The sequence below is a fragment of the Musa acuminata genome, chromosome BXJ2-3, assembly GCF_036884655.1.
Source record: "Musa acuminata AAA Group cultivar baxijiao chromosome BXJ2-3, Cavendish_Baxijiao_AAA, whole genome shotgun sequence".
NCBI lineage: Eukaryota > Viridiplantae > Streptophyta > Magnoliopsida > Zingiberales > Musaceae > Musa > Musa acuminata.
In genome coordinates, this window is record NC_088340.1 from 44203204 (window position 1) to 44310295 (window position 107092).

Sequence of the window (107092 nt, forward strand, 5' to 3'; positions counted from 1 at the left end):
TAGCTTGCATTCAATATCTATTTAGTTTCAATATATTCTAGTCGTACTTGCCAAGAAAGCAATGTGATCATTAAGGTTTGATAATAACCTTTTGCAGAGCTGTAAGAGATACTGATGAGTTCTAAGTCTCTACAATCATATTTTTTGGCAAATGGTTGGTTCCTCTCTAATATGAAAAGGATACAGTTCAAATGCTTATGGTGGTGTCCAAATTTGGCTAGATTGATCAATAATTAGAAAATATGAACATATCTCAACCTTTGGTGTCAAAGGAAAAGCAAACAAAATTTGTTTCTCCAGGGAAATGAATATTTGATCTCTTGGATATAAAGCAAAAAGAAAGAAAGAAACTGTAATATATCTTTTGAAAATTAAAAATAGATTGACTGCAAGGTGGAAACTTAAGGAATAAAACAAAATAAAAAAAATAGTAGTATCCTTCTTTTCATGTCATAAAAAAATGGTAAAAACACTTTTTAAAGAAGATTAATCTGAAAAGTATTTTTTAAAAGATGACTATCTGAGGGAGGGAAATAATAATAATAATTATAACGATAATAATATCATCTTTCTCCTTTATTCGGTCCGTACCGTTCAACGCAGCCACCTCCGAAAACCTTCCCCGTTCGGATAAACCGCCGCCCACTTCTTTCGCTCCTGCGCCAAACCCTTCAATTCGAAAGCCCGACGCTTCGAGATGCCCATTTTAAATCTCCTGTCTGCGAGCTCCGGCGATCCCCTTCTCTCCTGTCGGGTCTCCGCCGGATCCCGCCAATGCGCCGCCGTCGCCGCCCTCTTCCCATCGCCGCCGACCTCTCTCCACCTCCGGCTACGCTCCAAGCCCTTTCGTCTATGGACGAAAACCCTCCATGGAGCTCGGTTCAGTCGATCTCTCGTGGTCTTCCAAAAGCTTGATGCCGATCGAAATGTCAGCGCCAGAGATGATGATTTCATAACTAGGGTTTTGAAGGAGAATCCTAGCCAGGTGGAGCCCAAGTTCCTGGTCGGAGATCGGTTTGTTACGTTGAGGGAGAAGCAAAGATCAGGTAAAGATTTGAACTTTGGTGTAATTCAGTTATTGAAGCGGTTGTTTGGGCGGTCCGGGACTAGGAAGGAGGGAGTCGAGGGCGGTGGGAGGAAGGAAGGAGAAGCTGCAGAACCTGTGTATCTTAAGGATCTACTAAGGGAATTCAAGGGCAAACTATATGTTCCCGAGGAGGTGTTCAGGGAAAATTTATCAGAAGAGGAAGAGTTCGAGAAGAATGTACAGGAGCTTCCATTGATGAGCTTCGAGGATTTTCAGAAGCATCTAAAAGCTGACAAAATTAAATTGTTGACGTCAAAGTCGACATTTGATTATTCTTCTGAAATTTATTATAGAGATTTTCTTGTCGACTTGAAAGAGATTCCAGGTGACAGAACCATACAGAAAACTAAATGGTAGGAACATGATTTTTCTTTCTTGTTGCGTAATTAAATACGATTATGGGTTTGATTTTACAGTTTATCTGGGTTTGCTCATTTCGCAGGGTGATTAGGTTAAGTGCGAGTCAAGCACGGGCAGCATTGGAGGAGTACAATGGACCACAGTATGAGATCGAAAAACACACCATGGTTGGCTATTAATTTTATTTACAGAAACAGAGGCTTTTTTTTTAGATTAATACAAATCAAGCAATTCTGATTGTTTTGATGAACATGTTATACAGAATGCTCTTTACTTTTTGTCTTCTGAAACACACATTTTTTTATAAGGGTTCAGAACTTTTTTTTCTCTCTATCTCAGAGGATTTATATGTAAAACATAAATCGTTAAGCAAAGAGCCAAAGGAACATTTTAATGATAGATTCCCATATCATTCAGATGATATGCTACATATTGCATATTTCTGATGTTGTGCTACAATCACAAGCATGCCATTAAAGTATTAAACTAGAACCCCAATTTTACACTTTTTGAATCTTTGTTTTCTGTTACACAAGATGCAGTACACCATTGTGACCAATTACACAATCAAGCTATGGAAGAAGAATTGAAGTTATAGTTCTATTTGCAAGTGGACCATTGAATCTGTCTACTTAGCATTGCTATAACATTTTGTTTATCTTGCACGGTAGTGACTGTTTATTGTGATTGTTTGAAATATTTTTTGGCTTTTACTTGGTATTTCTTGATCATCTGATTCCATTTCTGCAGTCTTATGTTGGGAAATCACTTGAATACCCTCATCCAGTGGCCTCTTCGATATCAAGCAGAGTCATGGTTGAACTTGCGATGGCAACAGCATTGATAGCTGCTGCAGCTGCAGTTATTGTAGGTTTTGTGGCATCTGCAGCTTTTGCAATAACCAGTTTTCTATATGCTGCTACTATTTATTTTGTCTGGCCTCTATCAAGGCCTTTTGTGAAGCTTGTTCTGGGTATAGTCTCCAGTATTGCAGAACGTATGTGGGAGAATGTCGTTGATATATTCAGTGAAGGAGGTTTTTTCTCCAAAATATATGAATTTTACACTTTCGGTGGTGTCTCTGCCAGCCTTGTGATGCTAAAACCTATCATGCTGGTTCTTATCACTATGGTTCTCCTTGTTCGATTTACTCTGTCGAGAAGGCCAAAAAACTTTAGGAAATGGGTGATTCCTTCTTCCTGTTTCAATTAGTATCTTTGCTTGAATATGATTCTGTTTTGGATGCTGCAATGAGAAAAATCTTCTTGGCCCTACCATATGGTTTTGACATGAACATATATTCGGCAGGATATATGGCAAGGGATTGAATTTGGACATTCCAAATCACAGGCCCGAGTTGATGTAAGTCTTCTTTGGCTTCAGAACACCCATTATAGCACATATACTATGTCATCAATAACACATATTCACCCACAGCAATCATCCCTTATATTCTGGTAATCAGGGTTCTACTGGGGTCAAGTTCAGTGACGTGGCAGGGATAGATGATGCAGTTGAGGAACTTCAGGAGGTCAGCCTTCATGCCAACTATGAACTCTAGAACAGTCTTGTTGTCCCTTATAGTTTATTGTATCCATACCAATTATATGAAAGATGCTTATTAATGTCTTGTCTTCTACTAATGTGAAAAAATTTTCTGGTATTTGAATTCTTTTCTTCGTTTATTTTAGAAGAAAGACAAATGATTTACCACAAGGTTGAATATCATGGTTCAACATTGGTATTAGTTGGTGATTAAACCTATATAATTCTGGTATGGATCAATGTATCAGTACTAGGTGTGGTCCTCCCAGACCAAAGAGAGATGGAGAGAAGAGGCAAGGAGGAAGAAGGGGAGAAGATGGAAGCAGAGGACGAAGAGGTGGCGGTGGCTATGCGGTGGATGGAGGAAGAAGCAACATCGCAGCAACGAAGAGGAAAAGAGGTGAAGAGAGAGAGAGAGAGAGAGCAAAACAAAAATAAAAAAGAGAGAAAAATCTGTTGGAAAGATATAAAAAAATTGATAGGGTATCCAGCAATAGGTTTACAGCTCGTTGCACCAAGTTAGAACCATAAAAGGTGGATGATATGCTCGGTAAAGTATCTATACTATACACAAAAACTGGTGATTCATCTACTGCCTCATGGTCGGACCAGTAAATATTGGTCCATGCTGACTGGTACACCCAGTTTTTTATACCTATATTTACCATATCCTTGCCATTTGATACCTGTGAAATTTCAGGAGAACTTGTTATCATATAAATCCAGTTTTGATTTGTTTCTTAACCAGGTAAGCAATCCTACATAGCTGCTCAAGCCATCATAGTTAGATTCTATTTCATCAACTATTCTGAATGAAGCAAACAACAAGAAAATAAAGGCATGATTATGAAGATAACATCTTTTGGAAAATAGTTTGGTGATTTATAAGCTACTACATGATTGAATTTGTATGTTCTAAACTTCTAAGTAAAATTAATCTCCAACTTGACCCTCAAGGACAGCTAATGTGTCTTCAGGTGCAAGTACTGGTACCACTGAGAAACTCCCTTGTACTGTACCTTTCTTGGAAACTGCTTTGCAGTAACAGAATATTTAGTTTCTGTTTGTACTGTATTCAGACCTTTTTTTACTTTCTTTGAGTGTTGGTTGCAGTGGTTCTTCCCAGAGTTCTCTGATATTGACTCAATTCTTTTCTGTGATTCCAGTAGGATGGAGAAGTTTATGCAGAAATGCAGACACTATTTATAAACTTATCCTGCATATGTCTTTGAATTTTTCTGGTTCATGTCATGTATTACGTTAATTCAATAACCTTAACATTAAGCTGTCATTGGTAGTACATTCCATGTTGATGAACATAAGGGTCCCCCCTATTGATTTTTTGGTTTTCATATTCTACATATGCATTATATGTAAGTTATAGCGGGATAATGATTCTAACTCCATTTGATTATTTAGCTGGTGAGATATTTGAAGAACCCAGAACTATTTGATAAGATAGGTATCAAGCCTCCACATGGCGTCCTTTTGGAAGGTCCTCCTGGCTGTGGAAAGGTAAGTCACATTATTATTTGTTAATGGTAAAATTCATTCTTTTTGTATTGATTCATCTTTTTCTACATTACTTCTTAGACTCTTGTTGCCAAGGCTATTGCTGGTGAAGCTCATGTACCATTTTATCAAATGGCTGGTTCTGAGTTTGTTGAAGTTCTAGTTGGTGTTGGATCTGCTCGAATACGGGATCTTTTTATGAGAGCCAAGGTATCGATGATGCCGAAGTTCATTATATGTAGAACAATGACTTGTAGTTATAAATGCTTTTCTTGGTTAACAGGATTTCTATCTTCACCAAGCTTTGTTCTGCATGGAATTCTTTTTGATTTTTTATCAGTATCTGAAAAGGAATGATGAGATATATCCTATATAATATAATTCTCATCTATCTATGAATCACAAGGGAGTTAAGCTATACGCTCTACTGATCAGTGGATTTTATAATTGTAGTACTCAGTCCAAAAAGATCTGATGATCTTTTTTTTTGGGGGGGGGGGGGGGGGGTTTAGAATGCAACAGTTATATGTTCTTGTTCTTTTTTCTTTTTGTGGTCGGATCAGTTGTTGGCTGATAATTATTCTGATTATTGTCTTTCTGCTGGAGCTGATAAGACTTCCATTATGACAGAGCATCTATTGCCTTCTAATGATATGTATGTGCAGGTAAACAAACCAGCAGTTGTCTTTGTCGATGAGATTGATGCGTTGGCAACTAGGTAACATGATGCTCTTAACAGCTTAATTCACTGACAGCCTTAATGTTTTCTCATGATTTTTTTTCTTTGTATATTTATTTTGTCATTGTTTCCTTTCTCATACTGCTATTACATATGTTGGGGTTAATATATGGTTAAAGTAGCCATTCTTAAATTCTCTTCTAGTTGATATCATACTAAGATCACATGTAGGGCTTTTGGCCCTATTTTAAGCAAAGTTTGACTACTCTTGTGAGTACTTTTTACATAATTTTATTTGTTGATACATGATTTGGAGGATCATAAGCTTCATTTCCTTTCCACCAAAAGGAGGATTATAAGCTTCGTCTTTTGTTCAACTCGAGCTAGATATTCCAAATATTTTCAATTTATGATATGGGTATTTGAATGGTTATGCCGCTCTCTGACATTATATCATCTGTGATTTTTAAAATTGTTTTTGAGTGTCTTTACAATCAGTACCAACATCTACACACTTTTTGTCCAACAACCAGTTATGGTTCCAATTCACATGAACTGTGTCCATAAGTTTTGCCATGATTTAGGTTGTGAACTGTCTGTTGTTTGCACATATGTGCATGCACTTGTAAAATAATGTAGAATTCAATTAAGTAGGAGACATGTTATCGCCTTTGTTTTGATATCATTTAATGCACAATAATTGGGAAACTTATATCTTCTTGTTGCAGACGCCAAGGAATTTTCAATGAATCTACCAACTACTTTTACAATGCTGCGACTCAGGAGAGAGAGACTACACTTAACCAGCTACTGATAGAGCTTGATGGTTTTGATACTGGAAAAGGTGTTATCTTTCTGGGTGCCACTAATCGTATGGATCTATTAGATCCTGCACTCCTTCGTCCTGGTCGCTTTGACCGCAAGGTTTGCTATATGGTCTTATGCCATTGTATGTATCCATATAAAAGGGTTTTTTATGTACATTTAAAAATAAACTATTATTTATGGTAACCTCGTTAACTTGTGCTTTAGTTTATGTTTGTGCATCCCAGTGCTTCAAAATGTGGTTGATTCAGTGTATATGTAGCAGCATACTTGCATGTGGTTGCATTACCATGCTTTATGAAGTTATATGCCTGAATATGCAGCATTGTTTTATATATGTGAAACACATTATGCATGTATGATTCACATATACATAAAAATATTTTACATTTGTAGTTTATATTTCTATTCTTTGTAGTATCATTTCTACTATTACTGTTATCTTAGGACTATATATATGAAACCTATTATCAATTTAGACTTGACTGTATAATTATATATTTACACAATTAAATTATTAATTTGAATATTTTCACTAATTCGTATGTGGTTGCTTATGAATTAAGGCTGATTTGTAACTGTTTGATACTTCTACTGGTGGGTTGATGCCTCAGTATGTGTAGATGCCGTTAATATGTTCTCTTCTCCAATGATGGTTGAAATTCTATCATCTTAAAACTCCTATTGTTTTCAGATTAGAATACGTCCTCCTGGGGCAAAGGGGCGATTGGATATCTTGAAGGTTCATGCACGTAAAGTCAAGATGTCGCCAACAGTTGACCTGTCAACCTATGCTCAAAATTTGCCTGGTTTTGATCCTCTTCTACTTCTTTTTTTCCCCTTAATCTTCTGCTCTCAAAAGATGTTTAATATTTATATCATTTTTCTCAACTATCTAGGACAGCCACAATGTTGGTCACGTTCTGAGAATGTGGCCGTTTGTTAACTTTGTTCAAGCCACATGCATATTTTGTGTAGTCTGCATGTGCTTGGATACAGTAAATAACTCTTCTGTCACCTTGTTACTGTAGAAAAATAGTGAAATCAAAACTCTGAATCATCATTTAGTTGAACAGAAGTTACCTTTAGAAGAAAATATTATATCAATGAAGTATGGAAGAGAGAACACAGATGGAAACAGATTCTAGATGACTATAAATGTATACCTTGCATTTATTGTTAAAATAATATGCACCAGGAGGTACAGTTATCTATGAGTGTTCATATGGTTGTCTTCTTTCAAATGTTCAGAGGGAGATAATCTTTGGAGTGGAAGAATGGTTTTTAATAATGTAGAAATTAGGGAAAGTGATAAGGTCGAAAAATGCCAATTTTGGTTAGCCTAAAGTGATGGATTGATGAAAGAATCTTACTGATGCTACTATAGTGGATAGATTATAACTACACCATCGTGGTTTGAAGTAATCATCAACCTGTTTTCAGCTTATTATGTTTACTTTGGAATTATAAATGTATTTTGTAGGATGGACGGGGGCTAAGTTGGCACAGCTGGTGCAAGAGTCAGCGCTGGTGGCAGTCAGGAGAGGTCACGAATCAATACTTCAGTCTGACATGGATGATGCAGTCGATCGGCTGACGGTAGGGCCTAAGCGCTTAGGAATTGAATTAGGCCATCAAGGGCAATGCCGAAGGGCTGTTACCGAGGTTGGAGTTGCACTTACATCCCATTTGCTCAGGCGCTATGAAAATGCCAGAGTCGAATTTTGTGAACGCATTTCAATCATTCCCCGTGGCCAGGTTCTTTTTCACTTTTGTTTTGATTGCAACAATTTTGTATGATCACATATCGTTTGCTGCATGCTTTTAGAATGTTTTCAGTCCAAATATTCCTCTAGATTTATTACATCAAAGGGATCATTGTTAACGAAGTCATACAAATGCTTGCAGGCACTTTCCCAAATTGTATTTCTTCACCTCGATGAAGAGTCATACATGTTTGAAAGACGACCCCAGTTACTGCATCGTCTTCAGGTATATTTGTGGAAATACTATTGTTCCATAGACCTTCCAAATTTTCTTGGACTCTTTTGTTTGTATGTTTCATTCATAAAGGTGTTCTTGGGAGGGAGAGCTGCCGAAGAGGTTATATATGGACGAGACACCTCAAAAGCATCCTTGAAGTATCTTCAAGATGCCACATGCCTGGCTCGCAAAATGCTAACCATGTAAAGAACCTCAACTTTTCACATATCGATGATGTTCCCCTTTAATCTTTCTTGTGATTGCGTAACAGTTGGAACTTGGAGAATCCTATGACCATTCACGGAGAGTCCTTTCCTTGGAAAAAGAAGCCAAAGTTTATAGGCCCGAAGCTGGATTTCGAAAAAGAACTTTATGATCACTACGGGCTTGTAGAACCTTCGATCAACTTCGATCTCGATGATGCCGTCGCCCGGAGAACCGAAGAGCTGCTGCGTGACATGTACGAGAAAACCGTGTCCTTGTTGAAAACACACGTCGCAGCCCTTGCGAAGTCGGTGAAGGTATCTATGGCTGGCTTCAGCCGTCGGGTCTTCTTATTCATCGTCATTTTAGTGCATTGCATAGCTCGCTCAATGGTGTCAACCATGCAGGTTCTCCTGGATAACAAGGAAATAAGTGGAGATCAAATCGAATTCATATTGAACAGTTACCCAGCAGAAACCCCAGTAAAGCTCATCTTGGAGGAGAAAGACCCGGGGAGCCTGCCATTCTTCCAGGTGGATGGGGACCGTAACACGGCGTTGCCGAAGCTGATACCGGTTGGAGAAGCAGCAGCTCAATGACATGGCCGAGGGCCGATGTGTCTCTGGGCTTACCCAGGAATCGTTCGTTCGTTCGTTCGTTCGTGCGAGTAACGTGTTCACTTTGATCCCCAAGCTTAGCGTCTGTCATTCGTAACCGGGCATTAGCATCAATGAAATGTGTTCTGCTTTGGTTGCACACCTGTGTCCTAAATGTGTATGCTTTTATTGTTTTGAGATAGAGTACATCGCTGGCGGAAAGCACGTGCAAGACCGATGCGCGTAGACACCACCGCTCTTCCCGTGCATGTGGTCGCAACGGCTATGTGGATGACACGCCGCCCGAGCCACGAGCGAGCGCAGTGGAGGCTGGCAGGCAGGCAGGCGACGACAGCCGGAGTCAATCCCGGGTTCCCATGTGCCGCCTTCTCTCCCACCAGTTTCGTCCTCTTTCGCGTCTCTCTCTGTCTCTCTTTTTTCCGGCTTCCGAAGCACGTCTTTACCTTTTCTGAAGAATAATAATATATTCGGCAGTCTTCTTCGTTGCAGACGTTGATGGACATCTCCGGGCTATTTATTGTACTCGTAGCGGCAATGGAAGAACAAGGCTTCTAAAAAGCAAGCGCGTACTCAGGTGCTGGTTTGGTCATTAATCAACCATTTTGTTCATGTCACTCTCACTACATTAGTCCAAGGAAGACGGTGTTTTGACACAGTAAAAAAGGGGGAAAAGAAAGCATGATTTTTGCCGGTTTCTCTCTCTTGCCGCTACAGTGGCGCAGGTCTCATTTCCTCGAGGGCCACCGAACGGAGACGCCAAGCTCGCTGCCGCTGCTAACACCCGCGCGGCATGAACCCCACCCTCGACTTCTCCGCGTCGAACACCACCCGGAACCCTTGCTGCTGTATGTTGCCGATGATGGAAACGCCGCTGTCGGTCCCGGCGAAGGCGAAGCAGAAGGTGCCCTTCGTGTCCACCGGGATGAGGTAGTTCTCCGCCGGCAGCGACACTGCCGCACCGCCGGCGAGGTGCAACACCACCGTCGGCACCTTCACCTCCGTCCGCCCGGACAGGTCGTAGCATGTGTCGAAGAGGGAGAAGCCTCCCGGCGCCAGCTTCAGGCCCGAAACCCCGGCCTTGAAGGCGTCGCGCAGAGCCTGGTATGCCGGCCGCGCCAGCCGCGTCACTGATGTGCCCGAGTCCACGATCACCCCTCCCCTCCCCGTCGTCGGATCCAGCCGGAGGTCGGACGCCAAGACTCCGGTCACTCGCGTCCCGCCCACGCTCACCCCCATGAGTTCGACGTAATAGAAAGTGTCGACCTTGGGGTTCCGCACCATGGGCGTGTACGAGACCCGCGCGGAGGACCTGGGTACCGCTGAGCCGCCGAACACCACCGAAGATGACCGGTTCGGCGCGCCGGCGGAGGTACGGTCCACCAGGCAGTACGAGAACATGCGACCGAACCGTCGGCCGGCCTGAGACGGGAAGGAGAGGCTTCCCCGCCCGAGACCGAGGAGACCCGCGGCGGCAACGAAGAGGCCCTCGTTGTCGTGGCCGCACCCGAGGGCGATGCGCGGCACTCGGGCACTTCTTCGAAAAGTGAGGGTCTCGGTGGAGAACTCGCCGGTGGTGATGGATCCGTCGCCGTAGGAGACCTGGTAGAGGCAGCTACGGCGGCGGGTGTCGCACCCCGCGACATCGAGGCGGCGACAAAGCGGGGCACCACAGGGGATGGCAGCGTAAGAGCGGGAACTGCGGGGGTCAAAGATGGGGTCGGACTGGGAGTAGCAGCGGCGGCAGGGAGCGCACTGGAGCCAGACGACGTCGCTACCGGTGTCGAGCACCATGTAGGCGTACCTCGCGGGCGTGCCAATCCCGATCCGAGCGAAGTACTCGCCGCTGCCCTGGGCAAGGCCGGACACCACCTTACTACTGAACCCCCGTCGGCTGGTCACGTTCGCAGCCGGCGGCGCCGTCGCCACTGCGAGGATCTGAGAGAGTGTCTCGACTCGAGCAGCGTCACGGTCGAGGCGGAGGCGGAAGATCTGCTCCGCGGCGGTGGTGTCAGCCAGGAGGGAGTCACGGTGGGAAAGGTGGACATGGAGAGAAGAGGAAGGGGAAGAGGGGAGAGTCGTCTCAGATTCCACTGCCGAGGCGAGGTTTTCGTCGCCGTCGTCGGCGTCCTCCGAGAGGAGGGGTTTGGAGCTCGCGAGGGGGGTGACAACGAGGGTTTGGTACGCTAGTGGCTTCGAAGCGCCATTTGCCACGGCGAGGAGGCGGAGAGAGAGGAGGAGAAGAAGAAGCAACGGGTGAGACGCGGTGACCGCCATCGAAGCGGAGACAGAGAGACAGAGTGAGGGCTGAGCTCAGTGGGGAGTAGTGAGAGAACTACGAGGCCGTAGCATATTAAAGAAGGAAACGAGAAGGGGTGTGTGGAGGCTAATAATAAGAAGCGGACGGTGGTTGGGATGTTCGGGTGCGGTGGACCGGAATAAATGCCTTTATGACCAAAATATCCCTTCTCTTGTTCCCCGTGTATGCTTGCGGTATTTGCGGAAGAAGGAACGGTGTGACGCCGTGAGCTCCTCCGTCTACGCGTGTACGTGGGAGTGACTGAGCTAACACCGTATTGCGTTCGACGTCCGGTTAAATGATGCCTGCCGCCTAGCGGCCATCGACACTCATTGCCATCACTGATATCTTTGCCCCATTCTTCATTCTTATCCGCGACTCTCTGCACTTCTCGTAATTTCTTGTGAACCGGACCGTCGCCATTTCTTGGTTCCGGTTCGTGCTCCACCCGACCCGCTCGACTCGATTAGGATTCTCTTATCATTTGTTTCACGCCATGTGGTGAGTATTGTTTTCTCTCTCCTTATATTTTATTCATTTCACTTGATGATCGATCATTCGATTTAAAAATAAAAATAAATTATTTTTTAATACATTTCACCATCTCGAAATTCTAAAAGAACATATATTTTTTTTTTACTTATTAAGAGTTGACATTACTGTTTCTACTCTCTTCAAGAAATGATTTTTGTCATCACATCCTTTCTCGAATCACTTTTTTCTAGTTCTTCACTTTGCTTGAATTAGTTAACTATTTATGGTATTTGTTCCTCTTAACTTCAAGATTTGATATGCATACTTGGAAATGAGACTTTACTACATGCATGTATCATTATGCTTGATCTCCATCAGTCTAACTTCTGACTGTTCTAAATGACATCAATATCCTTTACCAACTCTCTGTGATTAGAGCATGTAGGAACTCCAAAGTTTCTATGAACTTGCAAGTCTATTGGTGTAAAAATTGTCAACCTCACTGTAAAAACCTGCAGATCTCACCACTGTTCCAAGTCCTGTTCATCCTCGCTCTACCAAGTGAAGTAGGGACAAAGCATGTAGGTGCCCTCCGCTGGAATCATGTGACACTACTTCCCCGGCCTTATTTTGACCAATGTACTCACTGAATCACTTGCCAATTCTTCTTTGGCCTCTGATACATAATGCCAACAGAGTCGCTGCAAATGATGGCCAGCTACTACTACTACCTCATGTCATCTGTGCTTGCTTTCATTCCTCTGCTGAAATGATGCTTCAATTGTTACGACAAGCAGAGCTGCATACTATGCTTACCTCCCAACTTCTCACAGTAAAAAGGGAAAAAAAAGAAAGCCGGAGGGGGAAGAAGATAAAAGTAGACAAAGCAGCTCAAAGCCTGTAGCCTTTGGAGACGTGTTGGTGACTTTGCTGCTTTACCCATCACACCTGTCATGCTAAGCTTGGAAGAGAGATGTTGGCAGAGAGGGGATGCCCGGTTGTGTCCCACTGCATTAAAGAAAGAAACATGGAGAGGACAGGGGGACCCCTCTGTTTCCAATCCTTCACTTGTGTTTTCCTTGTGCCTTCTGATGGTAGCTGGAAAGCAGAAAGGAGAGGTGTGAGACAGAAGAAAGAGAGAAAGGAAGATGCTATGTGTTGGTAATGGCATCCTCACATGGATCATTATGAACAACCATGTGAGACGCAGCATTGTTTGACACTCGAGTTGTGGAACAAAATGGATCCAGCTCAGTTGCATGAGGTGCAAGCTTCCAAGTCTTCATTGACACCTGATCAGGTGGAAGCTTTTCGGAGAGGCAATGCATGTTAGGCAATTTAAGCCCAAAGAAGAAGACACAAGTTAGTAGGACACAGATGAAGAAATCTGTGTGCTATCAGCGCATGTTCTTCTGCTTACATCGACATTACATGCTGGCTTGACATGAATAGAATAAGGAGCCTTGTCAAGGTTCTCATGTGGGCAAGACAAAGGCTAAGAGGTTTTAGTAATAATACACATAAACATATTGAGTTAGAGAAGACTGTCATCAGCTAAGGGGGAGGTGTTGGGCACAGACGCCGTATCCGAGAGGACATCGACGCAATCGTTGCATGCTACCGAATCTAACCCAAAAGCATAAAGCTAATCAAAACCTTACCACATCATATCTTTTTGGTGCGGATTGTTCCATCGATATCTAGTCATGAGTGGAGAGCCAATAGCGGCAGTGTGCTTCGCCCTGCAAAAGAGGTCAGGTGTCAATCATGTCGAAGAATAGCCAGTGATGATGTTTGATGACTTTGATGCCCAAAATGAATTCGGGACCTCAGCCTCGTGTGCGTACAAAGAATCTAAATCTAATCGATGATATGGTGGTGCACTGCCGAATCCTCACAAGTGCTTTCTCAAAGCGAGATATACCTGCACACAGCGTAAGTTGCAAGGTTTAAGGGTCTGAAGGATTGGAAGGAGGGCAAGAACTTGTTCTTCTCCTTTGCTTTTCTTGCAATGTCACCTGAAATTTTGCGAAAGCAGCAGATTCGTGTCTCCGCCGCTCGAAGAACGAATTCCTTGCAATTTGCTTCTCTTTGGCCAACAGAGCAATAGCAGAGATTTGGGTGCTTCAACTCATTTCCACATGACTTGATCTGTTGGGTGGATGAAGTAAAAGATCCGTCAAGTGACACTGCGTATGAGAATTTGTAAACAGAGAGTTAAAAGCCATATATCTTTGACTTCTCTGGGACAATTCACCAAACAGATGATAGGCATAACAGAGAAGCAATGCCATGTAGCAAAAAGTGATACACCTTTCCCATGCCGACTTCAGGACCAAGAATAAGCTGCCGGAGATGCTCTCCCGTGGGGGATGCTCGCCAGGTGTTTGATCGGATACCTGACCGCAGACGGGACTCCTGCCATATGATGATGGATGGATAGGGTATGTGGTGAACAAACATGGTAGCACATTAATCTACGAACAAACATATTATTTCTAGATCCACACCATCCTTCTTCAATATCAATGGAAGAATTGATGGAGATGGCCTGAGACCAAAATGACATCAACCTATCGATAAATTCTGCCAACCTTACCACATCGTACGAGGCCACAAACATATGGTGACTCTTGTGCGATCCAAAGTTAGTGCTGCATGCACAGCCTCAGGAAAGAGAGAAATCTACCTAATTATACCACATCCTACGGGGAAACCTTATAATAGAACTGAGAATTTGTAGCATCTCTTAGTGACTGATGAAATGCTACAAGATTGTCCACATTGCAGAAAATTACGGAAAAGATCACGTAACAACTATTGATCTAATTCAAAGGATGATGGAGGTCGTCTGAGGAAGATGATGGATAATTAGAAAGTCCAAGAATGACAAAACCATACAAGTGGGAAGATTGTGACAATTACTGTAAGACCTACACATCATCATCAGTAATAGCTCCAACTCCGGATAGTAAAAGATGGGCACAATTTTGTGGCACTTGATCATTCCTGTGGCTAACTGTCCAGGATCCTCAACAGGCTGCAGTAGCAGCTGTGTAAGTTAAAACGAAATCCATTGTGTCCAGAACCACCTCGCCCCCTCCCATGGCCACCTGAACTGTCGGCTTAAGAAACTTTGTAATGCTCATGGACTATTGAGGACATACTCTTATCCGCCAAAAAGAGCATACGAGAATGCTGCTACAATGATCAAAGCTGATAAGCAGTAACAGTATATACCTTATTGCTCATCGATCCTGATCAGCATTTTTTTCCCATCTTCTTGTGTCCTTGTATGAACCCTACAAAGATTATGCTGCATCAAACTGGTCTGTCAGAAAAGAAATGCACACATGATTCATAAACGAAAATGCAAAAGCCATAATACTTGCTAACTTAATGACAACAACTGTTCCTTTTTTCACAGAGCGTAGCTTATGGACTACAATTTCAATTTCAACATTTCTCTACTCATATTCTTCAGTGCTATAAAGGCTTTTATCAAGTCATCTCCTACTCAATTAAGTTGAGATATATGATTACATCTGATAGCAGCTGAAATTTTTATCAAGATATCAAGGAAACCTCCAGATTGACAGAAATTTGAAAGTAGGTTATGCCTCCTGTAGCTAAACCAAGGGCAGAAGAAGAGGAAAAGGGGTGGTAAAGAAGGTGATGATTGTTTCAAAAGGCAATTACAATATACCATTGCTTCTTTTTCCACATTATGCTTCCACAAATTATGGAAGACCAAAAAACATAAAGGTCCACATGAAACCAAGTTATATGCTAACTATTAGCACATAAATCATCTACGAGCTTGAGGTTATAGCAGTAGCAGGTTTATCCTACAACGAACTAAACACACTCCAGAGTCTCATCTGGGGATTTTCCTGCATAAGGTTAGAGAGCATGCTCTTCTTTTGTAGCTGTAACTAAACCTGGTACCAACAGATCATGAAGAATAATTGAATTTGTATCCAAAAAGTAGATTTCAACCTTAGTTCCTACCCAAATTTGCCAAGTATCATCCTGAAGTCTAGGACACAACTAATTGTCTCTCAGGAAGATATTGTTTATCAGCAAGTCCTTTTGTACTAGCAACTAAAAATGGCATAATATTTATCTAGGCAGAAATGAAATTAGTATTCAATAAGATGAAGATTCAGATGAGACTCCAGTATTTGGTACCCTAAGTTCAGACCGAGAGTAGAACCTTTTCAGCTCTTACCCTCTTAGAATGCGTAAAAGTTGCAACAAGCTAACAGTTAAGGAGACCACTAAATTATATATCGGCCAGTCACAGATATCATGTACAGGTTGCTGATGGTCTGTAAATCCTCAAAGCAATTAAACCAATAGCATCATCTTGTCACACTTATGTTGAATATGTAATAGATTTTCTCGAACAAACTGAAGTATTCAGAATAGATCAAGTTTCAGAAACACACTAAGCAGAGATCAAAAGCATATTCAACAGAAAGAAAATGAACAGAAACATTAACTAGAAATCAACCAAAAAGAAAAACAACAATGGATTCATTTCAAAACATAAGCATCATTTATCCCCTGGATCTCATAAATGCAAGAAAAAGCATGTGAAATATGTTGCTGTAATGGATTTTGGACAAGTTGGATCACACATTTGAATAAGCCTTTCCTCTTTCTTTCTATAACATACAAGACCACCCATCCAAACAACATAAGATAAACTGACTCCAAATACCAGTAAATCCAAACTCCAAATACGCATGCACACCTATGTGTGTGCATGCCACAGGTAAAAGATCTCCACAGAGGTCCTTGCCACAAGCGCTTGCAGCACAACCAACTGAAATGAAAGGTGGTGAGATTTGCCAAATTGCAGTAAACATGTTACACTATTAATTGATCAATAAGCTATATTTCTGACATTCTTTAGTGAATCTTTACTTTAATTCACCCAACACTGTTATGAAGAAACACATGTTCTTGGCGTCAACAGGTTTTTGTACAAAAGTACTCACCAAATCGTCTTCTCTGCGTCGAGTTCACCAAACACCATCCTCGCTATCTTTGTTCTCCTCAGAATATGGCACTTCATCTCCATCCGCCTGTTTCGCAGTTGCAACAGACTTTATCATCAGCATCATCAATCCCCTCTTTTCACCTATCCAACAAATTGCTTCGCAATTAGGGTGAAATATGATGACAAGAACAAACACATCTTTCAAAACTAAATATACAAAATCAATAGTCTCACCAGTTGTCATTCCCCAGTTCCCATGGCCTGCACCATTCCGTTACATACCTGAGTCATCAGCATCTTCACTTCCTCCGGCACCATCGACGCCTCCATACAGCCGGAAGGTCCACCAGGATAGTGGTGTTCCCACCTTCCTTACCTCTCTCACTGCAAGACCAAATAGCTCCAATAAACTCTAGACTCGGAGGCGAAATACCTCGAAGCATCTCGCGAGGGAGATGGAGGCGAGAGAGGCGGTTTTCGGGAACATAAATAGAGGCTGTTTCGGGAGATAAAAGTACGGAAATAGTCACCGAATTTTAGTCTTACTACGAAATTTCTTCGGTGTATGGGAGGATAATTATGGGTATTTTGGTCAAATGGCTTCTTTGCGTCGATGGTCGTGGTATACTTTTTATGGTCCTTCCTACACATGGATCATGGACCGTTAAATTAAGATCACGCGGATGAGTTTCTCCTAGATCGTGCGTATGATGTCGAGACGACGGGTTTGGGGGTCAATCAAACAGACGGCCCTATGAACGGCAGAGATCGTTCCGGAATAGCCACTCGCATGTGTACCCTTCACCATGCATTTATTTACCAATAAGTCCTCTAAAATCTACGTCGTAAATGCGTGGACACGTGTCGTCCGACAATCGATCTTATCGATAAATATAGTGATGGAGTGCATATTAAAGAACAAAGCGTCCACATTTTAATTTGCTGTGTGCCTCTCAGGTTTTCGACCTTCAACATCAGTCGGTCAATTCCAAACTACTGGGCGTGATGTGTGCTTTGGAGCATTAAATCTTAATTTGTTGAGCTCCATTATATGTGAATTATTTTGCCAATGTCATCAAATGTTATGGATATTTGCTACATTATTAATGTTGCAAATGCTAATTAATGTAACTACGTAAGGGGGTGGGAGATTCGTCCCTCGGATCGTTCTTGATTCACTGCATGTCGTCGTCTTCTCCACCCACCGGCTTCGACATCAAAGCAGCGTGCGTATCCCCTGACCCTTCGTTGTTTCGTTCGATGAACCCAAACCCCGCCCTCTGCTTCGGTATTACTTATAAATGAACGACTCCGCTTCCATTTATTATCGACCAATTCCACCTGGACTTCGTTCCTCGGCCAGTTCTGATGCTGCCTTGTACGAGCTAAAGCGGCAGCAACAACAAGAAAGCCTCCAATGGAGCCCGGCGAGGGAAGCGACCGGGATCCCCCCACCCGGTCCGTGTACGAGGATCCTACGACCGCTACGCAGCGGTACACCGGCCCTTCCAGCTACCTGCCCCCGAGCCTCGCCGGCGAGGCGCGGTTTGCAGCCCTGCAGCGCTTCCTGCCCTTCAACGACGACGTGTCCGCGGCGACCGACTCGTACACCTCCGACGAGTTCCGCATGTACGTGTTCAAGGTGCGGCCGTGCCCCCGCGGGCGGTCGCATGACTGGACCGAGTGCCCGTTCCTGCATCCCGGCGAGAAAGCGCGGCGGCGCGATCCCCGGCGCTTCCACTATTCCTGCATACCATGCCCAGACTTCCGCCAAACCGAGGAGTGCCGCTGCGGGGACGCCTGCCAGCTCTCGCACGGCATTTTCGAGACCTGGCTCCACCCGGCACGCTACCGGACCCGGATCTGCAAGGACGGCACCGCCTGCCGACGCCGCGTCTGCTTCTTCGCCCACTGCCCCGAGCAGCTCCGTATCATTCTGCCACTGAGAGCGTCCCCGGCCACGATGGCACCGGCGTCCATGTCGACGCCGGTGTCGCGGGTGGTGGAGGACGAGGTGGCGGCGAAGCTGGCGAACATGCAGCTGAGCACGGCGGGGCTGCCCATGTGGACGCGGACGGGGCCCGGGTTGCTAGCATCCTTCTGGACACCGGCGAACGTGTCGGAGGAGACAGCGGATGAGGCGTCGGGTTCGAGCGAGTATCAGTTGACGGAGGAGGAGGAGGCAGCGGAGTTTGGATGGATATTGGAATTGCTGAAGGATTAAAGGAGTTAATCATCTTCAGTATCTGTACGTAAATAAAGGAAGAATATTGTTCGTCATATTTGGAGGATAAGACAAGAAAATAACGAGTAGGGCGTATAAGAAATACACATTATATACATCTATCAATTATATTTTTTATATGTTTTTTCTTTATTATTGATCTCTTTGTTTTTATTTTTTGTTTGGAAGTATTCCCTCCTCAACAAATAAGTATCATCTGCTCCTGATAAAAAGAGAACGATGAACACAGTAGGCACGTAAGAGAAAGCTTTTACGTGTTGGAATTCATGGAGTGCATGAACACATGCTTACGTCCCCATGGATGATGTGGTCGAAGTAGACACCCTGAGACCCTCAGAAACGAATGCAAATACAAGACAAAGCAGGCGTCCTACGACGCTGGTCCGTGACAAGCACACACTTCATCGTTGTCGCTCGACGAAAACCTATGCTACCAAATCCTTTTCTTCTCTCAGTCATTGCAGCATGCAGCAAACAAAAGAACAGAATCCACAGATACGTTTTTCCTGAAAGATATTCTGTAATATCATCAATGTGCGTCAGCAAATTAACCTGAATCAAAACCCTAGCAACCCACTCGCAAACACTGCAGAACTGGTGATCGTGGTTTCTGCAGTCTGTATGTAGCTGATTCATTGCAGAAACGAGTGGTGCAGCAACAAATATCAGCACGTACGGAGAAGAGTCGCTTAGATGCCATCGATGTAGATAGATCTGCAGAAGTCTGGGGATGGTTTGCAGGTTGAGAACACGCAGTCTGGTGAACTAAATCCAGTTGTTGTTGTTGTAGTTGTTGCCGCTACAGAAATATGATTTCCAATATGCGAGGAGAGTTCAACTTCGTCATGCAACTGTAGATGACGGCTACGGCATGCCATGGTGGAAGATTAGGTAGAAAGGTGGTGTAAAGACGTTCTTCGAGGAGAGGGGTAGGTGGAAGATGGATGCTACTGAAGATCTAGCTAAATATTCTGCTTGATAAACATAGAAGCAGCATTCGATCTTACACCAAGAAACTATGGATCTTAAACAAAAGATTGTATCTCATATCTGAGGAAACCCACTGAGACCGCAACCTATAATTCTTTGAATGTTTGAGCATTTGTGTCCTTGTCGCCATTCTTTCTCGACTCAACTACATCTCCTCACCCTATATTAATCATATCATGTTATGTCAATAATAAAAAGCCTTGCTAAGTACATGATCGACCACATTCATCCTACCACAAAAGGCTTACATATCGATCGACGACGTTCATCCTCCCGCGAGAGTCCACATACCGATTGACGTTTAAGATATATGTGACCTCCTCTCTCCCTTATCGCCCTACTCGACTGTCGCCCACACCCACCCAAGCCCTCCCCGTCTGTCCTTTCTCGTTGTGTGACCAGACGACAATAAGATTGATCTCATCTGTCTTTTCTTGTTGAGTATCATCTTTCACTACAATCCCTTTTGTCTATCTCCCGTGGCTCAATTGAGTGACTCCTGTTTGATCAACCGGACAATAAGATTGATCATGCTTCGAAACCGAATCCCGGTCGGAATCGAGCGACTCCTCTTCCGACTCGGATTCGGAATCCGATCACGATAAATGTCGCCCCACTCCTGCACTCTTACCGTCAGTGCAATTCTCCGCTGCCCTCTGCCGCTCATCGTTCTTGTCTCCGAACCAAGGAATCGGGAATGGATACCCATTGTGGCCGAGAGGGATGGGGAGTCCAAAGACTATGTCGATGGCGAGATCGCTCAAGCCAAGAATGCGTTGGTTGGGGTAGGAGCTCGGATTCTCTTCTATCAGACCATTGTCCACAACCTTATTAGGAACAAGGTCGAGGCGCAATTCCACTGGTGGGACGAAGTTGATCTGCATACATAATTATGCTAAAATTTCAGGTGGAACATAAGAACATGACACCAGAAGCTGCTCTGGAACATGTGCGATCGAGAAGGCCCCGTGTTCGATTGGCTCCATCACAATGGAGGGTATGGAATGTAGCCTTTAACTTGCACTGCATGAAAATATTTATGGTGTATCTTGTGATGTTAAGCTTTTTCTGCATCTTTACAAGTTGGATTTGCTCCCTCTCTTTCTTTTTTCTTTTGTAATAACTGAGATGCCTATGGACTAATATTTTCAGGCTGTCCAAGAATACAGCAGGCGCAAGTTGGAACTCCCTGCAGTCACTCCAAGCACAGCATACTTTCTTACGGGAGACGAAGTTTTCCTAACTGAAACTGATCTTGAAGGCTATGATCCCGATGAGGATTTGAAGGCTTCAACACTCCATCAAGTGAAATGATCGCGGACCAAATGCTGACATGTTCTATCGGAGATGACGAAGTTCTTGTATCCGGATGTTTTGACTTCGTCAGTCATGAAAGTTCATTGTTCCATTGCTATTGTTCATTGTTCATCAGATACATGCATGATAGTTAGAGAGAACAAACTATGATTGAGTTTTTGTAAATCAAAAGTAGAGACAAACGCGTATGTATAGTGTGATGAAAATAATAGAAAATAAGAACAATCATAGAAATAAGATTTTTTCAACTATATTAGAAAATCTCTCTATTCTGTTGAGAAAAATTCTTCATTCTTTTGAGGAAAATCCTTCCTCTTAATATATATAAATAGGAGAGAATATGTTAATGTATTTAAGTTAAAGTTTTTTATCTTAAATAAAACTTCATCATAAAGTCCATTATTCCATTGCTATTGTTGGTCTTCCAACAAGTTTCCTTTCAATAAAGCAAGCTTTTCTTATTTAAATCGTGCACAAATCATTATACACATTCTCTGTAAAAGGCTTTTGTTGATCTCAAATAAGTTCTTTTTTTTGTGTGGTGAATCCCAAGTCTGTTTCACCAATTTTGTAACTTCAATATATAATAATAATAATAATAATAATAATAATAATAATAATAATAATAATAATAATAATATATGTGGTATGCTTAATCTCAAATTAGTTCTTTTATATTTCATGAATCGTAAATCTGATCACCAATATTGAAAATTGAATCTCACTATCCATAAATAATAATAATAATAATAATAATATGGTACGATCGACTCTACTGAACTTGAATCGCTTAGATTTTGAGTTGGGCTGAGAAGCCCAATATTCTCTGATGTAGGCCGAAGCTTCTTTCTCGCGGCCCAAAAGGATGCTGTTGACATTTAAGATATGTGTGAACTGACTGTGAGATGGGCGCGAGTCCCCCTCACCATGTGGCCCTCCCCCGCCGTCGCCCCCGCCTCCCACGCCATGGCGAGGATCGCCGCCCGAGCCTTCCCCATCACCACCAGATCGTCTCTCCCGCTCACTTTTTCCCCTCGGGTCGCCGCTGTGCTCTGGTGGCGGTTGCCGGGTGATCCGGCTTCCTCGTCTGCCCCTGCGGCCTCGTTTCTACCCCCGGGCATCTCCGGTGTTCCTATTGGGAGATCCTTCCACGTCTCCTGTGGGAATTTACGCTCGACCGTGCCGTTCGGTGGGTTCTTCGCGAACCTCAGGGGGTTTCGGAAGGTGAGGCGCAAGCAGGCGGCGTCGAAGAAGGAGGCGCCCAAGGACAAGCAGCTGCAGCTAGATGTGAAGATTGGTATTGAAGAAGAAATGCCCAAGGATCCCGAAGTGTTGGTAGGCATATTATATTCCCATCCTATAAACTTGTATATAAACATATTACGTCCTGGAAATTATGGCTGATGGTTAATAAATTAGATTTTTTAATTGATGGTTAATTTAGTAGGTGCTATGATTGATGGTCAATTTGTGATGATAACTTAATAATTTTAGGTTTATTTTGTCGTCTATCAAAAGATCAACATTCATGAGAACAAATGCACGATAGCCATCAGGCGTTTGAGAAGTATCTGAGGAGTATAGATATCCTGCATGTATCCAGTATGGGCATGGCAAACATTTCGAATTATCGTGTTTAGTGGTGTTCAGACAGTACGTGAACCTTTGTCAATGTTATTGGATGAATCAAAATGTTCCTTTTGAACTCTAGAGACAATGCTAGATACCATAGATATGCATCTTTATTGTCTTGATTATTGCTTTTCCATGTGGCATTTATTTGCACAATTTTGAGGAAATGCACAATATTCTTATTAACAATAGGAGATATATAGTTTTGGATCATGAAATGGATGGTTGAGAAGACCATTTGGATTTTTTTTCATTTACAGGTATATGATTGAACCAGAATTATAAATAAATATTAATCTCCCTAGACTGGATCCATGATCTGATGCACTGAATAAGAAAGAATGAATATTCTTTTCCACTTGCATCTAATAAAATCCTATTATAAGGAGAATCTGCAACAGATGTGAAACGTGTCGTCTAGACCTATCGTATCTCCAATGCTTATGCATATAATCATTAAGTTGATAAGTCTCTCTTATAGGAACTTGGGTAACATTGATCATGTCATAAGATTTTCAAGCCCGATATTTACCTAACTAATGGTGAATGCCACTCTAGAAGATTTGCAGTTATGTGATTCACCTAGTTAGAAGATGATGTTCTATCGATCCTTTGATGACATTTTTGTGTTGTTAGTAGTATGACTTCATTGATTAATTTTGGTATCATTGCTTGATGATTAATTCTTTCAGAGAGGTATTTTTTTCTGCTTAGTTTTAACTATGGTTTTACCAGAGAACACAAAGTCAAGATTTCTTAATTCTTAAATAATACATCGTACAAATTGCTAATTGGATTTTTTTTTTCTCTAGTCCATGTATGAGAAGCTTTTGTACGATGTGATATGAGATATCTGCTGCCAGTATCATCCTTAAAAAGGTTTAGCAGTTATGATTGTTTTTAATTTGACCCAACCATTATCAAATGAACTTGCTCATATCTTGGCCTATAGGCATCTACCTTGTTCCAACTTCCAAAAGGTAAACTGACCTTTGAATGTTATTCATGGAAACTGAAAAACTGACTATTGTCTCTAAATTGAGGAGTTCGATACTGTTAAATTTTGGATATTTCCCTTTTATCTGGAACGAAAATGGAGAATTCTTCTTGAAAAGATTTCAGTGTTTTTACTTTGCCTTTGTTTGCTAGGCGATCATTTTGACTCGGTAATCAAAGATAAAATAGTCAATTTTCATTGTTCCCTTTAAGAGTAATCTTTTCTGCCCTGATATTTTTGCAGAACATTGTCGAAATGTTAAAGCTAAATGTTCCCATGGCAATGAAAATAGCATTTGATGGTCTAAAAGACTCAGAGTACAAGACCAGGGATACCTCTATAGATGATGTTGGTAAATTTGATAAGGTTGAGCTATCTATATTGCTTTGCAATGATGATTTTATCCGAAGGCTAAATAAAGATTGGAGAGGCGAGGACCAAGCTACAGATGTTCTCTCAATATCACAGCATATAGCTGCACTTGATTTACCTGTGGTAAAAACAATGTTTTGTTTTGAAGTCTTGTCATTTTCTAATTTCATTAAATTTTTATCTGTTTATTTTCTCATGCAGCTAATGCTAGGTGATATAGTAATCTCTGTTGAGACCGCTGCTAGACAAGCAGAGGAGAGAGGTCACACCCTTCTTGATGAAATACGAATTCTCGTGGTGGGATACCTATTCAGCTATCTTATCAATCATGATCATTATTTTCTTCTAAATTCATAAATTTAATCCATATATTGTAATGGATATCTACCTAATCTTCATCTAGGTTCATGGTTTGCTGCATCTTCTTGGGTTTGATCATGAGATTAGTGATGAGGCTGAAACAGAAATGGAAAAGGAGGAGGAACTAGTCTTGAAGAGTCTTGGATGGAAAGGAAAAGGTCTAATAAAGAGTGCATTGGATACTCCAGAAAATGGAAGCCTTCAGAAAGAAGATTTAGATGGTATAGTTTCCTTGGATCCTCTCCTCTCTTCTTCCCTTTGTAGAATCTACTTTTAAATGAAAGACACTGTCAGACAATGTTGCAGTTTCGATTTCTTAACAGGAATAGAGATAAAAGATTCAAAGGATGCAGGCAGCCTGCGGTTTTATAAACCCAAGTTCAGCTATATTTTTTGTGATATGGATGGTGAGTTTCTGTTCCTCACGTTCAATTTGTCATTTGGTATTTTCTTAATTGTGAATATTCTAACAGTTGCTTTGTGACAAGGTACACTTTTAAACAGTAAAAGTCAGATTAGTGTAACAAATGCTGAAGCTATAAAAGCAGCAGTATCAAGAGGAGTGAACATAATTATTGCTACTGGAAAGGTGAGAGACATTAATGTCTTTCCCTTTTTGGTTCTCTGTTTCTGCTACAATTGTTACCTAGAATTACGTAATTCCGATAATATCTTGTGCATAACATAAGAGGTCACTTGAGATGGTAAGTTGTTACTGTTGTTTCCTGTTAAACATTCCATTTTGGACCTGTTAGTACTGAGTAATGTTGTTCAAGACATTAGTAGATTTATGCTGATTTGATTTCCATATCTATATTCTGAAACAGACCCGCCCTGCCGTCATAAGTGCTCTGAAGATGGTTGATTTGGCTGGGAAAAATGGTGTTATTTCTGAGTTTTCACCTGGGATATTCTTGCAGGTTTATTTATTTGACTTCAACCTGACTTTGTTGCTCATTAGACAGACACTGGCCAACCTGTTTTGAAGAAATCTTAATTCACATGCACATTTATGTTTTAATACATGCTCAAATTTCTTGGTTGATCTAATATCTGGAAGTGCCTATGTAAGATCAAAATCACAGCAATATCCTGTGCAACAATAACTCTATGTATTTCACCAACTTTTTGCTTTCATATTCTTGATTCTTGGGAGAAACTCAGAAGCTTCTCTTGGAAAGTAAATGTAAAACATTTTATCAGGATTGTCATTGATGGTGGTAAGTATGAAATATGAATGCATCGCCATCCTGTTGCTGGTCATGTATACACTAGAAACAAACTGACTTGCCTTAAGGCAACATGTTTCTCTCATAGATTCAAAAATTAATTTATGGAAGCATGTACAGTTTACATGGCTATTAAGTTGGCAAAGATAATTTAATATTTTCAATTCCTGTAGAGAATTTACATGGTCTGAAATTCAGATGTACTTGGATACGGAGTAACAATTTAAGTGATAGCAATTGTTAGTCTCTGTTGTTGGATGAGTACCGTCGACCGTGAGTCGGCACGGCTTGATCTTGTCCCAAAGGCGCGAGGTCATCCAAGGATCCCTCATGGCAACCCCGAGCGGTGGTTGAATATTCGAGGTGGCTTCGAGGTGGTCTTCAAGGTCGTTTTTGAATATTCGAGGTAGACCCAAGGTCGGGCCGAGGTAGATTTCGATCTCCACAGTGGGTTCCTGCACAAAGGTCAGTGTCGGGGGGAGTTTCCTGACCCGACCCCTCCGACGCTCAAGTTAGCTCTTTTGGGGTTGTGTAGAAGGCAAAGGGTTTTGGAGAGAGGTCCGACCCCTGGGCAGGCGCTGGAGGTCGGGTTTTATACTTAGGCGGCAAAGGGGACCATCTATAACCGTCATAACGCCCTCCTCGTGATGTTTTGTCCATGTGGGCAATAGGCCCAAACAGCCATTTGTGAGCTGTCGTCCATGGAGGCTGACCGAGGGGGAATAGGTCTGAACGGCTACCCGGGGACCATTGTTCCTGGTGGTCGACAAGATCCGCCCGAACGGCCTCCCGTGGATTGTTGTCCACTGGGGCCGATAGGCCGTTATCTCCTCCACATTGTGGTCGAGTGGGGAGGTGACTTGGCCCTTACCCTCCACGTCGTCATCTTGGTGGTGGCCAGTTGTTGAGTTGGTTTAAGTCGCTAGAGTATTCCCTATCAGTCTCCTACATATATTGTTCTAAGATACAAATTTTGTTGTGGTTTAGGTATCAAGAATATTTTGGTTGTGCAATTTTATTTAAGAAAATTTCATTATGCACCTTATGTTTTCGCTTATGCATTGAAAATATACATTCTGTTCCTGTGGGATTTTTTCAATCTATTGATTGAAAATTTATTGAATGCTTATAATTGTAAAAAGCCTCCTCGCCTTAAGTAAAATTACACTTTACATTGTCCTAACCCACCCTCTTATTTACCTTTAATCTATACCCATCCTTTTCTCCCTCCTCTCATACTGCTTTACCCATATTTACAGGGAAGCCCACCAGTCACTATATCTTGGTACTAAAGCATCTTCCCATTTGTGTTCAGCTATCCACGAATGCAGAAAAGCTTTTCTATAGTTAACTAATAATAGAATGTGGTTTTTGTAATTAACTACTGACATAAAGTATTTTTGTGTAGCTAATTGACAATATAAGGCATCTTTATATTTAACTGATAACAGGTGGATTTTGTAATGAACTGAAAAATAAAAGGTATTAATACTATTAACTTGAGAATAGTTTTATCAAGCTGTTGCTTAGGTTTATTTAATTCAAGGATTAGGTAAATCTTTATGATATATTAACAAACAGAGCAAAATGAATGTTGGAGACCATGGGGAGTGAAATATAATTATCGATGAAGGAGGTTGTAAACATCAATAGTGCAAACATTATGATGAAAATTTCTGACTTTATTCTGTATGTAAGATCGTGAAATGTCCCTATAATGATTTAAAAAAATCTTATTTTCAATTTTACAATATTGACTACGAGTTTTTTCCATCTGATTTACTCTAAATTGTATTTCAGGGATTGCTTGTTTATGGGAGACAGGGTAGAGAAATTTGTAGAAGTAACTTAGACCAAGATGTCTGTAGGGAGGTAATGAGCTATCCGTTCTCGTGTTCATTTCTGAGCTGATTGTTTCTTGAAAAATTTGTTAACTGCAGTGCACTTGTACCTTCATCACAAAAGTAATCAAGTTTTTTTATCATGAGAACAGAAGTAAAACAAAAGTTTCTTCTGCTTCTCCAAAACTTTGATGCTTGTATGTGTTTTCTGTTCAGATCCTGTTGGTTCACCACTATATCAAAATTTAATAATTTGAAGCATATTACATACAGTATCATTTATGATTGCAACTGAAAATTTATTAATTTATAATTCAGAATAGAAACCAATAATTCACTTGAACTTTGCAATCTGGCATGTTGGTTATTTTTGTTTACTACTGACAGGCACTTTTATATTCTCTGGAGCATGAAGTTCCTCTGATAGCATTTTCCCAGGATCAGTGTTTCACATTATTTGATCATCCTTTGGTTGATTCCCTCCACACTGTATATCATGAGCCAAAGGTGGTAGCAGCACAACTCTTACCTTGCATTCCTTTTTATCTAAAATTTTATGTAGTTATGCTAATTCTTTTGCCACAGGCAGAGATAATGTCTTCGGTTGAACACCTTCTTGCGGCTGCTGAAGTGCAGGTAAGTTGCTGCACATTTTTGTCTAAAATGTGTTTTCTATTGAAGCATCTATTGTGTGCTCCAAACTGTATAATTGATTTATGTCCTGGAGTCCAGTTGATTGGTCTAGAGCTCTCTTGTTTCTTGTTTCTTGTTTCTTTTTCTTTTGGTGCAATTCTTTGTGCCATACGAGTCAGAGACCAACAATTTCACTTGCAACTCTTCCTCTTTGCATTAGCCGATGTTTGTCAGATTCGTGGCAAAGTTTTAAATTGAGAGAGCAGAAGTTGAATTTTCTCATTGGGGTTCATTTGTGAAGTTTTAGCACTACATCATCCTTGTTATACTAGGGTTGAAGTTGAGATCATAAGAAAGCAGATGACTGATAATTTGCATGGATGTTTTGGTACTTCCAGAAACTACTTTTCTTTGATACTGCTGAGGGGGTTTCGACTACTCTGCGACCATATTGGGCAGAGGCAATAATGGGACGAGCAGAGGTTGTCCAGGCTCAACCTGATATGCTCGAGATTGTACCTGCTGGAACATCAAAGGGCAACGGTGTGCAAATGCTGCTGAATCACCTTGGTATTAGTGAGAAAGAGGTACAAAATTCTTTTCATTTCTATAGATTCTTTTTTCTTGATACCAACCGTTTGGATATGTTGAAGATTATACTGGATTAACATTGGGTTTTGGTTTAGTTGCATATGTCGTTTTGTTCTGTGGATTGTGGAAATCTTTTACATGTATCCTCACCAAATGTCATGAATGTTGAGGTAATGAACATAAGATTGTTGAGAATCTAAGCAACTTCAGAGTCCATGCGAAGTGTGTACATACAGATTTAATTGTCAAGCTGAATGGTTCCTTGCTCTAGTTTTCATTTCTTTTTATTATGATACAAAAAGAAATCTTTCGGTAAGATTGAAAAAATAATCTTTTGATAGGATTGGTCAGTTAACGACATACTTGTATCACTGCACAAAGAAGACAGCTGTGCTACCTTTCGTTAACTCATTTGGTTTTCTAGTTCTTTTTTTTGTGTTTGGCACACAATTTAACTAAAGCTGTGAGCTGCTATCTTCTAAGTGCATCCTTGGCATGCTAGTCATCTGGCTAACCACATCGTCAAGCCACATTACAAGTAAGTGGTGGTGCCATGAAGACAAGCAAGAGTTGTAAAATATGATGTGTTAAACATTTATGTACCAAGCAAGAGTTTCATGCCTGTCGGTAACCATTGCCTGGGCTGTCCATGTGATTCCAATCGTATTAGGTGGTTAGGTGGTTTTTACCTTTCTAGAATTACGATGCACAAAGTTAAGGAAATTGAGCTACAACTCAATAAAGAGCTAATCTATGATAATCGTATAGCCTTGATACATCAAAATAGTTGCATATTTTTCTAGATAACGATTATATTTTTATTTGCTGACAGATCATGGCTATCGGTGATGGTGAAAATGACATCGAGATGCTTCAGTTAGCATCGCTAGGCATTGCACTTGCAAATGGATCGGAAAAGACGAAAGCTGTTGCCGACGTGATTGGAGCTTGCAATGATGAAGATGGTGTGGCAAAGGCTATTTACGAATATGTTTTCTGATGTTCGATTCCAGAACAAGCCGGACTGCTCGCCGCACCGCATCCTTGTTGTTCAGGGATACAAACATTCAAATTCAAATCTATTATAAGCATAAGAAGAAAACCAACATTACTTGGGTTATAAAAGTTATAACTCAAGTATTAGGTCATTGTTTTCGCGGTGGAGCTGGAACCAGTTCACCATTTGTTGCATGCAAATTATTGCCATTCATTTTCTTTAGGGTCTTCCTTTTTCGATGTCACCAAACATGCATCCTTTGTATTGGAATGAAAAAGGTTTGCATCATCTAATAAGCTCTGCCTGTGTTGAGATGTTATCGGAGCAGATTGCTGCCATCTGAGCATGTGAACTGGGCCTGCATGTCAAGCCCAAATGGGCCGGAACTTGGAGTCCATCACACGTGTGAACAATCATGTACGGTCCAGTCACATAGTTCTTGATGTTGCTAATTTGCATACATGCTTTTATCATCCATCAAAATCATGTATATAATAATCATATCACGCAAGACGAACATTAAAATTATACCAAATTTATAATATGATTGCTATAATTCACTATTTAAATCCTCTCATCTACCATATCACTAAACCAAATGATGTTTCTTTCTAAATCCTTAAAATTTCTCCATTAAGAAAAGAGGTTTTCTTAGCATATGGCATCTCATGAGATTTAAAATATTCATAAAAATCTATAGTAGTTAATATATCTGCCTTTTTGTATAAAAATCCATGAGAGAAGTGGGAAAGGAAAGGAAGTTTCTTCATCCGTAGATTTAGTATATATCTAGATATATTTTATAGATATATTTTCACTGTATTATATCTATTGTCATCCGTAGATTTTGCATATATATATATATATATATGTATATATATATAATTTATATGTTCAATATACTCAAATGTTATGTTTGATTTTTTTGTTTTTAGTTCGATTAATTAGAACTTATCAAATAATTGAGATTTATGATTTTGTTATCGTTAATGTTGATGTTAGAAAACGCCTATAAATAATATTCGTGGAAGTCAAGACATAAGATAGTAGAACCCCTCAACCTCGAATCCATATCCCACCAAGTCACCACATGGCACGAATCACGAGCAAATGGGTTGGCCATTCGGATGGGTTTCAGATCTGAGATGGAAAGAGACGTGTTCTAAAACCCAATCCATCGATCGCGGCTTGTAGTCAGTCGTATCTTCCTCCTCAAACCACGCGGTTGTTGGAATCCAATTCCAAAATAAAAGCAAACTATCACGCCCCCGCCCTCGAGATCTCTCATTTCCTTTTGCTTCTTCCCACGAATTCAATCCCCCCAGAAGATTAAGCTTGGTTTCTCCTCCTGATCTCGTTCCAATTCTCTTCCTGTTTCTGCCGAGGGAAAAAGGAAAGATCATCCGATTCCTTTTTTAGTGTATTTGGCCGTTTTCTTTCCTTCGATTTATAGACCGATCTGGTCCTGAGTCGAGATCAGCTGATTCGGGAGCCTAGCAGAAGCGGATTGATTAGGGCGAAGAAGCTTTGGGAGGATTTGAAGCTCTAGGTTCTCGAATCCGGCGGCAAGACCGGGGTTTGGCTCGATTGAGGTCTTTGAGTCGAGCGGGAGGTTAGGGTTTTGATTCGTTCTGTTGCCATAATGGGGAAGGTCGCGGTCGGGGCAGCTGTGGTGTGCGCGGCGGCGGCCGTCGCCGTGACGGCGCTCGTGGTGCGCCATCGGATGCGGAGCGCCGAGCGCTGGGCCCGTGCTGCCGCGGTGCTGAGGGAGCTCGAGGAGAAGTGCGCCACCCCGGTTGAGAAGCTTTGGGAGGTGGCCGACGCGATGACGAAGGAGATGCACGCCGGGCTCGAGTCGGAGGATGTGAGCAAGCTCAAGATGATCATTAGCTACGTCGACAAACTCCCCACAGGGTAGGAGCTTACATCCTTCTTTCTCCATTCTCATGTAAATTGATGCATCAACCTTGCGATGGTAGATTCAACAAATTCACATCTTGTGCTTCTTGATCACAACCTTGACAGGGATGAGAGAGGATTATTTTATGCGTTGGACCTTGGTGGAACCAATTTTCGCGTCTTGCGCGTGCAGCTAGGAGGAAGGGAAGGGCGTGTTGTCAGGCAAGAGGCTAAGGAGGTTTCAATACCCCATGATTTGATGGTTGGAAGATCTGATGTAAGATTCAGATACTTCTTTTGTGCTTTTCTCTACCCATATAATTGTTCGGTCTGATTCTAAGTATTCCCGACTTTTGATTATGTCACACCAGGAACTATTTGATTTTATCGCTTCAGCTTTAGTGAAGTTTGTTGATTCGGAAGGTGAAGAGTTTCACCTTCATTCTGGCAGGCAGAGAGAACTCGGCTTCACCTTTTCCTTTCCGGTCAAGCAAACTTCTGTTGCTTCAGGCACTCTAATCAAATGGACAAAGGGTTTCAACATAGATGGCATGGTAGACTCTTAAGTACCTTCATGTCTAATACAAGGAAGTTCTAATTTTACTTTTGTATGAGTTAATTAGGTCACATGTTGGTCGAAGGAGCTATGCTATGGTGGAAATAAGTTGTGTTAACTTTTGCATTTGTTAACCATGAATTTTGTGTATACTAGACTGCTGCTTTATTCAAAGGAGTAACCTCCTTCCTCACCGTCTGCACTTTGGGCTATCTGGGTGATGTGTGCACTTTCAGATGACAATGTTAAAATTGGTAGGGATATGTGTTCATAGGATGTGATGGAGTATTGTTGATCTTTTCCGCTGCAAGCCTTCTCCATTCGAGCTTGGGGCCAAAATTAATTAGATTTCAAGATAAGCATGCTTTGTTGATGTTACAGAAGATTAAAATATTTCTGCTCTCTACTCTCTCGTTTCAGTAATCCCTTGTTAGGAATTATCTGGATTTAAACTATTAGTCTTTTTCCAGTATTTTTGTTCTGGAACTATTATTCTAAATTTAATTGTTTGTTGATGCATGACAAAAGAAGAATTATATATTGTTAATTTGGGAATGATATATGGTGATTAGAACTCTCCTGTTTGTGTGAAGGCAGGTTGGGGAAGATGTTGTATCTGAATTGAATAAGGCCCTACAAAGACAAGGTCTTGATATGCAAGTTGCAGCTTTGGTGAGTTCCTTGTAGCATTTCCTTTTTTATTTCATTATAAAGAAGGAAAACTTTGTAGTATAAGGTTTTAATATGTAAATTTTCTGTGATTTTATCTCAATCTTTTTTACTAATGTTATTTGAATGAAATTAAAGAGAATGATTTTCTTTAATTCAGGTTAATGATACAGTTGGAACGCTAGCTGGTGGCAGGTATGATGATACTGATGTTGTCGCTGCTGTTATATTGGGTACTGGTACTAATGCAGCATATGTTGAGCGTGCTGATGCAATTAAAAAGTGGAAAGGTCCGCTTCCTGGATCGGGAGAAATTGTAAGTTGAGAGCTGAGTCGAGCAGAACCCAGAACAATAACTTTGGAATCTGTGGTCTTATATTGTAAACTAGTCTTTCGTTAGCAATTGAAACTCTAGTAGAGCATGCGGTAGAATATGGTAACTTCTGTTTCATTCAATAAATCTCATTGGTTCGTGTTTAAGATTGTTTGTGAATATTTCCTTGCCCTTCTAGGTCATCAATATGGAATGGGGAAATTTTAGCTCCTCTCACCTCCCAATGACAGAATATGATACTGCATTAGATGTTGAAAGTTTGAATCCTGGTGACCAGGTAACAACTTCACTTGTTACCTTGAGCAGCCTAATTTCTTTTTATCCTTCAAATTTGTGTGATATGTAATCCAAGGTACTTGTCATGTTCAGATCTTTGAGAAGCTAATTTCAGGAATGTATCTTGGTGAAATTGTCCGAAGAGTCCTGCTGAGATTAGCTGTACAAACTGCTTTATTTGGAGATAATGTACCCCCACAACTTGAAATTCCATTCGTATTACGGTATGGTTTCTGTGGCCCCTTGCATGAAGATAATATCCATTGTTCTCTTGAGCATAGATTCAACTCAGTCTCCTTTCTCGCATATGATGGACCTTACCGTGGTATATTCTTATGTGTAACCAAGGCTGAGCCTTGGTGCCGTGCTAATATTGCTCCTTTGACTTAACCCAACACCTGATGGGATGACCTGGGTGTCAGGGTTTTGTATAAACAAACTTCCAACTTGGGGTTAGGCTACATATGTTGACCCCATGTCAGCAGGAGTCATTCACTAGACCGCTCTTGTCATATTATAAAGCATTATCATAATTAACCTTTAATGCAAATCAATATCTGGTATATTCTTTATTTTCCTACATGTCTTGGCTCTAGATCATGCTAACGGGTACAAAGGCTTTTGAATATTGTGGGCTATGGCAATCTTTTGTGCAGCTTGCTTGCTCGTTGGTTTAGGCAAGAGTTATATTACACATCTTATCAATATGTTTCTTTTGGATACCATTTAATTTTCAACACCAAGAGCACGTAGCAGTAGTATTGTTACTGTGATGAGAACCATTCTTGCTGACTGTTGTTATTATATTCTTCTGGGCGGTGCATATGGGCAGTATTTGTGCCAATTTCATGATGGGAAGAGGTTGTACATCATTAGAAGTGTTGCAGTCATTGGTTTGTGTGAGGCCTTGATTATTAGTTTTTTGTATCTCACCTTCTCTGGCTCTCCTACTAAAAAAGAAGTATACCTTTAAATTTGCTTTTTATATGCAAAAAGTTTACATGTGAATGACTTCCCCATATCACTGAAGTATCTGCAGAGGTTTTTTACTCTTGCCAGCTTTTGGAGATTCAGTATCTTGGCTTTTTTTTTTCATTATTTTCCTATGTAAATCATTGAAACTAAATTATTCCATTGCAACATAGCTCTCAGGCCAATTTTCTGGTCAACCAATTTCCTAGTTAACAAACGTGCTCCAATTTTGTCATAACTTATTTTTTCATGATTCATGAGGTGTATGTAACATGATTGATGACTATCAAGCTACACACTTTTCTTCAAATAATAACCATTGAATTGAACATAGTAGAATAACATTAGGTAGCAACCACGTCTATCGAGAAACCATTTAACTAAGATTTGTAGGATGCCATTGATGCTATTCTTTGTTATTGTTGGGTGCTTCTGATGGTTCATCGAATCAAAACATTGAGACAGAAAATGAATAGAAGCTATGTTTTAGGCATAGTGCGTGCCTAGTAAAGTACCTAGATCATGACTAGGGTTTCATGTTGCACATAATGCTTTGTCCTTTACTCCTTTAACCTACTTCTTATTCCACGTTGGTCATATTACTGATTACTCAAACTGACAAAACATAAATGGTGGGTCATCATTATTTTAGTCTTTGTTGCATGTCATGAACTGAAGTTTCATTCATGCATATTACATCTATACTTTCTATGTTGACATAAAATTAGGCAATGTGAAGATTTTCCTCATTTCTGATTTGTTCCGTTGATATGATGTAAATGATGAAAGTCAATAGTATTGCATTGTGCCTGCCAATAAATATAATAACGTTATGGTATCATTCTTTTTAGGACATTGTTGCAGGTTTCCTGCTTGATCCTGTCATATTTGTTTCTTAAGTACGCAAGCTGATGTTAAAAAAAAAGAGTCAACTTTATGATTGCGTGGGTACTGTGTAGACAGGATTCAAGCATAAGTTGCAACCGAGTTTTCAACTTTTTCGTAATTGTGTTATGACTAGACAATCGGCACCGCTCCTGTTGATCAAATTTGTGATAACCAATCTCCTGCTGACTTTTGCTTTGTTTTTTACTTTTGGGTCCTTATTTAATGGATCAGTTGACTCACCCTTTCGGTTTGTTATCTGAACAAGTACGCAATTTATGGTTTGTAGGACACCAGTCATGTCTGCTATGCATCATGATACTTCAGCTGATCTCAAAGTTGTCGGGGCCAAACTGAAGGAATTCTTGGGGGTACAATCCTTTACATTTTCCCTAAATCTCATGTTCCGCAGCCAATTTTTTTTTTTACTGTCTTTGTTTTTGCCTGAACTCCAGATTTCTAGCACCTCCTTGAAAGCGAGAAAAGTGGTTGTCCAGATCTGTGATGTCGTTGCCAAGCGTGGGGCTCGGCTTGCTGCCGCAGGCATAGTTGGGATTCTGAAGAAGCTGGGACGGGATGGCAGTGGCATGCGAAGGACAGTGATCGCTATGGACGGTGGGCTTTACGAGCATTACACTGTATTCAGAGAATGCTTGCACGGCGCCCTGAATGAAATGCTTGGAGATGAGGCCTCTTCGTCTGTTGTCGTCAACCTCACTAACGATGGATCAGGCCTTGGCGCGTCTCTTCTTGCAGCCTCTCACTCTCGGTACCTTGAACAGTCCTAAGAGGATTCCAATACAAAATAAAATAAGGAAACCTGCGGTTTCTGCTTACCCTTTTCTCTGTTGTCGAAAAAAAGAATGTTTAGGTTAACACTTCGGTGGTGTCGTCGTGAATGTATAAAAGCAGGACCAGAAGCGGGCTTGTGGATGATGCTGCCGGTTTGTCCTGCCAATTTTTTTGCTCTTCTGCGGAGTGGCATTGCGGTTAGCCTTTTTATTCTGTTATGTTTCTTCTCCATATTGTCCCACAAACTATTGAATAAATTAGGGATCGGTGACCTTCAAATTGGTTTCACTGGATAATCCCGATTCAGCCAAAAAGGTCTTCGTGTAGTAAATGTATGTGGTTGAAGACCTGCACCTGAGTCAGCGAGACATGCAAACCAAGTCGGAAGTTTTGGCCTTTGTGTCAGAATGCAAGCTATGTGATAACAAGATCTAGTCGGAAAATGAGAAATTCGTTATGAATTCATCTAAATGCACGCAAATTTGTTATGCGTTCTCCTTTCATTAGGTGAGGTGAACTGACATCAGTAGCTAACTAAGATATGTAAAGCGGCCTAATCACAGGGGAAAACCGAAGGAAGGGTTAACAGCGGAGCGTACCAGAAGCATTTTGGGATATTTAGAGCTGGTTTTGGTATTTGGGGAGGGAGGTAATCTGCTTCTTCAAGCCCTTCCTCTTACGGATGTCGATCACGAGCCTCATCCGATAGATCGGAAGACATCAGGACCCAGCGGTCAAAGACACACTGGGTGAACGCCTGGCTCAGAGCAGTGAGAACCCAATCGATTCGACCACCGGAAGATGAGCCGTGATGTTATAGAGCGAAGTGGCCGGCCTCTGCATCGAGAGCAAAGAGGAAAGCGATCCGAGTATTTACCCATTGTATGTATGGTTTCGCTGCAAGTCATCATTCTACATGTATCAGGACTGCAAATCCGTTGTACATCAACAAATAAGTCACAAACAATTAGCTCCTTCTCGTGTGCGTCTCAATCTCATCGACAAGAAACAAGAAGCCGAACTATGGTTCCAGCAAAAAAAAAAAAATCATATACGAGCATAATCGAACCATGTTAAACCTCGTCGATACATCTCGCGATCAAGCGGCAGATGAGACGGATGAATCCAAATCGCAAACCAATCGTCCAAGCAAGAGTCTGAAGCAAGCGAAAGAACGAAGAAAGAACCTGAGGACGACACCACCCTCGCAAACGCTGGAGAGCTCTCTCCCTCTCTCTCTCGACCCGTCCCTCTCAGAGTAACCGCATCATGTGTCCGTTAAGCAGTTATTTATAGTGCTCCGACGCTCAACAGCCAACCGATGAACCGAGTAACCTCGTCACACGATGCTCCGCAGCGATCGCTCGTCGCGGTACGTCGGATGGAAACAGCTTCTCATCAGGACCGTTCCTTGTTAATGGATCTCTGTATTTATTGGGCTCTTAACGGGCCCATGCCCTATACCCGTAAGCTTCTATTTGTTTCATCTTTGCCTGCACTCCAAACACATGGATCAGAGGCGAAGTGTTTTGGAGTATCGTCCAGATTGGAACATCTTCCAAGTTAAGTGTCTTCATCCATCATTATTGTCGTTACCATAGTGCAAGTTTCCTCTTCTTTTCTCTCCCTCTACCCACCTCAATTGCATCACCAACACCGCCAAACTCATTTATATTTAGAGAGAGAGAGAGAGAGAGAGAGAGTCAAACCAGTCACTCTTGTGTGGTGCTGCCTGCTGTCGCAAGAGAGGCAAATAGCGTCGGTTCGGCACCCGATTCCCAACCAACCACCACCACCTAATAAGTGTTTCTGCACTTGACACGAATCTCACATGCCATGGATCATTATCGTGCCAATTCCAACCACATATGTAAAGGCCGCCTCTGTGCACCCCATGTGGTCACCGTGCATCAGCTCGGCATCTCCATGGCTGGTGCGCTTTGGAACAGCGACGCCTTCCTTCCCGTCTTTAAAGCCTATCCTCCTCATCGACGCGTGTGCTGATGGTCATGATGTGGCTTCCACGACGCGGTTAGGGCTAACATAAAGTATGAACATGAGAGAGACGCGTGAAAGCGGAAAGGCTGGTCGAGTGAGTCCCTTGGGATCATCGTTACCACCTCTTTGATCGCATATGTTTAAGTGGGAAAGAATGGATATCAAATAATCCTTATTCCGTTGGTTTTCTTTGCGCAACACGAATAGCGAGTTTGACTCATCCACGAATGGAGAACTCCGTCACCGTTGTCTGCCGAGTTCGTTGGTTGGCGCAATAGGCCGGCGTTTGTGGTTTCAACTACACATATTATCGCTTTCGTACGGCTGAATTTTATTTTTATGGTTGTAAAGAAGTTAGGCATGAAAATAATATGTATGAATTTGACATATTTGTATTTAATTAATTAGTATGCTTCGAATTTGAATAAAAAAATAATTTATGATTTAGCAATCAAGATCTTATTATATATATATATATATATGTTGATCGTATTCTTCAACCTAAATAGAGTTATACGATGAATAAGATAAATATATAATCGGTAATATTAAGATATTACGGATATAACACGAAGACATTATCCGTTTAGTAATAAAATATTTAATAAGATCATTTAATCTCACATTAATTAAAGAATGGATACCAAAGATTCGTAAGTTCATCAAATCTTTTTTATTTTTAAAGATATTTTTTAAAGTTCACATGATAAAATCGTACGGATACGTTCATCATCCAAAATAGATTGATGTTAGAATAAATAGTCAAACTTTTTATTTTTTATTATTAGGAAACACTTTTGGAATATGCATCAGAAAAAGGCCTTTATTTCCTCAAACTCCATAAAATAATAAAAGAATAACACTTTTCTCGTTTCTCAACACATTCAAAAAAAAGGGGCAAAAAGGGAACACTACCCTCCCCACGACTCGAACGCCGTCCGCCAAAACCACGGAAACAATGCACCAAATCTCGGACCGGAGATGGGACCCCTCACGTGAGACTCAAGTGAATGACGTGGGCCACCGCAACCACAGCCGTCGATTCCCGCGGCAGCTGCTGCTGTTTCCCACCCATCCGCCGTACGTCTGTATTATTCTATTATTATTATACGTATCCAAACGCACACGAGAGTACCCTCGAAACAGCGTGCACGCATCATGCGCCCCACGGTCCGAAGTCACGTGCACCACACCACCCGATTCATCATACCATACATAATATAATATCGGGTGAATTTCCCAAAAAACCCTTTTAAGTTTCGAAAATTTTGACATTATTTTTCAACTTTAAAAAATTCCTTAACCATATAAAAATATTTTTTTATATCTAATTATATAAAAATATCATTTTATCTTTGACTTATCAGTAGAAATATTGATCCATATGATAAAGGATGATGGTCAAGAATGATCTATTATCGTATAACAGTAAAACATATATTTTTATGACCCGAAAGTACATGATATTTATATGAATACTGAGATAAAGTATATGAGTTGAACACTCAAGTTAGGTAAGTATCACATCGATAAAATTATACACACAAATTTCACGATTAATTATTTGAAGGAGATGTATTTATATCGAATTCGATGTTTAATTGTTATTAGTTTCGGAATGAATACATACATTCGATCCGGCAATAAATTGGCGAATAAAGGCGAAGGTTCGCGGTCGCCGCAGGCAACTACCACCAGCGCCCGCGGACGCCGACGCAACACGCGTATTCCGGCAACAAACCCCCGCGCTCGCTGCCTCCCCCGCTTACAACCCGCGCGTTCGCCCAAACCCAGGAGCCCTCGGTACGCTCACCCTCGGATCTACTTCGTCGCACCCCAAACTGACGCCGCTCATGTGTCCATTGCGTAGGATCCACGCCCCTCGCTGCAACGCAACGTACGCTTCTCCGCCGGCACAACTTACACCCCCCGTGTTGCTATAAAAGCAGCCCCATCAAGGCCTCCTACCTCCCTCCCTCCCTCATTTCATTTCCATTCGGCGATCTCTCCTCGAGGTAAAGAAGACAAGAGCCGGCGGAGATCCCCCCTTTCTCCCTCCTCCTCTCCTCGTCGCCATGCTCTCGCTAAATCGAAGCGGCTTCTTGGTAATTAATCTCTTGTTTTCTTGTTCCCGTTTTTGACATTTACCCATGTGAATGGTTGATTAGATGGTTATTCCTTTTGATTCTTGTGGATATATAAAATGAGCTACGATGGTGGTGGGAATGTCGAATCTCTTATTGAGTTTTTTGTCTTTGTGGGCCGGGGGAGCAGCGATGCGACGAGAAGCCAGGCCTGCTTGTGTCGCAGAGGCGGCGGATGCCGCTGGCGCCGGCGGGGGTGCGGTGCGCGGCGAGGGGCGGAGGGGAGCTGAATGGGAGGGGGATAACGGTGGACAACACGGTCAAGGAGCTCAGGGGCGAGGCCGAGCCGGTGCTCGAGCCCAAGTCCGCCGGAGGCGTCGTGGAGGACGCGCACGGTGAGGACGGGGACGTGGAGGAGCAGTTCATCATGCCGTGGACCGTCTCCGTCGCCAGGTTTGCTCTCGATCGATCGGCTCGGATCCTATCGCCTGGTTCCCTCGAGAGTTTCACGGCTCTTTTTGTTCGATCTGGTTGGATCTTGGATGTTTCCTGGGGTTCCCAGATGGAATCCAACAAGTGCGCGAATTCACTTTTTCTTGGACTCGATTTATCTATTTTGTTCGATCTGGTTGGATCTTGGGTGTTTCTTGGATCCAAGAGCGAGAATTCTTTTGGCGTGGCTTTCTTGAGTTCGAATGCGTCTTGGTGGTCCCATACTGGCCCTATTTTGTTCCCTGTAATAAGAATTTATTAATCTATTCAATGAGGTTTCCTGCCTTGATCATTACGTTTCGCGAAAGTCTCTTTACCATAGGGTCTAATTTGGGCGGCTGCTCAACCGTACTCGGATCATTTTTTTAGATTCATGCATATTAGTAATTGGGAGTTGTTAGACAAATGAAACGATTAGGTTTTCCTTAACTTGTGCCACAGAAATCTTTACCCGCCAAGTAAATCTGGTGGAGTTGACTTGGAGTCTCTTGTTACTATTCATTTGTCCCGACCGATCATCTGTAGTGTCGCTCCGCTCTTTTGCCCTCATTTTCATTTCAATTTTTCTTTCGTTCTTTTCAGGGTGGATCACATGGATAGTCCTTGAACGACAGGCCCGATTTTCTAATCGATCCTCGAGCTTTAATTTGTCGAATCCCTAGGGTTTTGGTAGTGTTGCAATCAGGTCTTCTCCCACCGTGGAGTTTGGTGTAGAAAACTCTGCCGGTGGGAAAAGTCGTCTGGGTCCACCAGAAAGACGGTGGACTAAATGAATTAAAATGCGCCATGCCACATTCTGAGAAAGAAGAGGATATAAAGTTTGTTTTCTCCTTTCCTTTGTTTTTTTTTTTCTTTTTTTTTCTTTTTGTGGTGATGTCAGTCGCCATCAACATTTTACGAGAGGAGAGGAGGATAAAGGAAGTGGCGAGAAGCTGGAAAACAGGAAACGACGAGACGGTGAATCTCATCTCCACCTTCTTTTTTCCATCTTCCTCAATCCTGATCACTATCGTTCCTCAAGAGAAAGTGGAGCGGGGATGAAGGAAAGGAAGGGAGGAGAAAAACTGAGAAAGAAAATGGGATAGACGAAAAAACTGACGGAAGAAGAAAACCCATGGTGGGGGTTTTCCAAACTTTTAGGGCTGATTGGCCTATAGACACCTGACTAAGATTGATGGTAGGGACTCAATACGATTCACGACAATTAGAGGTCAATTTGAGATTGTTCCTATGGGTCAAGGACTATTCGTGCATACGTCTTTCATGCGAGAAGTGACTGCTCAATCTACATGTTCATCAGAAATGTCTATATGCATAAAAAATCTCGTTAATTATGCCTAATTTTATGTAGCTTCAAAACATGTTTGTGTAATTATAGGCATAGTTCTTTCCGGCGATGATGTCAATGATGATTTATGTAGTGACCTTGGTGGATAACTTTATCATTTGATCTATTCTTTTGAACTTAGTGGTTACTCGTTGTTGCGGAATCCACAACACAACAAAGGGCTCGCTTTCAATGAGAAAGAGAGGGATGCCCACTACTTGCGAGGCCTCCTGCCTCCAGCATGTGTTACGCAAGAGCTTCAGGTTTGTTTGTATCTTGTAAAGGAAGCCATCCAAAAGATTGAAGCGATGAATACCATTTGCTGATGTCTACTTGCAACTTTTTCCCCACAGGAGAAAAAGATTATGCACAATCTTCGCCAATACCAGGTGCCCCTGCAACGTTATGTGTCCATGATGGATCTTCAGGTACCTGGAAAACAGCTCGCATTTCATTTCCACCTAATAGTTTTGTTATACTAAATTTCACCTGAGGCATCGATGGTCGGATTCTCAGGAGAGAAACGAGAAGCTCTTTTACAAGCTGCTAATTGACCATGTTGAGGAGTTACTTCCAATTGTTTATACTCCTACTGTTGGTGAGGCTTGCCAGAAGTATGGCTCCATCTTTGGGCATCCTCAGGGTCTCTACATCAGTTTGAACGAGAGGTTAGAGATTTTCCTTTCTTGTTTCCCACACTATCGACATCTATCAATTGTTAACCACAGGTAATTTTTATTTGCAGGGGGAAGATTCTCGAAGTCTTGAGAAACTGGCCCGAAAGGAACATCCAAGTTATTGTGGTCACAGATGGTGAGCGGATTTTGGGTCTCGGAGACCTTGGCTGCCAGGTAACATTACAATTCGGTTGTATGTTTACAACTGTTTAATGGGACTGTGTGCTTACTTACGGTCAGGTTGTTATTTCGTGATTTCGTAGGGAATGGGAATTCCTGTGGGCAAGCTTGCTCTATATACTGCTCTTGGGGGTCTGCGTCCATCTGCTGTAAGTTTTATCTTTATTGGTTTTAGTTTCATTACTTGTATTATGCTTCTTCTTACTTTTTGCATCATTATCTAGTGTTTTTGGCGTGTTCATTTACAAGGTTCCCTTAACCAATCGACGTTTTGCAGTGCTTACCTGTCACTATTGATGTGGGGACCAACAATGAGCAGCTACTTAAGGATGAGTTCTATATTGGACTGCGCCGAAGAAGAGCTACTGGTCAGGTACCATATTTAAATACATGAATTTTTTTATGATGTAGATAAATTTGTTGAATCAGTTCTTTTTTATTTGTGTCGACTTAGGAATATGCTGAGTTGATGCATGAGTTCATGACTGCTGTGAAGCAGAGGTATGGGGAGAAAGTGCTCATTCAGGTTGGTCACCACCCAATGAGATATTGGAGAGGATCTGCTCTTGGTTATTTCACGTTTGATATTTGCTTCACACAGTCCATGTTACGTTGATCTTGATTTTGGTTTTGTATGTTTTTTCTTTTTTTCAGTTTGAAGACTTTGCTAACCATAATGCATTTGAACTGCTTGCCAAATATCGTAAAACGCATCTCGTGTTCAATGATGACATCCAGGTAATGCATCGATAGATTACTTCTCTAATATTCTCTCTGTCCAATTACCTGTTGCATGCTTTTGAACCATTCTGTATGGTTATTATCATTGCAGGGCACAGCTTCTGTGGTTCTTGCTGGGCTTTTTGCAGCTTTGAATATAGTTGGTGGAACTCTGGCGGAGCACTGTTTCTTATTCCTTGGTGCTGGGGAGGTCGTACCCTTTTGCACAATTGGGTTTCTCCTTACTATTTTGTTCAAATGCAATCAATTTGTCCTGTGTGACACCTCTTGAATCATAATTTTACTGTACATATTTGCAATCATGAGCGCTGTGCTTGATCATTTATGTTTTTATTTTCCTGGTAGTTCTAATTCTAACTGAGTTGTCTGTTTCTAGGAGTTTTAATTCCAATGCTTTCCGTTTAGAATAATGGTTGGGGGAATTGCTAATCAGACGAAGAGAAAATCTCTGTCTTTGCATAATTGCAGTTTATAGTGGAGTGTACAAGTCTACTATTGTTTTGATTGCACAATTTATTGTTATGTTCAATGTTCTTAGCATTTCCTGCATTTGCATTTGCTTCTGCTATTCCATGTGCATTCTCATCAGCAAGATGCCTTGCATGACAAGGGTTTTTTCCTTTCTATTAGGAAGGGCAGACATTTCATGGGTGTCTTGCATTTCTCATGGTCACAAATTCATTCTCATTTTCTTACCAATTCAGGGTCTTCCAATGTTTGTGGAAGATACTAAAATAATCTGCCTTTATTTTTGTATTACAGGCTGGTACCGGTATCGCAGAACTCATAGCACGTGAGATGTCAAAACAGGTACTGAAAATATGTTGTTGATTAACACGAGCATGCCAAATGATTAATTGACTTCATTTTTTGCTCAATTATGCACCCACACACACACACACACACACACAACAGAAAGGAAAAAAAAAAAAAGGACTGATGAGCTCAAAAATCTGACTGAATGATTCCTTTGGTAATGAATGTTGTAGACAAAAGCTCCATTGGAAGAGACTCGGAAGAAAATTTGGATGGTGGATTCAAAGGTACAGTTATTGGTTGTATATATTTCTGTGTTTATACATCATCGTTCTTTATGCTTGCTTTCATGTCTTTGAATTCGTCATTTGACTCCAGCTGATGTTTTCCCCTCTTTAAGGGCTTAATTGTGAGCTCACGCAAGGAATCTCTTCAGCACTTTAAGAAACCTTGGGCGCATGACCATGAACCTGTCGGTAATCTCTTGGATGCTGTCAAGGTATGAAGTCCTCCTATGCAGAGTTTGATTATTGTATAGGTTACATCTCATGTAAAAGTATTTGGTTCTTACTTTTTCCGTTCCCTACCATTGACGATCTCCAACTATATTATTTGTTTGTGAGAGTGATTTGTTCATTCCAGGTATTGACCATATAAAAGAGGTCTTTCTGGTGGGCATGTTTTCGAATTTACTGTAGAGTGTTTTTCTGCTTGATGTTGGTTGTATTTGCTTGTTTCTGGTGGTACACTGGAAGAGTTCAAATGAATAATTTGTTGGCACTTAGTGTCAGGACTAAAGCATAATCAGACATGCATTATAGGAAATCAAAATTTTCATTAGGGATGAAAGACCGACTTGTACATAATTTGTTTTAAGTCACCAAATGTCAATCTGATCTCTGTTTCTATAAAGCAACCTCAAGTGGATTTGCTCATTAATTGGAAGTTGGTGATGAATGTCAGAGGTTCTTATACCCTCTATATATATTTTTTTTTGCCAATTTTTAGGCTATAAAGCCAACCGTATTAATTGGCTCCTCTGGAGTGGGAAGAACTTTCACAAAGGAGGTGGTTGAAGCCATGGCCACATTTAATGAGGTATGCATTCCTTTTACTAGTTTTCTTTTTTAGTGTGTTCAGTTATTATTTGTATTTAGAATCTACGATATGATTTGTGTATTGAATTATAACCGTAAGATTTCCTTTATTTAACGCAGAAGCCCATAATTTTGGCTCTCTCCAACCCGACCACACAGTCCGAGTGTAGTGCAGAAGAAGCATACACATGGAGTAAGGTAAATCTTGTTATTCTTGTAGCCACATGTCCCATATCCGCCGTGATAAGAGATTTTTCATGGGGTTCAATTTTCTGCTTAAAAACTGGCTTGCCGCATTCACAGGGTCGAGCAATATTTGCTAGTGGGAGCCCGTTCGATCCAGTTGAATATGATGAAAAGATTTTTGTGCCTGGCCAGGTTTGAAATGTCTTATCATCCTTTGACATGGCTGTGGTGTCACTTTAGAAATATTTACTTTCAAGTGAAGCACTCTAACCTCAGGTGTGTGTTTTGCATGCTTTCAGGCAAACAATGCCTATATTTTCCCAGGATTTGGCCTCGGGTTGGTTATCTCTGGAGCTACCCGTGTGCATGATGACATGCTCCTTGCAGCCTGTAAGTAACAGAGTTAAAAACAATGCCTACATTCTGCTTCTTGGATGTGATTAAGTGTTTTATTTATAAAAAAGATTTCTAACATATGATTAAGTTGAACATAACATAGTTAGAGCACTCTTTTTCCCTTGAGAAAAACTTGGAATTTTGTCAAAAAAACTTGGAAATCTCAACTAATAAAAGCAGCTCCATAGATTTTGGCTGATAACTATGAGCCATAGACGCCAAAATAGTATGCCACTAACTGTGCTTATGATGTGTCTCCTTGAGAGACTAGGCAAAAAGAACGTACGCCCACTAGGAAAGCTCGTGCGATTTGTTGGTTTGCTCTTTTTTATATTGACTGTGTCCTCACTTTCTCTTGGACAGCGGAAGCATTGGCCCAACAGGTGACACAAGAGAACTTGGATAAAGGATTGATCTATCCACCCTTCTCAAATATTAGGAAGATATCTGCTCATATTGCCGCTAACGTCGCTGCTAAAGCATATGAACTTGGTGAGTTGCTTCTTCATCAGCTATTTGTGGCTACTTGTTTAGATTTTGCGCAGCAAGTTAATAGTGGTCGTGTGTGTTGTTGCCATTTGTTAGGTCTGGCAAGTCGGCTCCCATGTCCCAAGGACCTGGTGAAGTACGCAGAGAGCTGCATGTACAACCCTGTTTACCGCAGTTACAGATGAATGGGTCTCCAGTTTTGAATGAATACTAGTAGTAGTAATTGTAGATCTCAGTAGCGATAGATGTTGTGGATGTCTTTGTTGCTGTTGCCTCACTATATTGTTGTATGACCTTTTGCCAATATGAGCTGGAACTAAAATTGTTCTCTCCGTGGCTGTCCGAAATTGACTCTTTGAACACCATCTCCCGAGTTCCTTTTAACTCGGGCACACAGTGCAAGGGGTTTGGAGAGCTGTGTGAATATGCGAGTGAGATGGAGATGCAAATCTTCTGCGCGGATATGGTCAGCGTGTTATGCCCCAAGCACCTGGAGGGCGTCAGATTGAATAGTGTGTTTGATCCACGCTCATCGTATTATTTTATTATAATTTTTGTGTATTATTTTATTATAATTTTTGTGTCTCGCATGAAGATATGAAGGTCGCGTTCGATCCACGCATTGTTTTATTATAGTTTTTGTGCCCCGCATGACTCGAGCAGTCCACCCTCACCGCATTGTTTTATTACAGTTTTTGTGCCTCGCATGACTCGAGCAGTCCACTCTCACCGCATTATTTTATTACAGTTTTTGTGCCCCGCATGACTCATTCAGAGATGCACATATATACTTGCCCCAACCATGTATTAGGTGGTGCAAGCGGGGATAGCTCAGTTGGGAGAGCGTTAGACGAAGATTGCGTGTTCGATCTACGCTCATCGTATTGTTTTATGATAGTTTTTGTGCTCCGCATGAATCGAGCAATCGAATATCGCCAAACCATGTATCCAATAGTGCAAGTGGGGATAGCTTAGTTAGAGAAGTGCAAGCGGGTATAGTTCAGTTGGGAGAGTGTCATGACTCGAGCAGTCCACCCTCATCGTATTATTTTATTATAGTTTTTGTGCCCCGCATGACTCACTCAGAAATGCACATATATACTTGCCCCAACCATGTATTAGGTGGTGCAAGCGGGGATAGCTCAGTTGGGAGAGCGTTAGACGAAGATCGCGTGTTCGATCTACTCTCATCGCATTGTTTTATGATAGTTTTTGTGCTCCGCATGAATCGAGCAATCGAATATCGCCAAACCATGTATCCAATAGTACAAGTGGGGATAGCTTAGTCGAAAAAGTATAAGCGGGGATAGCTCAGTTAGGAGAGCGTCAGACTGAAGATCTGAAGGTCGCGTGTTCGATCCACGCTCACCGCATTGTTTTATTACAGTTTTTGTGCCCCGCATGAAGATCTGAAGGTCCCGTGTTCGATCCACGCATTGTTTTATTATAGTTTTTGTGCCCCGCATGACTCGAGCAGTCCACCCTCACCGCATTGTTTTATTACAGTTTTTGTACCCCGCATGACTCGAGCAGTCCACCCTCACCGCATTATTTTATTACAGTTTTTGTGCCCCGCATGACTCATTCAAAGATGCACATATATACTTGCCCCAACCATGTATTAGGTGGTGCAAGCGGGGATAGCTCAGTTGGGAGAGCGTTAGACGAAGATTGCGTGTTCGATCTACGCTCATCGTATTGTTTTATGATAGTTTTTGTGCTCCGCATGAATCGAGCAATCGAATATCGCCAAACCATGTATCCAATAGTACAAGTGGGGATAGCTTAGTTAGAAAAGTGCAAGCGGGGATAGCTCAGTTGGGAGAGTGTCAGACTGAAGATCTGAAGGTCGTGTGTTCGATCCACGCTCACCGCATTGTTTTATTACAGTTTTTGTGCCCCGCATGAAGATCTGAAGGTCGCGTGTTCGATCCACGCATTGTTTTATTATAGTTTTTGTGCCCCGCATGACTCGAGCAGTCCACCCTCACCGCATTATTTTATTATAGTTTTTGTGCCCCGCATGACTCACTCAGAGATGCACATATCATGTATTAGGTGGTGCAAGCGGGGATAGCTCAGTTGGGAGAGCGTTAGACGAAGATCGCGTGTTCGATCTACTCTCATCGCATTGTTTTATGATAGTTTTTGTGCTCCGCATGAATCGAGCAATCGAATATCGCCAAACCATGTATCCAATAGTACAAGTGGGGATAGCTTAGTTAAAAAAGTATAAGCGGGGATAACTCAGTTGGGAGAGCGTCAGACTGAAGATCTGAAGGTTGCGTGTTCGATCCACGCTCACCGCATTGTTTTATTATAGTTTTTGTGCCCCGCATGAAGATCTGAAGGTCCCGTGTTCGATCCACGCATTGTTTTATTATAGTTTTTGTGCCCCGCATGACTCGAGCAGTCCACCCTCACCGCATTGTTTTATTACAGTTTTTGTGCCCCGCATGACTCGAGCAGTCCACCCTCACCGCATTATTTTATTACAGTTTTTGTGCCCCGCATGACTCATTCAGAGATGCACATATATACTTGCCCCAACCATGTATTAGGTGGTGCAAGCGGGGATAGCTCAGTTGGGAGAGCGTTAGACGAAGATTGCGTGTTCGATCTATCACCGCATTGTTTTATTATAGTTTTTGTGCCCCGCATGAAGATCTGAAGGTCCCGTGTTCGATCCACGCATTGTTTTATTATAGTTTTTGTGCCCCGCATGACTCGAGCAGTCCACCCTCACCGCATTGTTTTATTACAGTTTTTGTGCCCCGCATGACTCGAGCAGTCCACCCTCACCGCATTATTTTATTACAGTTTTTGTGCCCCGCATGACTCATTCAGAGATGCACATATATACTTGCCCCAACCATGTATTAGGTGGTGCAAGCGGGGATAGCTCGGTTGGGAGAGCGTTAGACGAAGATTGCGTGTTCGATCTACGCTCATCGTATTGTTTTATGATAGTTTTTGTGCTCCGCATGAATCGAGCAATCGAATATCGCCAAACCATGTATCCAATAGTGCAAGTGGGGATAGCTTAGTTAGTAAAGTGCAAGCGGGGATATCTCAGTTGGGAGAATGTCAGACTGAAGATTTGAAGGTCGTGTGTTCGATCCACGCTCACCGCATTGTTTTATTACAGTTTTTGTGCCCCGCATGAAGATCTGAAGGTCGCGTGTTCGATCCACGCATTGTTTTATTATAGTTTTTGTGCCCCGCATGACTCAAGCAGTCCACCCTCACCGCATTATTTTATTATAGTTTTTGTGCCCCGCATGACTCACTCAGAGATGCACATATATACTTGCCCCAACCATGTATTAGGTGGTGCAAGCGGGGATAGCTCAGTTGGGAGAGCGTTAGACGAAGATCGCGTGTTCGATCTACTCTCATATGTATCCAATAGTACAAGTGGGGATAGCTTAGTTAAAAAAGTGTAAGCGGGGATAGCTCAGTTGGGAGAGCGTCAGACTGAAGATCTGAAGGTCGCGTGTTCGATCCACGCTCACCGCATTGTTTTATTACAGTTTTTGTGCCCCGCATGAAGATCTGAAGGTCCCGTGTTCAATCCACGCATTGTTTTATTATAGTTTTTGTGCCCCGCATGACTCGAGCAGTCCACCCTCACCGCATTATTTTATTATAGTTTTTGTGCCCCGCATGACTCACTCAGAGATGCACATATATACGTGCCCCAACCATGTATTAGGTGGTGCAAGCGGGGATAGCTCAGTTGGGAGAGCGTTAGACGAAGATCGCGTGTTCGATCTACGCTCAGCCAAACCATGTATCCAATAGTGCAAGTGGGGATAGCTTAGTTAGGAAAGTGCAAGCGGGGATAGCTCAGTTGGGAGAGCGTCAGACTGAAGATCTGAAGGTCGCGTGTTCGATCCATGCTCACCGTATTGTTTTATTACAGTTTTTGTGCCCCGCATGACTCGAGCAGTCCACCCTCACCGCATTGTTTTATTACAGTTTTTGTGCCCCGCATGACTCGAGCAGTCCACCCTCACCGCATTATTTCATTACAGTTTTTGTGCCCCGCATGACTCACTCAGAGATGCACATATATACTTGCCCCAACCATGTATTAGGTGGTGCAAGCGGGGATAGCTCAGTTGGAAGAGCGTTAGACGAAGATCTGAAGATCGCGTGTTCGATCTACGCTCATCGCATTGTTTTATTATAGTTTTTGTGCTCCGCATGAATCGAGCAATCGAGTATCGCCAAACCATGTATCCAATAGTGCAAGTGGGGATAGCCTAGTTAGGAGAGTGTAAGTGGGGATAGCTCAGTTGGGAGAGCGTTAGACTGAAAATCTGAAGGTCGTGTGTTCGATCCACGCTCATCGCATTGTTTTATTACAGTTTTTGTGCTCTGCATGACTCGAGCAATCGAATACCGCCAAACCATGTATCCAATAGTGTAAGTGGGGATAGCTTAGTTGGGAGAGCGTCAGATTGAAGATATGAAGGTTGTGTGTTCGCTCCACGCTTATCGTATTGTTTTATTACAGTTTTTGTGCTACGCATGACTCGAGCGATCGAATACCGCCAAACCATGTATCCAATAGTGCAAGTGGGGATAGCTTAGTTAGGAGAGTGCAAGCGGGGATAGCTTAGTTTGAAGAACGTCAATCTGAAGACTCGACAGGCCACCCTCACTACATTATTTTATTACATTTTTTGTACTCCGCATGACTCGAGCAGTCGAATACCATCGCAAAAAGCTAGTGGCACAGCCAGCCAAAGTCTAAAAAGCTTTTGGGAGAGCGTCGTGAACTAACAGAGAAAATAAACTCACTCAGAGATGCACATGCATGCTTGCTCCAACCATGTATCCAATAGTGCAAGCAAAGATAGCTTAGTTGGGAGAGCGTCAGACTGAAGATCTGAAAATCGCATGTTCGATCCACGCTCACCATATTATTTTATTATAGTTTTTGTGCCCCGCATGACTCGAACAGTCCACCCTCACCGCATTTTTTTATTACAGTTTTTGTGCCCCGCATGACTCGAGCAGTCGGATACCGCCACAAAAATCTAGTGGCATAGACAACCAGAGTCTAAAAAGCTTTACAACTCTTTGCAGAGATGAACTAACATAGAAAACAAACTTACTCAGAGATGCACCTGCATACTTGCTCCAACCATATAATTGATGGTGCAAGCGAGAATAGCTCAATTGGGAGAACGTCAGATTGAAGATCTAAAAGTCGCGTGTTTGATCCATGCTCATCGTATTATTTTATTATAATTTTTATGCCCCGCATGACTCCAACGGTCCACCCTCACCGTATTATTTTATTACAATTTTTTACCTCTGCATGACTCCAACCATGTATCCAGTGGTGCAAGCAAGGAGGCCTGCATTCCATACCATATATTATATGCATAAAACTTACTCCTGATCCCACGACATAAGAACAAGTAATATGCACAATGGAAATTTAAAGACTGTAATTGTAGTTAGGTGTTCTTATTCAATTTAATCTTTTGAAACTGTAAAATCAATTTTACATTGCTGTGAACATTGAACAGATAAAGGTTGAATAGTAGTATATTGGCCGAGTATAAAGCTCTCATGATCCTTTGACATAAACCTGGAGGCCTTGGATTTGATCAAGTGCGACTAAACGCAGACATAAATGACAAACTTAAACTAACACACAAAGTTTCTTTAATTATCTTTCGCTTTGTTTGCAACTTTAACTAGAGTTGCAGAGTATCTTCAGTTTTTTGTTCGGTTTGTTTGTAACTTTTTAACTACTATGTTTTATGTATCTTATACAAGTTGTTGAAGTTTTTTTAGTACGAACTGATGGCACACAAGAAGCAGTTTCTCCATTCTTCAGGAACCAAGGTGATATAGCTTTGCTAAGTATAGCCATAAAATTCTGCCTGAGAGTGGCAGGCCTGCATCTGTTGCTTCAGAACACAGGGTTCACAAAGCATGAATATAGTAATTATAGTTTAGTGATAGGCTACATCCCTCCTATCGAGACTTTCTCCGACTTGAGGAGAAAAGATGTCTCAAAAAGAACAATAGAGAAGAGAGAGACTAAACTAATTTAAGTTAAAATATATGCCTGAAAGAAAGTAGGCACTCCAAAATTGTGGGAGAAAGCAAAGAAATTATGAGATAAATCCAATCTCATCATCCCATAAAATTATCCTAAAAAGACTTTCTTTCCATTACGAACTAAAAGCACAATAATAAACAAAGTATATCACAACAACAATAATAACAAAACCATAAGTCTCAGTTACTTGGAGTCGGCTACATGAATCTTTATAAAATATTTAACTAAGTTCATAATACATAAATCTTTAATTATATTTTTTATTAAAGTTTTTTTAGGTTTTCTTCTATCTCTCCTTGTACCACTAGCATTAATCATTTTAGCTTTCTGAGTATCATAAGGTCATCTAAGCACACTTATGCTATCTTAAATTATTTTTTCTCATTTTATCCTTTATCGAAGCGACAGTTACTTATTCCAAAAATAAGAATATTTCTTTTTCTATCTTTCCTAATAGCTCCACACATCCATCTTAATATTCTTATCTAGACAATACAAACTTTTTATATCTCTAACACTCATATTCATAAAGTATTGTTCATCTCACAACTATCTATAAAATTTTTCTTTTAATCTTAAAAATATTCGATAATCATACAAAACTCCTTATGTCACTTACCATATTAACCATCCTATACCCTATCAATAGTCAATCTCTTTATCTTATTGAAAATAAAGCTGTGCAAGTTGCCAAAAAGCATTATTCCTTATTATTATAAAAAAACATTCTATATGCTACAAAGATCACTACTAATTTAATGGAAATGCAATATTTACCAGTTGGTACTTCAAATTATTTTTGTTGTTTGCTTATGTTCCCATGCACATACTATATCATATAATTCATTTATCTTTTTTATTTAAGATTTCATTTATTCAGGCAAAATTAGACCTGTGAAAAACAAGGTTCGATGCAGATTTGATCCATGTTTAACCTGATAAAAAATTTAGCATTTTCGTAGCCACCTATATGGTAATCAAATTTCAAATGCTTGTCCTATCAGCACATATCGATCATTATTTACTAGTCTTATCAAGGACCAGTACAAAGCCACATAGGTCATTTTCCATCAGTATTTTATTTTAATTTTTTCCAGGTGATATTGGCAGTACAAGTTGGCATACAGCTGGGTTTACTGGTTGCTAACCAGCATGACGGTCTGTCAAAATTAATGTCAGACCGGAATTAAAATCTTTTTCTTGGACCACAAACAAATTGAACACTAGCGAACTATCCTGGCAAATGCATCAAACATTGGATTTATTATATAAGCTCAATTTGCTGGTTCCTCTCCTCTCAAGAATTCCCCCTGTTTCTTTTTCTTTATCCTCCTTCCTTCCCTTTGCACCTTCTTTGACCTCTGTAACCCTTCTCTTCTGCACTAATCAACGAAGGTTCTTGGATACCTGATCCTAACCATAGATATTTATAACCATGATACAATAAATGTTACATCAAAACATTGGATTCATTATATAAGCTCATTCACTCCCATCGCAGCCTCGATTGTTTACGTTCATTATTTTTCTCTTTCCATGTCCCCCTCCTCAGAATTTTCCCCTTAGTTTTTCCTTCTTATTTATCTTTATCCTCCTACCTTCCCCCTAAACCTTTCTCTTTATCTATATCCTCTTCTGTACCAATCAACTTCTTGGCTCCCTAACCCTAATCATAGGAATCCACAACCATGGCAAAACAGATGTCGTGCAAAATTGAAGAGTTGGAGGAAGAAAACGGAATGTTTAGAGCCAAGAACAACAACAATCTTTAAACCCTAGTGAGACTTCGAAACTGGGGCGTAGATAACAGTAACTAGCAGAAAAACAAGGAATTAAGAAACTAATTTACTCGCGCACATAAAATTCACAGCAGTTACAAAGAATTATCGAACGGGAAACCCTCCCTACGAGCTACGAAACAACAAAAACCGATCTATGTGTCGAACAAAATGCAAACAGACAAGCCCCACTCTCCACGACAAAGTAATCGAGAGAGACCACATCCCTTCCGTACCCCAGATCAAGAACAGGGAATAGGTCGATGCAAATCAGGAAAGACGAAGTAAGGAAACGAGAAGGGGAGACGAGAAAGAAAGAGAGGGAGATGGAGGAGATCGGCGTACCTTCGGCGGATTTGAACCAAGAAGCAATGGGACAGACAAAAAGGGATTCCGGCATGAGGAAGGAACAATTATGCCTTATTTAAGCGCTGATGGCATCCCGTTCCCGCAATTACTATTTCATAGTTTGATACAAGCGTGCGTGTATATATATATATATAAATGTATATATCTATGTATGTATATATATATATATATACATATACATATATATACATATATGTATGTATATGTATATATATGTATGTATATGTATATATATATATATGTGTATATATATACATACACACACACACACATATATGTATATATATGTATATGTATATATATACATATATACATACATAGATATATACATTTATATATATATATATACACGCACGCTTGTGTGTGTGTATGTATATATATACATATATATCTATGTATATATATGTATATATACATAGATATATATGTATAATTGTATATATGTATATGTATATATACATAGATATATATGTATAAATATATATATATATATATATATATATATATGCCCATCACTTTGTATAGATGGGAAATTATGGATTGAAGTGTCGAACTGTTTTCATGTAGTAAAAATGTATCATTTTCTAGAGGCATGCGGCTTCAATATAGCTTGATAAGAAGATAGATTAAGTACAGACATTAATTCCATCATTATCGCATAGGAAATTGCGGTAAGGAATTAATGTATTAGCAAGCGAATTGGATTAGGAAACACAGGGAAGTAAATGAGGATAAGAGATGTTTGCATGGTTACTGGATCTGTGACTGTTTGATGGCGACGTCCAACTTAGGCCCGCAGTTCATCGCGCTCACGATCTTGGATCCCGGCATGCCATCTATGGTCCTGCGCTCCGAGCTCTTCCTCGCTATGTCCCTCATGGAAACTGCCAAGGAAAGCTTGGGGTTGAGCCGAACGGTCCTGTTGAACTTCTTGCAGAGAGAGATGTGGGAGTCCACGGCTTCTTCCATGGTCGCCGCCGGTGTCCGCTTCATCTGCTCCTTCACCGCCTCGGAGCAGAGCCCGCAGATCCATCTCCCGTGGAAGAACTCCTTGATCCGGCGTATGTACGTGGGAGTGCAGTCTTCGGACATGCCACAGCACTCGCACTCCGCGCTCTCCACGTCGTTTGCGGTCGCCTTCTCGTTCAACTCCTCCATGATCTTGATGGCGTTCATGGTTGGCTCGCCCGATGAGAGCGCTTGATCCTTCCGCTGGGCCATCTGTCGTCGCATAAAGGAGGTGAGAGGGTAGGAAGTCAAGCACGGTGATGTATAACACACAACGAACATCAAAACGGAGACTCGCTTGCATGCAGAGAGGCTCTCCACATTGAGAGAACCAAGTGTTCTTCAAAGATGCTCTCTCTCACTGCGTCGACTTTGTTGCTAACTGCATGACGCCTCCTTGATTACGTAGCTTCTTTCTACTGTTCCTTGATTATTTATTTACGTCCTTGTGAACAGATCATTCATCGTGTCATAGTTTCTTGTGTTGCTTTTATGATTACGGGGCCAACTCGAAGACAGATTAAAGAGCGAGTGCATGCCACATGCACATGAATAGCAGCGACGAGCTGCAGAAAGATCATGCTAGCTTGAGCCTCCAGGAGACCTCGATCATGCTACTTTGCTTCATCCAAAAATGGAATCAGCATTTTCTGGTGGATCTTAGAGTTATATGAGCATTTCTCCTCGCTCTTGATCATAATATAACACAAAAAAGAAGAAGAATAAAAGAAAGGAAGCCCTGCAGAGTTTTAGATGAATAACAATAAACTAGGATACATATGACACAAACTTGCAAAAGATGAGACATGGTTCTTCCTCTTTTGTAGAGAGCTCGGACTGCATGTTTCAACTTGAAACAGGTAAGCTTCCTCTTTATAAAAGGTGGAAAGCTTAGAGTTGCAAAGGGGGAGGGAGTGGGGGAGAGAGAGATGTTATCAAGATGAAGCCACATAAAAAATATTTCCAGAGGAACAAAAGTGCAAAGACCAACTTTCTCCATCACCATCCATATACGATCAGCAAGAAGACAAGAAGCAAAGTGAGATATGATGGTTACCTTGCGGTGGAACAGATGTGATTCTTGCTCTTGTTTGGAAAGTTTGGACTGCATCCCCACTTGAAGCAATGTAAACCTCTATTGTTCTACTAATGGGTTGATGAGATTGCCTTCTCCCCTCCTTTATAGATAGCAAAAAGTGGAACAGTGTTTAGATCAGGCCTTCTGCAAAAAGTCACTAAAGATGGAACCTGCGGTTGCAGACGGCTTCTTGCATGTTTCGCCATTACGCTTCAAATTGCTGCAACTGGCGGCCTACGTTGAGAGCGCGCACTGTGGAAGGGCGTGTGAGCGAAGACACAGGAACTGCATCGCCCATGTGTATGCACCAAAACCTTGGAGATGGCAGGAGTTCGACATCCAAAAGGCAGGGAATGTTAGACTTGTCGAGATCGGCACTCGTGATCCCTCACGAGCTGCAACTCGAACCTAAAAGTTGAGCAGGGAGAAAAGTTTCCGATGGCTAATATCTCGACTAGCAATACGAGATATTTGCGTCGTCTTTTCCCCAAGTAACATCTGCAATTTGTTACGGAGAAAGAAGAAGAAGAAGAATCTAAAGGAGAAAACTAGTACGTATAGTTTGTCCTGATGTAGCTTTACGTCCGAAGACTCGGTTGATTTGTGTGGTTAACGTAGTGCTGAAATCTAAACTCTTCTTTCTCGTGAGATTTAGACGTTGAATTAGATTTATGTTCAAAGATATCTGATGCTGCATCAGAGAACCACAAACAACACAACGTTATAAAAAAAATAAAAAAATTATCAGAAAATGTGGTATGCATGCATTGATCAGTCTTGTCGGGGAGTAAGAACAAACGGATCCTGGATTCAAAGGATTGCTTAAGTTAATGCTGAGGTCTTATCTTTACAAGCTCCTTCACATGCACTTAGTTGATCGTCAATTTTTGAAGCAGATATTGTGATCTAACCTCGTGTTAGAATAGTATCAAGCAATCGTCTTTTCTAGTGGATTAATCTACAATTAAGAAAGAATCCAATATGTTTATTGAATCTGACAACTGCATTTGTAAATGTCACTCTGTAGAGTGAGTGTTTCGTCCAGAACTCCATGGAATTAGAGGATGCGTGCATGGAAGAGCCACCCAAAGAACACACGTATGACGACATCCCCCACATGCAAAGCTAAACTACGCTCGCTTGGCTCACCTCTTTTCTCGGAAGTGGCCTCCACGCCCATGCACGTGACATCACGTGCTCGGAGACGTGAGCCACACTATTTATACTGCTATGGGGTCTAACGGAACGGTAAAGCTTAACACGTTCCAATATATATTAGACAGCCATGTGATCCACTGTTACGTAGCCTTGCCGGTGCACCATCACCACCACCACCGCCGCATATAAACTAATCCTCGTTGACGATGGGAATATTGCCATGGACTTGCATGCACCCGATGCGCGTTAGCTTTTGGGTCAGCAGCTGTGTCTGGATCACGAGGACACCCATATCGATGCATTGTTGTCCATCTACCCTTCTATCGGAGTAATTATTATTATTGTGTCCAAGGGTTCACCCTCCCTTGCCTGCTTCCTCGCGGTGAAACGACGACACACGATCCCGAGGCGATTGTGGTGAAAGGGGGATGACCCTTTATTCTTCTTCTTCGTATGTGCCAGTGCGAAGCATGTGTTCCGGCGGAAATCGGACATTAGCTCAGAAATTGAGGAATGGTGGCGGCGACGATGGTGCCCATTTAAGAATCCCAAGGACATGCACTCCGTCTGTGGTAGTATGTGCGATTGCAGCAGCTGCAATGGTAGAAAACCTGACGGGGGAAGGGATGCATGGCATGGGAGTACGCAAAAGGAGTGAAGACGGGCAAGATGTCTAATTTTATTGATTTCTTTTTTTTTTGCTGGCATTTCACACTACAATTTAAATCGTCCTAGAATTAATATCTGAGGTTAGAGAAGAAAAGGAACGGATTAGGAAAAATATGGAAGACATTGATGAGCTGAGCTGCTTCAAGGATTTAGGGCAAAAGAGCATGGAAAGTAGCCTAAATTCCTCCTAATTTAACCCCTAGGGAATTACTTTCGGTAAAAAGAGAGTCCTTTTTGGCCTCCGCCGCGCGATCAATCCGGACTGAGACGTCACCGTTAAATGAGATGTCGGAAGTCGGGGCCGTGGATCAAGAAGTCGTCAGCGGCAGCGGCGTCCACCGGCGTGGGACCGTTGTAGAGGGAGGCGCCGCCGCCGGCGTGGAGGTGCTGCTGCTGGAGCTCCTTCTGGCGGCGGAGCTCGAGGACCTTTCGGTGGGAGTTGGAGTGCTTGGAAACCACGAAGGTGGGGCTGGCGGCCGGGCGGTACTCAGGCACGAGGCGGCCGGACTTGTAGCGGACGCCGCAGGCGTTGCACAGCGTCTTGGGGCCCATAGGCCCCGTCCGCCACTGCGGCGTCTTGTCGGTCTGGCAGTGCAGGCACTTGCGGCCGTCCGGCGCCGCCGCCACGGCCGGGCCGGCGGACATATCCTTCTTCTTCGACGCCGGCTTCGCCGCCTTCTTCCCGCCTGCGCCGGCGGCAGCAGCGCTGGGGGGCACGATGAGCTCAGACTCCGGCGACGGAGCGGCCGTCAGGGACGGGGAGAGCACGAGCAGCCGGGAGGACCAGCTGCAGGGGGCGGCGCGGGAGCGCTTGCTCCGCGCCTTGCCGGGGACGAGGGCCTCGGCGCGGAAGGGGGCCACCTGGTTGGCGGCCTCCTGAGCGGAGAACTCGGCTCGGGTAGCGGCCGCCGCGGTGGTCCTGGAGGAGGTGGTGGTGGAATTGACGCCGGAGATGAGGTGAAGCTTGTGGAGGTCCTCACTGGAGAAGGATTCCTCGACGAAATTAGAAAGCCATTCGAGCTCCGCCAGCTCGTCGTACTGCTGCATTCAAAGATAACAAACAAAACAAGAGAACACATGATTCCTTTTCTTGCGTGCAGGTAATCGAGAAGGCTTTCGCTACCACATGGCTTGCATTTCGGGCACAAAATTATCCCTCCTAGTGGAAGTACTACGACAGCGAAGGCGGTTAACCTAAAACCAGACGATCGACTGCAAACAAGTTTCACGAGGAATCCATGAAAACGATCGGGTCGAACAACAAGAACATTAATCTCCTTCGAATCGATTCCGGTTATCATGTCCGCACTTAATTTTGCCTGGAAATGTTCGGGGCAAAGAAAATGACCGGAAAATAGCAAAGAAACAGAGCCTGTGCATTATGAGAAACTTGAGGAAAGAAGATTGGGTAGAGAGAGCCAAAGGCTCATCAGGTCTTCGTCCAGGGGAGGAGAGGTGGGATTACCGGCTCGCATAGGTCGCCGGAGAGGCTGGCGTCGGCGAGGCTCCGGCAGACGAGGTCGCTGGAGAAATGCGGCTCGAGGGCGGAGAAGGAGTTGCCGCAGCTGTCCACGGCAGTGACGGTGGAGGAGTCCGTGGAGTTCCCGGCTGCGCCGTCCTCCCCGGTCGCGGCCAGCCCCCCGGCTTCGTCCTCCTCCTCGTTGGAGAAGTCCAGCAGGTCTTCCACCGAGAACTGTTCGCCTCCGCCGCCGGCCTTCCTCTCCGGCGCGCACTGCGGGTTCCCGTCGCGGTAAAAGCCGCCGTGGAAGTACTGCGGTGCCTCCATCGCCGTCCTTGTTCGAGTTCCAAATCAGGGTTTATGACGCACAGAGAGAGGAGGGAGGATTAGGAACCAAAATGGGAGAGAAAGAGAGAAAGAGAGGTGGGACGAGGTCTGGTTTATCTGAAGGGGACCGCCGTAGAGCTACAAAGGAGGGAAGTCGGTCGAGTAAATAAAGCTAAAAGCCAGGGTTAAGTCCCAATTACTAATACGGGCCACGGATGAGTGCACAACCCCTTCACTACCCCGGGGAAAACCACTCATATACCACGCCCCTATCGCCCACCTATATTTACATTCATACCCTTCCCTTCCCTTCCCTTCCCTTCCCTTCCCTCGGAACTGCGTTCGCGCGAGACGGACAACTCGTCCGTCAAGCCCGTTGGCTGACCATCGTTCCTCGTTGCTCCCAACACATAACGGATGGATATGTAGTAACGGTGCCGTTAATCGGTTCCAGTGATGGGAGAGTTAAACGCGAGGGATTAAGACTTCCCCCCACCCTCCGAAGGAATCGATCCACAGCTTTTGTGGCTGCGACTCGTGCGTTAGAGTCCAAGTTTACAGCCGGATTCCTCTGCCTCCCCCCCTCCCTCCCTCGTAATTTCCTTTCTCGCCCCCATTTCCCTCCTTGGGATTCGCGTTCCTTTTTCTATATATATATATATATATATATATATATATATATATATATATATATATATATATATATATATATATATATATATTACCTGCTTTTATTTATTGCGATATTGTTTTTTATTCCGCTCTCATTTCCACCCCCCGGCTTTGAAAATTGACAGGGTCACGTCGAACCACGACGGTTACAGCTCGACTTCGCACCATCCGACGGGCCGGGTCATCCCACGTGGACACCAACGGTAGCAGAGGAGGCCATCCACGTCGTCGGCCTTCGACTTCGCCAACGTGGAGACACAACGTTTAGTCTTCGGATGCCTTTTCCGCCCTCCACGTGACGCGTCGTAGGAGGACGGGACAGCATATCCCGCTTTAACAACCGTGTGATCTGATCGAATTAACGAATCAACGGTCGAGATGTGGTGTAGCAACTGCGTTAAAATTACAATTGATCCTTTTGGCGGAGGATGTGAGTACTGCTGCGACAGATGATTGGGCCAGGTCACGTCTCTCTGGTGGGACCGGGGGGCACGTGATGGGTGTCAGCGACCATGTGGGTCGCCGAGGTCGCGTCAAAAGCCCCACCGCGAGCGGTGGTCAATTCCACGAGTCCGCATCCGATTGCGTTCCTCACTCTCCCCCGCTGCACTTTAACCACGTGCCCCGGTCGCACGTCAAATCTGTAACGTTGATTAAGCGAGCCAACTATGGACATCCAAATTGTACCAGTGGTCATTGTGATCGGGTGGGATCGAAGTGCACCAGAGCTCATCTTTCTGCTGCACGATCGGAAACGAGTGTGACATGGTCGAGTAGAAGTGGCTTGGGGAGCTCGTACATGCTGCATCAAGGTTCGATCGTGTGGTTGCACGAATGTTGAGGAAAACGATGAAGCATCAGGTGGGCTTCCGCGGATCTTAAAGCAGGGCTGTGAAGAGGTCAAATGTAGGCCACCGCACGTGGGGGTTTTAATTCGTCGAGAGGAAAAGGAAAATAAAAAATCATTTTTTTACCAACTTCATCATTCTCAAGTATAATTTTCCTTTTATCTTTTTTTATTTCTTCATATTTTCTATCTTCTTTATTTGTTTTTTTTTTTCTTTCACTCTATACTATTTGTGGTTAAAGAGTAGTTATATTAATTGAAATTTTAATATTATTATGTTAACAATCAATTAACGTAGTTTGGTTACGATCATATTAAGTTCTCGAGTTTGCATCGTTGTTTCTTAATTATACAAATCGACTGATAAATTTACTAAGTTAGGTATGCAATCTATTTTACCAACCTTCAAAATTGTACCTCTCGACATCAAATGGCTAAAGTGAATGTTAGAAATTATGTCGGTAAATAAATTGATGCATGATACCACCGGAACCAATTAAAGCATATAATTATGTCCGATATCAATGTATATATTTAAGCATAATGATCATGAAATCATACTATAAAAGATCCTTATAGGTGTGTACTTCAAACTCTTAAGTTTTCATGTTTCAGTACTTCTAAATTCGAAGGACTTGACTCTACGTCAATATCTCATAACTAAAATTAATTTAAGTATTGGATAAACCTTAGCTAGCGATGTGGTTTTATAGGATTCGGATCTTCGAATGATCAAAAGGGATTTGATATATTCATATAGACACGGGTCAAAGTTAAATATAGAATAAGATCTAAGTTAATTTAAAATCTATATTAATAATTGGATGGGTACGTGAATTATATTATTTACCTTCGAAAGGATGGTGATATCTTGAAGTAATTTATGTGCTTTGGGACAAAAGAAGTTTTGAGCTATGCAGAATTCAATTATATATTTTGATCTCAAACCTAGGTAATTAAATATAAAAACCATTAATTTTGTCCCGTTTTTGATAAATCATTTTTTTGTAGAATTTACAAAAGTTATATAGTTTGGAGAATGGAATCGACGGGCGAGTAAGAGAGTGAGAGAGAGGCGCAAATAATCATAGTCGGATTTTTAATGATCAGAGAAATATTCTTTGGATGATTAATAGTTCAAAACAGGTGTTATGAACCATTAATGAAGCAGCGTAATTGATGTTATGTCAGGTGCAAGAGTGTGGTGTTTTCTAAGAGAGCTCCCTTCGTCGGGAGTAGGGAGTTTTTATCTCTGATACGAGAGAAGATTGTTGTGCAAGTCTTTAATAATTAATATAATTTTTTTTCTCTATTTATATATCAAAATTGGCTACTGTAATATTACAAAATTGGTTACTTAGCATGCTAAGTAATAATCTCTTTGAATCATTTTAAATTGTTATATGATTCATATATACTGAATGACCTCCCACCTCTCATAGGAAAGTCTTTGTAATTTTGAGATGCATTCTTTCTATATTAACGAATTAATTTCTAATATGATTAATGTGTGTTAGAGAAAAATATCATTGACGTCTTAGTCAACTCGACGTAGTTCATACTTAGATACATAAGACTATCCAAAATGAGAATATTAAGCTCTTGAGATGTTATATGTACGAAGACTTAGGTCGGAATAGGTTTTCTAATCTAATATCTTTATACTTAAACTAACCCAAACTAAATTTATAATTAATTTTTTTTATCATAAATGATAAGAAGGAAGTTTTGTTTTCTCTTCCCTCTCTAGGTCACATGTGGTAATAACATATTAGATGACAATGTATTATCTATCATTTGTTTGTGTGACGTTTAATTCATTTAACATGTGAGAATTTGAGATTTACTTTCACGGGTCAGGTTATCGCCTCCACTGTGATAGATTTTTCTTTACATGGCTTATGCAACTCGGGCATATTTTGTATTATGCTTTTGTCATAGCAGATTTCTTTTTGCGTGGATTAGGGTTCATGACTAATACGTATCGAACACATTTAGCTTTGCACCTATGTTGTAGCGAATTTCTTTTTTACACGAGTAAGGTTTTTAAATTCACGCGTTTCGAGAGCATTTAGCTTTGTGTCTATACCATGATGAATTTCTTTTTATTGAGTCGAATTTTTCTGAGTCATAAGTTTTAGACATATTTGACCTTATACTTTCATCGTAATAGATTTTTTTTAATATAAGTTAGATTTTTTTAATTGATACATATCGATGGATTCCATCGTTCCTTAAACTCATGATTACTAGTGCCCAACTTGCTAAATGTATGAAAGCCATGTATGTGATATAAAAGGGATTCCATCGTTACTTGCTAACTCAATTTTTTTTAATATGACGTAGATTTTTTTCAATTCACACTCGAGTAACGATGGATTCCATCATTCCTTCATTGATATAAAAAGGGAATCCACAATGTGGTGGGTGTAGCTCATTCACGTCGGGTCCTAACAGGATACAGGATCGCCCATCACTAGATGTGTAGGACCGGACGGGACCCACTGGAGTAGGAAAACCCCGGTGCAAACCCTAGTGAACACTGCCGCTGCCTCCACGTCAATACACCGAGGGCGAAGGCCCAACCCTGTCCGAGATCAGACAGGGTTGGTTGCCACGGCCGAATCCGAGGTGTCCACTTTTCTATTCTTTGCGTTTTTAGCTTCCCTTCTTTTTACTGTGACTGCGAGCATATTACATAATGCTTCAGTCCGCAAACCTTATCGTGTTCCTCTTTAATTGGGGATTCCTCTTCCGGCAAACTAGTGCACGGGCGATCTCCTCCCTCGCGCACGAAGCAATCCGGTCCGACCATGTCGCGCAAGGTCGTCGCTGTCGCCGCAGGAGAAGCCCACACTCTCGCTCTCACAGGTATCACGTCTTTCCCGAGTCTCCGAGGATAATCGTCTTTTTTTTCCCGTTGGTGAATGGTTCGCTTGTTGGTTTTCTGACTGGATTTAGCGGATGGGATCGTGTTTTCATGGGGACGGGGGACTTTTGGCCGGCTGGGCACCGGCAAGGACGTCGACGAGCTCTTTCCGGTTCCCATCGCCTCCTGCGGTGCTTCGTCTCAGAGGAAGAAGGGAGGGCTCAAGGCGCCGCAGCCCAATTTCGTAGGGATCGCTGCTGGTGCTTACCACAGCCTTGCCTTGCGAGGTTCTCATCGTTCAATCTCTCTTCTCTTCTTTCAGTTCTGATCATCATCATCATCGTTTTAAATAATTGACACTATTACTGGTGTTTGATGAAGATTCTGCTATAAACTTGGCACTAATTCTAGTGTTTTATGGAAATTCTACCAAAAGCAACATCGAAGTTATTATTGTTATCAATGGATCAAAAAACATAATTGAGAACGGTGCTCCATGGACTTCTCCTGAGATTATCTCAACCATTACCTATTCATGGCTGCTTGATCAGATGTGAATTACTTCTGGATGGTAAAATCGAGCATCCAAACTTGCTAGTTTCTTCATATGCTATCCACGTCCTTTCTAGGTTACATCAAGACGTGTACTGTAAGCGCTTACCCCTTTATAAGACCTTACAATCAACTGGGGCTTAATCCTAAACTTGCTAGTTTCTTCATATGCTATCCACGTCCTTTCTAGGTTACATCAAGACGTGTACTGTAAGCGCTTACCCCTTTATAAGACCTTACAATCAACTGGGGCTTAATCCTGCTAATGTTCCCTTTGATCACTTATGTAATCATTAGATTTGTTCTAGAGCAAGTCATTAAAAATTTGTATAATTTTGAACATTATTTAGTTGGTCTGTAGGTTGGGTGCTGAAAGCATACTCTCTGCAGGCACTTCTCTGGCACTACTGACATCTATGACTGACTATGATAGATTATGAGCTTAAAATATTTATCATGCCTCCCTTTTCTTTCAGCCTTAATTTATACCACTTTTAGTTTAAAGATATGATAGCTTGGCTGGCAATTCTGGTTCGCCATCTTCCACTTATTTTCGTCATTTCCATGAAACTAAACTCCTGTTTTTGGTGAAGAATTGACACAGATGGGAACCTTATTGTCAGTCAATGCCTCCCTTTTCTTTCAGCCTTAATTTATACCACTTTTAGTTTAAAGATATGATAGCTTGGCTGGAAATTCTGGTTCGCCATCTTCCACTTATTTTCGTCATTTCCATGAAACTAAACTCCTGTTTTTGGTGAAGAATTGACACAGATGGGAACCTTATTGTCAGTCAACTGTCTTCTTGTAATATCTGTATCTTTGCTGAGTGCCAAAGTTCTAGGAACTTTTGCCTTGTAATGCTGATGCTACTTTTAGATACCCTTCACTTGCTGCATAATGGATCTGATCATGATTTTTTCAGCATTTTCAGTTTAATATTGGACAAATTTTATTAATCAGATGCTAGAGGAGAGTGCACCTGCAATAATTAAGTTATTATCTGTTGATGATCTAGCATATTTTGACAGTTTAAAAGCTCTCAATCTGATTCTTCTAACGATTAATTTATCTTATTTATCCAGAGTGAACTTTGTGAGGCATGAAAATTGTTAATACTCTCATCTGCATATATCTTTCTGCGTGATGGTTTCAACTTGAAAATTGAAACTTTAAAATCACAACTTTTCTATTTGCAATGTGATGATAATCCTATTCCAAACTATGTTGATGCTACACAGCTCATTTCTTTTATTGTGAAATTGCCAGATGATGGTTCTGTTTGGTCCTGGGGCTATAATGTCTGTATCCTTTGTGATCTGATCATTTGTCTTGGATATGAAGATACCTCTGCTTGATTTTAATTTTAATATATAAGACAATGTGGTTATTGGGCCCTTGACTATTATATGGATGGCCAGCTTGGTCATGGCAAGGAAAATTGCTCAGTTCCTTGCTTGATAGAACATTTCAAGGAATTGGGTTCTTCTGACTCTTTGACAGAGGAATCAAGTGCAGATCACACAGGAACTTCTTTAAAGGTAATATCACTGAAGCTTTCTGATTGCAGGGGATTATTAATTTATAAACAGTAATTTGATCATCCATATCACAAACCTTTTTGAATATATTTGCCAAATTAATTGATAATTAATGCTGAAGAGATCCATGCCTTCTAACAAATTTGAACTACAAGGGGAAAGAAAATATATAGAAAATTAATATCAATAAACAAAATGAAAGAAGATAACCATACATATGCACCACTTAGTCTAATTTGACTTGTATATATGACCACATAGATATAGTGTCATCCACATAAGTTGCAACCTGGGTTGCAGCTTAACCCAACTGGCAGACAAGGACCATTAAGGGATTGCATCCACATGCCACCCTTCAAAACAATGATAAAATGAGGAATTATATGCAAGTGTGAATGATTGAATTCTGGTGATGATCCTATTGTTCTATTAGTACTCTCACAGGACTAATTTGGGTGTCTTCCATGCAGATTTGTGCTGTCAAAGCAGGAGGAATGATGTCACTTGCAATAGATGATCATGGGTCTTTATGGATCTGGGGAAACTGTCCACAGGCTAATGACGATGGAGAATTTTGCCTTTCTAGTAGCAGTGTTCCTCTACCTGTGTGGAACTTCCATGGCCATACTGTCGTCAAGGTGGCATGTGGAAATGAACATGTGGTTGCTGTAGTTAGTGCTGGAGAAACCTACACTGGAGGGGATGATCTCGTATGCTATGCTTGGGGTAATAACAATCATGGTCAGTTAGGGTTAGGTGACAAGGAAATCAGACTACGACCTGAAGTCATCTCGACTTTCAACGAGGAGTCCTCCTGGGTGGTTTATGAAGTCGCTTGTGGAGCATTTCATACTGCTATTCTCACTAATAAGAAGTCATATAACCAGGAGATCGAATCAAAGTGTTGGACATTTGGTCTTGGTGAAAATGGGCAGCTTGGTCATGGGACTACGAAGAGCATATGTTTGCCACAGACGGTAGATGCTTTACCACAAGATGCTTTCCTGATTTCTCTTGATTGTGGTTTGTTTCACACGTCTGTTGTGTCATCAGCTGGTGATGTATGGTCTTGGGGAATGGAGAAAGGGCTTGGATTATGCCCGGATGCTAGCTTCACGGGAACTGATGCTGGTGATGCATACCTCCCATTGAGAATTCGGGCTTCTGAAACCAACGGATTCAGGTTTACAGGTCCCATGCAAGTTGCCTGTGGAGCAGCCCATACAGTTCTTGTTTCTGACAATGGTTATAAGCTTTGGGCATGGGGTAGAGGCCGAAGTGGGGTCCTGGGGAGAGGTCAGACAGCTGATAGTTATGTTCCTTCTGCTGTAATGTGGCCACCTCTCGATACGGTATTCAAGGATGAAAAATTAAAAACAGATGACCTGATATCAAAGACCGAAGACCATGAAGTTGGAAAAACTGTCGAGATGGACCACAAACTGTCTGCGGTAACGGAGGAATTGAACTTTCTAAAGACAAAGCTGACTCTTATGGAACGTTATGCTGGTCTGCTGCATTTATCTATATTCAGAAAGCCACTCGATGAGCGAAGACTTCCGCAGTCACTGCAAGACTCTGGTGTCTTTGATGTCAGAAAGGAATTAGAGAACGTACTGGAAAAGGCCGATGATGAGGAGCTAATTCGAATGGAGATGTTCTATCGCAGTATGCTGTCTACCGTGAAGGACAGGCTGATGAAGAGGAGAGTACGAGAACTTGTCAAGGAGTGCCTTGTTTCTCTATCCACTGGGAGGCAACATCATTCACCTTAATGTGCAGTGTTTTGCTGTTTTCAGCATACTATCGTCATTTAAAGGCTGCAATAAATATCAGCATACTATCAGCATATATATATATATATATATTCTCCACTTCTTATATAAGTTTGAGGCTGCAATAAATCATTTAAAGCTCGACGATTTAAAACCGAGTCTTGTTCTTGTGCCTTTTTTGATTTGTGTAGTTGGTTTCACTCTTGTCTTGACTATATCAAAATTTGTAGAATGCATCATCTTTGTATGAGCGAAGGACTTACGCGACTTTGTGGTCATCTGTGGATGAATTAAGGTTGTTGAGGACTTCTATAACTTAAGCATGTTATGTTTTCATCTAATATTTCTCTTAGAAATGTTTCATCTTGTTGGTTGGTGAGAAGAAGATGATGAATGATGCCAATTAGAACTAGCGGACACAAGGGTTAATTACATATTATTTCTTTGTAGTTAGTTACCTTTAATATTTTAATCTATATATTTTAAAAAATTATATTGTCATCTCAATAATTATAAAAATAAAATATTTAGGTTTATTTATTTTAATGTAGTTGGTTTTATTAATGGAAACATGAAAATAAAATATAAAAAAAAATAATTTTAACGTTTTAGTTATGGTGACGGATAACATCGATGATAATGGATGACGATGTCGTTGGGGGTCGCGGATGATTGTTGTGAATGAATACAATGATGACGAGAGGTGAGGGTTGCTCTGTTTATGTGCCGGCGTGGACATAGTTTCCAAGCGGTCCTCACCTCTCGTCGGTGTTCTCCTTATATGTAATAGCTACTTGCAACCTCCAACGACGTTGTTGTCTGTTACTATCGATTGGAATATTAAAATTATTTTTTTATTTTTTTATTTTTTATTTTTTTTAATAAAATTAATATTATCATGATAAATAAATTTAAAATATTTTATTTATATAATTATAGAAATATTAATATAATTTTTTAAAATGTAAGAATCAAAATACAAAAGATAATTAGTTAGAGAGAATAATATGTAATTAGCTCGTGAACACAACAATAACATCAAAGACTCCGAAAAGCAGCTGTTGATCTGCAGAACGGAGGAAGCAAACAAATGAAAACAAAAAACAAAAAAACACAGTTTCGTTGGCGATTACATGCGAAAAATCCAAGTTTTTAATTTTCAAAATACTTTTTTAAAATGATAAAATTATCCTCACTAATATCTGACCCACCGAAATCCGGAGCACCATTTAGGCGCTTCTTCGGACCGCGAAACCTCTCGCTGAGTCCGAACCCTTGATGAAGTCTTCGTCGGGGTCTCCTCTCCCGTCCCTTGGCGCGCTGCCCTGCTTATTCCACCGTCAATGGCGGGGGAAGCAACCCTGAGGAAGGCCATCGGGCGCGTTCTCGGCTTCTTCATCCTGCTCCTGATCGGAATCCTTGCCTTCTCGATCCGCCTCTTCTCCGTAAGTCCTCCAATCCTCGATCTCTCGACTCTAGATCTGAGCTCGAGAGTGTAAGATTGGACTAGGATGTCTTCCTTCCTGGTTTACTGACGTATGTAGCTGTTGTTCGAATCGAACTCGTAGGTCATCAAGTATGAGAGCGTGATTCACGAGTTTGGTCCATACTTCAACTACAGAATCACTCAGGTATGACAGCTTTGAGCTTATCTTTGCTTCATCCCCCTTCTCGTGCTCGCTGATGTGATTGCTTATTTTAATGGAGCTAGTTCTGTAACTCCTTCTGAATTTGAGGATTGTTTATCGATTCTGTGGATATGGTCCTCCCACAAGTTGATTTTTGATACCTTAGGACATTCGAGTTAGGAGACCTTGGAATACTGAACCTTATGTTGTTTATCGTTGAATGGATTTATTGTACTAAAAGCAAGGTATCAGTTCTTTTCATATGTAAAACAAGGAAATAATTCACCTTTTTCATTTTGAAAAAGCATAATGTAACTTATAACCCAACATTCAATATATGATATAGAAGATCTTTTAGCACAAAGGCTTTCGTTATTACAGACAGAAGAACTATATAACACAATTAGTATCATTCAATTACGCTGTATATGAAAATTTCCTGGTTTTAGGACACTATGGAAGGAGGATCTTTAGGCTTTCGTTATTACAGTTGTCCATATTACTTTTGCAATTCAGCTCTTTTTCATGTTAAATGATACATCTGCTCCTCATTTTATCAACTATTGTTTCAGTTTCTTACGAGGAATGGAATATATGATTTCTGGAATTGGTTTGATGATCGAACCTGGTACTGTATCAAAAAGATATGTCTACTCAAATTTCAGAAACTCCAAGGATGATTAATATGGCCTTGAATTCATACATTCACTTCTTGTCCATAGGTATCCACTTGGTTGTGTAATTGGTGGAACTGTTTACCCTGTTCTGACACTAACAGCAGGTTCCATATGGTGGTACGTATGCCAGATGTGAATTAGAGAATTAGATTGTCATCAGACTCTTAATCGAATAGTAATGTAATTATTTGCTTTGTGATTGCAGGCTGCTGAATAACCTCAACATTCCTCTGTCAGTGGAGACTGTCTGTGTATTCACTGCTCCAATTTTTTCAGCTAATGCAGCTTGGGCTACATACCTTCTCAAAGGTAGACCATTATACATTATTTATATTGCCTTTCATCTTTCTCCAATTCCTGGTAGTTACTTGCTTTGCTATGCTTCTGATGTTTCTGTTACAGGAAGTTAAGGGAACCGGAGCTGGATTGACTGCAGCAGCCCTGTTGGCAATGGTAACTCTGTACTCATGTATTTGTGGAAAATGAGCAATGAAAATACATATCTGAAATCTTTTTGTTCGATGTGTATATAATAGTTGTTTATTACTATAATATCTTTGTTTGATATGATACTATTTATTTTCATAATGAATATGTCTTAGTTTTTGTAACAAACTGTTATCTGTTATCTTTGTTTATTATGGTTTTTGCAAATTTTCATCTCTTATATTCTAGTTGTATTGTTTTTGGAAAAGCTATATCATCTAAGTGTCATTTAGGTGAAAGAATCTTTTAGCATGTGCAGTTTTTATATCTCAAATTGTTTCACAGCGACTTTGGTTTTGTTAATCCTGCAAATCCTAATCTCTAATTTCTTCACCATCGTTTTATATGTACAAAGACCGTAAATTCACGATAGATCAGTCTGCTGCACTATAAGTATCCTGGAAAAGAAAAGTGAGATTTGTCTTTCATTTATGTCTTTCTACTCAGATTTTAGAAACATCATTTTTCTTGTGTTTCTTTTGATGTGTCTCATATCTGGGTTGCAAGTTGGAAAAAACCTGGTGGCCCTCCCGTTTCAGCCTATTGACACTGTCATATGCTTCTTTATCTGGCTTCTTCTTTCAGATCTCACAAAAAGAAGAAAATAAAAAAAGATTCATTCTTTTTCCTCTATGTGCAGGTGCCCTCATATATATCAAGATCTGTGGCTGGCAGCTACGACAATGAAGCCGTTGCAATATTTGCCTTAATATTCACATTTTATCTTTATATCAAGGTAAAACCTAGGTCAAAGTCTGTGGGAAGAAATCATGTTCCAAGTTCATGATGATAACTAGTTTAGGTGGTCATTTAGCCATTCTCTTTGAAATATTGTTTGCTTGAACTGTATGAGAATTGATATTTTATGTTATACACAATCTGCTGACATCATGAATCATATGCAGACACTAAATACGGGGTCACTATTCTATGCTACCCTAAATGCTCTATCATATTTTTACATGGTAAAGTGTACTCTTCTCATTTTGACTTTGGAACTGTTCCCTAAGCAAATTGGATGATAGTGTGCTTATCTTTTAAAGGTGTGCTCTTGGGGAGGCTATACATTCATCATTAACCTTATTCCGATGCATGTTCTTCTATGTATTATAACTGGTCGTTATTCTTCACGTTTGTACATTGCCTATGCCCCATTGGTAAGTAGTTGTCGTCCTATGCTGGTATCTGCTTTTATTGACTTCTTTATTCATGAAATACTTCTATAAGAATGAAATTTTATTTCAGTCAGTTAAAATAGCTCATATTTGCAGGTTGTTTTGGGTACACTTTTGGCATCCTTGGTGCCTGTGGTTGGTTTTAATGCAGTGATGACATCAGAGCATTTTGCCTCATTTTTGGTTTGTTGTTCAATGTCATTATTTTTTGTTAAATTTTTTGGTGTTATGCTATTTTTACATGCTTTCTAGATGCCTTAGCAAATGATGAACAAGCCTCTTTTATTACTTTCTCATCACAACTTCTCCATTCATTCTTTTCTAAGATTCATGTCTCATGTGAAGTTTGATGATGCTTAATTTGTTTAAATGTGCCCACATATTTTAGGTTCCTGCACACATGGCCTACTAATTCACTAATGGGATGATTTTCAAGTCATATTAAGTTATTAACCATCCTCTGCTCGTGGCTATTTATAGTCAGCTCACTTTACAGATTAGTTACCACTTAATCTATTATCTTATTGGGTCATAGGTTATATGTAGTTTCTGGGATGAGGATACTTTGGCTGAGCTATTGGAGGTCCCTTCTCAAGGGACCAATAGAAAATAATTGGCCTTTATTGGCATCATGATTACTTGTGTTGTTAACATGGTTGATTTGTATATACATTGCTAATATTATTGCACCGGTGTTTTCTGGTGATACAAATGTAGTGCTAGAAGTGTGTGCCTTTTGTACTTTTAAGTTTTAATTCTTAATATCATCACACATACTTTTGGTGCAATTTATTGCTATAAGTATATGCCTTTACTTTCCTACAAACATGGTTTATGTAGCTTAAAGTTGTATTCTTAATGAACTTATGCTAACTTTGTCCGTAAATCTGCAGGTTTTTATAATAATGCATGTGGTTGCTCTTGTTTATTATATCAAAGGAATTCTATCTCCTAAAATGTTTAAAGTGGCTATGACACTTGTTGTGACGATTGGCATGTAAGTCACATTCTGCAGTTTCCATGTTATCTGTAGGTTAATTGTGGCAGTTTGAATTTGTGCTGAATAGTTGCATGAATAAAATAATCTTATCTAATATCACATTCTGTTTCTCTAAGAAACTTCTTTTTCAGTGCTGTTTGTTGTGCAGTTATAGCTATTCTTTTAGCATTGGTAGCCTCTAGCCCAACAAAAGGTTGGAGTGGGCGTAGCTTGAGTCTTCTTGATCCGTAAGCATCTACTCCTGAAGTTGATTACTACTAATTTCAGTACTTGTCCATTTATAGTATATAATTGATAAATCCTTCACAATAAATGCTGCAATGTTAGCAAGAAACACACCGCAAGATTGAAGGGTGATGGTTGTGAATTATAGTTATGGACATATATTAATTGATTCTGCTGATGCCATTTAGTTGTAAAATCAAAACTGGATCCTGTTCAAGTATATTATGATAAAGGTAAACAGATAGATAGTTTGTCTACTGGAACAGTCCTCAATTAAGGACAAAATAACTTTTTGACGTATCTACCAAATTAAACATAGATAGACCTTTCTATGATCAATCTTAATGTCTTGTTTCTCTTGAGAACGCATAATCCATTGACAAGGACATGCACTACCCTATATTAACATGATAACCATTATGAAATATAATAGGTTTGAATTTTTAGTTATAGCCATTTAGTTTCCTGGTAAGCGCCCAAGTAGGCGTTGTGCCAGCATTGTGCTGGCATGACTCAGCGATAACCAATATGTGCAATCTTTGTCTCTGGATCTACTGAAATGTGTAAAACTGTAAATAATTCCTCATCCAGCAGAGTGAACATGGGAAATTTAACTGAAACCATGTCTCTATGTAATAGATAAATTCAACCAAAAAAAAGCACCATTTAAAGCTAGAGATAAGGATAACGCAAATATGTACGAGGACTACTATGGCAAAGCTACAGAAGTACAATTACAGAAGAAAGGACCTAAAACTAATCCAGATAAGCAGGCTATCTGTGCTGGTATCTAAATAGTCATAGAAAACATTGGGCTAGCTTATTTGTGTGACTATGAAAGATCTAACTTAAAACATTTTAGTCTGTCATTATCATCTGCAACATTTTGTCAGGTGCGCCTTATGCTTGTTCTTGCTCCAGCTGCATGCATTATGTCCGGGATTGCACTTTCTGAAGCTTTTGATGTCTTCACACGGTCAATTAAACTTCAGCTGCCAAAGATGTTTGAAAGTCTACCTTCTGGTGTATGTGACTAAGATGTGGATTATTCTCTTATTGCTCAAATTTTTAAAAATATGCTTAAAACTTCATGGTTTTTGTATAAGGTTTCCTTTAATTCTTGCTGTTACAATATGAGTTTCAAGGCAGGGGATATTAATTCCAGTCAAGATGTCGTAAAGGTTGATACCAAGGCAGCAACAGTTAAATCTGAATCTGCACCAAAAGAAAGACCATCAAGGAAGAATCGGAAGAAAGAAAAGGAAATTGTTGAAATGGTTCCTAATAGGCCTCTAAATGCAGAAAGACTTCTGGTGTTGTCTTTGGAGGCATCTGCGGTTGCCATTCTTCTGTTGATCATACTTGGTGCCATTTATGTGGTATGAAAATTTTTTATTTAAGATTTTCTGCTGAAATTATTCTCAGATTCATGGCAATGTGAATTTGATACGTTATTTATTTTGCCAAGATGCATTTTACATTTCTTTATAGTAATATATGTGTGCAACATTCTTAACTCAGTCAAATATTGTCTCGACTTATACGTGGCACTACTATATTACAAGTGAGGAAAATTTCACAGTGATTGAAGATATGTTAAATTATTTTGCTATTCATGTCTGTATAACTATATGAATGTGGATTTGTTTCTTTGTCATGCTTAATGAACATTCTCATTGGGTTAAAGAACTTTTTTTTAACTGCTTGTATCTGATTATGGTCTTAGGCCATTTAAATTTGGTACTGTCATACTTTTAGCATCAGTACTCACAGAGAAAATTTAAAAGTCAATAAATAACAACAAAAAGTGATTCCGACTTATCAGTTTGATGTGCCACAAAGCATACTCATAAGTTGATAAATGTTAGAAATAATTTTTTGGTTTGCTGCCTGATATATCCTTCTCCTTCTATGTAAATATACTGTAAATTCTCCAGTATTGTGTTTTATCTGGATGTTTGATCTTGAACTGAAGGTCTACTGTTACTTGTTGTAGGTTCACTGTGTATGGGCAGCAGCAGAAGCTTATTCTGCCCCATCAATTGTTCTAACATCTCACTCGCATGACGGTTTACATGTCTTTGATGATTTTCGTGAAGCCTATGCATGGTTGAGGCATAATACTGATGTTGATGATAAGGTTATTCTTCTTTGCCTTTTTCTTTGGTCTATTCTGCATGTTTTTTTGTGTTTGTGCTCAAGTGTTTTGCAATTGAAATTTAGTTGTAGCTTTGTAGGTATAGAAGAGGAGCAGATGTGCATTGTTAGATGTACCTATGCTATTTGTAGTCCTCCATTGATGCTTTTCTTAGTATATAGCAAGAAAGATGTGATGAATGAGATAATGAACACGTCCAGCTTTATTTTAATGCTGGGTCGTTACTTACTTGCATCGTTGGGAGACTAAAAGAAGGATAGGAGAGCCTTGTTTATTTAGATAACTGGAGATTGCCTTTCATGTCTTTGATGATAAATATGGACATGAAATACTATATTCGCATCTTTAGTTTTTTTTTGCTGTAACTTTTCTGAATTTACACACTAATACTAGTAGTAGTTGCTGCGGCAGTTAATCTGGATATGTTATTATCGATTCTGATAATCAAGGTTTCAAATCTTAGTGAGATATCTACCAGTCGTCAACCTCACTGGTACCTTACTGTATTGATACTCAGTATGGACTAGTACCAGCCAAGACTGGCTGAGCTGATGGTTTCTAGTTGGAGCCCTCCAAACCCTTTTAATATTTTTTTCTATGTATTAGCTCCAATAATGATTAAACATTTTGTATTTAACACCTATTAAGGATCAATACATAACAAATATGTCAAAAACTGTCTTTAATACCCATGTAGATGTAAACAGGGGCTATGTAGATGTTTAAATGGGTTGGAGGAGCGAGTCAGAATGAGTATTTGACGGTGTGTTTGCCATCTGGTACACCTAGGTTTATCGGTCAAAAACAATGTGGTATGCCCGACACAGTAACCATATTGGGTGGTGCGCTTGGAATAATCCTGGACAATGCAAAATGGTTCGGTATGTGCACTGATTGGCATTCAGATCAGTGAATACCATTCAATAAGGACCAATTTGAGTATTTGACTAAATTATGATCCCTATAATTATTTATGCCTCATGCTATGTATATTAACAAAGAAGATTGAATTATTTTATGGTCCAATTTTATCTAATTAATTTTTGAAATGTGCATTAGAACTGATGACATCCTTCTGTTTTGCTGAACTTTTGTTGTTGTTTTTTTTTTTATAGAGAGAGAGAGAGAGAGAGAGAGAGAGTATAATAATGACCAAAATGGAATATAATAAACCGACTCTATTTCTAATACCCAAGAGATGGCCATGTGGACAAGGGCTCAGTTCTGGTGTTGAAGTGTGGCTGTTGGCAGCTGCCAAGTTCACCTTTCACTAGATTAGAGAGAGAGAGAGAGAGAGAGTATAATAATAACCAAAATGGAATATAATAAACCGACTCTATTTCTAATACCCAAGAGATGGCCATGTGGTCAAGGGCTCAGTTCTGGTGTTGAAGTGTGGCTGTTGGCAGCTGCCAAGTTCACCTTTCACTAGATTGTATGATTAGATCAATGTTTTCTGTAAATGCTGGAGAAGCAAGACATGTAGCCTTTTAAACCTGTAACCTGCAGGAATTTAAAAAGGTTGTTTACTGATGTGCAATCAATCTCTACTTCAGGAGAAGAAATCTCTTATTTTCTGAACCTTGAAGGCAATAAGTATTTAATGCACTCATCTTCGGGTGGTGCCAGTTGGTAAAGGGTATACGTTCATTTTATACTTTAAGGTCTTACTATGTAAAAATGTGTTGAGTTTATGAAACACCACGTCAATTATTCGAATAAGATTTATGATTTTAGCTGCCTATGGTTATATTTCTTACTAGTCTGGTACATAGCAATTAATCGATACAAAGGCACTTCAATTTCTCCAACATGTTCACACCCGGTATGTGGTGCCTTTTAGCATCGCCTTCCTGGGAAGTGGATTACTAAAATGCTTTTTTTTTTCCTGTTGCTTGCTTGCCTGAAGCCACATCAACAGCAAAAGTCGAATATTCTTGTGTACAAGATTCAGAGACTATGTATGTTTCAAAAATCTCCAAAGAATGCTTTGCATGAATCAAGTTTCTTAAACAGTACATTTTGTGCAGGTGGCATCTTGGTGGGACTATGGTTACCAAACAACTGCAATGGCAAATCGTACAGTCATTGTTGATAATAATACCTGGAATAACACTCATATCGCAACTGTAGGTACTGCTATGTCTTCTCCAGAGAAGCCAGCTTGGGAGATATTCAATTCCCTGAATGTCAAATATGTTCTGGTCATCTTTGGAGGTTGGCAATTATAATCTGAAATCTTATGTACTCAGAAAGTTTATTATCATTCCTCTTGCTTGTTTCCAGGTTTGTGGAAACAGATGGTAAAGGTTTTGATAGAGTCAGGGGGACTGAAATAGGGAAGAAACATTTCAAGCTATCCCATTTTGAGGAGGTAAGTTTTTTTCCGACTTATTTCCTGTGTTAGATAGTGTTTCATTGTTGTGTTTATGTTTCCATTGGGAAGAACTGCTTTTGTTTTTCCATACCATCTATGAAGTCTGATGCTAAGATGACAAGATTCTTGATTACCAAATCTGCAATGCTCTTGTATTAGCATCGTGTTACTTCACTGGCTGTTGTGGTTGGCGCAGGTGTTCACTACACATCATTGGATGGTTCGTATTTACAAATTGAAACCCCCGAAGAATAGGATTCCTGGCCAACTCATCTCTCTCTCTCTCTCTCTCTCTCGTTTGCAGAATTCCAAAGCGAACTCTACTAGCAAATCGAAAAGGATTGGTAATAATACAAAAAGGAAGAACCCCTGGCAGTGAATTAAGTAAAGCGGAATGACCTTCCAGCATAGTGTAAAAGGACTTGCACATGAATTATTACAAGAGTGATAGAGCAGTTGATAGCGGGCGGATGCATGACCGAATACAGAGGTTACGGGTCTTATCACACCTTCCTAATGTATGTTTCTTATTGCTTAATTTTGTTTTACATCATAGCATTTTTTATTGGTCATGGAAACCTGAAATCTAGTCATTTGTCATGCGATGTGATTCATCTGCGCAACCTTAGTGTACTCCGCCTTGTAACGACGATCGATGCCCTCGAAAGAAATAGCAGAAATTGCCATCGGCAACCTCATATCCATACATCAAGATGATACTCATATGTCTCTCTCTATATGTACCTGCAAATTCCAAGTACACGTCTGTATATGTCCGTGTAGATCTCTATGAAATGTAGCTAAATTGAAACTTTAAGTGACATTTATATCTGTCTAAATAAAATATCAAATGTTTTTATGCATGAATATGCATAATTAATGTGAATATGTTTTATGGTATCAAAGGTAAGAAGACATGTATGTTGTATTAAGATTTACCAAAAGAAAAAAAAAGAGAGTAAAATATGCGATTTCCACTATTGACAAGGCTACATATGTAAAAGCACTAAAACAAAAGGTGTCCCTCGGCGGTATAGGTAAACCTTCCCCGCCTCGTCGTACAAAACGAAAGAGTATCTCGCAACAAACTATCTCCATCGTCTCTCGCGATCTCCGTCTTTTTTGTTCGCTTCGCCCTCCGCTTCTGCCCCTTCTGAATAATGCTCCCCGGAACGGACGCTGACGATGGTGAGGCGATGGGATTCAGCTTCATCACGACCATGCTTCGCTCGGTCAGGCGGAATCGGTGGAGGTAAGCTTCTGAACCCTATCGATGGATTGCATTCTTCTTATAGCTTCCTTGTTGGTGTGCCGATTGCTCTCGTGGTTACCGCCTTGTTCTCGATTCGTCGTCGCTTGATCCGCTGTCGGTTGCTTTCGGTGCATGAACTCGATGGTTCGACAGACTGTTCATTCATGTCCTTCTTCTTGATCAGGCAGTCGCTCTAATTCGACGTTCCGAGGGAGTGGTTGAATCCGATTAAGCCTTTGATCTTTGCACCAAATGAGAGTTGGCGAGAGGGGGATTTGAAATCCTGCGACCCGCTCAAACTAGGTTTTGGACATTCATCCAACTTAGAGGGCCTTATCGAAATCTCTTGGGATTGGATTGCTCTCGTGGTTACCGCCTTGTTCTCGATTCGTCGTCGCTTGATCTGCTGTCATTTGCTTTCGGTGCATGAACTCGATGGTTCGACAGACTGTTCATTCATGTCCTTCTTCTTGATCAAGCAGTTGCTCTAATTCGACGTTCCGAGGGAGTGGTTGAATCCGATTAAGCCTTCGATCTTTGCACCAAATGAGAGTTGGCGAGAGGGGGATTTGAAATCCTACGACCCGCTCAAACTAGGTTTTGGACATTCATCTAACTTAGAGGGCCTTATCGAAATCTCTTGGGATTGGATTGTCCGCTATCGAAATCTCTTGGGATTGGATTGCTCTCGTGGTTATCGCCTTGTTCTCGATTCGTCGTCGCTTGATCCGCTGTCGTTTGCTTTCGGTGCATGAACTCGATGGTTCGACAGACTGTTCATTCATGTCCTTCTTCTTGATCAGGCAGTCGCTCTAATTCGACGTTCCGAGGGAGTGGTTGAATTCGATTAAGCCTTCGATCTTTGCACCAAATGAGAGTTGGCGAGAGGGGGATTTGAAATCCTGCGACCCGCTCAAACTAGGTTTTGGACATTCATCCAACTTAGAGGGCCTTATCGAAATCTCTTGGGATTGGATTGCTCTCGTGGTTACCGCCTTGTTCTCGATTCGTCGTCGCTTGATCCGCTGTCGTTTGCTTTCGGTGCATGAACTCGATGGTTCGATAGACTGTTCATTCATGTCCTTCTTCTTGATAAGTCAGTCTCTCTGATTCGACGTTCCGAGGGAGTGGTTGAATCCGATTAAGCCTTCGATCTTTGCACCAAATGAGAGTTGGAGAGAGGGGGATTTGAAATCCTGCAACCCGCTCAAACTAGGTTTTGGACATTCATCCAACTTAGAGGGCCTTATCGAAATCTCTTGGGATTGGATTGTCCGCTATCGAAATCTCTTGGGATTGGATTGGTCTCGTGGTTACCGCCTTGTTCTCGATTCGTCGTCGCTTGATCCGCTGTCGTTTGCTTTCGGTGCATGAACTCGATGGTTCGACAGACTGTTCATTCATGTCCTTCTTCTTGATCAGTCAGTCGCTCTGATTCGACGTTCCGAGGGAGTGGTTGAATCCGATTAAGCCTTCGATCTTTGCACCAAATGAGAGTTGGAGAGAATGGGATTTGAAATCCTACGACCCACTCAAACTAGGTTTTGGACATTCATCCAACTTAGAGGGCCTTATCGAAATCTCTTGGGATTGGATTGTCCGCTATCGAAATCTCTTGGGATTGGATTGCTCTCGTGGTTACCGCCTTGTTCTCGATTCGTCGTCGCTTGATCCGCTGTCGTTTGCTTTCGGTGCATGAACTCGATGGTTCGACAGACTGTTCATTCATGTCCTTCTTGATCAGGCAGTCGCTCTAATTCGACGTTCCGAGGGAGTGGTTGAATCCGATTAAGCCTTCGATCTTTGCACCAAATGAGAGTTGGCGAGAGGGGGATTTGAAATCCTGCGACCCGCTCAAACTAGGTTTTGGACATTCATCCAACTTAGAGGGCCTTATCGAAATCTCTTGGGATTGGATTGCTCTCGTGGTTACCGCCTTGTTCTTGATTTGTCGTCGCTTGATCCGTTGTCGTTTGCTTTCGGTGCATGAACTCGATGGTTCGACAGACTGTTCATTCATGTCTTTCTTCTTGATCAGTCAGTCGCTCTGATTCGACGTTCCGAGGGAGTGGTTGAATCCGATTAAGCCTTCGATCTTTGCACCAAATGAGAGTTGGAGAGAGGGGGATTTGAAATCCTGCGACCCGCTCAAACTAGGTTTTGGACATTCATCCAACTTAGAGGGCCTTATCGAAATCTCTTGGGATTAGATTGTCCGCTATCGAAATCTCTTGGGATTGGATTGCTCTCGTGGTTACCGCCTTGTTCTCGATTCGTCGTCGCTTGATCTGCTGTCATTTGCTTTCGGTGCATGAACTCGATGGTTCGACAGACTGTTCATTCATGTCCTTCTTCTTGATTAGTCAGTCGCTCTGATTCGACGTTCCGAGGGAGTGGTTGAATCCGATTAAGCCTTCGATCTTTGCACCAAATGATAGTTGGAGAAAGAAGGATTTGAAATCCTGCGACCCGCTCAAACTAGGTTTTGGACATTCATCCAACTTAGAGGACCTTATCGAAATCTCTTGGGATTCGATTGTCCGCTATCTCGTTAATACTCGATTACCGAAGCGCTTATGATTCACGAAGCATACGACAAACTCGTTCTTAAATGAACTCTTAAATGTTGAGGACGGAGCCATTCAATTTTCTTTGGTTTAAAACACTTCAAAAAAATTACCTTAAAAAACAAATACAAAGGAATTAGATTTATTTCCGTTATTTTGGCAGAATGTATTGGCCCAGTCAACTGTTCGACTTTCTATTTTTCTCATCAAGACAGAGACCATGACTAGTATCAAGTAGGCTCTTCTTTTTCTTCTTCTTCTTCTTCTTCTTTCTTTTGTCATGCTTGGAAGCATTCACATGATCGACTCATTTCAAGAATGATGCTCACCCGTTGAAGAAAAAGATGATGTCGTTCAAGCAGTGAGGAAGCGGATACGGATGAGTAGGTCTTCGTTGCATGTGCCTCCTGCAGTGCAGAACAGGAAACAACAGGTGGAGGCGGACCGAGTAGGTTTTTGCTGCATGTGCTTTTGTCCTTCTCGACTGTTGACGATCTCCGGCCAACGCCGCCGCCTCCATTCGATGGCGGGAACGCCCCCTTTGCATTAGCTTCCGACGCCGTTCGTGCCACCTTTTTTTGTCTCCACTATCGGAAGCAGTACGAATCTCGAACGCGATGGACGGTACGGACCCGTCCGTCGAATTTTGAAATACTGGACCCCGAACGCCTAATTTTGAAATACTGGACCCCATTCGATGGAAGCTAAAATTAATTGTCGCCACTTAGACTGAGTTAAAATCCTCGCTCCGCATCACTTTTGTTCATCGGACTATTACGGATTATTAAACGTATATGTTATATGTACACGGAAGAAACGAACTCCGCCGTCACCTTTCTCGGAGGAGACGTACTCCGCACGTCTCGCACTAACATGCTTCACGCGGACATGGTTGCGCCACGTGGGTCGCCCTAAACTCAAACAGCTAAGTGGCAGATGGCATGTCAGCAGAGCGCTCGGTGTATGTCGCTTTCGTTCCTTGGCAGAAAAGCACAACTCCCAACAACACAAAACTCACCTGCCTCCGTCGGCGTCACGCAGCGTCCTACCCCGAGCCCAGTTGGATCCCCGGAGCACCCTGCCCAATCATCGCGACGGTGAGTTGGAGGGGTGAGGGAGGCCCACTCAAAATTGGTTTTTTCTTTAATGGTTTCGGTCCATCTATTCCATCGGTTCACTGTTGCTATTATCAGGCAGTGGGCAAAGGCAGAGGCAGTGGGGGTGGCGAGCGCTTGGGAAACCGTTCCCCACCACCACACACGTTAACCTTTTTATTTTATCATCCGCACCTAATGACTTCATTACTTGCCTAATATTGACCGGAAACGTCACCCGTTGCCCCTCCGCTCTCCCCGAACTGGAATAGTGGCCGTGAGTACGGCGACCCACAAAGTGTGTGCGGACCGTCTAATTAAATATATGGGAGATGGTTTTCCCACGCAAGGATTAATAGGAGCGTCCGTTTCAAAATAAATAAGGCCCCCCCCCCCCCCCCCTCCCCCCCCAAAAAAAATAAAAAAAAATAAAAAAGAAAAGAAAAGAAAAGGAACATGTGCGGCAAGTTTTGTGAGGCGGAGGGCGCTCCAAGGGACATGGAAAGCAGTGAAGAGGGATAGGAGAAAAGGTTAAAGAAATGGAGGGGTAGCAATTGAAGCCGGGAATATGTGGCTCAAATCCGCAGGTTGAAGTTGCAGCGATTCCTTATCTCTCGCTCCCGTCTTCTTCTTGTTTCCCTTCTCGATTCTCAACTGTTATTATTGTTGGCCAAGTAAAAGAGGTGTGTGTGTAGAGAGAGAGAGATGGGTGGCTCTGAGGACGCGTCCGGCCGCAACACGGCCTGTGTCGCCTCCAGCGGCAGCCTCCGTGCGGCCTCCAGGGGGGAGGGCGACGACGGCGCGGAGGAGGACGAGGAGGGGGAGGAGCCCCGGCGCCGCCCGATCTCCCCCTCCGCCGCCGCGGGGTTTGAGGCCGGGTTCGGCAACGAGGGGGAGGTCAGCCTCCGGGAATGGCTGGACCAGCCGGGGCGCGCGGTCGACCTCCTCCAGTGCCTCCATATCTTCCGGCAGATCGCCGACGCGGTTAGCGCGGCCCACGCCCAGGGCGTCGTCGTCGGCAACGTCCGCCCCTCCTGCTTCGTCATGTCCTCCCTCGACCGCGTCTCCTTCATCGAGTCAGCCTCCTGCTCTTCCTCCTCCGACTCCTCCGAGGACGGCGCCGGGTCGCCCGACGGGTTCGGGGAGCGGGGCGCCACGGGAACTCCGGAGAGCGCCTCCGAGATGCTGGCGGTCTCGGCGTGCTTGGAGGAGACCAAGGAGCGTGGGGAGGGCGACGTGGGCGCGGGAGATCAGACGGCGTTCCCGCTGAAGAAGATCTTGCTGATGGAGTCCATCTGGTACACGAGCCCGGAAGAAGCCACCGGGCGATCGGGTACATTTGCGTCGGACATCTATCGATTAGGCGTTCTTCTCTTCGAGGTTGGCAAAAATCTTCTCTCTCTCTCTCTCTCTCTCTCTCTCTCTTCTTCTTCTTCTTCTTCTTCTTCTTCTTCTTCTTCTTCGGTTTGATAGTTAGTTGGGATGGGATTTTTTTTGTTCCCAGCTGTTCTGCACGTTCGACTCGCTGGAAGAGAAGCTTATAACCATGTCCAACTTGAGACACCGGGTTCTACCACCGCAGCTGCTGCTCAAGTGGCCTAAGGAAGCTTCCTTCTGTCTGTGGCTCTTGCACCCTCAACCGGATACCCGGCCGAAGATGAGGTGGGTCTCAAATCTTGATTTCGAGTTCCGTCCTCGCCGGAAGAATGGTTAAATGCTTGAGCGTATACCATCTAAAATATATATATTGATATATAGATCCCTAGGTTCACTGATGCAGCACGTTACTTCATTTAGGTTTCTCGTGAAACCCTTCATGACTTTGTCTTTTTCTATTTTCTATATTTAAATGTGAACTCGGGAGGCTCATGTCTTCGTAGTTCATATGATAATAGCTCAGGCAAGACGATCACCAGCAAACAAGAACCTCACAAGACCGAGGAGCTTACCATTTGTTCTTTTGCCTCGAGGCCTGCCTGATCAATAGGGATGGTAACTCAAAAAGGATTCCTGTCAAGAAAATTTTGTACAATAAGCTAGTGTTTGGCTTTCCGAATTAGCAAAAATAATTATTGCGAGTATTATGCTTGTTGCTTGAAGAATGTTGAAGGCTTATAGACGCATTCTTTGCCTTGAGGCCTCTGCCCGATCAAGCTTGGTGAGATACAAAATTCTTGTCGCCATTTATTCTTTTGCCTTGAGGCCTGCCTGATCAAGGATGGTGAAATAAAAGGATCCCTTCCAAGGGAAATTAGTGCAATAAGTTAGTGTTTCACATTCCAAATTAGCAAAATTTGTTATTGTGATTATTATGCTTTTTTGTTTGAAGAAAGATGAAGGCTTATGGACTCATTTTTTCGCCTAGAGGCCTGCAAGCTTGGTGACATAAAAGGATTCCTGTCAAGGGAAAATAGTACAATAAGTTATTCTTTCGTTCGCTTTTCAAATTAGAAAAAAATGGTATTATTATTTGTGATAATTATGCTTTTTGCTTGAAGAATGTTGAAGCCATATGGACGCTACTAGAATCAAGGTTATGACAAACTTTTCTTAGTAGGATGAGTATTTTACCTGAAGAATCTAAATTTCTAAAGGTAAATAGTCAAAGATTTAGTTTTTCAGAACTACATGGCCTAACATGCGTAAGCCAAATTAAGAATAATAGACACATCTGGTTCTGGACATATCTAGCTCAAAAGATTATTGCAGATGTCAAGTTGATCTTTCATTATATTTACTTGTTGATGTGATTATTCAACGAGCCTAGGGTGGTTGAACGTGTTAAATTCCTATCCAGAGCTCTTTCGAAGAGCGACTGCCTTGTAAGCCTGATGAATAACTTCATTCTGACTTTAAGACTGGTTAGTGCTTTTCTAAATGAAAATATCATTTGGATTAGATGTATACACAAGTGTCTGTGCATTTATTGACATCTCATTTTGCCTATATTTTTCCTGGTGGTCATTTTGTTAATGACCTTCTTGTTTTTTTCATATAATACAGTGAGGTATTACATAGTGAGTTCCTTAATCAACCAAGGGATAGTCTGGAGGAGCGTGACACAGCCATTAAGTTAAAAGAAGAGATTGAAGATCAGGAATTACTGCTGGATTTTCTTTTGCATTTGCAGCAAAGAAAGAAGGAAATTGCTGATCGGTTGCATGATACCGTCTGTTTTCTCTCTGCTGATATCGAGGAGGTCCTACATCAGCAGTCAATCCTCAAAAATAAGTCATACCAAGAACTGGACAATGATGAACACTCAGCTGTGGGAACATTGGATAAAGCCTCATTGCATCCCGTGATGGATGAGCACTCATACGGCTCTGGTTCTAGAAAACGCCTCAGACCTGAGCTTCAGAATTTTGTTCCAGAGGAGAATGTTGCTGAAGGTGCAAGATCAGAAACAGATCAGCAAATTCAGGAAAATGCATTATCAAAGAGCTCACGGTTGATGAAGAACTTTAAAAAATTGGAGGCAGCTTATTTTTCTGCAAGATGCAGGCAAATGAAACCATCAGGCAAATCAGTAACCAAATTCTTTCAAGTTACAAGTAGTGGCAGAGGGTCAATGATTAGGACCGAGGGAAGCTCAGTTGACGATAAAGTATATAGGAGAGGAAATACTGGTGAAACGAAAAGTGAATGGATAAATCCTTTTCTTGATGGCTTGCGCAAATATCTAGCATTCAGCAAGTTGAAAGTTAGGGCTGACCTTAAGCATGGTGATCTGCTGAATTCAATGAATTTAGTATGTTCCATGGGCTTTGATCGGGATAAAGAATTTTTTGCTACTGCTGGTGTAAATAAGAAAATTAAGGTTTTTGAATGTGACACAATTCTGAATGGTGACCGTGACATTCATTATCCTGTAACAGAAATGACAAATACATCAAAAATAAGCTGTATTTGTTGGAACAATTATATTAAGAGCCATATAGCCTCCAGCGACTTTGAGGGTGTTGTACAGGTACTGCATTTTTTGTTTGTTAATCTAATAATTTTGTCTTGTGATTTTGTGTGTAAATACAAACTCAAATCAGGTGTGGGATGCTACGAGGAGCCAAGTTTTTGCAGAAATGCGGGAGCATGAGAGACGTGTATGGTCTGTTGACTTCTCTCTTGCAGACCCAACAAAATTGGCCAGTGGTAGTGATGATGGTGCTGTGAAGATATGGAATATCAATCAGGCAATTCTATTCTTGCACTTGGTGTATGTCTGCTTTTGAACTGTATATACCACACTAATCAATTGGCTTTATGTTGATGAGTTTTCTTTACAATACAGAATAAAGAATATATCAAATGATTGTTCTTTCAGGCTGGAAGCGTGTGTACAGTCAAAACCAAGGCAAATGTGTGCTCCGTTCACTTTCAACCGGATTCTGCATATTCTCTTGCAATTGGTTCTGCTGATCATAAGATCTATTGTTATGATCTGCGGAACTTGAGAATACCTAGCTGTACACTAGCTGATCATATGAAGACAGTGAGCTATGTGAAATACTTGGATTCATCAACTATCATATCTGCATCTACTGATAGTTCATTGAAGCTTTGGGACTTGTCCACAAGTATATCAAGAATGATAGAAACTCCTCTTCAGACTTTCACGGGGCATATAAATATAAAGGTATGCTGACCTGTTAAAACTTTCAACTCCTGTTGCTTGAATTGTTACTGGTAGTTGGCAATTAGACTTGCTTATTTGGTACAACAGGCTAGATAAGTAAGTTAGTTACAAGTACTTTATCTAGCATTTTGAAACTAATAATTATAATCTAAGAAACAATAGCTCCTTTTATTTATTAAATTGCATTTTCTGTTATTATCAGGTGATGAGATAGGTGCCTCTAGGTCTTTATAATGCCTTCAGTCGCATCAAGAATTTGTGTCTTTTGGTACCCCTGTAACAAATTATTTATCTTGTCATCAATGTTGTGGATTCTACTTGAGTGTTGGAATTTTGGATTGGGAAAGGAAATAGGGTTTCATGTAATAGTGCACCTGTTGTTAATGATAGTCTATGAGCTTTGGTAAATTTACCCATCCTTTTCTTGGGATAATTTTCATGGTCTTTTTGTCATTAATATTTTGTCATCTTCTTAAGTAAAACTTAAAATAAAGGAAGAAAGGTTTTTATACTTGAGAAGCAAATCTTTAATTCTTTGAATAATGGAAACTTCCTATATTTTTAATCTGAATATCATTTCAAGAGGATAAGGAGGCTAACAAGAGGATATTGTTTAGAGTTAAAACTGGATAGATTGGAAAAGGGGTTTAAAATGTTGTGTGATTGTCATATGCCCTTTAAATGGAAAATCTTTTAAGCTTGCTATATTTGGTGGGTTATGGAACAACATATCCAGAAAGTTAATCTCATGGATATTGGGCTTATGAGATGGATATATGATGTTACCGTTACAGGGAAAATAAGAACTGCAATTTGTGGTCATTCCAACAGGCAATAAAGTACTGCAAACTCGATGAAGGTGGTTTTGTTATGTTACAATGTACTTATGAATACACTAGCTAGGCAGGATATAGTCCATCCAAACTTATGGTGCAAGGAGAGATAGAGGGACCTCCAGAACATTTTATTGGAAATAAGTAGAGATATTTCATAGTACTTACTGGAAATATAATTGATGCTGAATATGCCCTGAAAAGCCTTTTATCTAGGTTTGTCTTAGAAGTTAAGAGCAATGAACTAATTGCAGCTGGCACCTGCATTGGGCCTGAAAGCAGGAATATTAATGGCACCACCAATCAGGTAAAGAAGACAAAAAAGGGTGACAAAAAAAAAGAGAAAATGTGATGGAGAACTTACATGTCAAATAGTTTCCTTCTGTCTCCATTTTGCTTGCATGTGTCCAGTCTCCAAGGAGAGCGACAAGATTGATTATGGAGACTCTTTCAATTATCTACATACGTCTTTATCCTTTCCTTGAAACATATAAAAGCTGAAATAATGCTTATCATTATAAGGAAGTTATATTTATGAAATTTGTTCTGCTTGTATGCTACAATACTGGGGTTTCAGGTGTTAATGTTCCCTCTTTGGAATGATTACTATTGTCTGTGCTGGATGGACAGGTAGCAAAGCTCCTAATGATGGTTTGGAGACATTCAATTCGGTTTTAGTCTTTTAGATAATCATCTAGGACTTCTCACATGGAGAATGCGTATCTCTAAGTTTGACTTTGGGTATTCTTGTTCTACTTTGTTTGAACTTCAAAATGGATATTGCTAGGTCATTATTGAGTTATAATCTGTACTACTAGCTTCTCTTGGTAGGTTTATTTTCCTATTGATTCTTAACTTTCTGTTGATATGTTGCACTGTCTCATGTCAGCATCCACTTCCTTGTGGAGTTGGTGCATTTGTGGTGCTAGTTTTAATCTTTACTAGACTCAGGATATTTGTATGGTACTCTTTATACTATCATCATTGTCGAACTGGTTTGCACTCATCAGTGTCAAAGTTTGTCTTAAGAAAAGTTAATGGTACTCTTTATACTATCATCTTTTTAGATGCTACTCTTATTGGGGTCCTCGCTATGTCATACAGATCTTGCATTATCTGATAGCTTTGTTCTAGTTGTGGTTTCCAACTGAGATGCAATGGAAATGAAAACAATTCGAAATATGGTTCTAATAGCAGAATAACTTATTCCATATATATAAGAAATATGACCTGATTGCTGCTACATTCATTCTGGATTTTGTTGTGCAGATTTGGTTTTCTGGATATAATTTGGATTCTACAATATCTTTCCTAGTTTTAGGCTTCAAAATGCATCTATCTGCATCCCTTTTGTTTTCTTATATCAATCGGTTTCTTTATATTCTGAACAATTCATTCTGATGGTTTTTCGTATTTGTGGTTTGATGCTCTGCTGCTTCTTCCTTTCGCCAGAATTTTGTTGGCCTGTCTATTTCTGATGGATATATCGCGACAGGCTCTGAAACAAATGAGGTATGTGTTATGCTTCTTTCTGTCAATATTGCTGTTAAAGGGATATATGATACAATTTTTTTTCTGAAGTGGGAAGTGATGACAGCAGGATTTGAAATGATTGACAAGATCTTTGTGAGCTATGTTAGTCAGTTCACATGTTTATATAATTTGTGGGAGAAACTTGTTGATCTCTGGTGGCTATACCATGACTGTGGAGCTTGGGAAAATATTATCAATAGGAAACCAAGACATATCTTACGTTTCATAAATGAGATGACAACTATTGGAGGCCACCAGCAGCTTTGAATCAACAAATGTTTGTCAATGAGTTCAATCAAATTATTAAATAATGTGAACATCTAAAGGCATTAGTTACAGTTCTATAAGTTCCATTGATTTTATTCAGTTCATGAGTAGAATATATGATGACAGAATAGAGGATTGCCAAATTAGAAAATATTAGTGACTTCTTGGGCTCATATAAATGCCTAAAATTTAGATAACTATATAATTGGATTAGTTGGTTGCTGCAAGTTATTGCCAAATGAAGCCTAGAGTTCAGTGGTGAACCACATGGCACTTGATGCATGCTTTGACAGAGAGATTAACTGAGATATTGATACATCAGTTGTAAATTTTGAATGACTCTTGTCCCTTTTCATTCATTGCATAACCTCCTAAATTGTAAAAACTACTTTTTTTTTAGATAGAGAGATAGTGGATGCCCTAGATAAGCCTGGAGGGCATATTAAGTCATACGAAACCTTTTTAGACTGATTTGACAGACAAGGTCAGCTACTGTTAGAAGTGTCCTAGTGTTCAGTGTATTTCTTCAATCTTTGCCATGTTTCTATGCTAAAAAGTGTTACAAGAGATAGCCACATGATAATAGCATGGTAGGATGACATTGGAGGAAAAGGAAAAGATACTTGTTAAATTATCAATCTGTCTCTCACCCCTCCTTCCCTCTCTCTCTTCTCTCTCTCTCTTTCTCTTCATCCCCTCATGTGTGCATACATATCCATTAGTGTTATTGTGTAATTAGTGTCTGGTATTTGGAATGGATAACTTCTGGTTTTCCGGCTTCTGTTTTTCTTTCTTATCAAAGATGCTAAGTGGACTACATTTCAGACGATGGCTAGAGTCACAACACGATATCATGCTTCCAAGAATTTGGTCTTTCTGGGAGCTAACCAGTTAGATCATCGTAGCAAATAAGATGATGAATAAACCTTTAGAATATTTATACATATATATTGCTGACTCTTCTTTTTCCAAAGTTTTACATTATAAAAAATATGTTGATGACTATTTTCAGAGCTTGCTATGTGTTTAATGGTCCATTGTCAATAAGGATCTTGTGACCTAAGCACAAGTCCTAGGGCCAATGTTTCAGTAGATCATCACAGATATGAAAGTTATGCAAGTCAACACAAATAGAAATTTGGAAGTTTTGAAGGCCATATTGTTACCATTATACTCGAAGCGAATTGCACTCTTGAAGAAGTTGGTATGTTATGGGGATTAAGAAGACAAGCTTAAACTGCAACACTGGCATGTACATGTGAGTTTGTACTGTGTGGGTGTGCATACTTGGTTCAAGCGAATTTAATTTGTTTTCAAATAATTAGGCAACTCATTAGATGAAATCATTATTGAACAAGGAAGTTTCAGTGAGCGATCATAAATGATACATACCACGGAATGCTCAAGAATTGTCTCAAAAGCGGTAACATAGAGTGCTGCTTGAATACACTAGAAAACAACGAGGAAGTGGCATTTTTTTGGTTCAATTACCTTGCAGGAAGAGAAGAGTTTATGTTGGTCCCTTGTGATGTCCAAATGATTCTTCATCTGTCACATTAGTCAAAATGAACTGCATGTTGCTAAGACATTTTCTAAGCTCAGTCAAGCTTGTTCATCATTAAACATATTATCCATGATTCCTTCATAGCAAGCAATATCTACTTGGAGTATATCAATATATAATAATAATGCCTTTGATTAGCTTAATCCCTGACATGCCCATTAGTTTCTTTTATGTCTTGGATCAGGTTTTTGTCTATTCCAAAGCTTTTCCTATGCCAGTGTTGTCATACAAATTCAGCATTATCGACCCGATATCTGGCAAGGAAGTTGATGACACATCACAATTCATATCTTCTGTGTGCTGGCGAGGCCAGACTTCCATGTTGCTTGCTGCAAGTTCCAGCGGTAACATTAAATTCTTGGAGATGGTTTAAGTTCAGTGTTCAAAGATAACGGCTGTCATCTCGTGGTAAAAGGTTTGAGTGCATTCATCGCTTTGTCAAGCAGCAGAAGCAATCAAGAATGATAAAAAGTGGCTGTGGTAGGAACGGTGAAGTTAGCAGGAGTCTCTACTTAATTATAGGTGAAGTAGTTAACATATTGTATCATAAAAAAGGAAAAGAAGAAGAGGAAGACTAAGAGGGAATGGTTCATGTACATCATTGGTTACAGGTATATAGTCGATTACATCAAGCTTTTCGATCAACTGATTGGGTTTCCTTGGTTAAAGGTATGTTTTCCTTGCAATCTGGTGCATTGGGTGGTCTACATCATGCTTTCGGGAGTGTGATTAACTAGTATAACTGGGTCACCTTCTCTTTACTTTTGATATTCTAGGCTACAAGGGAAATGAATGGTTCATGTGCATGCATCACTAATTAGAGGTACATAGTTAATCAGATCAGGCTTTTCAATCAAATGTTTGGTTTTCCTGATTAAAAGTTTGTTTCCACTGCAATTTGGTGCATTGGTAGAGGTCCACATCTCAAGTTCATCAACAACAAAAAAAAATGTTTTAGCTGTTCACCATCTTTTTCTTTGATATTCTAGTGGGTGTAGCCTCTCGGAGGCTGATGCTGCTGCCATCGAGATAAAACCGGCGCTTGCACAGTACACCCACCACTGTTTAGGCCCCCGTTGATAGCAGCAGCATCTCTCACAGAATCACTGTTGCATGTGATGTATTCTCTCTTGTTTTTTTATTTTTTTTTGAAGTTGTGGTTTGTTGGAAGTACATTTTTGCCTAGTAATTGATGGAAAGACTGGTAGATGTCGTCGAGATGCAGACGCTTCTTCAGTTTATGGGGTTGGCTTACGAACTATTGACAGGTGTGTGCAATCTTCTCTCGGCATGACTTAAAACTTATTTGTCTGTCATCTTTAGTGTGCACGGTAGACTCCTTCACTGGCACACGGTGTGCAACATTGGAGAAAAGAATACATTTTACCGTGGAGCTTTGTTTTCTTAATGTTGTATGTCACCAACACTGAGTCATTGGATCCGCAGGTGAATACTGTCGAAAGAAGTGTTCTTTTCTACCCAGGATGCATATTTTATTGTCCTTTTTAGGAGAAGACCTACCTTGTTCTGGATGGTAGAGATTGAGGAGTACATCGAAGCTGTGGATGTTGGTGGTACGTGTTTCATGTTTGACATATTGTTCGGCCTTTCAATTTTACCTAGTAGTTTTACTAGAATATGAAATTGATGAAATCATTCATTTGAATTTTTTGAGACGTTTTCCAGATGATTTATGATCTGTTTCTTTTTTTCACAAAGAAATTTCTTTTTATAACTGTCTTTGGTATAAAATTTATCGGATGGAGGGTTTTGAGCTCTTAATCTTGTTGATTGATTTTTTTTTTAATGAATAAAATTTTGAATTCTCAGTCCTATTACTTGCAAAATTTGATCTGCTACATCCTAAATAAATAAATAGAGAACATCTCTTTATAGCTGATGAAATATTTATAAGTAGATTACTAATTCGAAAGAGACCAACATCTAGCAGCAACCAAGCAGACCCGTATGGGTTATTTGTATTAGAGGACAACGGCACCCACAAAAAAGTTGGCAGGGGATGAAACCACCGAGAACGTTCGGGATCAGAACCCGCCAATTCCAGACGCTGAGCCGAGGGCGGCGACGAAACAGGGTGCGGACGCCCCACGTTTCATTTGTCCTGCCCACGTACACTTGGCAATTCCAGACCTCTTCCCCACTGCCTCGACGTCACGAACCAACCTCTCTCTCTCTCTCTCTCTCTCTCGTCTTGTGGACCCATAACTTTATCAGCCACCTCAATGCGTATACAGTTGACAGGGACGAGAGAGAGAGAGAGAGAGCCACGTGGGACGAGCCTTCGTCATCCGAGTCTTGTGGACCCACAAACTTTGTCAGCCACTTCAATAAGTGTACAGTTGACATGGACGTGTACGTGATGCTTAATCATCATACAGGCGAATTGCACGTGACGTGAACATGCGATGAACCGGTTGACTAGTTTCATTTACTGCCTAATTATACTAAGAATTTGAGCAAGTAATTAATATATGGAGTTCTGATTATATTTAAGCTATATAAATGAAGATTTATTTTTGTAAATATTGCATATATTTTAAATTTTAATGGGAGAGGAAAATTATTTTATCTATTTTTTAGAATTTTATCATTGGATTACGAGAAAAGTATCCCAAATTTCTATTAAACATAGGAAGAAGCATACAATTTCGAGCTCGGATTTGGTTAACTCGAGAGAGCATTTCTTTTTCTGTATTTATGTTTTCGTAATCGATATAGATTATTGAATTTATACCTTTTTGATTTTTATTATGTAATTATTAATCTCTGACATCTAATTCTTGCTTTTGTAAGGTACGTTTACTGCGACGCCTCGACTAAAAGAGAGGCTTGAGCTCCTGCGACTCTCTCCCCGTCGGCATGCGTAGCAGATCGCGAGCATCTCTCTCTCTCTCTCTCTCGTACCTGCTGCCAAACCGGAGTCACGAAACCCGTGGGCAAATCGCCACCACCGAAATCACCATCCTCTCTCTCCCTCTCCTCCTGCTACAGTCCACATTCTGTGATTAGATGCCGACGCGATTGAGCTGGTAACATCAGACACATGTCGGATAGGAAGCCTCCCCTGTGGGGCTCCCTTGGCCGGTTGGTGCTGGTAGCGGAGCTGCCTCGCTCTCACTGTTTGCGGTCCCTCTGCTTGCAGACATCCAGGATAAGAACCCTCAAAACTCCACTCCTTTATTCTCTCTCTCTCTCTCTCTCTCTCTCTCTTTCATTCTGCAATAATTCGGTCTGCCCCACTGTTCACTCTTGTTTTCTAGTGTTTGCTTGTTTTGTTGCTGCTGTTGCTGATAAGAATGACGTGATGGCGGGTATTCGATTAAGATCGAGGATGCTTAGGATACGACGATCGATCGGCATCCAATCTAAAATATTTCCCAACCATGATAATGATCATCACAAGCATCTGTCTCATCCACCCACCTATCCAATCCATACTATCTCGTAGGATAAATGACGAGTAGAGATGGGAGTCGTATGGGTGCGTATCCTTACATCGAAGCGTACAGCTCCTCCATGTAAATTAATCCATCGTCATTCAAACATGGATAAGTACTCGGATATACTTTATCCGACCCAATCCTGCCTACTAGCTAGCATGGCATGAAGCAGCTGCTTCCTTGCCCTGTTTTAGCGATACCACCCGGTGAAATAACCGACGCGGCAGGCTCCACCCACTTACCCGTGAGCGGAGAGCATTAAATAAGGATATATTCTTCAGGTGCGGTGTCCCGATCGAGATCCCAAGTATATCCCTTCCCGCTTCCCTCTCCATACCCGGTGATTTTGATCGTCTGTTCTCTCCGAAAACACCAAACACAAAAAACACCCTCTCTCATTGACGGAACAAATGGGTCCCGCTATGTAACGCCCACCTCGCTCTTTTCGTGGGTAGCCATCGACCCTGATCGGTGACTCGGCAGCGACGGGCGAGCTCCCGACCGGAAGCGGAAGGGATAAGAAGAGACCGGGTTGGGGAAAGGACGCCAATAATTGAGCCACGGACGCGGGTATCTGACGTGGATCCGCGCTGGGTTCAACCCCTCTCTCATCGGAAACCAAACCCCCGGACACGGGTCCAATGAGCATCCGCCGCGTGGACCGTCGCGCTGTCCCTCTCATGTTCGCGGCGGCTCGTTCGCCCACGCCGTCGCCGTGGGCTCCACCTCCTCGTATTTAAGGGCGCCCCGTCGACGCCATCGCAGTGCCGAGTTGATCCCAGAGAAAGAGGGCAAAACGAGCTCGGCGAGGTAGCTGAGGGTTTCGATGGGCTTGGTGGAGGCGATGGATGGTCGGATGAGCCTGTCGGACACGGTGTTCAGCTTCTTGGAGGAAGGAGAAGGGGGAGGATCCGGCGCCGGTACCGGCGAGAGCCAGGACGGCAGCTGCCGCGGCGGCGGGGATGGCTTCGACAGCGGCGACGAGGGGACGAGCGACGGAGCCGTGGAGAACAAGGCTTTCTGGGAGTCACAGCAGCAGCTTCTACGAGTAAGTCGTTACGACATGGCTATTTACGTTGCAAAGATTTGAACTTTTATGTCCGAGTCCATGAAAACGAAGATGAAAAGGCCGGAATCTCTGTCCAAACTATTCAATTTGAAGGGGAAATGCGTGTTTTAACGCCTCTCATGCGAAACCTGCAAGTTCTTGTTTGAATCCGATGATCTAACCGAGCCTTCATTTCTCCTCCCCATGATGGATATAGGAAGCCCTTTCTCGGACCAGCTCCACGGAGGTGAAGCTACTGCAGCGCACAAACGACGCCGTAAACAAGATGCGGGCCGAGGGCGTCGTCTGTACTTGCTCGAGCAGCACGGCGAAGGAATGCCGGAACTGCGCACTAGTGTTCGTCGCGGAGCAGCTCCACCGTCTAGGATACAACAGCGCCTTGTGCAAGTCCAAATGGAGGAGATCGCCGGACATCCCTTCAGGTACTCGTGGACGCTTCTCCTTTCGGTGCTCATGGTGTTCCACGAAATGGATCACCCGACACGATATCGACGTACAACCGCAGTGCGTAATGTTGCTCGGCGAAATGGTTGCAGGGGAGCACCGGTACGTCGATGTGGTGATGGAAACGAAGAGCGGGAAGAAGGGCCCCGTCAGGCTGGTGATAGAGCTACGCTTCCGAGCGGAATTCGAGATGGCAAGAGGCAGCCAGGAGTACAACAGCCTGGTGAGCTGCCTCCCGGAGGTGTTCGTGGGCAAGCCGGAGAAGCTGCGCGGCGTCATCAAGGTCATGTGCGCCGCCGCCAAGAAGTGCATGAAGGACAACAAGATGCACATGGCCCCGTGGAGGAAGCACAAGTACATGCAGTCCAAGTGGCTGGGGACGCCGGAGAGGACGGGCCCGGTCATGTCCTTCCCGGCCGCCGTTGTTGTTCCGGATCACCCACAGCCCAAGCTCAGGGCTTCCATGTTGACCTTCGACTTGCACCGCACCGCCGTGGAAGTCGTCTGAATCGGAGACTCGACACCGTTTCCGAGCTTGAAACCTCCACCGGGTCTTCAGTTTTGGCACCCCTAATTAAGAGTGTAATGTCGCCTGTAAACTATCATCCTTGAATCATACGAGTATTGTAGAAAGGCTGTTCTCTCTCTCTCTCTCTCTCTCTCTCTCTCTCTCTCTCGCTAGTCATATACTAAAGCATGAGTCTTATAGTTCATATACTTAAAACAAGCCATTTGAAAGGAAATGGTAGCAGCATATCCACAGGATAACAAGCATCTCGTGAATGGGTGTAGACAACGACACTTCCATCAAATAGATGCTTAAGAGACTCTTACGGTCCCAACGCTGCCACACTCGTGTCTCCTCTCCCATGGCTTAGCAACTGATAAAAGAATTAGTGAAAACCCCCCGACAAGAGGAGTGAGGCAAGATTGGCCCCTCAATAGTTAATCTTGAATCATCCACAACAGCATCTCACCAATATGCTCTAATTTTGATGTTATATTTAAATTGATTGTATCAATCAATTCCATCTCTGTCTCCTCGAGACACTGCCTTTTACTGTGTTAGTTGGAAGCTGGCATGTATTTGGATGAGATAGGCGTCCATGTTCATCCCATCATCCAATCCGCCACTCATGTAGCTCTTAGGCATTGTGCTGGTTGACACATTATACCACTTAAGCTGAAAACTCTCAAAATAATTACTTAGATGATTTATTTTTAGATAATTTTATATAACTTATTTTTATAATATTGAAACAGTTACGAAGGTCAACAAAAAAGCGATCACTAAATATAACACAAACCTACTTATTGTGCAAAGCATATATAAACCTAAAAGATATGAACATACACAAGCATCATATTCATAAATTTGTTCGTGACTTTAAACTTCTAAAACGTAAGAAGTTTTGATGATTAATCATGATGCTTATTCTTAAATCATAGATTGATTGAGAATTAAAATATATAAGGAATATAAATAATGGTTAAATTATGTATATATTTAGTTCTTCAAAAGATATCTAGTTCAATTTTTTAATTAATTTTTTTTAATTATTTTAATTTTTAATTAAATTAAACTGTGATAATTGATTTTTTTTTCACAATTATACGAACTAATTACATCCAACGTAACTAAACTAATTGCACCATCAACGTAACTAATTGCACCATCAGTGATGTTGCTGATGCAAATATTACGCACGCGGTTGCACCGAGCCATGTCAAGCGACAGAGAAACCAACAGAGTTGCTCTCCTCCGCGTCTGCCATGGCCTGTGACGTAGCAACCGAGAAGAGCAGCGGCGCCGGCGATGAGCCGGTGAGCCCGACCGCCCAGTGCTTGAACAGTTCGGCGCTGTCTCTGGGCATTCTGGCAGTTTTCGAGTCCGAGGTCCCCATCGACGACTCACCCACTAAGTCCATTTTGCAGAACGAGATCCCTATCGACGACTCACCCACCATGTCCATGTTGCAGAACGCGTCTTCTCTTACCCATCCATCCACGCTTCTCGTCCATCCGGGTTCTCTCTCTCTCTCTCTCTCTCTCTCTCACGCACACACACAAAAAAATACATTGTCATGTCAAGGACGACTACCGCGCCCGGCAATGGAAGACGGTTCCCGTGGAGCTGGAGGACCACGTAAACGTCCCCGTCTTCCCCACGGGCTTAGAAACGTACCACGAATTCGTGCAGGATTACCTTGCCCAGATCGTGTGGGACGAGTTCCCACGGAGCCGGCCGCTATGGGAGCTCCACATCATGAAGTACCCAACCAACTCAGTTTTTTCGCAAAGCAAGGCAGGCCTTCAAAGCAAAGAGAAGCTCCCTTGCTGCGTATCTCACCTGCAACATGCTTGAAGCTCTCCGAAAACGAGGTGGCGTAGGGGTAGAGTAGCTAGCTTCGTTAACTGCCAGAAACATCGATCCAAATTAATAGCGTCACTCCAAAGCAGGAATTCGGATCCACTGCTGTATACTTATCCTCAGACTTGGCGTTGTCTGATTTAGAAGACCATTTATTTGTCTTCTCATAGGTCTGTGTGGAAAACGAGAACGGACGACGACGCATCGATGACTGATGAGCAATTAATTCAAAGGAAACAGCCCAATATTTCTTTTTTGTGGGCCCGACTCTTCAGTCGAGGCTGTTTATTTTGTCCGTCATCTTCATCTTGTTCGTGGAAGAGGTGTCGATGCCGGGTAACGACACAGGATACGAGTCATGAGAAGAATGCGACATAACTATTAGTATAATTAAGCTTCCTGCTGTACAACGAGCCGCGATAAGTTGCGAATTAAGATCTCACGTCTGGATGTGCTCTACGTTCACAACTTGTTCCACGAGTCGCGGAAAGAGTTAGTCTTACGCCCCCGAGTCAAATGGGACGACGAACGTCGCAATTCAAATGACCCGATTCACCGTCGCAAAACTCAACACGACTTATGACGCGAAACTTACATGAGAAGTATAATTGCTAAACACTAACATGAATCATTCACAATAAACTTCACCATTCATGTCCTCCTTTATTCGTATACGAGACCCAAACAATAGTATCCGTATCCTCTTTGTCGGTACACAACACCACCCGCTGTGCTTTCAACACCCTACAAAGAACACATAACGGAGATACGACGACATCCACAAGAATGTGCCAAACTCCATGAACATGAGCAATATGGTGAATCAATCCATGGAATTAGTGGAGAAAGGCACCGCCAAGGATCATGGCAATCAGTCCAAGGGTGATACTTGATGCACTCACGATAGAGGAGGAGGAGGGGCTTGGAGGAGACACAGACTGCGACGGAGATGACTCTGGACCAGATGGGGTTCCATTAGGGGAGCTGGGGGGAGGAGGAGGAGAACCTGAATTGGGTGGCTCTGCTGTTGGAGTAGGAGCGGTGGCTGGAGTTAAAGTGGAAGAAGAAGGGGATGGTGAACGAGCAGGTGATGGAGAAGGAGACTGGGAGATGGATGCCGGAGATGGGGCAGAGGCAGGAGAACCTGAATTGGGTGGCTCTGCTGTTGGAGTAGGAGCGGTGGCTGGAGTTAAAGTGAAAGAAGAAGGGGATGGTGAACGAGCAGGTGATGGAGAAGGAGACTGGGAGATTGATGCCGGAGATGGGGCAGAGGGAGAAGGAGAAGGCGGAGCAGAGGAAGAAGGAGATGGCGGAAGAGGAGGAGACGAGGCAGGAGAAGACGTGGGGGGCTCGGAGGGAGCTAATGGTGACGGTGAGACAGCAGCCGGTGGAGGGGACGGCGGCGATGGGCTTGGTTTCCCCCCGTTCCTAACAGCCAACACCACCACCACCAGCTTCTGGCCCTTCCGGCACTTGTCCGGGACGCCGCTGATGAAGAAGAACGGTCCCGACCGGTCGAGATTGAACATCGAATCGCCTCCCTCCAACTTCTGGATCGGATTACTCACGTTGCATGCGTCGTAGTCCTGCTTCGTCACCACCAAAACAGAGTCCGTCCCGTTTTTGTATCTAAACACTGTACAAAGGAATCCATCAGTGTATCCGAAACATGGGAACAACAAGCAGCACCGAAGAACCAAATCTTGAATACATACCGAGTGTCATTAACCTGGAACCTGTTCCTCCCAGCCCAGTTGTCGTAGCTCTCCGAAGGATTCGACACCCAACCATCTCTCCCGCCGACGTAGAAAACATAAGCCGCGGAAGAAGTTACCAACCCCAGCAAAACCCCTACAAAGACAAGAGAACTGAGCCAACTTTTAGAGATCTCCATCGTTCTCTACAATTCCAGCGGAAGATCGCAGAACGGAGCGATAGGCAAGTCAATGGAGAAGACTCAAACTGCTTGGCTGGGTATAAATAGATTGCACGCAGGTTCACGAATGCCGCGGTGTGGTGACGTGACGGTAAGTTGGCTGCTTCCGAATTACTCTTTTTGCTGGGAGGTATGTTTCGCTTTGGCAAGGATGGATCGGGACGACTCACTGTGGATCGCACCAGAGCCGTGCATCGTGTTCGTGAGGAAATGAACGTCCGAAGACTGCATACATTTCAGCCGCAACGTGTTCGTGAGGAAACGATGCGACGGCCGGCGTGCGAGACACGGATTTCATGCCGTCATCCCGTGTTCACGACGCGTACACCTGTGAAGTTCTTGGACATGATCACGATCGTATTTCGCCGTTGACCGACTTGCGGCTCGTGGGAACTCCATTGGCTACGTTGGGGCACACACCGGTTGGATTCATATCAGAGGGTGGAGATGTAGGACAAGTGCCATTTTGTTTTATGTGTCGGTGGGCTCCAACGTTGCCGATCAACCACATAAATGAGGTCTGACCGGGTTATGACACGTCTCGAGTCCATTAAATGTCGGCCGCAAGCCCGTGGAGAACATTGCTCTTGCCAACCAACGCCTCGATGACGATGACGATGACGATGACGAGACGCCCAGCATCGTTGACCACGCAACGATGATGATCTTTTGTAACATTATTATTATACTGACAATTCAACAATGACCTGTTACTATGTGATATCAATGTCACTTAAAGATTCAGCTAATAGTCAAATTATAATCAATTAACGAAAACTTATTGTAGGCATACATAAAGAGCAAATTTTATAGAGTTTTTAGATTTTTCTCAACAAATATCCCCATTTTCAGAATTTTACCTTCTTTATCTAATACCCCATTTGATCACCTATCTTGCTTTTTTTCCTCCTTTCTGATGGATTTATTCAATTCTATTACAGTATTTTTGCACTATGTTACAATATATTTTCGGTAATATAAAAATTATTATAATAAAAATGCTTTTTTTACTGCTTTACAATATTTTCATGGTATTGCTGAAAAAATTATATAGTATAAAAACACTATGATATAGTATTTTTATTTATTATAATATTTTTTTGATAATACTGAAAAAGTTATAACATAAAGTAAAAATATTATAATTGAACTGATTCATCCTATTGACCGACCGATAGAAAAAGGGGTAATGGTTTGTTGTCAAATTAAGCATATTCCAGGTATTAAAAAATATAATAATAAAAAACTTGAGAAATGAGATATTATATATATATATATATATATAAGTTTGTGTTGGTCAGTGTTATATAATAAATAAATAATTCTTTGATAAGATCATTGAAAGGTGTTGTCATCGAATCGAATCCCTGCTTCGTCAAGTAGACAAAAAGAAAGATAAATCAGCTACACTAAAGTCATTGTCTTTCTTATTGGTACACATACACACCCACCACCCAGAAATACTTTGAACCCCTGGAAAAGAACAAAGAAGAGAAATACAACATCCACAAGAATGTCTCAAACACAATCACCATCAGCAATAAGTACGTCACGTAACAAAAACTTATTAATCATCCATCATCATCAACCCGTGGTATTAGTAGACAAAGGCGCCACCCAGGATCATAGCCGCTAGTCCAAGCGTGATCGTTGATGCGCCTGCGAGAGAGGAGGAGTGGCTCGGGTGAGACGGGATCGGCGACGGCGACGGCGACGGCGACGGCGTTGTCTGTGTACCAGTTCCACTAGAGGAGTTGGAAGAGGGAGATGGTGGAGGAGCAGGAGGGGAGGTGGGGCGCTCGGAAGGAGGAAGCGGTGACGGAGGGATAGCTGGTGGAGGGGCCGGCGGCGACGGGCCTGGTTTTACGTTTCTGACGGCCAACACCACCACTTGCAGCTTCTGGCCCTTCTGGCAGTTGCCCGGCGTGCCGCTGATGAAGAAGAACGGCCCCGACCGATCCAACTTGAACTCCGAATCGCCTCCCTCCAACTTCTGGATCGGATTGCCCCCGTTGCATGCGTCGTAGTCCTGCTTCGTCACCACCAGAACAGAGTCCGCATCCTTCCTGTATCTAAACACTGCACATAGGCATCCATCCAAGTATAGTAGATCACAGCAGAGTAAGGCGCAGAGTAGATTGGTATCTATGCATACCGAGCTTGTCATTGACCAGGAACCTGTTCCTCCCAGCCCAGCCGTCGTAACTCTCCGAAGGATTGGGCGCCCAACCATCTCTCCCACCGACGTCGTAAACATAAGCCTCGGAAGACGTCACCAACTCCATTATGACCCCTGCAAGAAGAAGAGAACCGAGCAAGCTTTTGGAGACCGCCGCCATCATTCTCTGCAACTCCAGCCGAAGAACACAGAGTGATGCACGAGGCAAGTCAAGAACGAAGACTCGAGGCTTCGGTTGGGTATAAATAGATCGCATGCAGGTTGACGTACGTCGCTGCGTGGTGGCATTAGGGTTAGTTGGCTGCTTCCAAACGGCTCTTCTCGCTGCCGAGTTGTGTTCTCGCTGTCACGACCCCGTTTCGCTTTACCGAGAATAGATTGGAGCGTCTACTTTATAGAAGGGTGCGATCATTGCATGGCTGTGATGGAAAGAGAGAGACGTGGATGGCTTTGAACGTTAGTTGTTCATCTGGCCTTAGTTAGGGTTTTACGACGATAGGAACTGTGTTGGCACGTAAGTTCGTGAACATGATCATGATGGTGATCGAACGGATGGTATCGTACTGTTTGGCCCGTTGCATGGCTCCTAGGAACTCCCATTTATTACGTCGGGACACTCGATCCGATGGCTATTGGCTTCGTATCGGAAGGTCAAGGTGCATGAGGAGTTCCATCTTGTAAGATTTGTTGGTGAAGCCAGGGAGGGTTTCCATCTACCACATAAATGTGCTATGACCGGTTGTTTTAAATGTTACACAGTCATGTCACCCACATGATGTTTGTCAGGAGGTCGTGTCCCCAGGCCCATGAACACACATGATCATATTTTTCCTCCTTTTAATGAATTGTAATTTACCTTCCCGGAATAATTAAGATGATGGCATGCGGCAGTCTTTGTTTTGTGCATACGTAGTCTAAATAACTCATAAGATTATGGTAAATCCAAAGCTAGCACACTGCATCTGCTTCGGCTGACCACGGGAAGACAGGTAGCAGAGCCCATGAGAAAAGCAACGTGTGGGCCAGCCGCGACCCAAGTGGCAACTTAATTCGCTGCACAACTTGTCCAAGTGCTCGTCACTGCGCAAAGGACATGCATGCATGCATGCATGCATCGTGGACGACGGCTGTGTTTCTGCAGCGAGGCCTGTCCTGGATCGGCAGCGATGACTGTGTGGGTCGCAAATATAATACTGGAAACTTCAGCCGGCACGATTTGTAACTTCAACAGCTGTGTCGTTTCTGATCGAAGAATTAGTACAGCCAAGTGAAAAATATGAAGAATTAGTACGTGTTGAAGGCTTGTCTTCTTATAATGTAAGTATAATAATTACATCACAATAATTTCAAAAATATCGTTCATATTTAAAGAAAAAATATCATGACAGAAAATATAAAATCGATTAACATCATTTGTCATGCTAATGCCCGGTCAATCCCCTCCTATGCATGTGTACAAGAGTTCAAAAAGTAGTTCGGGTCAATTACCGAGTTGCTGAGTTATTTCCTCCGTAGAATATTTATAGAAATATTTTTAAAAGTTCAAGAGATAATTCGGGTCGTTACGAATTATTTTTTCTATAGAATATTCAGAGAAATATTTTTGGAATTCCAAAAGCAACTCGGGTCGATTATAAACTATCTCCAAGAATATTTGTAGGAATATTCTCAAAAGTCCAGAGAGATCGAATATGAACTACCTCCTTACAGAATATTCATAGGAATATTCTTAGAAGTTTAGATGGCAACTTTAGTCGGTAATGAACTACTTTCCTAATAGAATATTCGTAAGAATATTTTTGAAAGTCCAAATGTAGCTTTGGTCGAGTACGAGCTGACTCCCTTATAAAATATTCATAAGAATATTTCAAGAAGTCCAAGGGATAGCTCGGATCGATTACAAACCCTTATAAAATATTCGTAGGAATATTTCAAGAAGTCTAAGGAACAACTGAGGTCGATTACGAACTGCCTTCTCCATAGATACTTAATAGGATATTCCATCTCCTCAAGGTCAATATAAAAATGTACCCCTAGCTTTAGATTAAGAAATGAGGGACCTTGATACTAACTTAAGCGTCGAAGGGATCGGCTCGGGAAGCTACCCTCGACCTCGATCTTTATGTAAGTAATGAGTTTAGAGAGGTCACACTCTATTCCGGATGATTCCTCGCTTATGGATCAGGGTCATGTTGTGCTGACAAAGATGTTAATGATATTTTTTTATAATATTTTGGTGTTAGAAGAAGGGCTAAATGTCGTAGGAGCATCCATAGGCTGACCTTGTCCATGAACATTCGGTAAGGAACTACTTTCGACTCACAACAATTTACTTAAACAACATAGATTCCCCCCATATATACGTCCACCTCGCCACAAGTACCAATGTAGTGCTAGCATTCGTTCAATGGCCCTAGACCCTCATATTTACAAGTGTCATCAAACAATCGACTTATTCCTGTTGAGGCATTCTTGAATCTAACCTAATAAATGCATGCATTTGTCAACATAATATAGGTTATTACCCCGCTCCTACCTCGGTAAGACCAGTGGGTGATGCTACTGTTGGAAAACTATAGAGAGCATCACATGCGTAGCGGAAAAATAAAATAAAGTTTCTCAAAAGAATCATATCAGATCGTCGTGCGAAGATCAGGAGCGAAAAACTCGTAAAACCAAAAACTACGTAACATGTGTGAGACATTCTTACCTATGGGAGATCGTATATCCCCAATCTGTAGATCTTTATCCATGGATGAAAGAGCTCTCACAAACTCTTTTCTAGCGATGATACACACGATGAATGAAATGACAACACACTTCCTCTCGTGATACGTTCTTTCCTCGCCTTTATGCACCACCATAAAGCATCAAAAACAAGAATGAGCCACCCTTTTTGTTGTTTTTAGAGGAAAGGGAGAGAATAGAATAGGAGGTGAGCAGCTAAAGGAGTCAAGCCTATGACCCTTTGGTCCTTCTCCTATTTATAGAAAGTCGTTTCAACTTAACCAGAATAGATCCTACTCTATTGGGTATTAGATCTTCATCAAATTACCCTCTCATATTGAACACTGGATCTTTATATAATTATCCATAGCTTAAGAAAAATTGTATCTCTATCCAAATATCTACTCTAAGCTCTTATTGGATTTCACCCAACGGATCGAATAAAATAAAGGTTTATTAGATATCACATATCCAATTCTTTATTTATCGTATCATCCACCATATGTGTGTAACTCTCTATGCCTAATATCGAGTTGGCTATGAGTTATACCTATCAGAATTTTTTTTTATTCAATGATTTATTATCCCCATAATAATTCATTCAACTCATCGATTATGGATGCACTATGCTACTACACTATAATCG

General features: G+C 41.6%; 12 protein-coding genes, 2 long non-coding RNA genes, 2 other non-coding genes and 1 pseudogene across 25 annotated transcripts; 10 read left to right on the plus strand and 7 right to left on the minus strand.

Annotated features, from left to right (window-relative positions):
- The first annotated feature begins 577 nt into the window (after positions 1-577).
- Positions 578-8951, plus strand: LOC135581432 (probable inactive ATP-dependent zinc metalloprotease FTSHI 1, chloroplastic). 2 transcript variants are annotated; one of them, XM_065101579.1, is made up of 15 exons: positions 579-1440; positions 1530-1614; positions 2198-2632; positions 2756-2809; positions 2913-2978; positions 4412-4507; positions 4586-4714; positions 5170-5222; positions 5912-6107; positions 6703-6817; positions 7492-7766; positions 7917-8000; positions 8082-8194; positions 8263-8512; positions 8603-8951. In XM_065101579.1, the coding sequence occupies exons 1-15, from the start codon at positions 698-700 to the stop codon at positions 8792-8794; spliced, it is 2886 nt and encodes a 961-aa protein (XP_064957651.1). In that variant the 5' UTR covers positions 579-697; the 3' UTR covers positions 8795-8951. The 2 variants fall into 2 exon arrangements, with proteins under 2 accessions (XP_064957650.1, XP_064957651.1); XM_065101578.1 differs by having other exon boundaries at positions 578-1440; positions 7917-8194.
- A 410-nt stretch (positions 8952-9361) lies between these two features.
- On the minus strand, positions 9362-11171 carry LOC103979717 (aspartyl protease family protein 2). The gene has a single exon (XM_009395902.3). The coding sequence runs from the start codon at positions 11084-11086 to the stop codon at positions 9587-9589; it is 1500 nt and encodes a 499-aa protein (XP_009394177.2). The 5' UTR covers positions 11087-11171; the 3' UTR covers positions 9362-9586.
- Positions 11172-11914: 743 nt separating this feature from the next.
- LOC135608553 (uncharacterized) lies at positions 11915-17031 on the minus strand. 2 transcript variants are annotated; one of them, XR_010485561.1, is made up of 8 exons: positions 16825-17031; positions 16589-16731; positions 14182-14884; positions 13896-14000; positions 13507-13771; positions 13244-13324; positions 12760-12874; positions 11915-12680 (listed from the first exon to the last, which is right to left on the minus strand). It is a non-coding gene; the product is annotated as an uncharacterized LOC135608553 (long non-coding RNA). The 2 variants fall into 2 exon arrangements; XR_010485562.1 differs by having other exon boundaries at positions 12760-12889; positions 14182-14898.
- A 5023-nt stretch (positions 17032-22054) lies between these two features.
- On the plus strand, positions 22055-30082 carry LOC103979716 (endoribonuclease YBEY, chloroplastic). The gene is made up of 12 exons (XM_009395901.2): positions 22055-22477; positions 24015-24266; positions 24345-24440; positions 24547-24724; positions 24827-24910; positions 24992-25092; positions 25331-25423; positions 27533-27604; positions 27961-28080; positions 28159-28209; positions 28605-28793; positions 29630-30082. Exons 1-12 carry the CDS (start codon positions 22070-22072, stop codon positions 29795-29797), a joined length of 1812 nt encoding a protein of 603 aa, XP_009394176.2. The 5' UTR covers positions 22055-22069; the 3' UTR covers positions 29798-30082.
- An 804-nt stretch (positions 30083-30886) lies between these two features.
- Positions 30887-36406, plus strand: LOC135608555 (hexokinase-2-like). Its single transcript, XM_065101580.1, has 9 exons — positions 30887-31708; positions 31820-31970; positions 32065-32247; positions 32847-32921; positions 33079-33234; positions 33431-33529; positions 33622-33752; positions 35675-35756; positions 35841-36406. Exons 1-9 carry the CDS (start codon positions 31437-31439, stop codon positions 36171-36173), a joined length of 1482 nt encoding a protein of 493 aa, XP_064957652.1. The 5' UTR covers positions 30887-31436; the 3' UTR covers positions 36174-36406.
- Positions 35315-37766, minus strand: LOC135608556 (uncharacterized). Of its 2 annotated transcripts, none has more exons than XR_010485564.1 (3): positions 37247-37766; positions 36777-37074; positions 35315-36531 (listed from the first exon to the last, which is right to left on the minus strand). It is a non-coding gene; the product is annotated as an uncharacterized LOC135608556 (long non-coding RNA). The 2 variants fall into 2 exon arrangements; XR_010485563.1 differs by having other exon boundaries at positions 37257-37609.
- Positions 37767-40122: 2356 nt separating this feature from the next.
- LOC135608557 (NADP-dependent malic enzyme-like) lies at positions 40123-46932 on the plus strand. The gene is made up of 20 exons (XM_065101581.1): positions 40123-40280; positions 40450-40712; positions 42221-42341; positions 42432-42506; positions 42595-42746; positions 42824-42929; positions 43019-43084; positions 43213-43308; positions 43390-43461; positions 43590-43673; positions 43768-43866; positions 44439-44486; positions 44666-44719; positions 44833-44931; positions 45441-45530; positions 45650-45727; positions 45833-45907; positions 46015-46105; positions 46475-46603; positions 46697-46932. The coding sequence occupies exons 1-20, from the start codon at positions 40251-40253 to the stop codon at positions 46783-46785; spliced, it is 1917 nt and encodes a 638-aa protein (XP_064957653.1). The 5' UTR covers positions 40123-40250; the 3' UTR covers positions 46786-46932.
- Positions 46933-48403: 1471 nt separating this feature from the next.
- On the plus strand, positions 48404-48476 carry TRNAF-GAA (transfer RNA phenylalanine (anticodon GAA)). The gene has a single exon. It is a non-coding gene; the product is annotated as a tRNA-Phe (tRNA).
- Positions 48477-50046: 1570 nt separating this feature from the next.
- TRNAF-GAA (transfer RNA phenylalanine (anticodon GAA)) lies at positions 50047-50119 on the plus strand. Its single transcript has one exon. It is a non-coding gene; the product is annotated as a tRNA-Phe (tRNA).
- A 5466-nt stretch (positions 50120-55585) lies between these two features.
- LOC103980039 (uncharacterized) lies at positions 55586-56056 on the minus strand. The gene has a single exon (XM_009396325.2). The coding sequence runs from the start codon at positions 56054-56056 to the stop codon at positions 55586-55588; it is 471 nt and encodes a 156-aa protein (XP_009394600.2).
- A 2819-nt stretch (positions 56057-58875) lies between these two features.
- On the minus strand, positions 58876-60686 carry LOC135606624 (GATA transcription factor 9-like). 2 transcript variants are annotated; one of them, XM_065097680.1, is made up of 2 exons: positions 60214-60686; positions 58876-59786 (listed from the first exon to the last, which is right to left on the minus strand). In XM_065097680.1, the coding sequence occupies exons 1-2, from the start codon at positions 60532-60534 to the stop codon at positions 59025-59027; spliced, it is 1083 nt and encodes a 360-aa protein (XP_064953752.1). In that variant the 5' UTR covers positions 60535-60686; the 3' UTR covers positions 58876-59024. The 2 variants fall into 2 exon arrangements, with proteins under 2 accessions (XP_064953752.1, XP_064953751.1); XM_065097679.1 differs by having other exon boundaries at positions 58876-59789.
- Positions 60687-64764: 4078 nt separating this feature from the next.
- On the plus strand, positions 64765-69131 carry LOC103975062 (ultraviolet-B receptor UVR8-like). 2 transcript variants are annotated; one of them, XM_065101584.1, is made up of 5 exons: positions 64765-64924; positions 65015-65209; positions 66744-66779; positions 66888-67015; positions 67486-69131. In XM_065101584.1, exons 1-5 carry the CDS (start codon positions 64867-64869, stop codon positions 68788-68790), a joined length of 1722 nt encoding a protein of 573 aa, XP_064957656.1. In that variant the 5' UTR covers positions 64765-64866; the 3' UTR covers positions 68791-69131. The 2 variants fall into 2 exon arrangements, with proteins under 2 accessions (XP_064957656.1, XP_064957655.1); XM_065101583.1 differs by lacking the exon at positions 64765-64924 and having other exon boundaries at positions 65069-65209; positions 66896-67015.
- An 888-nt stretch (positions 69132-70019) lies between these two features.
- Positions 70020-79379, plus strand: LOC135607651 (dolichyl-diphosphooligosaccharide--protein glycosyltransferase subunit STT3A-like; annotated as a pseudogene).
- Positions 79380-83965: 4586 nt separating this feature from the next.
- LOC135581438 (protein SPA1-RELATED 4-like) lies at positions 83966-92904 on the plus strand. 5 transcript variants are annotated; one of them, XR_010485565.1, is made up of 8 exons: positions 83968-84809; positions 84934-85091; positions 86433-87399; positions 87473-87619; positions 87751-88062; positions 90348-90407; positions 92444-92781; positions 92871-92904. XR_010485565.1 is itself a non-coding variant. In XM_065101586.1 (7 exons), the coding sequence occupies exons 1-7, from the start codon at positions 84135-84137 to the stop codon at positions 92527-92529; spliced, it is 2427 nt and encodes an 808-aa protein (XP_064957658.1). In that variant the 5' UTR covers positions 83966-84134; the 3' UTR covers positions 92530-92904. The 5 variants fall into 5 exon arrangements, 4 of the variants coding, with proteins under 4 accessions (XP_064957658.1, XP_064957660.1, XP_064957657.1 ...); XM_065101586.1 differs by having other exon boundaries at positions 83966-84809; positions 92422-92904; XM_065101585.1 differs by having other exon boundaries at positions 92444-92904.
- Positions 92905-96476: 3572 nt separating this feature from the next.
- Positions 96477-97866, plus strand: LOC135608558 (uncharacterized). The gene is made up of 3 exons (XM_065101589.1): positions 96477-96768; positions 96986-97211; positions 97326-97866. Exons 1-3 carry the CDS (start codon positions 96547-96549, stop codon positions 97739-97741), a joined length of 864 nt encoding a protein of 287 aa, XP_064957661.1. The 5' UTR covers positions 96477-96546; the 3' UTR covers positions 97742-97866.
- Positions 97867-100235: 2369 nt separating this feature from the next.
- LOC103979708 (early nodulin-like protein 1) lies at positions 100236-101597 on the minus strand. Its single transcript, XM_009395890.3, has 2 exons — positions 101320-101597; positions 100236-101240 (listed from the first exon to the last, which is right to left on the minus strand). Exons 1-2 carry the CDS (start codon positions 101417-101419, stop codon positions 100441-100443), a joined length of 900 nt encoding a protein of 299 aa, XP_009394165.2. The 5' UTR covers positions 101420-101597; the 3' UTR covers positions 100236-100440.
- Positions 101598-102945: 1348 nt separating this feature from the next.
- LOC103979707 (early nodulin-like protein 1) lies at positions 102946-103941 on the minus strand. The gene is made up of 2 exons (XM_009395889.3): positions 103696-103941; positions 102946-103619 (listed from the first exon to the last, which is right to left on the minus strand). Exons 1-2 carry the CDS (start codon positions 103880-103882, stop codon positions 103138-103140), a joined length of 669 nt encoding a protein of 222 aa, XP_009394164.3. The 5' UTR covers positions 103883-103941; the 3' UTR covers positions 102946-103137.
- Positions 103942-107092: the final 3151 nt, after the last annotated feature.

Coding starts and splice junctions, on each gene's coding strand:
- LOC135581438 (XM_065101585.1), top strand. CDS start 84,135: ATGGGTGGCTCTGAGGACGCGTCCGGCCGCAACACGGCCTGTGTCGCC. Junction 84,810..84,933: donor TAGGCGTTCTTCTCTTCGAG/GTTGGCAAAAAT, acceptor TTTTGTTCCCAG/CTGTTCTGCACGTTCGACTC. Junction 88,063..90,347: donor CGGGGCATATAAATATAAAG/GTATGCTGACCT, acceptor TCCTTTCGCCAG/AATTTTGTTGGCCTGTCTAT.
- LOC103979708 (XM_009395890.3), bottom strand. CDS start 101,419: ATGTTTTCTACGTCGGCGGGAGAGATGGTTGGGTGTCGAATCCTTCGG. Junction 101,241..101,319: donor TTCCAGGTTAATGACACTCG/GTATGTATTCAA, acceptor TCCTTTGTACAG/TGTTTAGATACAAAAACGGG.
- LOC135608555 (XM_065101580.1), top strand. CDS start 31,437: ATGGGGAAGGTCGCGGTCGGGGCAGCTGTGGTGTGCGCGGCGGCGGCC. Junction 31,709..31,819: donor GTCGACAAACTCCCCACAGG/GTAGGAGCTTAC, acceptor CAACCTTGACAG/GGATGAGAGAGGATTATTTT. Junction 31,971..32,064: donor TGATGGTTGGAAGATCTGAT/GTAAGATTCAGA, acceptor ATGTCACACCAG/GAACTATTTGATTTTATCGC.
- LOC135606624 (XM_065097679.1), bottom strand. CDS start 60,534: ATGGAGGCACCGCAGTACTTCCACGGCGGCTTTTACCGCGACGGGAAC. Junction 59,790..60,213: donor CCGGCGACCTATGCGAGCCG/GTAATCCCACCT, acceptor CTTTGAATGCAG/CAGTACGACGAGCTGGCGGA.
- LOC103980039 (XM_009396325.2), bottom strand. CDS start 56,056: ATGGCCCAGCGGAAGGATCAAGCGCTCTCATCGGGCGAGCCAACCATG.
- LOC103979717 (XM_009395902.3), bottom strand. CDS start 11,086: ATGGCGGTCACCGCGTCTCACCCGTTGCTTCTTCTTCTCCTCCTCTCT.
- LOC135608558 (XM_065101589.1), top strand. CDS start 96,547: ATGGGCTTGGTGGAGGCGATGGATGGTCGGATGAGCCTGTCGGACACG. Junction 96,769..96,985: donor CACAGCAGCAGCTTCTACGA/GTAAGTCGTTAC, acceptor TGATGGATATAG/GAAGCCCTTTCTCGGACCAG. Junction 97,212..97,325: donor ATCGCCGGACATCCCTTCAG/GTACTCGTGGAC, acceptor AAATGGTTGCAG/GGGAGCACCGGTACGTCGAT.
- LOC103979716 (XM_009395901.2), top strand. CDS start 22,070: ATGTGGCCCTCCCCCGCCGTCGCCCCCGCCTCCCACGCCATGGCGAGG. Junction 25,093..25,330: donor TAATTATTGCTACTGGAAAG/GTGAGAGACATT, acceptor ATTCTGAAACAG/ACCCGCCCTGCCGTCATAAG. Junction 28,210..28,604: donor TTGCGGCTGCTGAAGTGCAG/GTAAGTTGCTGC, acceptor TGGTACTTCCAG/AAACTACTTTTCTTTGATAC.
- LOC135608557 (XM_065101581.1), top strand. CDS start 40,251: ATGCTCTCGCTAAATCGAAGCGGCTTCTTG. Junction 43,309..43,389: donor GAAGAAGAGCTACTGGTCAG/GTACCATATTTA, acceptor GTGTCGACTTAG/GAATATGCTGAGTTGATGCA. Junction 44,932..45,440: donor ATCTCTTGGATGCTGTCAAG/GTATGAAGTCCT, acceptor GCCAATTTTTAG/GCTATAAAGCCAACCGTATT.
- LOC103975062 (XM_065101584.1), top strand. CDS start 64,867: ATGTCGCGCAAGGTCGTCGCTGTCGCCGCAGGAGAAGCCCACACTCTC. Junction 65,210..66,743: donor CCACAGCCTTGCCTTGCGAG/GTTCTCATCGTT, acceptor TGAAATTGCCAG/ATGATGGTTCTGTTTGGTCC. Junction 66,780..66,887: donor GTCCTGGGGCTATAATGTCT/GTATCCTTTGTG, acceptor ACTATTATATGG/ATGGCCAGCTTGGTCATGGC.
- LOC103979707 (XM_009395889.3), bottom strand. CDS start 103,882: ATGATGGCGGCGGTCTCCAAAAGCTTGCTCGGTTCTCTTCTTCTTGCA. Junction 103,620..103,695: donor CCTGGTCAATGACAAGCTCG/GTATGCATAGAT, acceptor GCCTATGTGCAG/TGTTTAGATACAGGAAGGAT.
- LOC135581432 (XM_065101578.1), top strand. CDS start 698: ATGCCCATTTTAAATCTCCTGTCTGCGAGCTCCGGCGATCCCCTTCTC. Junction 2,633..2,755: donor CAAAAAACTTTAGGAAATGG/GTGATTCCTTCT, acceptor TATATTCGGCAG/GATATATGGCAAGGGATTGA. Junction 2,810..2,912: donor AATCACAGGCCCGAGTTGAT/GTAAGTCTTCTT, acceptor TCTGGTAATCAG/GGTTCTACTGGGGTCAAGTT.